Raw genomic sequence first — 144,179 nt, forward strand, 5'->3', positions numbered from 1 at the left:
CCCTTGACTATACCGGGGATACGCTTATCACAATGCCTTTCTGGTCTGTGCTGAAGCAGGGCATTCTGGCAGCCAAGTGGCTTGACCTTTATAAGTGAGCCTGGTTACCCCCTCTCGGAACCACAGACTTAGAAATCGCCAGATCATATACAGTGCATAAAATATATTTATATATATACCCTTATACACCATTTTAATAAAAAATATCACAAAATTCTTCTAAGTCCCTCGTGAAGAGTGAAAGACGCGCACGTTCATTTTCAGAGCTCCAAGACCTTCCTATAAGAAGTTAGCCAAAAAGTAGCTTCGAAAAACGCTTAGGTTAAGTTTGAGAGTTGCTTCTAATGTACCAAAGCTGGACTTAGACATAATTTCACTCTCACAACATTATGGCTGGTTGGAGACAGTCCGAACCAGAAGTACCGGGTCCATGGTTCTGGGCGTATTCTGGGGGGACGGGGACGACTCCCATTAACCCCTGACTATACCGAGGATACGCTTATCACAATGCCTTTCTGGTCTGTGCTGAAGCAGGACATTCTGGCAGCCAAGTGGCTTGACCTTTATTAGTGAGCCTGGTTACCCCCTCTCGGAACCACAGACTTAGAAATCGCCAGCTCATATACAGTGCATAAAATATATTTAAATATATACCCTTATACACCATTTTAATAAAAAATATCACAAAATTCTTCTAAGTCCCTCAGGAAGAGTGAAAGATGCGCACGTTCATTTTCAGAGCTCCTAGACCTTCCTATAAGAAGTTAGCCAAAAAGTAGCTTCGAAAAACGCTTAGGTTAAGTTTGAGAGTTGCTTCTAATGTACCAAAGCTGGACTTAGACATAATTTCACTCTCACAACATTATGGCTGGTTGGAGACAGTCCGAACAACAAGTACCGGGTCCATGGTTCTGGGCGTATACTGGGGGGACGGGGACGACTCCCATTAACCCTTGACTATACCGGGGATACGCTTATCACAATGCCTTTCTGGTCTGTGCTGAAGCAGGGCATTCTGGCAGCCAAGTGGCTTGACCTTTATTAGTGAGCCTGGTTACCCCCTCTCGGAACCACAGACTTAGAAATCGCCAGCTCATATACAGTGCATAAAATATATTTAAATATATACCCTTATACAGTACACCATTTTAATAAAAAATATCACAAAATTCTTCTAAGTCCCTCAGGAAGAGTGAAAGATGCGCACGTTCATTTTCAGAGCTCCTAGACCTTCCTATAAGAAGTTAGCCAAAAAGTAGCTTCGAAAAACGCTTAGGTTAAGTTTGAGAGTTGCTTCTAATGTACCAAAGCTGGACTTAGACATAATTTCACTCTCACAACATTATGGCTGGTTGGAGACAGTCCGAACCACAAGTACCGGGTCCATGGTTCTGGGCGTATACTGGGGGGACGGGGACGACTCCCATTAACCCCTGACTATACCGGGGATACGCTTATCACAATGCCTTTCTGGTCTGTGCTGAAGCAGGGCATTCTGGCAGCCAAGTGGCTTGACCTTTATTAGTGAGCCTGGTTACCCCCTATCGGAACCACAGACTTAGAAATCGCCAGCTCATATACAGTGCACAAAATATATTTATATATATACCCTTATACACCATTTTAATAAAAAATATCACAAAATTCTTCTAAGTCCCTCGAGAAGAGTGAAAGACGCGCACGTTCATTTTCAGAGCTCCTAGACCTTCCTATAAGAAGTTAGCCAAAAAGTAGGTTCGAAAAACGCTTAGGTTAAGTTTGAGAGTTGCTTCTAATGTACCAAAGCTGGACATAGACATAATTTCACTCTCACAACATTATGGCTGGTTGGAGACAGTCCGAACCACAAGTACCGGGTCCATGGTTCTGGGCGTATTCTGGGGGGACGGGGACGACTCCCATTAACCCCTGACTATACCGAGGATACGCTTATCACAATGCCTTTCTGGTCTGTGCTGAAGCAGGGCATTCTGGCAGCCAAGTGGCTTGACCTTTATTAGTGAGCCTGGTTACCCCCTCTCGGAACCACAGACTTAGAAATCGCCAGCTCATATACAGTGCATAAAATATATTTAAATATATACCCTTATACACCATTTTAATAAAAAATATCACAAAATTCTTCTAAGACCCTCGGGAAGAGTGAAAGATGTGCACGTTAATTTTCAGAGCTCCTAGACCTTCCTATAAGAAGTTAGCCAAAAAGTAGCTTCGAAAAACGCTTAGGTTAAGTTTGAGAGTTGCTTCTAATGTACCAAAGCTGGACTTAGACATAATTTCACTCTCACAACATTATGGCTGGTTGGAGACAGTCCGAACCACAAGTACCGGGTCCATGGTTCTGGGCGTATACTGGGGGGACGGGGACGACTCCCATTAACCCCTGACTATACCGGGGATACGCTTATCACAATGCCTTTCTGGTCTGTGCTGAAGCAGGGCATTCTGGCAGCCAAGTGGCTTGACCTTTATTAGTGAGCCTGGTTACCCCCTCTCGGAACCACAGACTTAGAAATCGCCAGCTCATATACAGTGCACAAAATATATTTATATATATACCCTTATACACCATTTTAATAAAAAATATCACAAAATTCTTCTAAGTCCCTCGTGAAGAGTGAAAGACGCGCACTTTCATTTTCAGAGCTCCTAGACCTTCCTATAAGAAGTTAGCCAAAAAGTATCTTCGAAAAACGCTTAGGTTAAGTTTGAGAGTTCCTTCTAATGTACCAAAGCTGGACTTAGACATAATTTCACTCTCACAACATTATGGCTGGTTGGAGACAGTCCGAACCACAAGTACCGGGTCCATGGTTCTGGGCGTATACTGGGGGGACGGGGACGACTCCCATTAACCCCTGACTATACCGGGGATACGCTTATCACAATGCCTTTCTGGTCTGTGCTGAAGCAGGGCATTCTGGCAGCCAAGTGGCTTGACCTTTATTAGTGAGCCTGGTTACCCCCTCTCGGAACCACAGACTTAGAAATCGCCAGCTCATATACAGTGCATAAAATATATTTATATATATACCCTTATACACCATTTTAATAAAAAATATCACAAAATTCTTCTAAGACCCTCGGGAAGAGTGAAAGATGCGCACGTTCATTTTTAGAGCTCCTAGACCTTCCTATAAGAAGTTAGCCAAAAAGTAGCTTCGAAAAACGCTTAGGTTAAGTTTGAGAGTTGCTTCTAATGTACCAAAGCTGGACTTAGACATAATTTCACTCTCACAACATTATGGCTGGTTGGAGACAGTCCGAACCACAAGTACCGGGTCCATGGTTCTGGGCGTATACTGGGGGGACGGGGACGACTCCCATTAACCCCTGACTATACCGGGGATACGCTTATCACAATGCCTTTCTGGTCTGTGCTGAAGCAGGGCATTCTGGCAGCCAAGTGGCTTGACCTTTATTAGTGAGCCTGGTTACCCCCTCTCGGAACCACAGACTTAGAAATCGCCAGCTCATATACAGTGCACAAAATATATTTATATATATACCCTTATACACCATTTTAATAAAAAATATCACAAAATTCTTCTAAGTCCCTCGTGAAGAGTGAAAGACGCGCACTTTCATTTTCAGAGCTCCTAGACCTTCCTATAAGAAGTTAGCCAAAAACTATCTTCGAAAAACGCTTAGGTTAAGTTTGAGAGTTCCTTCTAATGTACCAAAGCTGGACTTAGACATAATTTCACTCTCACAACATTATGGCTGGTTGGAGACAGTCCGAACCACAAGTACCGGGTCCATGGTTCTGGGCGTATACTGGGGGGACGGGGACGACTCCCATTAACCCCTGACTATACCGGGGATACGCTTATCACAATGCCTTTCTGGTCTGTGCTGAAGCAGGGCATTCTGGCAGCCAAGTGGCTTGACCTTTATTAGTGAGCCTAGTTACCCCCTCTCGGAACCACAGACTTAGAAATCGCCAGCTCATATACAGTGCATTAAATATATTTAAATATACTGTATACCCTTATACACCATTTTAATAAAAAATATCACAAAATTCTTCTAAGTCCCTCGGGAAGAGTGAAAGAAGCGCACGTTCATTTTCAGAGCTCCTAGACCTTCCTATAAGAAGTTAGCCAAAAAGTAGGTTCGAAAAACGCTTAGGTTAAGTTTGAGAGTTGCTTCTAATGTACCAAAGCTGGACATAGACATAATTTCACTCTCACAACATTATGGCTGGTTGGAGAAAGTCCGAACCACAAGTACCGGGTCCATGGTTCTGGGCGTATTCTGGGGGGACGGGGACGACTCCCATTAACCCCTGACTATACCGAGGATTCGCTTATCACAATGCCTTTCTGGTCTGTGCTGAAGCAGGACATTCTGGCAGCCAAGTGGCTTGACCTTTATTAGTGAGCCTGGTTACCCCCTCTCGGAACCACAGACTTAGAAATCGCCAGCTCATATACAGTGCATAAAATATATTTAAATATATACCCTTATACACCATTTTAATAAAAAATATCACAAAATTCTTCTAAGTCCCTCGGGAAGAGTGAAAGATGCGCACGTTCATTTTCAGAGCTCCTAGACATTCCTATAAGAAGTTAGCCAAATAGTAGCTTCGAAAAACGCTTAGGTTAAGTTTGAGAGTTGCTTCTAATGTACCAAAGCTGGATATAGACATAATTTCACTCTCACAACATTATGGCTGGTTGGAGACAGTCCGAACCACAAGTACCGGGTCCATGGTTCTGGGCGTATACTGGGGGGACGGGGACGACTCCCATTAACCCTTGACTATACCGGGGATACGCTTATCACAATGCCTTTCTGGTCTGTGCTGAAGCAGGGCATTCTGGCAGCCAAGTGGCTTGACCTTTATTAGTGAGCCTGGTTACCCCCTCTCGGAACCACAGACTTAGAAATCGCCAGCTCATATACAGTGCATAAAATATATTTAAATATATACCCTTATACAGTACACCATTTTAATAAAAAATATCACAAAATTCTTCTAAGTCCCTCAGGAAGAGTGAAAGATGCGCACGTTCATTTTCAGAGCTCCTAGACCTTCCTATAAGAAGTTAGCCAAAAAGTAGCTTCGAAAAACGCTTAGGTTAAGTTTCAGAGTTGCTTCTAATGTACCAAAGCTGGACTTAGACATAATTTCACTCTCACAACATTATGGCTGGTTGGAGACAGTCCGAACCACAAGTACCGGGTCCATGGTTCTGGGCGTATACTGGGGGGACGGGGACGACTCCCATTAACCCCTGACTATACCGGGGATACGCTTATCACAATGCCTTTCTGGTCTGTGCTGAAGCAGGGCATTCTGGCAGCCAAGTGGCTTGACCTTTATTAGTGAGCCTGGTTACCCCCTATCGGAACCACAGACTTAGAAATCGCCAGCTCATATACAGTGCACAAAATATATTTATATATATACCCTTATACACCATTTTAATAAAAAATATCACAAAATTCTTCTAAGTCCCTCGAGAAGAGTGAAAGACGCGCACGTTCATTTTCAGAGCTCCTAGACCTTCCTATAAGAAGTTAGCCAAAAAGTAGGTTCGAAAAACGCTTAGGTTAAGTTTGAGAGTTGCTTCTAATGTACCAAAGCTGGACATAGACATAATTTCACTCTCACAACATTATGGCTGGTTGGAGACAGTCCGAACCACAAGTACCGGGTCCATGGTTCTGGGCGTATTCTGGGGGGACGGGGACGACTCCCATTAACCCCTGACTATACCGAGGATACGCTTATCACAATGCCTTTCTGGTCTGTGCTGAAGCAGGGCATTCTGGCAGCCAAGTGGCTTGACCTTTATTAGTGAGCCTGGTTACCCCCTCTCGGAACCACAGACTTAGAAATCGCCAGCTCATATACAGTGCATAAAATATATTTAAATATATACCCTTATACACCATTTTAATAAAAAATATCACAAAATTCTTCTAAGACCCTCGGGAAGAGTGAAAGATGTGCACGTTAATTTTCAGAGCTCCTACAGTAGACCTTCCTATAAGAAGTTAGCCAAAAAGTAGCTTCGAAAAACGCTTACTGTAGGTTAAGTTTGAGAGTTGCTTCTAATGTACCAAAGCTGGACTTAGACATAATTTCACTCTCACAACATTATGGCTGGTTGGAGACAGTCCGAACCACAAGTACCGGGTCCATGGTTCTGGGCGTATACTGGGGGGACGGGGACGACTCCCATTAACCCCTGACTATACCGGGGATACGCTTATCACAATGCCTTTCTGGTCTGTGCTGAAGCAGGGCATTCTGGCAGCCAAGTGGCTTGACCTTTATTAGTGAGCCTGGTTACCCCCTCTCGGAACCACAGACTTAGAAATCGCCAGCTCATATACAGTGCATAAAATATATTTATATATATACCCTTATACACCATTTTAATAAAAAATATCACAAAATTCTTCTAAGACCCTCGGGAAGAGTGAAAGATGCGCACGTTCATTTTTAGAGCTCCTAGACCTTCCTATAAGAAGTTAGCCAAAAAGTAGCTTCCTAAAACGCTTAGGTTAAGTTTGAGAGTTGCTTCTAATGTACCAAAGCTGGACTTAGACATAATTTCACTCTCACAACATTATGGCTGGTTGGAGACAGTCCGAACCACAAGTACCGGGTCCATGGTTCTGGGCGTATACTGGGGGGACGGGGACGACTCCCATTAACCCCTGACTATACCGGGGATACGCTTATCACAATGCCTTTCTGGTCTGTGCTGAAGCAGGGCATTCTGGCAGCCAAGTGGCTTGACCTTTATTAGTGAGCCTGGTTACCCCCTCTCGGAACCACAGACTTAGAAATCGCCAGCTCATATACCGTGCACAAAATATATTTATATATATACCCTTATACACCATTTTAATAAAAAATATCACAAAATTCTTCTAAGTCCCTCGTGAAGAGTGAAAGACGCGCACTTTCATTTTCAGAGCTCCTAGACCTTCCTATAAGAAGTTAGCCAAAAAGTATCTTCGAAAAACGCTTAGGTTAAGTTTGAGAGTTCCTTCTAATGTACCAAAGCTGGACTTAGACATAATTTCACTCTCACAACATTATGGCTGGTTGGAGACAGTCCGAACCACAAGTACCGGGTCCATGGTTCTGGGCATATACTGGGGGGACGGGGACGACTCCCATTAACCCCTGACTATACCGGGGATACGCTTATCACAATGCCTTTCTGGTCTGTGCTGAAGCAGGGCATTCTGGCAGCCAAGTGGCTTGACCTTTATTAGTGAGCCTAGTTACCCCCTCTCGGAACCACAGACTTAGAAATCGCCAGCTCATATACAGTGCATAAAATATATTTAAATATACTGTATACCCTTATACACCATTTTAATAAAAAATATCACAAAATTCTTCTAAGTCCCTCGGGAAGAGTGAAAGAAGCGCACGTTCATTTTCAGAGCTCCTAGACCTTCCTATAAGAAGTTAGCCAAAAAGTAGGTTCGAAAAACGCTTAGGTTAAGTTTGAGAGTTGCTTCTAATGTACCAAAGCTGGACATAGACATAATTTCACTCTCACAACATTATGGCTGGTTGGAGAAAGTCCGAACCACAAGTACCGGGTCCATGGTTCTGGGCGTATTCTGGGGGGACGGGGACGACTCCCATTAACCCCTGACTATACCGAGGATTCGCTTATCACAATGCCTTTCTGGTCTGTGCTGAAGCAGGACATTCTGGCAGCCAAGTGGCTTGACCTTTATTAGTGAGCCTGGTTACCCCCTCTCGGAACCACAGACTTAGAAATCGCCAGCTCATATACAGTGCATAAAATATATTTAAATATATACCCTTATACACCATTTTAATAAAAAATATCACAAAATTCTTCTAAGTCCCTCGGGAAGAGTGAAAGATGCGCACGTTCATTTTCAGAGCTCCTAGACATTCCTATAAGAAGTTAGCCAAATAGTAGCTTCGAAAAACGCTTAGGTTAAGTTTGAGAGTTGCTTCTAATGTACCAAAGCTGGATATAGACATAATTTCACTCTCACAACATTATGGCTGGTTGGAGACAGTCCGAACCACAAGTACCGGGTCCATGGTTCTGGGCGTATACTGGGGGGACGGGGACGACTCCCATTAACACCTGACTATACCGGGGATACGCTTATCACAATGCCTTTCTGGTCTGTGCTGAAGCAGGGCATTCTGGCAGCCAAGTGGCTTGACCTTTATTAGTGAGCCTGGTTACCCCCTCTCGGAACCACAGACTTAGAAATCGCCAGCTCATATACAGTGCATAAAATATATTTATATAATATATTTATATATATACCCTTATACACCATTTTAATAAAAAATATCACAAAATTCTTCTAAGTCCCTCGGGAAGAGTGAAAGACGAGCACGTTCATTTTCAGAGCTCCTAGACCTTCCTATAAGAAGTTAGCCAAAAAGTATCTTCGAAAAACGCTTACTATAGGTTAAGTTTGAGAGTTGCTTCTAATGTACCAAAGCTGGACTTAGACATAATTTCACTCACAACATTATGGCTGGTTGGAGACAGTCCGAACCACAAGTACCGGGTCCATGGTTCTGGGCGTATACTGGGGGGACAGGAATGACTCCCATTAACCCCTGACTATACCGGGGATACGCTTATCACAATGCCTTTCTGGTCTGTGCTGAAGCAGGGCATTCTGGCAGCCAAGTGGCTTGACCTTTATTAGTGAGCCTGGTTACCCCCTCTCGGAACCACAGACTTAGAAATCGCCAGCTCATATACAGTGCATAAAATATATTTAAATATATACCCTTATACAGTACACCATTTTAATAAAAAATATCATAAAATTCTTCTAAGTCCCTCAGGAAGAGTGAAAGATGCGCACGTTCATTTTCAGAGCTCCTAGACCTTCCTATAAGAAGTTAGCCAAAAAGTAGCTTCGAAAAACGCTTAGGTTAAGTTTGAGAGTTGCTTCTAATGTACCAAAGCTGGACTTAGACATAATTTCACTCTCACAACATTATGGCTGGTTGGAGACAGTCCGAACCACAAGTACCGGGTCCATGGTTCTGGGCGTATACTGGGGGGACGGGGACGACTCCCATTAACCCCTGACTATACCGGGGATACGCTTATCACAATGCCTTTCTGGTCTGTGCTGAAGCAGGGCATTCTGGCAGCCAAGTGGCTTGACCTTTATTAGTGAGCCTGGTTACCCCCTATCGGAACCACAGACTTAGAAATCGCCAGCTCATATACAGTGCACAAAATATATTTATATATATACCCTTATACACCATTTTAATAAAAAATATCACAAAATTCTTCTAAGTCCCTCGAGAAGAGTGAAAGACGCGCACGTTCATTTTCAGAGCTCCTAGACCTTCCTATAAGAAGTTAGCCAAAAAGTAGGTTCGAAAAACGCTTAGGTTAAGTTTGAGAGTTGCTTCTAATGTACCAAAGCTGGACATAGACATAATTTCACTCTCACAACATTATGGCTGGTTGGAGACAGTCCGAACCACAAGTACCGGGTCCATGGTTCTGGGCGTATTCTGGGGGGACGGGGACGACTCCCATTAACCCCTGACTATACCGAGGATACGCTTATCACAATGCCTTTCTGGTCTGTGCTGAAGCAGGGCATTCTGGCAGCCAAGTGGCTTGACCTTTATTAGTGAGCCTGGTTACCCCCTCTCGGAACCACAGACTTAGAAATCGCCAGCTCATATACAGTGCATAAAATATATTTAAATATATACCCTTATACACCATTTTAATAAAAAATATCACAAAATTCTTCTAAGACCCTCGGGAAGAGTGAAAGATGTGCACGTTAATTTTCAGAGCTCCTAGACCTTCCTATAAGAAGTTAGCCAAAAAGTAGCTTCGAAAAACGCTTAGGTTAAGTTTGAGAGTTGCTTCTAATGTACCAAAGCTGGACTTAGACATAATTTCACTCTCACAACATTATGGCTGGTTGGAGACAGTCCGAACCACAAGTACCGGGTCCATGGTTCTGGGCGTATACTGGGGGGACGGGGACGACTCCCATTAACCCCTGACTATACCGGGGATACGCTTATCACAATGCCTTTCTGGTCTGTGCTGAAGCAGGGCATTCTGGCAGCCAAGTGGCTTGACCTTTATTAGTGAGCCTGGTTACCCCCTCTCGGAACCACAGACTTAGAAATCGCCAGCTCATATACAGTGCACAAAATATATTTATATATATACCCTTATACACCATTTTAATAAAAAATATCACAAAATTCTTCTAAGTCCCTCGTGAAGAGTGAAAGACGCGCACTTTCATTTTCAGAGCTCCTAGACCTTCCTATAAGAAGTTAGCCAAAAAGTATCTTCGAAAAACGCTTAGGTTAAGTTTGAGAGTTCCTTCTAATGTACCAAAGCTGGACTTAGACATAATTTCACTCTCACAACATTATGGCTGGTTGGAGACAGTCCGAACCACAAGTACCGGGTCCATGGTTCTGGGCGTATACTGGGGGGACGGGGACGACTCCCATTAACCCCTGACTATACCGGGGATACGCTTATCACAATGCCTTTCTGGTCTGTGCTGAAGCAGGGCATTCTGGCAGCCAAGTGGCTTGACCTTTATTAGTGAGCCTGGTTACCCCCTATCGGAACCACAGACTTAGAAATCGCCAGCTCATATACAGTGCACAAAATATATTTATATATATACCCTTATACACCATTTTAATAAAAAATATCACAAAATTCTTCTAAGTCCCTCGAGAAGAGTGAAAGACGCGCACGTTCATTTTCAGAGCTCCTAGACCTTCCTATAAGAAGTTAGCCAAAAAGTAGGTTCGAAAAACGCTTAGGTTAAGTTTGAGAGTTGCTTCTAATGTACCAAAGCTGGACATAGACATAATTTCACTCTCACAACATTATGGCTGGTTGGAGACAGTCCGAACCACAAGTACCGGGTCCATGGTTCTGGGCGTATTCTGGGGGGACGGGGACGACTCCCATTAACCCCTGACTATACCGAGGATACGCTTATCACAATGCCTTTCTGGTCTGTGCTGAAGCAGGGCATTCTGGCAGCCAAGTGGCTTGACCTTTATTAGTGAGCCTGGTTACCCCCTCTCGGAACCACAGACTTAGAAATCGCCAGCTCATATACAGTGCATAAAATATATTTAAATATATACCCTTATACACCATTTTAATAAAAAATATCACAAAATTCTTCTAAGACCCTCGGGAAGAGTGAAAGATGTGTACGTTAATTTTCAGAGCTCCTAGACCTTCCTATAAGAAGTTAGCCAAAAAGTAGCTTCGAAAAACGCTTAGGTTAAGTTTGAGAGTTGCTTCTAATGTACCAAAGCTGGACTTAGACATAATTTCACTCTCACAACATTATGGCTGGTTGGAGACAGTCCGAACCACAAGTACCGGGTCCATGGTTCTGGGCGTATACTGGGGGGACGGGGACGACTCCCATTAACCCCTGACTATACCGGGGATACGCTTATCACAATGCCTTTCTGGTCTGTGCTGAAGCAGGGCATTCTGGCAGCCAAGTGGCTTGACCTTTATTAGTGAGCCTGGTTACCCCCTCTCGGAACCACAGACTTAGAAATCGCCAGCTCATATACAGTGCACAAAATATATTTATATATATACCCTTATACACCATTTTAATAAAAAATATCACAAAATTCTTCTAAGTCCCTCGTGAAGAGTGAAAGACGCGCACTTTCATTTTCAGAGCTCCTAGACCTTCCTATAAGAAGTTAGCCAAAAAGTATCTTCGAAAAACGCTTAGGTTAAGTTTGAGAGTTCCTTCTAATGTACCAAAGCTGGACTTAGACATAATTTCACTCTCACAACATTATGGCTGGTTGGAGACAGTCCGAACCACAAGTACCGGGTCCATGGTTCTGGGCGTATACTGGGGGGACGGGGACGACACTCATTAACCCCTGACTATACCAGGGATACGCTTATCACAATGCCTTTCTGGTCTGTGCTGAAGCAGGGCATTCTGGCAGCCAAGTGGCTTGACCTTTATTAGTGAGCCTGGTTACCCCCTCTCGGAACCACAGACTTAGAAATCGCCAGCTCATATACAGTGCATAAAATATATTTATATATATACCCTTATACACCATTTTAATAAAAAATATCACAGAATTCTTCTAAGACCCTCGGGAAGAGTGAAAGATGCGCACGTTCATTTTTAGAGCTCCTAGACCTTCCTATAAGAAGTTAGCCAAAAAGTAGCTTCGAAAAACGCTTAGGTTAAGTTTGAGAGTTGCTTCTAATGTACCAAAGCTGGACTTAGACATAATTTCACTCTCACAACATTATGGCTGGTTGGAGACAGTCCGAACCACAAGTACCGGGTCCATGGTTCTGGGCGTATACTGGGGGGACGGGGACGACTCCCATTAACCCCTGACTATACCGGGGATACGCTTATCACAATGCCTTTCTGGTCTGTGCTGAAGCAGGGCATTCTGGCAGCCAAGTGGCTTGACCTTTATTAGTGAGCCTGGTTACCCCCTCTCGGAACCACAGACTTAGAAATCGCCAGCTCATATACAGTGCACAAAATATATTTATATATATACCCTTATACACCATTTTAATAAAAAATATCACAAAATTCTTCTAAGTCCCTCGTGAAGAGTGAAAGACGCGCACTTTCATTTTCAGAGCTCCTAGACCTTCCTATAAGAAGTTAGCCAAAAAGTATCTTCGAAAAACGCTTAGGTTAAGTTTGAGAGTTCCTTCTAATGTACCAAAGCTGGACTTAGACATAATTTCACTCTCACAACATTATGGCTGGTTGGAGACAGTCCGAACCACAAGTACCGGGTCCATGGTTCTGGGCGTATACTGGGGGGACGGGGACGACTCCCATTAACCCCTGACTATATCGGGGATACGCTTATCACAATGCCTTTCTGGTCTGTGCTGAAGCAGGGCATTCTGGCAGCCAAGTGGCTTGACCTTTATTAGTGAGCCTAGTTACCCCCTCTCGGAACCACAGACTTAGAAATCGCCAGCTCATATACAGTGCATAAAATATATTTAAATATATACCCTTATACACCATTTTAATAAAAAATATCACAAAATTCTTCTAAGTCCCTCGGGAAGAGTGAAAGAAGCGCACGTTCATTTTCAGAGCTCCTAGACCTTCCTATAAGAAGTTAGCCAAAAAGTAGGTTCGAAAAACGCTTAGGTTAAGTTTGAGAGTTGCTTCTAATGTACCAAAGCTGGACATAGACATAATTTCACTCTCACAACATTATGGCTGGTTGGAGAAAGTCCGAACCACAAGTACCGGGTCCATGGTTCTGGGCGTATTCTGGGGGGACGGGGACGACTCCCATTAACCCCTGACTATACCGAGGATTCGCTTATCACAATGCCTTTCTGGTCTGTGCTGAAGCAGGACATTCTGGCAGCCAAGTGTCTTGACCTTTATTAGTGAGCCTGGTTACCCCCTCTCGGAACCACAGACTTAGAAATCGCCAGCTCATATACAGTGCATAAAATATATTTAAATATATACCCTTATACACCATTTTAATAAAAAATATCACAAAATTCTTCTAAGTCCCTCGGGAAGAGTGAAAGATGCGCACGTTCATTTTCAGAGCTCCTAGACATTCCTATAAGAAGTTAGCCAAATAGTAGCTTCGAAAAACGCTTAGGTTAAGTTTGAGAGTTGCTTCTAATGTACCAAAGCTGGATATAGACATAATTTCACTCTCACAACATTATGGCTGGTTGGAGACAGTCCGAACCACAAGTACCGGGTCCATGGTTCTGGGCGTATACTGGGGGGACGGGGACGACTCCCATTAACACCTGACTATACCGGGGATACGCTTATCACAATGCCTTTCTGGTCTGTGCTGAAGCAGGGCATTCTGGCAGCCAAGTGGCTTGACCTTTATTAGTGAGCCTGGTTACCCCCTCTCGGAACCACAGACTTAGAAATCGCCAGCTCATATACAGTGCATAAAATATATTTATATAATATATTTATATATATACCCTTATACACCATTTTAATAAAAAATATCACAAAATTCTTCTAAGTCCCTCGGGAAGAGTGAAAGACGAGCACGTTCATTTTCAGAGCTCCTAGACCTTCCTATAAGAAGTTAGCCAAAAAGTATCTTCGAAAAACGCTTACTATAGGTTAAGTTTGAGAGTTGCTTCTAATGTACCAAAGCTGGACTTAGACATAATTTCACTCACAACATTATGGCTGGTTGGAGACAGTCCGAACCACAAGTACCGGGTCCATGGTTCTGGGCGTATACTGGGGGGACAGGAATGACTCCCATTAACCCCTGACTATACCGGGGATACGCTTATCATAATGCCTTTCTGGTCTGTGCTGAAGCAGGGCATTCTGGCAGCCAAGTGGCTTGACCTTTATTAGTGAGCCTGGTTACCCCCTCTCGGAACCACAGACTTAGAAATCGCCAGCTCATATACAGTGCATAAAATATATTTAAATATATACCCTTATACAGTACACCATTTTAATAAAAAATATCACAAAATTCTTCTAAGTCCCTCAGGAAGAGTGAAAGATGCGCACGTTCATTTTCAGAGCTCCTAGACCTTCCTATAAGAAGTTAGCCAAAAAGTATCTTCGAAAAACGCTTAGGTTAAGTTTGAGAGTTGCTTCTAATGTACCAAAGCTGGACTTAGACATAATTTCACTCTCACAACATTATGGCTGGTTGGAGACAGTCCGAACCACAAGTACCGGGTCCATGGTTCTGGGCGTATACTGGGGGGACGGGGACGACTCCCATTAACCCCTGACTATACCGGGGATACGCTTATCACAATGCCTTTCTGGTCTGTGCTGAAGCAGGGCATTCTGGCAGCCAAGTGGCTTGACCTTTATTAGTGAGCCTGGTTACCCCCTCTCGGAACCACAGACTTAGAAATCGCCAGCTCATATACAGTGCATAAAATATATTTATATATATACCCTTATACACCATTTTAATAAAAAATATCACAAAATTCTTCTAAGACCCTCGGGAAGAGTGAAAGATGCGCACGTTCATTTTTAGAGCTCCTAGACCTTCCTATAAGAAGTTAGCCAAAAAGTAGCTTCGAAAAACGCTTAGGTTAAGTTTGAGAGTTGCTTCTAATGTACCAAAGCTGGACTTAGACATAATTTCACTCTCACAACATTATGGCTGGTTGGAGACAGTCCGAACCACAAGTACCGGGTCCATGGTTCTGGGCGTATACTGGGGGGACGGGGACGACTCCCATTAACCCCTGACTATACCGGGGATACGCTTATCACAATGCCTTTCTGGTCTGTGCTGAAGCAGGGCATTCTGGCAGCCAAGTGGCTTGACCTTTATTAGTGAGCCTGGTTACCCCCTCTCGGAACCACAGACTTAGAAATCGCCAGCTCATATACAGTGCACAAAATATATTTATATATATACCCTTATACACCATTTTAATAAAAAATATCACAAAATTCTTCTAAGTCCCTCGTGAAGAGTGAAAGACGCGCACTTTCATTTTCAGAGCTCCTAGACCTTCCTATAAGAAGTTAGCCAAAAAGTATCTTCGAAAAACGCTTAGGTTAAGTTTGAGAGTTCCTTCTAATGTACCAAAGCTGGACTTAGACATAATTTCACTCTCACAACATTATGGCTGGTTGGAGACAGTCCGAACCACAAGTACCGGGTCCATGGTTCTGGGCGTATACTGGGGGGACGGGGACGACTCCCATTAACCCCTGACTATATCGGGGATACGCTTATCACAATGCCTTTCTGGTCTGTGCTGAAGCAGGGCATTCTGGCAGCCAAGTGGCTTGACCTTTATTAGTGAGCCTAGTTACCCCCTCTCGGAACCACAGACTTAGAAATCGCCAGCTCATATACAGTGCATAAAATATATTTAAATATACTGTATACCCTTATACACCATTTTAATAAAAAATATCACAAAATTCTTCTAAGTCCCTCGGGAAGAGTGAAAGAAGCGCACGTTCATTTTCAGAGCTCCTAGACCTTCCTATAAGAAGTTAGCCAAAAAGTAGGTTCGAAAAACGCTTAGGTTAAGTTTGAGAGTTGCTTCTAATGTACCAAAGCTGGACATAGACATAATTTCACTCTCACAACATTATGGCTGGTTGGAGAAAGTCCGAACCACAAGTACCGGGTCCATGGTTCTGGGCGTATTCTGGGGGGACGGGGACGACTCCCATTAACCCCTGACTATACCGAGGATTCGCTTATCACAATGCCTTTCTGGTCTGTGCTGAAGCAGGACATTCTGGCAGCCAAGTGTCTTGACCTTTATTAGTGAGCCTGGTTACCCCCTCTCGGAACCACAGACTTAGAAATCGCCAGCTCATATACAGTGCATAAAATATATTTAAATATATACCCTTATACACCATTTTAATAAAAAATATCACAAAATTCTTCTAAGTCCCTCGGGAAGAGTGAAAGATGCGCACGTTCATTTTCAGAGCTCCTAGACATTCCTATAAGAAGTTAGCCAAATAGTAGCTTCGAAAAACGCTTAGGTTAAGTTTGAGAGTTGCTTCTAATGTACCAAAGCTGGATATAGACATAATTTCACTCTCACAACATTATGGCTGGTTGGAGACAGTCCGAACCACAAGTACCGGGTCCATGGTTCTGGGCGTATACTGGGGGGACGGGGACGACTCCCATTAACACCTGACTATACCGGGGATACGCTTATCACAATGCCTTTCTGGTCTGTGCTGAAGCAGGGCATTCTGGCAGCCAAGTGGCTTGACCTTTATTAGTGAGCCTGGTTACCCCCTCTCGGAACCACAGACTTAGAAATCGCCAGCTCATATACAGTGCATAAAATATATTTATATAATATATTTATATATATACCCTTATACACCATTTTAATAAAAAATATCACAAAATTCTTCTAAGTCCCTCGGGAAGAGTGAAAGACGAGCACGTTCATTTTCAGAGCTCCTAGACCTTCCTATAAGAAGTTAGCCAAAAAGTATCTTCGAAAAACGCTTACTATAGGTTAAGTTTGAGAGTTGCTTCTAATGTACCAAAGCTGGACTTAGACATAATTTCACTCACAACATTATGGCTGGTTGGAGACAGTCCGAACCACAAGTACCGGGTCCATGGTTCTGGGCGTATACTGGGGGGACAGGAATGACTCCCATTAACCCCTGACTATACCGGGGATACGCTTATCACAATGCCTTTCTGGTCTGTGCTGAAGCAGGGCATTCTGGCAGCCAAGTGGCTTGACCTTTATTAGTGAGCCTGGTTACCCCCTCTCGGAACCACAGACTTAGAAATCGCCAGCTCATATACAGTGCATAAAATATATTTAAATATATACCCTTATACAGTACACCATTTTAATAAAAAATATCACAAAATTCTTCTAAGTCCCTCAGGAAGAGTGAAAGATGCGCACGTTCATTTTCAGAGCTCCTAGACCTTCCTATAAGAAGTTAGCCAAAAAGTATCTTCGAAAAACGCTTAGGTTAAGTTTGAGAGTTGCTTCTAATGTACCAAAGCTGGACTTAGACATAATTTCACTCTCACAACATTATGGCTGGTTGGAGACAGTCCGAACCACAAGTACCGGGTCCATGGTTCTGGGCGTATACTGGGGGGACGGGGACGACTCCCATTAACCCCTGACTATACCGGGGATACGCTTATCACAATGCCTTTCTGGTCTGTGCTGAAGCAGGGCATTCTGGCAGCCAAGTGGCTTGACCTTTATTAGTGAGCCTGGTTACCCCCTATCGGAACCACAGACTTAGAAATCGCCAGCTCATATACAGTGCACAAAATATATTTATATATATACCCTTATACACCATTTTAATAAAAAATATCACAAAATTCTTCTAAGTCCCTCGAGAAGAGTGAAAGACGCGCACGTTCATTTTCAGAGCTCCTAGACCTTCCTATAAGAAGTTAGCCAAAAAGTAGCTTCGAAAAACGCTTAGGTTAAGTTTGAGAGTTGCTTCTAATGTACCAAAGCTGGACTTAGACATAATTTCACTCTCACAACATTATGGCTGGTTGGAGACAGTCCGAACCACAAGTACCGGGTCCATGGTTCTGGGCGTATACTGGGGGGACGGGGACGACTCCCATTAACCCCTGACTATACCGGGGATACGCTTATCACAATGCCTTTCTGGTCTGTGCTGAAGCAGGGCATTCTGGCAGCCAAGTGGCTTGACCTTTATTAGTGAGCCTGGTTACCCCCTATCGGAACCACAGACTTAGAAATCGCCAGCTCATATACAGTGCACAAAATATATTTATATATATACCCTTATACACCATTTTAATAAAAAATATCACAAAATTCTTCTAAGTCCCTCGAGAAGAGTGAAAGACGCGCACGTTCATTTTCAGAGCTCCTAGACCTTCCTATAAGAAGTTAGCCAAAAAGTAGGTTCGAAAAACGCTTAGGTTAAGTTTGAGAGTTGCTTCTAATGTACCAAAGCTGGACATAGACATAATTTCACTCTCACAACATTATGGCTGGTTGGAGACAGTCCGAACCACAAGTACCGGGTCCATGGTTCTGGGCGTATTCTGGGGGGACGGGGACGACTCCCATTAACCCCTGACTATACCGAGGATACGCTTATCACAATGCCTTTCTGGTCTGTGCTGAAGCAGGGCATTCTGGCAGCCAAGTGGCTTGACCTTTATTAGTGAGCCTGGTTACCCCCTCTCGGAACCACAGACTTAGAAATCGCCAGCTCATATACAGTGCATAAAATATATTTAAATATATACCCTTATACACCATTTTAATAAAAAATATCACAAAATTCTTCTAAGACCCTCGGGAAGAGTGAAAGATGTGCACGTTAATTTTCAGAGCTCCTAGACCTTCCTATAAGAAGTTAGCCAAAAAGTAGCTTCGAAAAACGCTTAGGTTAAGTTTGAGAGTTGCTTCTAATGTACCAAAGCTGGACTTAGACATAATTTCACTCTCACAACATTATGGCTGGTTGGAGACAGTCCGAACCACAAGTACCGGGTCCATGGTTCTGGGCGTATACTGGGGGGACGGGGACGACTCCCATTAACCCCTGACTATACCGGGGATACGCTTATCACAATGCCTTTCTGGTCTGTGCTGAAGCAGGGCATTCTGGCAGCCAAGTGGCTTGACCTTTATTAGTGAGCCTGGTTACCCCCTCTCGGAACCACAGACTTAGAAATCGCCAGCTCATATACAGTGCACAAAATATATTTATATATATACCCTTATACACCATTTTAATAAAAAATATCACAAAATTCTTCTAAGTCCCTCGTGAAGAGTGAAAGACGCGCACTTTCATTTTCAGAGCTCCTAGACCTTCCTATAAGAAGTTAGCCAAAAAGTATCTTCGAAAAACGCTTAGGTTAAGTTTGAGAGTTCCTTCTAATGTACCAAAGCTGTACTTAGACATAATTTCACTCTCACAACATTATGGCTGGTTGGAGACAGTCCGAACCACAAGTACCGGGTCCATGGTTCTGGGCGTATACTGGGGGGACGGGGACGACTCCCATTAACCCCTGACTATACCGGGGATACGCTTATCACAATGCCTTTCTGGTCTGTGCTGAAGCAGGGCATTCTGGCAGCCAAGTGGCTTGACCTTTATTAGTGAGCCTGGTTACCCCCTCTCGGAACCACAGACTTAGAAATCGCCAGCTCATATACAGTGCATAAAATATATTTATATATATACCCTTATACACCATTTTAATAAAAAATATCACAAAATTCTTCTAAGACCCTCGGGAAGAGTGAAAGATGCGCACGTTCATTTTTAGAGCTCCTAGACCTTCCTATAAGAAGTTAGCCAAAAAGTAGCTTCGAAAAACGCTTAGGTTAAGTTTGAGAGTTGCTTCTAATGTACCAAAGCTGGACTTAGACATAATTTCACTCTCACAACATTATGGCTGGTTGGAGACAGTCCGAACCACAAGTACCGGGTCCATGGTTCTGGGCGTATACTGGGGGGACGGGGACGACTCCCATTAACCCCTGACTATACCGGGGATACGCTTATCACAATGCCTTTCTGGTCTGTGCTGAAGCAGGGCATTCTGGCAGCCAAGTGGCTTGACCTTTATTAGTGAGCCTGGTTACCCCCTCTCGGAACCACAGACTTAGAAATCGCCAGCTCATATACAGTGCACAAAATATATTTATATATATACCCTTATACACCATTTTAATAAAAAATATCACAAAATTCTTCTAAGTCCCTCGTGAAGAGTGAAAGACGCGCACTTTCATTTTCAGAGCTCCTAGACCTTCCTATAAGAAGTTAGCCAAAAAGTATCTTCGAAAAACGCTTAGGTTAAGTTTGAGAGTTCCTTCTAATGTACCAAAGCTGGACTTAGACATAATTTCACTCTCACAACATTATGGCTGGTTGGAGACAGTCCGAACCACAAGTACCGGGTCCATGGTTCTGGGCGTATACTGGGGGGACGGGGACGACTCCCATTAACCCCTGACTATATCGGGGATACGCTTATCACAATGCCTTTCTGGTCTGTGCTGAAGCAGGGCATTCTGGCAGCCAAGTGGCTTGACCTTTATTAGTGAGCCTAGTTACCCCCTCTCGGAACCACAGACTTAGAAATCGCCAGCTCATATACAGTGCATAAAATATATTTAAATATACTGTATACCCTTATACACCATTTTAATAAAAAATATCACAAAATTCTTCTAAGTCCCTCGGGAAGAGTGAAAGAAGCGCACGTTCATTTTCAGAGCTCCTAGACCTTCCTATAAGAAGTTAGCCAAAAAGTAGGTTCGAAAAACGCTTAGGTTAAGTTTGAGAGTTGCTTCTAATGTACCAAAGCTGGACATAGACATAATTTCACTCTCACAACATTATGGCTGGTTGGAGAAAGTCCGAACCACAAGTACCGGGTCCATGGTTCTGGGCGTATTCTGGGGGGACGGGGACGACTCCCATTAACCCCTGACTATACCGAGGATTCGCTTATCACAATGCCTTTCTGGTCTGTGCTGAAGCAGGACATTCTGGCAGCCAAGTGTCTTGACCTTTATTAGTGAGCCTGGTTACCCCCTCTCGGAACCACAGACTTAGAAATCGCCAGCTCATATACAGTGCATAAAATATATTTAAATATATACCCTTATACACCATTTTAATAAAAAATATCACAAAATTCTTCTAAGTCCTTCGGGAAGAGTGAAAGATGCGCACGTTCATTTTCAGAGCTCCTAGACATTCCTATAAGAAGTTAGCCAAATAGTAGCTTCGAAAAACGCTTAGGTTAAGTTTGAGAGTTGCTTCTAATGTACCAAAGCTGGATATAGACATAATTTCACTCTCACAACATTATGGCTGGTTGGAGACAGTCCGAACCACAAGTACCGGGTCCATGGTTCTGGGCGTATACTGGGGGGACGGGGACGACTCCCATTAACACCTGACTATACCGGGGATACGCTTATCACAATGCCTTTCTGGTCTGTGCTGAAGCAGGGCATTCTGGCAGCCAAGTGGCTTGACCTTTATTAGTGAGCCTGGTTACCCCCTCTCGGAACCACAGACTTAGAAATCGCCAGCTCATATACAGTGCATAAAATATATTTATATATATACCCTTATACACCATTTTAATAAAAAATATCACAAAATTCTTCTAAGTCCCTCGGGAAGAATGAAAGACGCGCACGTTCATTTTTAGAGCTCCTAGACCTTCCTATAAGAAGTTAGCCAAAAAGTAGCTTCGAAAAACGCTTAGGTTAAGTTTGAGAGTTGCTTCTAATGTACCAAAGCTGGACTTAGACATAATTTCACTCTCACAACATTATGGCTGGTTGGAGACAGTCCGAACCACAAGTACCGGGTCCATGGTTCTGGGCGTATACTGGGGGGACGGGGACGACTCCCATTAACCCCTGACTATACCGGGGATACGCTTATCACAATGCCTTTCTGGTCTGTGCTGAAGCAGGGCATTCTGGCAGCCAAGTGGCTTGACCTTTATTAGTGAGCCTGGTTACCCCCTCTCGGAACCACAGACTTAGAAATCGCCAGCTCATATACAGTGCATAAAATATATTTATATATATACCCTTATACACCATTTTAATAAAAAATATCACAAAATTCTTCTAAGTCCCTCAGGAAGAGTGAAAGATGCGCACGTTCATTTTCAGAGCTCCTAGACCTTCCTATAAGAAGTTAGCCAAAAAGTAGCTTCGAAAAACGCTTAGGTTAAGTTTGAGAGTTGCTTCTAATGTACCAAAGCTGGACTTAAACATAATTTCACTCACAACATTATGGCTGGTTGGAGACAGTCCGAACCACAAGTACCGGGTCCATGGTTCTGGGCGTATACTGGGGGGACGGGGACGACTCCCATTAACCCTTGACTATACCGGGGATACGCTTATCACAATGCCTTTCTGGTCTGTGCTGAAGCAGGGCATTCTGGCAGCCAAGTGGCTTGACCTTTATAAGTGAGCCTGGTTACCCCCTCTCGGAACCACAGACTTAGAAATCGCCAGCTCATATACAGTGCATAAAATATATTTATATATATACCCTTATACACCATTTTAATAAAAAATATCACAAAATTCTTCTAAGTCCCTCGTGAAGAGTGAAAGACGCGCACGTTCATTTTCAGAGCTCCTAGACCTTCCTACTGTATAAGAAGTTAGCCAAAAAGTAGCTTCGAAAAACGCTTACAGTAGGTTAAGTTTCAGAGTTGCTTCTAATGTACCAAAGCTGGACTTAGACATAATTTCACTCTCACAACATTATGGCTGGTTGGAGACAGTCCGAACCACAAGTACCGGGTCCATGGTTCTGGGCGTATACTGGGGGGACGGGGACGACTCCCATTAACAACTGACTATACCGGGGATACGCTTATCACAATGCCTTTCTGGTCTGTGCTGTAGTAGGGCATTCTGGCAGCCAAGTGGCTTGACCTTTATTAGTGAGCCTGGTTACCACCTCTCGGAACCACAGACTTAGAAATCACCAGCTCATATACAGTGCATAAAATATATTTATATATATACCCTTATACACCATTTTAATAAAAAATATCACAAAATTCTTCTAAGTCCCTCAGGAAGAGTGAAAGATGCGCACGTTCATTTTTAGAGCTCCTAGACCTTCCTATAAGAAGTTAGCCAAAAAGTAGCTTCGAAAAACGCTTACTGTAGGTTAAGTTTGAGAGTTGCTTCTAATGTACCAAAGCTGGACTTAGACATAATTTCACTCTCACAACATTATGGCTGGTTGGAGACAGTCCGAACCACAAGTACCGGGTCCATGGTTCTGGGCGTATACTGGGGGGACGGGGACGACTCCCATTAACCCCTGACTATACCGGGGATACGCTTATCACAATGCCTTTCTGGTCTGTGCTGAAGCAGGGCATTCTAACAGCCAAGTGGCTTGACCTTTATTAGTGAGCCTGGTTACCCCCTCTCGGAACCACAGACTTAGAAATCGCCAGCTCATATACAGTGCATAAAATATATTTATATATATACCCTTATACACCATTTTAATAAAAAATATCACAAAATTCTTCTAAGTCCCTCAGGAAGAGTGAAAGATGCGCACGTTCATTTTTAGAGCTCCTAGACCTTCCTATAAGAAGTTAGCCAAAAAGTAGCTTCGAAAAACGCTTACTGTAGGTTAAGTTTGAGAGTTGCTTCTAATGTACCAAAGCTGGACTTAGACATAATTTCACTCTCACAACATTATGGCTGGTTGGAGACAGTCCGAACCACAAGTACCGGGTCCATGGTTCTGGGCGTATACTGGGGGGACGGGGACGACTCCAATTAACCCCTGACTATACCGGGGATACGCTTATCACAATGCCTTTCTGGTCTGTGCTGAAGCAGGGCATTCTAACAGCCAAGTGGCTTGACCTTTATTAGTGAGCCTGGTTACCCCCTCTCGGAACCACAGACTTAGAAATCGCCAGCTCATATACAGTGCATAAAATATATTTATATATATACCCTTATACACCATTTTAATAAAAAATATCACAAAATTCTTCTAAGTCCCTCAGGAAGAGTGAAAGATGCGCACGTTCATTTTTAGAGCTCCTAGACCTTCCTATAAGAAGTTAGCCAAAAAGTAGCTTCGAAAAACGCTTACTGTAGGTTAAGTTTGAGAGTTGCTTCTAATGTACCAAAGCTGGACTTAGACATAATTTCACTCTCACAACATTATGGCTGGTTGGAGACAGTCCGAACCACATGTACCGGGTCCATGGTTCTGGGCGTATACTGGGGGGACGGGGACGACTCCCATTCACCCCTGACTATACCGGGTATACGCTTATCACAATGCCTTTCTGGTCTGTGCTGAAGCAGGACATTCTGGCAGCCAAGTGGCTTGACCTTTATTAGTGAGCCTGGTTACCCGCTCTCGGAACCACAGACTTAGAAATCGCCAGCTCATATACAGTGCATAAAATATATTTATATATATACCCTTATACACCATTTTAATAAAAAATATCACAAAATTCTTCTAAGTCCCTCAGGAAGATTGAAAGATGCGCACGTTCATTTTCAGAGCTCCTAGACCTTCCTATAAGAAGTTAGCCAAAAAGTAGCTTCGAAAAACGCTTAGGTTAAGTTTGAGAGTTGCTTCTAATGTACCAAAGCTGGACTTAAACATAATTTCACTCACAACATTATGGCTGGTTGGAGACAGTCCGAACCACAAGTACCGGGTCCATGGTTCTGGGCGTATACTGGGGGGACGGGGACGACTCCCATTAACCCTTGACTATACCGGGGATACGCTTATCACAATGCCTTTCTGGTCTGTGCTGAAGCAGGGCATTCTGGCAGCCAAGTGGCTTGACCTTTATAAGTGAGCCTGGTTACCCCCTCTCGGAACCACAGACTTAGAAATCGCCAGCTCATATACAGTGCATAAAATATATTTATATATATACCCTTATACAGTACACCATTTTAATAAAAAATATCACAAAATTCTTCTAAGTCCCTCGTGAAGAGTGAAAGACGCGCACGTTCATTTTCAGAGCTCCAAGACCTTCCTATAAGAAGTTAGCCAAAAAGTAGCTTCGAAAAACGCTTACAGTAGGTTAAGTTTCAGAGTTGCTTCTAATGTACCAAAGCTGGACTTAGACATAATTTCACTCTCACAACATTATGGCTGGTTGGAGACAGTCCGAACCACAAGTACCGGGTCCATGGTTCTGGGCATATACTGGGGGGACGGGGACGACTCCCATTAACCCCTGACTATACCGGGGATACGCTTATCACAATGCCTTTCTGGTCTGTGCTGAAGCAGGGCATTCTGGCAGCCAAGTGGCTTGACCTTTATTAGTGAGCCTGGTTACCCCCTCTCGGAACCACAGACTTAGAAATCGCCAGCTCATATACAGTGCATAAAATATATTTATATATATACCCTTATACACCATTTTAATAAAAAATATCACAAAATTCTTCTAAGTCCCTCAGGAAGAGTGAAAGATGCGCACGTTCATTTTTAGAGCTCCTAGACCTTCCTATAAGAAGTTAGCCAAAAAGTAGCTTCGAAAAACGCTTACTGTAGGTTAAGTTTGAGAGTTGCTTCTAATGTACCAAAGCTGGACTTAGACATAATTTCACTCTCACAACATTATGGCTGGTTGGAGACAGTCCGAACCACATGTACCGGGTCCATTGTTCTGGGCGTATACTGGGGGGACGGGGACGACTCCCATTCACCCCTGACTATACCGGGTATACGCTTATCACAATGCCTTTCTGGTCTGTGCTGAAGCAGGACATTCTGGCAGCCAAGTGGCTTGACCTTTATTAGTGAGCCTGGTTACCCGCTCTCGGAACCACAGACTTAGAAATCGCCAGCTCATATACAGTGCATAAAATATATTTATATATATACCCTTATACACCATTTTAATAAAAAATATCACAAAATTCTTCTAAGTCCCTCAGGAAGATTGAAAGATGCGCACGTTCATTTTCAGAGCTCCTAGACCTTCCTATAAGAAGTTAGCCAAAAAGTAGCTTCGAAAAACGCTTAGGTTAAGTTTGAGAGTTGCTTCTAATGTACCAAAGCTGGACTTAAACATAATTTCACTCACAACATTATGGCTGGTTGGAGACAGTCCGAACCACAAGTACCGGGTCCATGGTTCTGGGCGTATACTGGGGGGACGGGGACGACTCCCATTAACCCTTGACTATACCGGGGATACGCTTATCACAATGCCTTTCTGGTCTGTGCTGAAGCAGGGCATTCTGGCAGCCAAGTGGCTTGACCTTTATAAGTGAGCCTGGTTACCCCCTCTCGGAACCACAGACTTAGAAATCGCCAGCTCATATACAGTGCATAAAATATATTTATATATATACCCTTATACAGTACACCATTTTAATAAAAAATATCACAAAATTCTTCTAAGTCCCTCGTGAAGAGTGAAAGACGCGCACGTTCATTTTCAGAGCTCCAAGACCTTCCTATAAGAAGTTAGCCAAAAAGTAGCTTCGAAAAACGCTTACAGTAGGTTAAGTTTCAGAGTTGCTTCTAATGTACCAAAGCTGGACTTAGACATAATTTCACTCTCACAACATTATGGCTGGTTGGAGACAGTCCGAACCACAAGTACCGGGTCCATGGTTCTGGGCATATACTGGGGGGACGGGGACGACTCCCATTAACCCCTGACTATACCGGGGATACGCTTATCACAATGCCTTTCTGGTCTGTGCTGAAGCAGGGCATTCTGGCAGCCAAGTGGCTTGACCTTTATTAGTGAGCCTGGTTACCCCCTCTCGGAACCACAGACTTAGAAATCGCCAGCTCATATACAGTGCATAAAATATATTTATATATATACCCTTATACACCATTTTAATAAAAAATATCACAAAATTCTTCTAAGTCCCTCGTGAAGAGTGAAAGACGCGCACGTTCATTTTCAGAGCTCCTAGACCTTCCTATAAGAAGTTAGCCAAAAAGTAGCTTCGAATAACGCTTAGGTTAAGTTTCAGAGTTGCTTCTAATGTACAGTACCAAAGCTGGACTTAGACATAATTTCACTCTCACAACATTATGGCTGGTTGGAGACAGTCCGAACCACAAGTACCGGGTCCATGGTTCTGGGCGTATACTGGGGGGACGGGGACGACTCCCATTAACCCCTGACTATACCGGGGATACGCTTATCACAATGCCTTTCTGGTCTGTGCTGAAGCAGGGCATTCTGGCAGCCAAGTGGCTTGACCTTTATTAGTGAGCCTTGTTACCCCCTCTCGGAACCACAAACTTAGAAATCGCCAGCTCATATACAGTGCATAAAATATATTTATATATATACCCTTATACACCATTTTAATAAAAAATATCACAAAATTCTTCTAAGTCCCTCGGGAAGAGTGAAAGACGCGCACGTTCATTTTCAGAGCTCCTAGACCTTCCTATAAGAAGTTAGCCAAAAAGTAGGTTCGAAAAACGCTTAGGTTAAGTTTGAGAGTTGCTTCTAATGTACCAAAGCTGGACATAGACATAATTTCACTCTCACAACATTATTGCTGGTTGGAGACAGTCCGAACCACAAGTACCGGGTCCATGGTTCTGGGCGTATTCTGGGGGGACGGGGACGACTCCCATTAACCCCTGACTATAACGAGGATACGCTTATCACAATGCCTTTCTGGTCTGTGCTGAAGCAGGGCATTCTGGCAGCCAAGTGGCTTGACCTTTATAAGTGAGCCTGGTTACCCCCTCTCGGAACCACAGACTTAGAAATCGCCAGCTCATATACAGTGCATAAAATATATTTATATATATACCCTTATACACCATTTTAATAAAAAATATCACAAAATTCTTCTAAGTCCCTCGTGAAGAGTGAAAGACGCGCACGTTCATTTTCAGAGCTCCAAGACCTTCCTATAAGAAGTTAGCCAAAAAGTAGCTTCGAAAAACGCTTACAGTAGGTTAAGTTTCAGAGTTGCTTCTAATGTACCAAAGCTGAACTTAGACATAATTTCACTCTCACAACATTATGGCTGGTTGGAGACAGTCCGAACCACAAGTACCGGGTCCATGGTTCTGGGCATATACTGGGGGGACGGGGACGACTCCCATTAACCCCTGACTATACCGGGGATACGCTTATCACAATGCCTTTCTGGTCTGTGCTGAAGCAGGGCATTCTGGCAGCCAAGTGGCTTGACCTTTATTAGTGAGCCTGGTTACCCCCTCTCGGAACCACAGACTTAGAAATCGCCAGCTCATATACAGTGCATAAAATATATTTATATATATACCCTTATACACCATTTTAATAAAAAATATCACAAAATTCTTCTAAGTCCCTCGTGAAGAGTGAAAGATGCGCACGTTCATTTTCAGAGCTCCTAGACCTTCCTATAAGAAGTTAGCCAAAAAGTAGCTTCGAGTAACGCTTAGGTTAAGTTTCAGAGTTGCTTCTAATGTACAGTACCAAAGCTGGACTTAGACATAATTTCACTCTCACAACATTATGGCTGGTTGGAGACAGTCCGAACCACAAGTACCGGGTCCATGGTTCTGGGCGTATTCTGGGGGGACGGGGACGACTCCCATTAACCCCTGACTATACCGAGGATACGCTTATCACAATGCCTTTCTGGTCTGTGCTGAAGCAGGACATTCTGGCAGCCAAGTGGCTTGACATTATTTAGTGAGCCTGGTTACCCCCTCTCGGAACCACAGACTTAGAAATCGCCAGCTCATATACAGTGCATAAAATATATTTATATATATACCCTTATACACCATTTTAATAAAAAATATCACAAAATTCTTCTAAGTCCCTCGTGAAGAGTGAAAGACGCGCACGTTCATTTTCAGAGCTCCAAGACCTTCCTATAAGAAGTTAGCCAAAAAGTAGCTTCGAAAAACGCTTACTGTAGGTTAAGTTTGAGAGTTGCTTCTAATGTACCAAAGCTGGACTTAGACATAATTTCACTCTCACAACATTATGGCTGGTTGGAGACAGTTCGAACCACAAGTACCGGGTCCATGGTTCTGGGCGTATACTGGGGGGACGGGGACGACTCCCATTAACCCCTGACTATACCGGGGATACGCTTATCACAATGCCTTTCTGGTCTGTGCTGAAGCAGGGCATTCTGGCAGCCAAGTGGCTTGACCTTTATTAGTGAGCCTGGTTACCCCCTCTCGGAACCACAGACTTAGAAATCGCCAGCTCATATACAGTGCATAAAATATATTTATATATATACCCTTATACACCATTTTAATAAAAAATATCACAAAATTCTTCTAGGTCCCTCAGGAAGAGTGAAAGATGCGCACGTTCATTTTTAGAGCTCCTAGACCTTCCTATAAGAAGTTAGCCAAAAAGTAGCTTCGAAAAACGCTTACTGTAGGTTAAGTTTGAGAGTTGCTTCTAATGTACCAAAGCTGGACTTAGACATAATTTCACTCTCACAACATTATGGCTGGTTGGAGACAGTCCGAACCACATGTACCGGGTCCATGGTTCTGGGCGTATACTGGGGGGACGGGGATGACTCCCATTCACCCCTGACTATACCGGGTATACGCTTATCACAATGCCTTTCTGGTCTGTGCTGAAGCAGGACATTCTGGCAGCCAAGTGGCTTGACCTTTATTAGTGAGCCTGGTTACCCGCTCTCGGAACCACAGACTTAGAAATCGCCAGCTCATATACAGTGCATAAAATATATTTATATATATACCCTTATACACCATTTTAATAAAAAATATCACAAAATTCTTCTAAGTCCCTCAGGAAGAGTGAAAGATGCGCACGTTCATTTTCAGAGCTCCTAGACCTTCCTATAAGAAGTTAGCCAAAAAGTAGCTTCGAAAAACGCTTACAGTAGGTTAAGTTTCAGAGTTGCTTCTAATGTACCAAAGCTGGACTTAGACATAATTTCACTCTCACAACATTATGGCTGGTTGGAGACAGTCCGAACCACAAGTACCGGGTCCATGGTTCTGGGCATATACTGGGGGGACGGGGACGACTCCCATTAACCCCTGACTATACCGGGGATACGCTTATCACAATGCCTTTCTGGTCTGTGCTGAAGCAGGGCATTCTGGCAGCCAAGTGGCTTGACCTTTATTAGTGAGCCTGGTTACCCCCTCTCGGAACCACAGACTTAGAAATCGCCAGCTCATATACAGTGCATAAAATATATTTAAATATATACCCTTATACACCATTTTAATAAAAAATATCACAAAATTCTTCTAAGTCCCTCAGGAAGAGTGAAAGATGCGCACGTTCATTTTCAGAGCTCCTAGACCTTCCTATAAGAAGTTAGCCAAAAAGTAGCTTCGAAAAACGCTTAGGTTAAGTTTGAGAGTTGCTTCTAATGTACCAAAGCTGGACTTAGACATAATTTCACTCTCACAACATTATGGCTGGTTGGAGACAGTCCGAACAACAAGTACCGGGTCCATGGTTCTGGGCGTATACTGGGGGGACGGGGACGACTCCCATTAACCCTTGACTATACCGGGGATACGCTTATCACAATGCCTTTCTGGTCTGTGCTGAAGCAGGGCATTCTGGCAGCCAAGTGGCTTGACCTTTATTAGTGAGCCTGGTTACCCCCTCTCGGAACCACAGACTTAGAAATCGCCAGCTCATATACAGTGCATAAAATATATTTATATAATATATTTATATATATACCCTTATACACCATTTTAATAAAAAATATCACAAAATTCTTCTAAGTCCCTCGGGAAGAGTAAAAGACGCGCACGTTCATTTTCAGAGCTCCTAGACCTTCCTATAAGAAGTTAGCCAAAAAGTATCTTCGAAAAATGCTTACTATAGGTTAAGTTTGAGAGTTGCTTCTAATGTACCAAAGCTGGACTTAGACATAATTTCACTCACAACATTATGGCTGGTTGGAGACAGTCCGAACCACAAGTACCGGGTCCATGGTTCTGGGCGTATACTGGGGGGACAGGAACGACTCCCATTAACCCCTGACTATACCGGGGATACGCTTATCACAATGCCTTTCTGGTCTGTGCTGAAGCAGGGCATTCTGGCAGCCAAGTGGCTTGACCTTTATTAGTGAGCCTGGTTACCCCCTCTCGGAACCACAGACTTAGAAATCGCCAGCTCATATACAGTGCATAAAATATATTTAAATACATACCCTTATACAGTACACCATTTTAATAAAAAATATCACAAAATTCTTCTAAGTCCCTCAGGAAGAGTGAAAGATGCGCACGTTCATTTTCAGAGCTCCTAGACCTTCCTATAAGAAGTTAGCCAAAAAGTAGCTTCGAAAAACGCTTAGGTTAAGTTTGAGAGTTGCTTCTAATGTACCAAAGCTGGACTTAGACATAATTTCACTCTCACAACATTATGGCTGGTTGGAGACAGTCCGAACCACAAGTACCGGGTCCATGGTTCTGGGCGTATACTGGGGGGACGGGGACGACTCCCATTAACCCCTGACTATACCGGGGATACGCTTATCACAATGCCTTTCTGGTCTGTGCTGAAGCAGGGCATTCTGGCAGCCAAGTAGCTTGACCTTTATTAGTGAGCCTGGTTACCCCCTATCGGAACCACAGACTTAGAAATCGCCAGCTCATATACAGTGCACAAAATATATTTATATATATACCCTTATACACCATTTTAATAAAAAATATCACAAAATTCTTCTAAGTCCCTCGAGAAGAGTGAAAGACGCGCACGTTCATTTTCAGAGCTCCTAGACCTTCCTATAAGAAGTTAGCCAAAAAGTAGGTTCGAAAAACGCTTAGGTTAAGTTTGAGAGTTGCTTCTAATGTACCAAAGCTGGACATAGACATAATTTCACTCTCACAACATTATGGCTGGTTGGAGACAGTCCGAACCACAAGTACCGGGTCCATGGTTCTGGGCGTATTCTGGGGGGACGGGGACGACTCCCATTAACCCCTGACTATACCGAGGATACGCTTATCACAATGCCTTTCTGGTCTGTGCTGAAGCAAGACATTCTGGCAGCCAAGTGGCTTGACCTTTATTAGTGAGCCTGGTTACCCCCTCTCGGAACCACAGACTTAGAAATCGCCAGCTCATATACAGTGCATAAAATATATTTGTATATACCCTTATACACTATTTTAATAAAAAATATCACAAAATTCTTCTAAGTCCCTCAAGAAGAGTGAAAGATGCGCACGTTCATTTTCAGAGCTCCTAGACCTTCCTATAAGAAGTTAGCCAAAAAGTAGCTTCGAAAAACGCTTAGGTTAAGTTTGAGAGTTGCTTCTAATGTACCAAAGCTGGATTTAGACATAATTTCACTCTCACAACATTATGGCTGGTTGGAGACAGTCCGAACAACAAGTACCGGGTCCATGGTTCTGGGCGTATACTGGGGGGACGGGGACGACTCCCATTAACCCTTGACTATACCGGGGATACGCTTATCACAATGCCTTTCTGGTCTGTGCTGAAGCAGGGCATTCTGGCAGCCAAGTGGCTTGACCTTTATTAGTGAGCCTGGTTACCCCCTCTCGGAACCACAGACTTAGAAATCGCCAGCTCATATACAGTGCATAAAATATATTTAAATATATACCCTTATACACCATTTTAATAAAAAATATCACAAAATTCTTCTAAGACCCTCGGGAAGAGTGAAAGATGTGCACGTTAATTTTCAGAGCTCCTAGACCTTCCTATAAGAAGTTAGCCAAAAAGTAGCTTCGAAAAACGCTTAGGTTAAGTTTGAGAGTTGCTTCTAATGTACCAAAGCTGGACTTAGACATAATTTCACTCTCACAACATTATGGCTGGTTGGAGACAGTCCGAACCACAAGTACCGGGTCCATGGTTCTGGGCGTATACTGGGGGGACGGGGACGACTCCCATTAACCCCTGACTATACCGGGGATACGCTTATCACAATGCCTTTCTGGTCTGTGCTGAAGCAGGGCATTCTGGCAGCCAAGTGGCTTGACCTTTATTAGTGAGCCTGGTTACCCCCTCTCGGAACCACAGACTTAGAAATCGCCAGCTCATATACAGTGCACAAAATATATTTATATATATACCCTTATACACCATTTTAATAAAAAATATCACAAAATTCTTCTAAGTCCCTCGTGAAGAGTGAAAGACGCGCACTTTCATTTTCAGAGCTCCTAGACCTTCCTATAAGAAGTTAGCCAAAAAGTATCTTCGAAAAACGCTTAGGTTAAGTTTGAGAGTTCCTTCTAATGTACCAAAGCTGGACTTAGACATAATTTCACTCTCACAACATTATGGCTGGTTGGAGACAGTCCGAACCACAAGTACCGGGTCCATGGTTCTGGGCGTATACTGGGGGGACGGGGACGACTCCCATTAACCCCTGACTATACCGGGGATACGCTTATCACAATGCCTTTCTGGTCTGTGCTGAAGCAGGGCATTCTGGCAGCCAAGTGGCTTGACCTTTATTAGTGAGCCTGGTTACCCCCTCTCGGAACCACAGACTTAGAAATCGCCAGCTCATATACAGTGCATAAAATATATTTAAATATACTGTATACCCTTATACACCATTTTAATAAAAAATATCACAAAATTCTTCTAAGTCCCTCGGGAAGAGTAAAAGAAGCGCACGTTCATTTTCAGAGCTCCTAGACCTTCCTATAAGAAGTTAGCCAAAAAGTAGGTTCGAAAAACGCTTAGGTTAAGTTTGAGAGTTGCTTCTAATGTACCAAAGCTGGACATAGACATAATTTCACTCTCACAACATTATGGCTGGTTGGAGAAAGTCCGAACCACAAGTACCGGGTCCATGGTTCTGGGTGTATTCTGGGGGGACGGGGACGACTCCCATTAACCCCTGACTATACCGAGGATTCGCTTATCACAATGCCTTTCTGGTCTGTGCTGAAGCAGGACATTCTGGCAGCCAAGTGGCTTGACCTTTATTAGTGAGCCTGGTTACCCCCTCTCGGAACCACAGACTTAGAAATCGCCAGCTCATATACAGTGCATAAAAGATATTTAAATATATACCCTTATACACCATTTTAATAAAAAATATCACAAAATTCTTCTAAGTCCCTCGGGAAGAGTGAAAGATGCGTACGTTCATTTTCAGAGCTCCTAGACATTCCTATAAGAAGTTAGCCAAATAGTAGCTTCGAAAAACGCTTAGGTTAAGTTTGAGAGTTGCTTCTAATGTACCAAAGCTGGATATAGACATAATTTTACTCTCACAACATTATGGCTGGTTGGAGACAGTCCGAACCACAAGTACCGGGTCCATGGTTCTGGGCGTATACTGGGGGGACGGGGACGACTCCCATTAACACCTGACTATACCGGGGACACGCTTATCACAATGCCTTTCTGGTCTGTGCTGAAGCAGGGCATTCTGGCAGCCAAGTGGCTTGACCTTTATTAGTGAGCCTGGTTACCCCCTCTCGGAACCACAGACTTAGAAATCGCCAGCTCATATACAGTGCATAAAATATATTTATATATATACCCTTATACACCATTTTAATAAAAAATATCACAAAATTCTTCTAAGTCCCTCGGGAAGAATGAAAGACGCGCACGTTCATTTTTAGAGCTCCTAGACCTTCCTATAAGAAGTTAGCCAAAAAGTAGCTTCGAAAAACGCTTAGGTTAAGTTTGAGAGTTGCTTCTAATGTACCAAAGCTGGACTTAGACATAATTTCACTCTCACAACATTATGGCTGGTTGGAGACAGTCCGAACCACAAGTACCGGGTCCATGGTTCTGGGCGTATACTGGGGGGACGGGGATGACTCCCATTAACCCCTGACTATACCGGGGATACGCTTATCACAATGCCTTTCTGGTCTGTGCTGAAGCAGGGCATTCTGGCAGCCAAGTGGCTTGACCTTTATTAGTGAGCCTGGTTACCCCCTCTCGGAACCACAGACTTAGAAATCGCCAGCTCATATACAGTGCATAAAATATATTTATATATATACCCTTATACACCATTTTAATAAAAAATATCACAAAATTCTTCTAAGTCCCTCAGGAAGAGTGAAAGATGCGCACGTTCATTTTCAGAGCTCCTAGACCTTCCTATAAGAAGTTAGCCAAAAAGTAGCTTCGAAAAACGCTTAGGTTAAGTTTGAGAGTTGCTTCTAATGTACCAAAGCTGGACTTAAACATAATTTCACTCACAACATTATGGCTGGTTGGAGACAGTCCGAACCACAAGTACCGGGTCCATGGTTCTGGGCGTATACTGGGGGGACGGGGACGACTCCCATTAACCCTTGACTATACCGGGGATACGCTTATCACAATGCCTTTCTGGTCTGTGCTGAAGCAGGGCATTCTGGCAGCCAAGTGGCTTGACCTTTATAAGTGAGCCTGGTTACCCCCTCTCGGAACCACAGACTTAGAAATCGCCAGCTCATATACAGTGCATAAAATATATTTATATATATACCCTTATACACCATTTTAATAAAAAATATCACAAAATTCTTCTAAGTCCCTCGTGAAGAGTGAAAGACGCGCACGTTCATTTTCAGAGCTCCTAGACCTTCCTATAAGAAGTTAGCCAAAAAGTAGCTTCGAAAAACGCTTACAGTAGGTTAAGTTTCAGAGTTGCTTCTAATGTACCAAAGCTGGACTTAGACATAATTTCACTCTCACAACATTATGGCTGGTTGGAGACAGTCCGAACCACAAGTACCGGGTCCATGGTTCTGGGCGTATACTGGGGGGACGGGGACGACTCCCATTAACCCCTGACTATACCGGGGATACGCTTATCACAATGCCTTTCTGGTCTGTGCTGTAGCAGGGCATTCTGGCAGCCAAGTGGCTTGACCTTTATTAGTGAGCCTGGTTACCCCCTCTCGGAACCACAGACTTAGAAATCGCCAGCTCATATACAGTGCATAAAATATATTTATATATATACCCTTATACACCATTTTAATAAAAAATATCACAAAATTCTTCTAAGTCCCTCAGGAAGAGTGAAAGATGCGCACGTTCATTTTTAGAGCTCCTAGACCTTCCTATAAGAAGTTAGCCAAAAAGTAGCTTCGAAAAACGCTTACTGTAGGTTAAGTTTGAGAGTTGCTTCTAATGTACCAAAGCTGGACTTAGACATAATTTCACTCTCACAACATTATGGCTGGTTGGAGACAGTCCGAACCACAAGTACCGGGTCCATGGTTCTGGGCGTATACTGGGGGGACGGGGACGACTCCCATTAACCCCTGACTATACCGGGGATACGCTTATCACAATGCCTTTCTGGTCTGTGCTGAAGCAGGGCATTCTAACAGCCAAGTGGCTTGACCTTTATTAGTGAGCCTGGTTACCCCCTCTCTGAACCACAGACTTAGAAATCGCCAGCTCATATACAGTGCATAAAATATATTTATATATATACCCTTATACACCATTTTAATAAAAAATATCACAAAATTCTTCTAAGTCCCTCAGGAAGAGTGAAAGATGCGCACGTTCATTTTTAGAGCTCCTAGACCTTCCTATAAGAAGTTAGCCAAAAAGTAGCTTCGAAAAACGCTTACTGTAGGTTAAGTTTGAGAGTTGCTTCTAATGTACCAAAGCTGGACTTAGACATAATTTCACTCTCACAACATTATGGCTGGTTGGAGACAGTCCGAACCACAAGTACCGGGTCCATGGTTCTGGGCGTATACTGGGGGGACGGGGACGACTCCAATTAACCCCTGACTATACCGGGGATACGCTTATCACAATGCCTTTCTGGTCTGTGCTGAAGCAGGGCATTCTAACAGCCAAGTGGCTTGACCTTTATTAGTGAGCCTGGTTACCCCCTCTCGGAACCACAGACTTAGAAATCGCCAGCTCATATACAGTGCATAAAATATATTTATATATATACCCTTATACTGTACACCATTTTAATAAAAAATATCACAAAATTCTTCTAAGTCCCTCAGGAAGAGTGAAAGATGCGCACGTTCATTTTTAGAGCTCCTAGACCTTCCTATAAGAAGTTAGCCAAAAAGTAGCTTCGAAAAACGCTTACTGTAGGTTAAGTTTGAGAGTTGCTTCTAATGTACCAAAGCTGGACTTAGACATAATTTCACACTCACAACATTATGGCTGGTTGGAGACAGTCCGAACCACATGTACCGGGTCCATGGTTCTGGGCGTATACTGGGGGGACGGGGACGACTCCCATTCACCCCTGACTATACCGGGTATACGCTTATCACAATGCCTTTCTGGTCTGTGCTGAAGCAGGACATTCTGGCAGCCAAGTGGCTTGACCTTTATTAGTGAGCCTGGTTACCCGCTCTCGGAACCACAGACTTAGAAATCGCCAGCTCATATACAGTGCATAAAATATATTTATATATATACCCTTATACACCATTTTAATAAAAAATATCACAAAATTCTTCTAAGTCCCTCGTGAAGAGTGAAAGACGCGCACGTTCATTTTCAGAGCTCCTAGACCTTCCTATAAGAAGTTAGCCAAAAAGTAGCTTCGAATAACGCTTAGGTTAAGTTTGAGAGTTGCTTCTAATGTACCAAAGCTGGACTTAAACATAATTTCACTCACAACATTATGGCTGGTTGGAGACAGTCCGAACCACAAGTACCGGGTCCATGGTTCTGGGCGTATACTGGGGGGACGGGGACGACTCCCATTAACCCTTGACTATACCGGGGATACGCTTATCACAATGCCTTTCTGGTCTGTGCTGAAGCAGGGCATTCTGGCAGCCAAGTGGCTTGACCTTTATAAGTGAGCCTGGTTACCCCCTCTCGGAACCACAGACTTAGAAATCGCCAGCTCATATACAGTGCATAAAATATATTTATATATATACCCTTATACAGTACACCATTTTAATAAAAAATATCACAAAATTCTTCTAAGTCCCTCGTGAAGAGTGAAAGACGCGCACGTTCATTTTCAGAGCTCCAAGACCTTCCTATAAGAAGTTAGCCAAAAAGTAGCTTCGAAAAACGCTTACAGTAGGTTAAGTTTCAGAGTTGCTTCTAATGTACCAAAGCTGGACTTAGACATAATTTCACTCTCACAACATTATGGCTGGTTGGAGACAGTCCGAACCACAAGTACCGGGTCCATGGTTCTGGGCATATACTGGGGGGACGGGGACGACTCCCATTAACCCCTGACTATACCGGGGATACGCTTATCACAATGCCTTTCTGGTCTGTGCTGAAGCAGGGCATTCTGGCAGCCAAGTGGCTTGACCTTTATTAGTGAGCCTGGTTACCCCCTCTCGGAACCACAGACTTAGAAATCGCCAGCTCATATACAGTGCATAAAATATATTTATATATATACCCTTATACACCATTTTAATAAAAAATATCACAAAATTCTTCTAAGTCCCTCGTGAAGAGTGAAAGACGCGCACGTTCATTTTCAGAGCTCCTAGACCTTCCTATAAGAAGTTAGCCAAAAAGTAGCTTCGAATAACGCTTAGGTTAAGTTTCAGAGTTGCTTCTAATGTACAGTACCAAAGCTGGACTTAGACATAATTTCACTCTCACAACATTATGGCTGGTTGGAGACAGTCCGAACCACAAGTACCGGGTCCATGGTTCTGGGCGTATACTGGGGGGACGGGGACGACTCCCATTAACCCCTGACTATACCGGGGATACGCTTATCACAATGCCTTTCTGGTCTGTGCTGAAGCAGGGCATTCTGGCAGCCAAGTGGCTTGACCTTTATTAGTGAGCCTTGTTACCCCCTCTCGGAACCACAAACTTAGAAATCGCCAGCTCATATACAGTGCATAAAATATATTTATATATATACCCTTATACACCATTTTAATAAAAAATATCACAAAATTCTTCTAAGTCCCTCGGGAAGAGTGAAAGACGCGCACGTTCATTTTCAGAGCTCCTAGACCTTCCTATAAGAAGTTAGCCAAAAAGTAGGTTCGAAAAACGCTTAGGTTAAGTTTGAGAGTTGCTTCTAATGTACCAAAGCTGGACATAGACATAATTTCACTCTCACAACATTATGGCTGGTTGGAGACAGTCCGAACCACAAGTACCGGGTCCATGGTTCTGGGCGTATTCTGGGGGGACGGGGACGACTCCCATTAACCCCTGACTATAACGAGGATACGCTTATCACAATGCCTTTCTGGTCTGTGCTGAAGCAGGGCATTCTGGCAGCCAAGTGGCTTGACCTTTATAAGTGAGCCTGGTTACCCCCTCTCGGAACCACAGACTTAAAAATCGCCAGCTCATATACAGTGCATAAAATATATTTATATATATACCCTTATACACCATTTTAATAAAAAATATCACAAAATTCTTCTAAGTCCCTCGTGAAGAGTGAAAGACGCGCACGTTCATTTTCAGAGCTCCAAGACCTTCCTATAAGAAGTTAGCCAAAAAGTAGCTTCGAAAAACGCTTACAGTAGGTTAAGTTTCAGAGTTGCTTCTAATGTACCAAAGCTGGACTTAGACATAATTTCACTCTCACAACATTATGGCTGGTTGGAGACAGTCCGAACCACAAGTACCGGGTCCATGGTTCTGGGCATATACTGGGGGGACGGGGACGACTCCCATTAACCCCTGACTATACCGGGGATACGCTTATCACAATGCCTTTCTGGTCTGTGCTGAAGCAGGGCATTCTGGCAGCCAAGTGGCTTGACCTTTATTAGTGAGCCTGGTTACCCCCTCTCGGAACCACAGACTTAGAAATCGCCAGCTCATATACAGTGCATAAAATATATTTATATATATACCCTTATACACCATTTTAATAAAAAATATCACAAAATTCTTCTAAGTCCCTCGTGAAGAGTGAAAGATGCGCACGTTCATTTTCAGAGCTCCTAGACCTTCCTATAAGAAGTTAGCCAAAAAGTAGCTTCGAATAACGCTTAGGTTAAGTTTCAGAGTTGCTTCTAATGTACAGTACCAAAGCTGGACTTAGACATAATTTCACTCTCACAACATTATGGCTGGTTGGAGACAGTCCGAACCACAAGTACCGGGTCCATGGTTCTGGGCGTATACTGGGGGGACGGGGACGACTCCCATTAACCCCTGACTATACCGAGGATACGCTTATCACAATGCCTTTCTGGTCTGTGCTGAAGCAGGACATTCTGGCAGCCAAGTGGCTTGACCTTTATTAGTGAGCCTGGTTACCCCCTCTCGGAACCACAAACTTAGAAATCGCCAGCTCATATACAGTGCATAAAATATATTTATATATATACCCTTATACACCATTTTAATAAAAAATATCACAAAATTCTTCTAAGTCCCTCGGGAAGAGTGAAAGACGCGCACGTTCATTTTCAGAGCTCCTAGACCTTCCTATAAGAAGTTAGCCAATAAGTAGGTTCGAAAAACGCTTAGGTTAAGTTTGAGAGTTGCTTCTAATGTACCAAAGCTGGACATAGACATAATTTCACTCTCACAACATTATGGCTGGTTGGAGACAGTCCGAACCACAAGTACCGGGTCCATGGTTCTGGGCGTATTCTGGGGGGACGGGGACGACTCCCATTAACCCCTGACTATACCGAGGATACGCTTATCACAATGCCTTTCTGGTCTGTGCTGAAGCAGGACATTCTGGCAGCCAAGTGGCTTGACCTTTATTAGTGAGCCTGGTTACCCCCTCTCGGAACCACAGACTTAGAAATCGCCAGCTCATATACAGTGCATAAAATATATTTATATATATACCCTTATACACCATTTTAATAAAAAATATCACAAAATTCTTCTAAGTCCCTCGTGAAGAGTGAAAGACGCGCACGTTCATTTTCAGAGCTCCAAGACCTTCCTATAAGAAGTTAGCCAAAAAGTAGCTTCGAAAAAAGCTTACAGTAGGTTAAGTTTCAGAGTTGCTTCTAATGTACCAAAGCTGGACTTAGACATAATTTCACTCTCACAACATTATGGCTGGTTGGAGACAGTCCGAACCACAAGTACCGGGTCCATGGTTCTGGGCATATACTGGGGGGACGGGGACGACTCCCATTAACCCCTGATTATACCGGGGATACGCTTATCACAATGCCTTTCTGGTCTGTGCTGAAGCAGGGCATTCTGGCAGCCAAGTGGCTTGACCTTTATTAGTGAGCCTGGTTACCCCCTCTCGGAACCACAGACTTAGAAATCGCCAGCTCATATACAGTGCATAAAATATATTTATATATATACCCTTATACACCATTTTAATAAAAAATATCACAAAATTCTTCTAAGTCCCTCGTGAAGAGTGAAAGATGCGCACGTTCATTTTCAGAGCTCCTAGACCTTCCTATAAGAAGTTAGCCAAAAAGTAGCTTCGAATAACGCTTAGGTTAAGTTTCAGAGTTGCTTCTAATGTACAGTACCAAAGCTGGACTTAGACATAATTTCACTCTCACAACATTATGGCTGGTTGGAGACAGTCCGAACCACAAGTACCGGGTCCATGGTTCTGGGCGTATACTGGGGGGACGGGGACGACTCCCATTAACCCCTGACTATACCGAGGATACGCTTATCACAATGCCTTTCTGGTCTGTGCTGAAGCAGGACATTCTGGCAGCCAAGTGGCTTGACCTTTATTAGTGAGCCTGGTTACCCCCTCTCGGAACCACAAACTTAGAAATCGCCAGCTCATATACAGTGCATAAAATATATTTATATATATACCCTTATACACCATTTTAATAAAAAATATCACAAAATTCTTCTAAGTCCCTCGGGAAGAGTGAAAGACGCGCACGTTCATTTTCAGAGCTCCTAGACCTTCCTATAAGAAGTTAGCCAATAAGTAGGTTCGAAAAACGCTTAGGTTAAGTTTGAGAGTTGCTTCTAATGTACCAAAGCTGGACATAGACATAATTTCACTCTCACAACATTATGGCTGGTTGGAGACAGTCCGAACCACAAGTACCGGGTCCATGGTTCTGGGCGTATTCTGGGGGGACGGGGACGACTCCCATTAACCCCTGACTATACCGAGGATACGCTTATCACAATGCCTTTCTGGTCTGTGCTGAAGCAGGACATTCTGGCAGCCAAGTGGCTTGACCTTTATTAGTGAGCCTGGTTACCCCCTCTCGGAACCACAGACTTAGAAATCGCCAGCTCATATACAGTGCATAAAATATATTTAAATATATACCCTTATACACCATTTTAATAAAAAATATCTCAAAATTATTCTAAGTCCCTCGGGAAGAGTGAAAGATGCGCACATTCATTTTCAGAGCTCCTAGACATTCCTATAAGAAGTTAGCCAAAAAGTAGCTTCGAAAAACGCTTACTGTAGGTTAAGTTTGAGAGTTGCTTCTAATGTACCAAAGCTGGACTTAGACATAATTTCACTCTCACAACATTATGGCTGGTTGGAGACAGTCCGAACCACAAGTACCGGGTCCATGGTTCTGGGCGTATACTGGGGGGACGGGGACGACTCCCATTAACCCCTGACTATACCGGGGATACGCTTATCACAATGCCTTTCTGGTCTGTGCTGAAGCAGGGCATTCTGGCAGCCAAGTGGCTTGACCTTTATTAGTGAGCCTGGTTACCCCCTCTCGGAACCACAGACTTAGAAATCGCCAGCTCATATACAGTGCATAAAATATATTTATATATATACCCTTATACACCATTTTAATAAAAAATATCACAAAATTCTTCTAAGTCCCTCAGGAAGAGTGAAAGATGCGCACGTTCATTTTTAGAGCTCCTAGACCTTCCTATAAGAAGTTAGCCAAAAAGTAGCTTCGAAAAACGCTTACTGTAGGTTAAGTTTGAGAGTTGCTTCTAATGTACCAAAGCTGGACTTAGACATAATTTCACTCTCACAACATTATGGCTGGTTGGAGACAGTCCGAACCACATGTACCGGGTCCATGGTTCTGGGCGTATACTGGGGGGACGGGGATGACTCCCATTCACCCCTGACTATACCGGGTATACGCTTATCACAATGCCTTTCTGGTCTGTGCTGAAGCAGGACATTCTGGCAGCCAAGTGGCTTGACCTTTATTAGTGAGCCTGGTTACCCGCTCTCGGAACCACAGACTTAGAAATCGCCAGCTCATATACAGTGCATAAAATATATTTATATATATACCCTTATACACCATTTTAATAACAAATATCACAAAATTCTTCTAAGTCCCTCAGGAAGAGTGAAAGATGCGCACGTTCATTTTCAGAGCTCCTAGACCTTCCTATAAGAAGTTAGCCAAAAAGTAGCTTCGAAAAACGCTTAGGTTAAGTTTGAGAGTTGCTTCTAATGTACCAAAGCTGGACTTAGACATAATTTCACTCTCACAACATTATGGCTGGTTGGAGACAGTCCGAACCACAAGTACCGGGTCCATGGTTCTGGGCGTATACTGGGGGGACGGGGACGACTCCCATTAACCCCTGACTATACCGGGGATACGCTTATCACAATGCCTTTCTGGTCTGTGCTGAAGCAGGGCATTCTGGCAGCCAAGTGGCTTGACCTTTATTAGTGAGCCTGGTTACCCCCTCTCGGAACCACAGACTTAGAAATCGCCAGCTCATATACAGTGCATAAAATATATTTATATATATACCCTTATACACCATTTTAATAAAAAATATCACAAAATTCTTCTAAGTCCCTCAGGAAGAGTGAAAGATGCGCACGTTCATTTTTAGAGCTCCTAGACCTTCCTATAAGAAGTTAGCCAAAAAGTAGCTTCGAAAAACGCTTACTGTAGGTTAAGTTTGAGAGTTGCTTCTAATGTACCAAAGCTGGACTTAGACATAATTTCACTCTCACAACATTATGGCTGGTTGGAGACAGTCCGAACCACATGTACCGGGTCCATGGTTCTGGGCGTATACTGGGGGGACGGGGATGACTCCCATTCACCCCTGACTATACCGGGTATACGCTTATCACAATGCCTTTCTGGTCTGTGCTGAAGCAGGACATTCTGGCAGCCAAGTGGCTTGACCTTTATTAGTGAGCCTGGTTACCCGCTCTCGGAACCACAGACTTAGAAATCGCCAGCTCATATACAGTGCATAAAATATATTTATATATATACCCTTATACACCATTTTAATAAAAAATATCACAAAATTCTTCTAAGTCCCTCAGGAAGAGTGAAAGATGCGCACGTTCATTTTCAGAGCTCCTAGACCTTCCTATAAGAAGTTAGCCAAAAAGTAGCTTCGAAAAACGCTTACAGTAGGTTAAGTTTCAGAGTTGCTTCTAATGTACCAAAGCTGGACTTAGACATAATTTCACTCTCACAACATTATGGCTGGTTGGAGACAGTCCGAACCACAAGTACCGGGTCCATGGTTCTGGGCATATACTGGGGGGACGGGGACGACTCCCATTAACCCCTGACTATACCGGGGATACGCTTATCACAATGCCTTTCTGGTCTGTGCTGGAGCAGGGCATTCTGGCAGCCAAGTGGCTTGACCTTTATTAGTGAGCCTGGTTACCCCCTCTCGGAACCACAGACTTAGAAATCGCCAGCTCATATACAGTGCATAAAATATATTTATATATATACCCTTATACACCATTTTAATAAAAAATATCACAAAATTCTTCTAAGTCCCTCGTGAAGAGTGAAAGATGCGCACGTTCATTTTCAGAGCTCCTAGACCTTCCTATAAGAAGTTAGCCAAAAAGTAGCTTCGAATAACGCTTAGGTTAAGTTTCAGAGTTGCTTCTAATGTACAGTACCAAAGCTGGACATAGACATAATTTCACTCTCACAACATTATGGCTGGTTGGAGACAGTCCGAACCACAAGTACCGGGTCCATGGTTCTGGGCGTATTCTGGGGGGACGGGGACGACTCCCATTAACCCCTGACTATACCGAGGATACGCTTATCACAATGCCTTTCTGGTCTGTGCTGAAGCAGGACATTCTGGCAGCCAAGTGGCTTGACCTTTTTAGTGAGCCTGGTTACCCCCTCTCGGAACCACACACTTAGAAATCGCCAGCTCATATACAGTGCATAAAATATATTTATATATATACCCTTATACACCATTTTAATAAAAAATATCACAAAATTCTTCTAAGTCCCTCAGGAAGAGTGAAAGATGCGCACGTTCATTTTTAGAGCTCCTAGACCTTCCTATAAGAAGTTAGCCAAAAAGTAGGTTCGAAAAACGCTTAGGTTAAGTTTGAGAGTTGCTTCTAATGTACCAAAGCTGGACATAGACATAATTTCACTCTCACAACATTATGGCTGGTTGGAGACAGTCCGAACCACAAGTACTGGGTCCATGGTTCTGGGCGTATTCTGGGGGGACGGGGACGACTCCCATTAACCCCTGACTATACCGAGGATACGCTTATCACAATGCCTTTCTGGTCTGTGCTGAAGCAGGGCATTCTGGCAGCCAAGTGGCTTGACCTTTATAAGTGAGCCTGGTTACCCCCTCTCGGAACCACAGACTTAGAAATCGCCAGCTCATATACAGTGCATAAAATATATTTATATATATACCCTTATACACCATTTTAATAAAAAATATCACAAAATTCTTCTAAGTCCCTCGTGAAGAGTGAAAGACGCGCACGTTCATTTTCAGAGCTCCAAGATCTTCCTATAAGAAGTTAGCCAAAAAGTAGCTTCGAAAAACGCTTACAGTAGGTTAAGTTTCAGAGTTGCTTCTAATGTACCAAAGCTGGACTTAGACATAATTTCACTCTCACAACATTATGGCTGGTTGGAGACAGTCCGAACCACAAGTACCGGGTCCATGGTTCTGGGCATATACTGGGGGGACGGGGACGACTCCCATTAACCCCTGACTATACCGGGGATACGCTTATCACAATGCCTTTCTGGTCTGTGCTGAAGCAGGGCATTCTGGCAGCCAAGTGGCTTGACCTTTATTAGTGAGCCTGGTTACACCCTCTCGGAACCACAGACTTAGAAATCGCCAGCTCATATACAGTGCATAAAATATATTTATATATATATACCCTTATACACCATTTTAATAAAAAATATCACAAAATTCTTCTAAGTCCCTCGTGAAGAGTGAAAGACGCGCACGTTCATTTTCAGAGCTCCTAGACCTTCCTATAAGAAGTTAGCCAAAAAGTAGCTTCGAATAACGCTTACTGTAGGTTAAGTTTCAGAGTTGCTTCTAATGTACCAAAGCTGGACTTAGACATAATTTCACTCTCACAACATTATGGCTGGTTGGAGACAGTCCGAACCACAAGTACCGGGTCCATGGTTCTGGGCGTATACTGGGGGGACGGGGACGACTCCCATTAACCCCTGACTATACCGGGGATACGCTTATCACAATGCCTTTCTGGTCTGTGCTGAAGCAGGGCATTCTGGGAGCCAAGTGGCTTGACCTTTATTAGTGAGCCTGGTTACCCCCTCTCGGAACCACAGACTTAGAAATCGACAGCTCATATACAGTGCATAAAATATATGTAAATATATACCCTTATACACCATTTTAATAAAAAATATCACAAAATTCTTCTAAGTCCCTCGTGAAGAGTGAAAGACGCGCACGTTCATTTTCAGAGCTCCTAGACCTTCCTATAAGAAGTTAGCCAAAAAGTAGCTTCGAAAAACGCTTAGGTTAAGTTTCAGAGTTGCTTCTAATGTACCAAAGCTGGACTTAGACATAATTTCACTCTCACAACATTATGGCTGGTTGGAGACAGTCCGAACCAAAAGTACCGGGTCCATGGTTCTGGGCGTATACTGTGGGGACGGGGACGACTCCCATTAACCCCTGACTATACCGGGGATACGCTTATCACAATGCCTTTCTGGTCTGTGCTGAAGCAGGACATTCTGGCAGCCAAGTGGCTTGACCTTTATTAGTGAGCCTGGTTACCCCCTCTCGGAACCACAGACTTAGAAATCGCCAGCTCATATACAGTGCATAAAATATATTTATATATATACCCTTATACACCATTTTAATAAAAAATATCACAAAATTCTTCTAAGTCCCTCGTGAAGAGTGAAAGATGCGCACGTTCATTTTCAGAGCTCCTAGACCTTCCTATAAGAAGTTAGCCAAAAAGTAGCTTCGAATAACGCTTAGGTTAAGTTTCAGAGTTGCTTCTAATGTACAGTACCAAAGCTGGACATAGACATAATTTCACTCTCACAACATTATGGCTGGTTGGAGACAGTCCGAACCACAAGTACCGGGTCCATGGTTCTGGGCGTATTCTGGGGGGACGGGGACGACTCCCATTAACCCCTGACTATACCGAGGATACGCTTATCACAATGCCTTTCTGGTCTGTGCTGAAGCAGGACATTCTGGCAGCCAAGTGGCTTGACCTTTATTAGTGAGCCTGGTTACCCCCTCTCGGAACCACAGACTTAGAAATCGCCAGCTCATATACAGTGCATAAAATATATTTATATATATACCCTTATACACCATTTTAATAAAAAATATCACAAAATTCTTCTAAGTCCCTCAGGAAGAGTGAAAGATGCGCACGTTCATTTTCAGAGCTCCTAGACATTCCTATAAGAAGTTAGCCAAAAAGTAGCTTCGAAAAACGCTTACTGTAGGTTAAGTTTGAGAGTTGCTTCTAATGTACCAAAGCTGGACTTAGACATAATTTCACTCTCACAACATTATGGCTGGTTGGAGACAGTCCGAACCACAAGTACCGGGTCCATGGTTCTGGGCGTATACTGGGGGGACGGGGACGACTCCCATTAACCCCTGACTATACCGGGGATACGCTTATCACAATGCATTTCTGGTCTGTGCTGAAGCAGGGCATTCTGGCAGCCAAGTGGCTTGACCTTTATTAGTGAGCCTGGTTACCCCCTCTCGGAACCACAGACTTAGAAATCGCCAGCTCATATACAGTGCATAAAATATATTTATATATATACCCTTATACACCATTTTAATAAAAAATATCACAAAATTCTTCTAAGTCCCTCAGGAAGAGTGAAAGATGCGCACGTTCATTTTTAGAGCTCCTAGACCTTCCTATAAGAAGTTAGCCAAAAAGTAGCTTCGAAAAACGCTTACAGTAGGTTAAGTTTGAGAGTTGCTTCTAATGTACCAAAGCTGGACTTAGACATAATTTCACTCTCACAACATTATGGCTGGTTGGAGACAGTCCGAACCACATGTACCGGGTCCATGGTTCTGGGCGTATACTGGGGGGACGGGGACGACTCACATTCACCCCTGACTATACCGGGTATACGCTTATCACAATGCCTTTCTGGTCTGTGCTGAAGCAGGACATTCTGGCAGCCAAGTGGCTTGACCTTTATTAGTGAGCCTGGTTACCCGCTCTCGGAACCACAGACTTAGAAATCGCCAGCTCATATACAGTGCATAAAATATATTTATATATATACCCTTATACACCATTTTAATAAAAAATATCACAAAATTCTTCTAAGTCCCTCAGGAAGAGTGAAAGATGCGCACGTTCATTTTCAGAGCTCCTAGACCTTCCTATAAGAAGTTAGCCAAAAAGTAGCTTCGAAAAACGCTTAGGTTAAGTTTGAGAGTTGCTTCTAATGTACCAAAGCTGGACTTAGACATAATTTCACTCTCACAACATTATGGCTGGTTGGAGACAGTCCGAACCACAAGTACCGGGTCCATGGTTCTGGGCGTATACTGGGGGGACGGGGACGACTCCCATTAACCCCTGACTATACCGGGGATACGCTTATCACAATGCATTTCTGGTCTGTGCTGAAGCAGGGCATTCTGGCAGCCAAGTGGCTTGACCTTTATTAGTGAGCCTGGTTACCCCCTCTCGGAACCACAGACTTAGAAATCGCCAGCTCATATACAGTGCATAAAATATATTTATATATATACCCTTATACACCATTTTAATAAAAAATATCACAAAATTCTTCTAAGTCCCTCGTGAAGAATGAAAGACGCGCACGTTCATTTTCAGAGCTCCTAGACCTTCCTATAAGAAGTTAGCCAAAAAGTAGCTTCGAATAACGCTTAGGTTAAGTTTCAGAGTTGCTTCTAATGTACAGTACCAAAGCTGGACTTAGACATAATTTCACTCTCACAACATTATGGCTGGTTGGAGACAGTCCGAACCACAAGTACCGGGTCCATGGTTCTGGGCATATTCTGGGGGGACGGGGACGACTCCCATTAACCCCTGACTATACCGAGGATACGCTTATCACAATGCCTTTCTGGTCTGTGCTGAAGCAGGACATTCTGGCAGCCAAGTGGCTTGACCTTTATTAGTGAGCCTGGTTACCCCCTCTCGGAACCACAGACTTAGAAATCGCCAGCTCATATACAGTGCATAAAATATATTTATATATATACCCTTATACACCATTTTAATAAAAAATATCACAAAATTCTTCTAAGTCCCTCAGGCAGAGTGAAAGATGTGCACGTTCATTTTTAGAGCTTCCAGACCTTCCTATAAGAAGTTAGCCAAAAAGTGGCTTCGAAAAACGCTTACTGTAGGTTAAGTTTGAGAGTTGCTTCTAATGTACCAAAGCTGGACTTAGACATAATTTCACTCTCACAACATTATGGCTGGTTGGAGACAGTCCGAACCACATGTACCGGGTCCATGGTTCTGGGTGTATACTGGGGGGACGGGGACGACTCCCATTCACCCCTGACTATACCGGGTATACGCTTATCACAATGCCTTTCTGGTCTGTGCTGAAGCAGGACATTCTGGCAGCCAAGTGGCTTGACCTTTATTAGTGAGCCTGGTTACCCGCTCTCGGAACCACAGACTTAGAAATCGCCAGCTCATATACAGTGCATAAAATATATTTATATATATACCCTTATACACCATTTTAATAAAAAATATCACAAAATTCTTCTAAGTCCCTCAGGAAGAGTGAAAGATGCGCACGTTCATTTTCAGAGCTCCTAGACCTTCCTATAAGAAGTTAGCCAAAAAGTAGCTTCGAAAAACGCTTAGGTTAAGTTTGAGAGTTGCTTCTAATGTACCAAAGCTGGACTTAAACATAATTTCACTCACAACATTATGGCTGTTTGGAGACAGTCCGAACCACAAGTACCGGGTCCATGGTTCTGGGCGTATACTGGGGGGACGGGGACGACTCCCATTAACCCCTGACTATACCGGGGATACGCTTATCACAATGCCTTTCTGGTCTGTGCTGAAGCAGGGCATTCTGGCAGCCAAGTGGCTTGACCTTTATTAGTGAGCCTGGTTACCCCCTCTCGGAACCACAGACTTAGAAATCGCCAGCTCATATACAGTGCATAAAATATATTTATATATATACCCTTATACACCATTTTAATAAAAAATATCACAAAATTCTTCTAAGTCCCTCGTGAAGAGTGAAAGACGCGCACGTTCATTTTCAGAGCTCCTAGACCTTCCTATAAGAAGTTAGCCAAAAAGTAGCTTCGAATAACGCTTAGGTTAAGTTTCAGAGTTGCTTCTAATGTACAGTACCAAAGCTGGACTTAGACATAATTTCACTCTCACAACATTATGGCTGGTTGGAGACAGTCCGAACCACAAGTACCGGGTCCATGGTTCTGGGCGTATACTGGGGGGACGGGGACGACTCCCATTAACCCCTGACTATACCGGGGATACGCTTATCATAATGCCTTTGTGGTCTGTGCTGAAGCAGGGCATTCTGGCAGCCAAGTGGCTTGACCTTTATTAGTGAGCCTGGTTACCCCCTCTCGGAACCACAGACTTAGAAATCGCCAGCTCATATACAGTGCATAAAATATATTTATATATATACCCTTATACACCATTTTAATAAAAAATATCACAAAATTCTTCTAAGTCCCTCGGGAAGAGTGAAAGACGCGCACGTTCATTTTCAGAGCTCCTAGACCTTCCTATAAGAAGTTAGCCAAAAAGTAGGTTCGAAAAACGCTTAGGTTAAGTTTGAGAGTTGCTTCTAATGTACCAAAGCTGGACATAGACATAATTTCACTCTCACAACATTATGGCTGGTTGGAGACAGTCCGAACCACAAGTACCGGGTCCATGGTTCTGGGCGTATTCTGGGGGGACGGGGACGACTCCCATTAACCCCTGACTATACCGAGGATACGCTTATCACAATGCCTTTCTGGTCTGTGCTGAAGCAGGACATTCTGGCAGCCAAGTGGCTTGACCTTTATTAGTGAGCCTGGTTACCCCCTCTCGGAACCACAGACTTAGAAATCGCCAGCTCATATACAGTGCATAAAATATATTTAAATATATACCCTTATACACCATTTTAATAAAAAATATCACAAAATTCTTCTAAGTCCCTCGGGAAGAGTGAAAGATGCGCACGTTCATTTTCAGAGCTCCTAGACATTCCTATAAGAAGTTAGCCAAATAGTAGCTTCGAAAAACGCTTAGGTTAAGTTTGAGAGTTGCTTCTAATGTACCAAAGCTGGATATAGACATCATTTCACTCTCACAACATTATGGCTGGTTGGAGACAGTCCGAACCACAAGTACCGGGTCCATGGTTCTGGGCGTATACTGGGGGGACGGGGGGGACTCCCATTAACCCCTGACTATACCGGGGATACGCTTATCACAATGCCTTTCTGGTCTGTGCTGAAGCAGGGCATTCTGGCAGCCAAGTGGCTTGACCTTTATTAGTGAGCCTGGTTACCCCCTCTCGGAACCACAGACTTAGAAATCGCCAGCTCATATACAGTGCATAAAATATATTTATATATATACCCTTATACACCATTTTAATAAAAAATATCACAAAATTCTTCTAAGTCCCTCAGGAAGAGTGAAAGATGCGCACGTTCATTTTCATAGCTCCTAGACCTTCCTATAAGAAGTTAGCCAAAAAGTAGGTTCGAAAAACGCTTAGGTTAAGTTTGAGAGTTGCTTCTAATATACCAAAGCTGGACATAGACATAATTTCACTCTCACAACATTATGGCTGGTTGGAGACAGTCCGAACCACAAGTACCGGGTCCATGGTTCTGGGCGTATTCTGGGGGGACGGGGACGACTCCCATTAACCCCTGACTATACCGAGGATACGCTTATCACAATGCCTTTCTGGTCTGTGCTGAAGCAGGACATTCTGGCAGCCAAGTGGCTTGACCTTTATTAGTGAGCCTGGTTACCCCCTCTCGGAACCACAGACTTAGAAATCGCCAGCTCATATACAGTGCATAAAATATATTTAAATATATACCCTTATACACCATTTTAATAAAAAATATCACAAAATTCTTCTAAGTCCCTCGGGAAGAGTGAAAGATGCGCACGTTCATTTTCAGAGCTCCTAGACATTCCTATAAGAAGTTAGCCAAATAGTAGCTTCGAAAAACGCTTAGGTTAAGTTTGAGAGTTGCTTCTAATGTACCAAAGATGGATATAGACATCATTTCACTCTCACAACATTATGGCTGGTTGGAGACAGTCCGAACCACAAGTACCGGGTCCATGGTTCTGGGCGTATACTGGGGGGACGGGGACGACTCCCATTAACCCCTGACTATACCGGGGATACGCTTATCACAATGCCTTTCTGGTCTGTGCTGAAGCAGGGCATTCTGGCAGCCAAGTGGCTTGACCTTTATTAGTGAGCCTGGTTACCCCCTCTCGGAACCACAGACTTAGAAATCGCCAGCTCATATACAGTGCATAAAATATATTTATATATATACCCTTATACACCATTTTAATAAAAAATATCACAAAATTCTTCTAAGTCCCTCAGGAAGAGTGAAAGATGCGCACGTTCATTTTCAGAGCTCCTAGACCTTCCTATAAGAAGTTAGCCAAAAAGTAGCTTCGAAAAACGCTTAGGTTAAGTTTGAGAGTTGCTTCTAATGTACCAAAGCTGGACTTAAACATAATTTCACTCACAACATTATGGCTGGTTGGAGACAGTCCGAACCACAAGTACCGGGTCCATGGTTCTGGGCGTATACTGAGGGGACGGGGACGACTCCCATTAACCCTTGACTATACCGGGGATACGCTTATCACAATGCCTTTCTGGTCTGTGCTGAAGCAGGGCATTCTGGCAGCCAAGTGGCTTGACCTTTATAAGTGAGCCTGGTTACCCCCTCTCGGAACCACAGACTTAGAAATCGCCAGCTCATATACAGTGCATAAAATATATTTATATATATACCCTTATACACCATTTTAATAAAAAATATCACAAAATTCTTCTAAGTCCCTCGTGAAGAGTGAAAGACGCGCACGTTCATTTTCAGAGCTCCAAGACCTTCCTATAAGAAGTTAGCCAAAAAGTAGCTTCGAATAACGCTTAGGTTAAGTTTCAGAGTTGCTTCTAATGTACAGTACCAAAGCTGGACTTAGACATAATTTCACTCTCACAACATTATGGATGGTTGGAGACAGTCCGAACCACAAGTACCGGGTCCATGGTTCTGGGCGTATACTGGGGGGACGGGGACGACTCCCATTAACCCCTGACTATACCGGGGATACGCTTATCATAATGCCTTTGTGGTCTGTGCTGAAGCAGGGCATTCTGGCAGCCAAGTGGCTTGACCTTTATTAGTGAGCCTGGTTACCCCCTCTCGGAACCACAGACTTAGAAATCGCCAGCTCATATACAGTGCATAAAATATATTTATATATATACCCTTATACACCATTTTAATAAAAAATATCACAAAATTCTTCTAAGTCCCTCGGGAAGAGTGAAAGACGCGCACGTTCATTTTCATAGCTCCTAGACCTTCCTATAAGAAGTTAGCCAAAAAGTAGGTTCGAAAAACGCTTAGGTTAAGTTTGAGAGTTGCTTCTAATGTACCAAAGCTGGACATAGACATAATTTCACTCTCACAACATTATGGCTGGTTGGAGACAGTCCGAACCACAAGTACCGGGTCCATGGTTCTGGGCGTATTCTGGGGGGACGGGGACGACTCCCATTAACCCCTGACTATACCGAGGATACGCTTATCACAATGCCTTTCTGGTCTGTGCTGAAGCAGGACATTCTGGCAGCCAAGTGGCTTGACCTTTATTAGTGAGCCTGGTTACCCCCTCTCGGAACCACAGACTTAGAAATCGCCAGCTCATATACAGTGCATAAAATATATTTAAATATATACCCTTATACACCATTTTAATAAAAAATATCACAAAATTCTTCTAAGTCCCTCGGGAAGAGTGAAAGATGCGCACGTTCATTTTCAGAGCTCCTAGACATTCCTATAAGAAGTTAGCCAAATAGTAGCTTCGAAAAACGCTTAGGTTAAGTTTGAGAGTTGCTTCTAATGTACCAAAGATGGATATAGACATCATTTCACTCTCACAACATTATGGCTGGTTGGAGACAGTCCGAACCACAAGTACCGGGTCCATGGTTCTGGGCGTATACTGGGGGGACGGGGACGACTCCCATTAACCCCTGACTATACCGGGGATACGCTTATCACAATGCCTTTCTGGTCTGTGCTGAAGCAGGGCATTCTGGCAGCCAAGTGGCTTGACCTTTATTAGTGAGCCTGGTTACCCCCTCTCGGAACCACAGACTTAGAAATCGCCAGCTCATATACAGTGCATAAAATATATTTATATATATACCCTTATACACCATTTTAATAAAAAATATCACAAAATTCTTCTAAGTCCCTCGGGAAGAATGAAAGACGCGCACGTTCATTTTTAGAGCTCCTAGACCTTCCTATAAGAAGTTAGCCAAAAAGTAGCTTCGAAAAACGCTTAGGTTAAGTTTGAGAGTTGCTTCTAATGTACCAAAGCTGGACTTAGACATAATTTCACTCTCACAACATTATGGCTGGTTGGAGACAGTCCGAACCACAAGTACCGGGTCCATGGTTCTGGCCGTATACTGGGGGGACGGGGACGACTCCCATTAACCCCTGACTATACCGGGGATACGCTTATCACAATGCCTTTCTGGTCTGTGCTGAAGCAGGGCATTCTGGCAGCCAAGTGGCTTGACCTTTATTAGTGAGCCTGGTTACCCCCTCTCGGAACCACAGACTTAGAAATCGCCAGCTCATATACAGTGCATAAAATATATTTATATATATACCCTTATACACCATTTTAATAAAAAATATCACAAAATTCTTCTAAGTCCCTCAGGAAGAGTGAAAGATGCGCACGTTCATTTTTAGAGCTCCTAGACCTTCCTATAAGAAGTTAGCCAAAAAGTAGCTTCGAAAAACGCTTAGGTTAAGTTTGAGAGTTGCTTCTAATGTACCAAAGCTGGACTTAGACATAATTTCACTCTCACAACATTATGGCTGGTTGGAGACAGTCCGAACCACAAGTACCGGGTCCATGGTTCTGGGCGTATACTGGGGGGACGGGGACGACTCCCATTAACCCCTGACTATACCGGGGATACGCTTATCACAATGCCTTTCTGGTCTGTGCTGAAGCAGGGCATTCTGGCAGCCAAGTGGCTTGACCTTTATTAGTGAGCCTGGTTACCCCCTCTCGGAACCACAGACTTAGAAATCGCCAGCTCATATACAGTGCATAAAATATATTTATATATATACCCTTATACACCATTTTAATAAAAAATATCACAAAATTCTTCTAAGTCCCTCAGGAAGAGTGAAAGATGCGCACGTTCATTTTCAGAGCTCCTAGACCTTCCTATAAGAAGTTAGCCAAAAAGTAGCTTCGAAAAACGCTTAGGTTAAGTTTGAGAGTTGCTTCTAATGTACCAGAGCTGGACTTAAACATAATTTCACTCACAACATTATGGCTGGTTGGAGACAGTCCGAACCACAAGTACCGGGTCCATGGTTCTGGGCGTATACTGGGGGGACGGGGACGACTCCCATTAACCCCTGACTATACCGGGGATACGCTTATCACAATGCCTTTCTGGTCTGTGCTGAAGCAGGGCATTCTGGCAGCCAAGTGGCTTGACCTTTATTAGTGAGCCTGGTTACCCCCTCTCGGAACCACAGACTTAGAAATCGCCAGCTCATATACAGTGCATAAAATATATTTATATATATACCCTTATACACCATTTTAATAAAAAATATCACAAAATTCTTCTAAGTCCCTCGGGAAGAATGAAAGACGCGCACGTTCATTTTTAGAGCTCCTAGACCTTCCTATAAGAAGTTAGCCAAAAAGTAGCTTCGAAAAACGCTTAGGTTAAGTTTGAGAGTTGCTTCTAATGTACCAAAGCTGGACTTAGACATAATTTCACTCTCACAACATTATGGCTGTTTGGAGACAGTCCGAACCACAAGTACCGGGTCCATGGTTCTGGGCGTATACTGGGGGGACGGGGACGACTCCCATTAACCCCTGACTATACCGGGGATACGCTTATCACAATGCCTTTCTGGTCTGTGCTGAAGCAGGGCATTCTGGCAGCCAAGTGGCTTGACCTTTATTAGTGAGCCTGGTTACCCCCTCTCGGAACCACAGACTTAGAAATCGCCAGCTCATATACAGTGCATAAAATATATTTATATATATACCCTTATACACCATTTTAATAAAAAATATCACAAAATTCTTCTAAGTCCCTCAGGAAGAGTGAAAGATGCGCACGTTCATTTTCAGAGCTCCTAGACCTTCCTATAAGAAGTTAGCCAAAAAGTAGCTTCGAAAAACGCTTAGGTTAAGTTTGAGAGTTGCTTCTAATGTACCAGAGCTGGACTTAAACATAATTTCACTCACAACATTATGGCTGGTTGGAGACAGTCCGAACCACAAGTACCGGGTCCATGGTTCTGGGCGTATACTGGGGGGACGGGGACGACTCCCATTAACCCTTGACTATACCGGGGATACGCTTATCACAATGCCTTTCTGGTCTGTGCTGAAGCAGGGCATTCTGGCAGCCAAGTGGCTTGACCTTTATAAGTGAGCCTGGTTACCCCCTCTCGGAACCACAGACTTAGAAATCGCCAGCTCATATACAGTGCATAAAATATATTTATATATATACCCTTATACACCATTTTAATAAAAAATATCACAAAATTCTTCTAAGTCCCTCGGGAAGAATGAAAGACGCGCACGTTCATTTTTAGAGCTCCTAGACCTTCCTATAAGAAGTTAGCCAAAAAGTAGCTTCCAAAAACGCTTACTGTAGGTTAAGTTTGAGAGTTGCTTCTAATGTACCAAAGCTGGACTTAGACATAATTTCACTCTCACAACATTATGGCTGGTTGGAGACAGTCCGAACCACATGTACCGGGTCCATGGTTCTGGGCGTATACTGGGGGGACGGGGACGACTCCAATTCACCCCTGACTATACCGGGTATACGCTTATCACAATGCCTTTCTGGTCTGTGCTGAAGCAGGACATTCTGGTAGCCAAGTGGCTTGACCTTTATTAGTGAGCCTGGTTACCCGCTCTCGGAACCACAGACTTAGAAATCGCCAGCTCATATACAGTGCATAAAATATATTTATATATATATACCCTTATACACCATTTTAATAAAAAATATCACAAAATTCTTCTAAGTCCCTCAGGAAGAGTGAAAGATGCGCACGTTCATTTTCAGAGCTCCTAGACCTTCCTATAAGAAGTTAGCCAAAAAGTAGCTTCGAAAAACGCTTAGGTTAAGTTTGAGAGTTGCTTCTAATGTACCAAAGCTGGACTTAAACATAATTTCACTCACAACATTATGGCTGGTTGGAGACAGTCCGAACCACAAGTACCGGGTCCATGGTTCTGGGCGTATACTGAGGGGACGGGGACGACTCCCATTAACCCTTGACTATACCGGGGATACGCTTATCACAATGCCTTTCTGGTCTGTGCTGAAGCAGGGCATTCTGGCAGCCAAGTGGCTTGACCTTTATAAGTGAGCCTGGTTACCCCCTCTCGGAACCACAGACTTAGAAATCGCCAGCTCATATACAGTGCATAAAATATATTTATATATATACCCTTATACACCATTTTAATAAAAAATATCACAAAATTCTTCTAAGTCCCTCGTGAAGAGTGAAAGACGCGCACGTTCATTTTCAGAGCTCCAAGACCTTCCTATAAGAAGTTAGCCAAAAAGTAGCTTCGAATAACGCTTAGGTTAAGTTTCAGAGTTGCTTCTAATGTACCGAAGCTGGACTTAGACATAATTTCACTCTCACAACATTATGGCTGGTTGGAGACAGTCCGAACTACAAGTACCGGGTCCATGGTTCTGGGCGTATACTGGGGGGACGGGGACGACTCCCATTAACCCCTGACTATACCGGGGATACGCTTATTACAATGCCTTTCCGGTCTGTGCTGAATGAAGCAGGGCATTCTGGCATCCAAGTGGCTTGACCTTTATTAGTGAGCCTGGTTACCCCCTCTCGGAACAACAGACTTAGAAATCGCCAGCTCATATACAGTGCATAAAATATATTTATATATATACCCTTATACACCATTTTAATAAAAAATATCACAAAATTCTTCTAAGTCCCTCGCGAAGAGTGAAAGACGCGTACGTTCATTTTCAGAGCTCCTAGACCTTCCTATAAGAAGTTAGCCAAAAAGTAGCTTCGAAAAACTCTTAGGTTAAGTTTCAGAGTTGCTTCTAATGTACCGAAGCTGGACTTAGACATAATTTCACTCTCACAACATTATGGCTGGTTGGAGACAGTCCGAACCACAAGTACCGGGTCCATGGTTCTGGGCGTATACTGGGGGGACGGGGACGACTCCCATTAACCCCTGACTATACCGGGGATACGCTTATCATAATGCCTTTGTGGTCTGTGCTGAAGCAGGGCATTCTGGCAGCCAAGTGGCTTGACCTTTATTAGTGAGCCTGGTTACCCCCTCTCGGAACCACAGACTTAGAAATCGCCAGCTCATATACAGTGCATAAAATATATTTATATATATACCCTTATACACCATTTTAATAAAAAATATCACAAAATTCTTCTAAGTCCCTCGGGAAGAGTAAAAGACGCGCACGTTCATTTTCAGAGCTCCTAGACCTTCCTATAAGAAGTTAGCCAAAAAGTAGGTTCGAAAAACGCTTAGGTTAAGTTTGAGAGTTGCTTCTAATGTACCAAAGCTGGACATAGACATAATTTCACTCTCACAACATTATGGCTGGTTGGAGACAGTCCGAACCACAAGTACCGGGTCCATGGTTCTGGGCGTATTCTGGGGGGACGGGGACGACTCCCATTAACCCCTGACTATACCGAGGATACGCTTATCACAATGCCTTTCTGGTCTGTGCTGAAGCAGGACATTCTGGCAGCCAAGTGGCTTGACCTTTATTAGTGAGCCTGGTTACCCCCTCTCGGAACCACAGACTTAGAAATCGCCAGCTCATATACAGTGCATAAAATATATTTAAATATATACCCTTATACACCATTTTAATAAAAAATATCACAAAATTCTTCTAAGTCCCTCGGGAAGAGTGAAAGATGCGCACGTTCATTTTCAGAGCTCCTAGACATTCCTATAAGAAGTTAGCCAAATAGTAGCTTCGAAAAACGCTTAGGTTAAGTTTGAGAGTTGCTTCTAATGTACCAAAGCTGGATATAGACATCATTTCACTCTCACAACATTATGGCTGGTTGGAGACAGTCCGAACCACAAGTACCGGGTCCATGGTTCTGGGCGTATACTGGGGGGACGGGGACGACTCCCATTAACCCCTGACTATACCGGGGATACGCTTATCACAATGCCTTTCTGGTCTGTGCTGAAGCAGGGCATTCTGGCAGCCAAGTGGCTTGACCTTTATTTGTGAGCCTGGTTACCCCCTCTCGGAACCACAGACTTAGAAATCGCCAGCTCATATACAGTGCATAAAATATATTTATATATATACCCTTATACACCATTTTAATAAAAAATATCACAAAATTCTTCTAAGTCCCTCGTGAAGAGTGAAAGACGCGCACGTTCATTTTCAGAGCTCCAAGACCTTCCTATAAGAAGTTAGCCAAAAAGTAGCTTCGAATAACGCTTAGGTTAAGTTTCAGAGTTGCTTCTAATGTACAGTACCAAAGCTGGACTTAGACATAATTTCACTCTCACAACATTATGGCTGGTTGGAGACAGTCCGAACCACAAGTACCGGGTCCATGGTTCTGGGCGTATACTGGGGGGACGGGGACGACTCCCATTAACCCCTGACTATACCGGGGATACGCTTATCATAATGCCTTTGTGGTCTGTGCTGAAGCAGGGCATTCTGGCAGCCAAGTGGCTTGACCTTTATTAGTGAGCCTGGTTACCCCCTCTCGGAACCACAGACTTAGAAATCGCCAGCTCATATACAGTGCATAAAATATATTTATATATATACCCTTATACACCATTTTAATAAAAAATATCACAAAATTCTTCTAAGTCCCTCGGGAAGAGTGAAAGACGCGCACGTTCATTTTCAGAGCTCCTAGACCTTCCTATAAGAAGTTAGCCAAAAAGTAGGTTCGAAAAACGCTTAGGTTAAGTTTGAGAGTTGCTTCTAATGTACCAAAGCTGGACATAGACATAATTTCACTCTCACAACATTATGGCTGGTTGGAGACAGTCCGAACCACAAGTACCGGGTCCATGGTTCTGGGCGTATTCTGGGGGGACGGGGACGACTCCCATTAACCCCTGACTATACCGAGGATACGCTTATCACAATGCCTTTCTGGTCTGTGCTGAAGCAGGACATTCTGGCAGCCAAGTGGCTTGACCTTTATTAGTGAGCCTGGTTACCCCCTCTCGGAACCACAGACTTAGAAATCGCCAGCTCATATACAGTGCATAAAATATATTTATATATATACCCTTATACACCATTTTAATAAAAAATATCACAAAATTCTTCTAAGTCCCTCGTGAAGAGTGAAAGACGCGCACGTTCATTTTCAGAGCTCCAAGACCTTCCTATAAGAAGTTAGCCAAAAAGTAGCTTCGAATAACGCTTAGGTTAAGTTTCAGAGTTGCTTCTAATGTACAGTACCAAAGCTGGACTTAGACATAATTTCACTCTCACAACATTATGGCTGGTTGGAGACAGTCCGAACCACAAGTACCGGGTCCATGGTTCTGGGCGTATACTGGGGGGACGGGGACGACTCCCATTAACCCCTGACTATACCGGGGATACGCTTATCATAATGCCTTTGTGGTCTGTGCTGAAGCAGGGCATTCTGGCAGCCAAGTGGCTTGACCTTTATTAGTGAGCCTGGTTACCCCCTCTCGGAACCACAGACTTAGAAATCGCCAGCTCATATACAGTGCATAAAATATATTTATATATATACCCTTATACACCATTTTAATAAAAAATATCACAAAATTCTTCTAAGTCCCTCGGGAAGAGTGAAAGACGCGCACGTTCATTTTCAGAGCTCCTAGACCTTCCTATAAGAAGTTAGCCAAAAAGTAGGTTCGAAAAACGCTTAGGTTAAGTTTGAGAGTTGCTTCTAATGTACCAAAGCTGGACATAGACATAATTTCACTCTCACAACATTATGGCTGGTTGGAGACAGTCCGAACCACAAGTACCGGGTCCATGGTTCTGGGCGTATTCTGGGGGGACGGGGACGACTCCCATTAACCCCTGACTATACCGAGGATACGCTTATCACAATGCCTTTCTGGTCTGTGCTGAAGCAGGACATTCTGGCAGCCAAGTGGCTTGACCTTTATTAGTGAGCCTGGTTACCCCCTCTCGGAACCACAGACTTAGAAATCGCCAGCTCATATACAGTGCATAAAATATATTTAAATATATACCCTTATACACCATTTTAATAAAAAATATCACAAAATTCTTCTAAGTCCCTCGGGAAGAGTGAAAGATGCGCACGTTCATTTTCAGAGCTCCTAGACATTCCTATAAGAAGTTAGCCAAATAGTAGCTTCGAAAAACGCTTAGGTTAAGTTTGAGAGTTGCTTCTAATGTACCAAAGCTGGATATAGACATCATTTCACTCTCACAACATTATGGCTGGTTGGAGACAGTCCGAACCACAAGTACCGGGTCCATGGTTCTGGGCGTATACTGGGGGGACGGGGACGACTCCCATTAACCCCTGACTATACCGGGGATACGCTTATCACAATGCCTTTCTGGTCTGTGCTGAAGCAGGGCATTCTGGCAGCCAAGTGGCTTGACCTTTATTTGTGAGCCTGGTTACCCCCTCTCGGAACCACAGACTTAGAAATCGCCAGCTCATATACAGTGCATAAAATATATTTATATATATACCCTTATACACCATTTTAATAAAAAATATCACAAAATTCTTCTAAGTCCCTCGGGAAGAATGAAAGACGCGCACGTTCATTTTTAGAGCTCCTAGACCTTCCTATAAGAAGTTAGCCAAAAAGTAGCTTCGAAAAACGCTTAGGTTAAGTTTGAGAGTTGCTTCTAATGTACCAAAGCTGGACTTAGACATAATTTCACTCTCACAACATTATGGCTGGTTGGAGACAGTCCGAACCACAAGTACCGGGTCCATGGTTCTGGGCGTATACTGGGGGGACGGGGACGACTCCCATTAACCCCTGACTATACCGGGGATACGCTTATCACAATGCCTTTCTGGTCTGTGCTGAAGCAGGGCATTCTGGCAGCCAAGTGGCTTGACCTTTATTAGTGAGCCTGGTTACCCCCTCTCGGAACCACAGACTTAGAAATCGCCAGCTCATATACAGTGCATAAAATATATTTATATATATACCCTTATACACCATTTTAATAAAAAATATCACAAAATTCTTCTAAGTCCCTCAGGAAGAGTGAAAGATGCGCACGTTCATTTTCAGAGCTCCTAGACCTTCCTATAAGAAGTTAGCCAAAAAGTAGCTTCGAAAAACGCTTAGGTTAAGTTTGAGAGTTGCTTCTAATGTACCAGAGCTGGACTTAAACATAATTTCACTCACAACATTATGGCTGGTTGGAGACAGTCCGAACCACAAGTACCGGGTCCATGGTTCTGGGCGTATACTGGGGGGACGGGGACGACTCCCATTAACCCCTGACTATACCGGGGATACGCTTATCACAATGCCTTTCTGGTCTGTGCTGAAGCAGGGCATTCTGGCAGCCAAGTGGCTTGACCTTTATTAGTGAGCCTGGTTACCCCCTCTCGGAACCACAGACTTAGAAATCGCCAGCTCATATACAGTGCATAAAATATATTTATATATATACCCTTATACACCATTTTAATAAAAAATATCACAAAATTCTTCTAAGTCCCTCAGGAAGAGTGAAAGATGCGCACGTTCATTTTCAGAGCTCCTAGACCTTCCTATAAGAAGTTAGCCAAAAAGTAGCTTCGAAAAACGCTTAGGTTAAGTTTGAGAGTTGCTTCTAATGTACCAGAGCTGGACTTAAACATAATTTCACTCACAACATTATGGCTGGTTGGAGACAGTCCGAACCACAAGTACCGGGTCCATGGTTCTGGGCGTATACTGGGGGGACGGGGACGACTCCCATTAACCCTTGACTATACCGGGGATACGCTTATCACAATGCCTTTCTGGTCTGTGCTGAAGCAGGGCATTCTGGCAGCCAAGTGGCTTGACCTTTATAAGTGAGCCTGGTTACCCCCTCTCGGAACCACAGACTTAGAAATCGCCAGCTCATATACAGTGCATAAAATATATTTATATATATACCCTTATACACCATTTTAATAAAAAATATCACAAAATTCTTCTAAGTCCCTCGGGAAGAATGAAAGACGCGCACGTTCATTTTTAGAGCTCCTAGACCTTCCTATAAGAAGTTAGCCACAAAGTAGCTTCCAAAAACGCTTACTGTAGGTTAAGTTTGAGAGTTGCTTCTAATGTACCAAAGCTGGACTTAGACATAATTTCACTCTCACAACATTATGGCTGGTTGGAGACAGTCCGAACCACATGTACCGGGTCCATGGTTCTGGGCGTATACTGGGGGGACGGGGACGACTCACATTCACCCCTGACTATACCGGGTATACGCTTATCACAATGCCTTTCTGGTCTGTGCTGAAGCAGGACATTCTGGCAGCCAAGTGGCTTGACCTTTATTAGTGAGCCTGGTTACCCGCTCTCGGAACCACAGACTTAGAAATCGCCAGCTCATATACAGTGCATAAAATATATTTATATATATATACCCTTATACACCATTTTAATAAAAAATATCACAAAATTCTTCTAAGTCCCTCGGGAAGAGTGAAAGACGCGCACGTTCATTTTCAGAGCTCCTAGACCTTCCTATAAGAAGTTAGCCAAAAAGTAGCTTCGAAAAACGCTTAGGTTAAGTTTGAGAGTTGCTTCTAATGTACCAAAGCTGGACTTAAACATAATTTCACTCACAACATTATGGCTGGTTGGAGACAGTCCGAACCACAAGTACCGGGTCCATGGTTCTGGGCGTATACTGGGGGGACGGGGACGACTCCCATTAACCCTTGACTATACCGGGGATACGCTTATCAAAATGCCTTTCAGGTCTGTGCTGAAGCAGGGCATTCTGGCAGCCAAGTGGCTTGACCTTTATTAGTGAGCCTGGTTACCCCCTCTCGGAACCACAGACTTAGAAATCGCCAGCTCATATACAGTGCATAAAATATATTTATATATATACCCTTATACACCATTTTAATAAAAAATATCACAAAATTCTTCTAAGTCCCTCAGGAAGAGTGAAAGATGCGCACGTTCATTTTTAGAGCTCCTAGACCTTCCTATAAGAAGTTAGCCAAAAAGTAGCTTCGAAAAACGCTTACTGTAGGTTAAGTTTGAGAGTTGCTTCTAATGTACCAAAGCTGGACTTAGACATAATTTCACTCTCACAACATTATGGCTGGTTGGAGACAGTCCGAACCACAAGTAACGGGTCCATGGTTCTGGGCGTATACTGGGGGGACGGGGACGACTCCCATTAACCCCTGACTATACCGGGGATACGCTTATCACAATGCCTTTCTGGTCTGTGCTGAAGCAGGGCATTCTGGCAGCCAAGTGGCTTGACCTTTATTAGTGAGCCTGGTTACCCCCTCTCGGAACCACAGACTTAGAAATCGCCAGCTCATATACAGTGCATAAAATATATTTATATATAAACCCTTATACACCATTTTAATAAAAAATATCACAAAATTCTTCTAAGTCCCTCAGGAAGAGTGAAAGATGCGCACGTTCATTTTTAGAGCTCCTAGACCTTCCTATAAGAAGTTAGCCAAAAAGTAGCTTCGAAAAAAGCTTACTGTAGGTTAAGTTTGAGAGTTGCTTCTAATGTACCAAAGCTGGACTTAGACATAATTTCACTCTCACAACATTATGGCTGGTTGGAGACAGTCCGAACCACAAGTACCGGGTCCATGGTTCTGGGCGTATACTGGGGGGACGTGGACGACTCCCATTAACCCCTGACTATACCGGGGATACGCTTATCACAATGCCTTTCTGGTCTGTGCTGAAGCAGGGCATTCTGGCAGCCAAGTGGCTTGACCTTTATTAGTGAGCCTGGTTACCCCCTCTCGGAACCACAGACTTAGAAATCGCAAGCTCATATACAGTGCATAAAATATATTTATATATATACCCTTATACACCATTTTAATAAAAAATATCACAAAATTCTTCTAAGTCCCTCGGGAAGAATGAAAGACGCGCACGTTCATTTTTAGAGCTCCTAGACCTTCCTATAAGAAGTTAGCCAAAAAGTAGCTTCCAAAAACGCTTACTGTAGGTTAAGTTTGAGAGTTGCTTCTAATGTACCAAAGCTGGACTTAGACATAATTTCACTCTCACAACATTATGGCTGGTTGGAGACAGTCCGAACCACATGTACCGGGTCCATGGTTCTGGGCGTATACTGGGGGGACGGGGACGACTCCAATTCACCCCTGACTATACCGGGTATACGCTTATCACAATGCCTTTCTGGTCTGTGCTGAAGCAGGACATTCTGGCAGCCAAGTGGCTTGACCTTTATTAGTGAGCCTGGTTACCCGCTCTCGGAACCACAGACTTAGAAATCGCCAGCTCATATACAGTGCATAAAATATATTTATATATATACCCTTATACACCATTTTAATAAAAAATATCACAAAATTCTTCTAAGTCCCTCAGGAAGAGTGAAAGATGCGCACGTTCATTTTCAGAGCTCCTAGACCTTCCTATAAGAAGTTAGCCAAAAAGTAGCTTCGAAAAACGCTTAGGTTAAGTTTGAGAGTTGCTTCTAATGTACCAAAGCTGGACTTAAACATAATTTCACTCACAACATTATGGCTGGTTGGAGACAGTCCGAACCACAAGTACCGGGTCCATGGTTCTGGGCGTATACTGGGGGGACGGGGACGACTCCCATTAACCCTTGACTATACCGGGGATACGCTTATCAAAATGCCTTTCTGGTCTGTGCTGAAGCAGGGCATTCTGGCAGCCAAGTGGCTTGACCTTTATTAGTGAGCCTGGTTACCCCCTCTCGGAACCACAGACTTAGAAATCGCCAGCTCATATACAGTGCATAAAATATATTTATATATATACCCTTATACACCATTTTAATAAAAAATATCACAAAATTCTTCTAAGTCCCTCAGGAAGAGTGAAAGATGCGCACGTTCATTTTTAGAGCTCCTAGACCTTCCTATAAGAAGTTAGCCAAAAAGTAGCTTCGAAAAACGCTTACTGTAGGTTAAGTTTGAGAGTTGCTTCTAATGTACCAAAGCTGGACTTAGACATAATTTCACTCTCACAACATTATGGCTGGTTGGAGACAGTCCGAACCACATGTACCGGGTCCATGGTTCTGGGCGTATACTTTGGGGACGGGGACGACTCCCATTCACCCCTGACTATACCGGGTATACGCTTATCACAATGCCTTTCTGGTCTGTGCTGAAGCAGGACATTCTGGCAGCCAAGTGGCTTGACCTTTATTAGTGAGCCTGGTTACCCGCTCTCGGAACCACAGACTTAGAAATCGCCAGCTCATATACAGTGCATAAAATATATTTATATATATACCCTTATACACCATTTTAATAAAAAATATCACAAAATTCTTCTAAGTCCCTCAGGAAGAGTGAAAGATGCGCACGTTCATTTTCAGAGCTCCTAGACCTTCCTATAAGAAGTTAGCCAAAAAGTAGCTTCGAAAAACGCTTAGGTTAAGTTTGAGAGTTGCTTCTAATGTACCAAAGCTGGACTTAAACATAATTTCACTCACAGCATTATGGCTGGTTGGAGACAGTCCGAACCACAAGTACCGGGTCCATGGTTCTGGGCGTATACTGGGGGGACGGGGACGACTCCCATTAACCCCTGACTATACCGGGGATACGCTTATCACAATGCCTTTCTGGTCTGTGCTGAAGCAGGGCATTCTGGTAGCCAAGTGGCTTGACCTTTATTAGTGAGCCTGGTTACCCCCTCTCGGAACCACAGACTTAGAAATCGCCAGCTCATATACAGTGCATAAAATATATTTATATATATACCCTTATACACAATTTTAATAAAAAATATCACAAAATTCTTCTAAGTCCCTCAGGAAGAGTGAAAGATGCGCACGTTCATTTTTAGAGCTCCTAGACCTTCCTATAAGAAGTTAGCCAAAAAGTAGCTTCGAAAAAAGCTTACTGTAGGTTAAGTTTGAGAGTTGCTTCTAATGTACCAAAGCTGGACTCAAACATAATTTCACTCTCACAACATTATGGCTGGTTGGAGACAGTCCGAACCACAAGTACCGGGTCCATGGTTCTGGGCGTATATTGGGGGGACGGGGACGACTCCCATTAACCCCTGACTATACCGGGGATACGCTTATCACAATGCCTTTCTGGTCTGTGCTGAAGCAGGGCATTCTGGCAGCCAAGTGGCTTGACCTTTATTAGTGAGCCTGGTTACCCCCTCTCGGAACCACAGACTTAGAAATCGCCAGCTCATATACAGTGCATAAAATATATTTATATATATACCCTTATACACCATTTTAATAAAAAATATCACAAAATTCTTCTAAGTCCCTCGGGAAGAATGAAAGACGCGCACGTTCATTTTTAGAGCTCCTAGACCTTCCTATAAGAAGTTAGCCAAAAAGTAGCTTCCAAAAACGCTTACTGTAGGTTAAGTTTGAGAGTTGCTTCTAATGTACCAAAGCTAGACTTAGACATAATTTCACTCTCACAACATTATGGCTGGTTGGAGACAGTCCGAACCACATGTACCGGGTCCATGGTTCTGGGCGTATACTGGGGGGACGGGGACGACTCCAATTCACCCCTGACTATACCGGGTATACGCTTATCACAATGCCTTTCTGGTCTGTGCTGAAGCAGGACATTCTGGCAGCCAAGTGGCTTGACCTTTATTAGTGAGCCTGGTTACCCGCTCTCGGAACCACAGACTTAGAAATCGCCAGCTCATATACAGTGCATAAAATATATTTATATATATACCCTTATACACCATTTTAATAAAAAATATCACAAAATTCTTCTAAGTCCCTCAGGAAGAGTGAAAGATGCGCACGTTCATTTTCAGAGCTCCTAGACCTTCCTATAAGAAGTTAGCCAAAAAGTAGCTTCGAAAAACGCTTAGGTTAAGTTTGAGAGTTGCTTCTAATGTACCAAAGCTGGACTTAAACATAATTTCACTCACAACATTATGGCTGGTTGGAGACAGTCCGAACCACAAGTACCGGGTCCATGGTTCTGGGCGTATACTGGGGGGACGGGGACGACTCCCATTAACCCTTGACTATACCGGGGATACGCTTATCAAAATGCCTTTCTGGTCTGTGCTGAAGCAGGGCATTCTGGCAGCCAAGTGGCTTGACCTTTATTAGTGAGCCTGGTTACCCCCTCTCGGAACCACAGACTTAGAAATCGCCAGCTCATATACAGTGCATAAAATATATTTATATATATACCCTTATACACCATTTTAATAAAAAATATCACAAAATTCTTCTAAGTCCCTCAGGAAGAGTGAAAGATGCGCACGTTCATTTTTAGAGCTCCTAGACCTTCCTATAAGAAGTTAGCCAAAAAGTAGCTTCGAAAAACGCTTACTGTCGGTTAAGTTTGAGAGTTGCTTCTAATGTACCAAAGCTGGACTTAGACATAATTTCACTCTCACAACATTATGGCTGGTTGGAGACAGTCCGAACCACATGTACCGGGTCCATGGTTCTGGGCGTATACTGGGGGGACGGGGACGACTCCCATTCACCCCTGACTATACCGGGTATACGCTTATCACAATGCCTTTCTGGTCTGTGCTGAAGCAGGACATTCTGGCAGCCAAGTGGCTTGACCTTTATTAGTGAGCCTGGTTACCCGCTCTCGGAACCACAGACTTAGAAATCGCCAGCTCATATACAGTGCATAAAATATATTTATATATATACCCTTATACACCATTTTAATAAAAAATATCACAAAATTCTTCTAAGTCCCTCAGGAAGAGTGAAAGATGCGCACGTTCATTTTCAGAGCTCCTAGACCTTCCTATAAGAAGTTAGCCAAAAAGTAGCTTCGAAAAACGCTTAGGTTAAGTTTGAGAGTTGCTTCTAATGTACCAAAGCTGGACTTAAACATAATTTCACTCACAACATTATGGCTGGTTGGAGACAGTCCGAACCACAAGTACCGGGTCCATGGTTCTGGGCGTATACTGGGGGGACGGGGGGGACTCCCATTAACCCTTGACTATACCGGGGATACGCTTATCACAATGCCTTTCTGGTCTGTGCTGAAGCAGGGCATTCTGGCAGCCAAGTGGCTTGACCTTTATAAGTGAGCCTGGTTACCCCCTCTCGGAACCACAGACTTAGAAATCGCCAGCTCATATACAGTGCATAAAATATATTTATATATATACCCTTATACACCATTTTAATAAAAAATATCACAAAATTCTTCTAAGTCCCTCGTGAAGAGTGAAAGACGCGCACGTTCATTTTCAGAGCTCCAAGACCTTCCTATAAGAAGTTAGCCAAAAAGTAGCTTCGAAAAACGCTTACAGTAGGTTAAGTTTCAGAGTTGCTTCTAATGTACCAAAGCTGGACTTAGACATAATTTCACTCTCACAACATTATGGCTGGTTGGAGACAGTCCGAACCACAAGTACCGGGTCCATGGTTCTGGGCGTATACTGGGGGGACGGGGACGACTCCCATTAACCCCTGACTATACCGGGGATACGCTTATCACAATGCCTTTCTGGTCTGTGCTGAAGCAGGGCATTCTGGCAGCCAAGTGGCTTGACCTTTATTAGTGAGCCTGGTTACCCCCTCTCGGAACCACAGACTTAGAAATCGCCAGCTCATATACAGTGCATAAAATATATTTATATATATACCCTTATACACCATTTTAATAAAAAATATCACAAAATTCTTCTAAGTCCCTCGTGAAGAGTGAAAGACGCGCACGTACATTTTCAGAGCTCCTAGACCTTCCTATAAGAAGTTAGCCAAAAAGTAGCTTCGAATAACGCTTAGGTTAAGTTTCAGAGTTGCTTCTAATGTACAGTACCAAAGCTGGACTTATACATAATTTCACTCTCACAACATTATGGCTGGTTGGAGACAGTCCGAACCACAAGTACCGGGTCCATGGTTCTGGGCGTATACTGGGGGGACGGGGACGACTCCCATTAACCCCTGACTATACCGGGGATACGCTTATCACAATGCCTTTCTGGTCTGTGCTGAAGCAGGGCATTCTGGCAGCCAAGTGGCTTGACCTTTATTAGTGAGCCTGGTTACCCCCTCTCGGAACCACAGACTTAGAAATCGCCAGCTCATATACAGTGCATAAAATATATTTATATATATACCCTTATACACCATTTTAATAAAAAATATCACAAAATTCTTCTAAGTCCCTCGTGAAGAGTGAAAGACGCGCACGTTCATTTTCAGAGCTCCAAGACCTTCCTATAAGAAGTTAGCCAAAAAGTAGCTTCGAAAAACGCTTACAGTAGGTTAAGTTTCAGAGTTGCTTCTAATGTACCAAAGCTGGACTTAGACATAATTTCACTCTCACAACATTATGGCTGGTTGGAGACAGTCCGAACCACAAGTACCGGGTCCATGGTTCTGGGCGTATACTGGGGGGACGGGGACGACTCCCATTAACCCCTGACTATACCGGGGATACGCTTATCACAATGCCTTTCTGGTCTGTGCTGAAGCAGGGCATTCTGGCAGCCAAGTGGCTTGACCTTTATTAGTGAGCCTGGTTACCCCCTCTCGGAACCACAGACTTAGAAATCGCCAGCTCATATACAGTGCATAAAATATATTTATATATATACCCTTATACACCATTTTAATAAAAAATATCACAAAATTCTTCTAAGTCCCTCGTGAAGAGTGAAAGACGCGCACGTTCATTTTCAGAGCTCCTAGACCTTCCTATAAGAAGTTAGCCAAAAAGTAGCTTCGAATAACGCTTAGGTTAAGTTTCAGAGTTGCTTCTAATGTACAGTACCAAAGCTGGACTTATACATAATTTCACTCTCACAACATTATGGCTGGTTGGAGACAGTCCGAACCACAAGTACCGGGTCCATGGTTCTGGGCGTATACTGGGGGGACGGGGACGACTCCCATTAACCCCTGACTATACCGGGGATACGCTTATCACAATGCCTTTCTGGTCTGTGCTGAAGCAGGGCATTCTGGCAGCCAAGTGGCTTGACCTTTATTAGTGAGCCTGGTTACCCCCTCTCGGAACCACAGACTTAGAAATCGCCAGCTCATATACAGTGCATAAAATATATTTATATATATACCCTTATACACCATTTTAATAAAAAATATCACAAAATTCTTCTAAGTCCCTCGTGAAGAGTGAAAGACGCGCACGTTCATTTTCAGAGCTCCTAGACCTTCCTATAAGAAGTTAGCCAAAAAGTAGCTTCGAATAACGCTTAGGTTAAGTTTCAGAGTTGCTTCTAATGTAGAGTACCAAAGCTGGACTTATACATAATTTCACTCTCACAACATTATGGCTGGTTGGAGACAGTCCGAACCACAAGTACCGGGTCCATGGTTCTGGGCGTATACTGGGGGGACGGGGACGACTCCCATTAACCCCTGACTATACCGGGAATACGCTTATCACAATGCCTTTCTGGTCTGTGCTGAAGCAGGGCATTCTGGCAGCCAAGTGGCTTGACCTTTATTAGTGAGCCTGGTTACCCCCTCTCGGAACCACAGACTTAGAAATCGCCAGCTCATATACAGTGCATAAAATATATTTATATATATACCCTTATACACCATTTTAATAAAAAATATCACAAAATTCTTCTAAGTCCCTCGTGAAGAGTGAAAGACGCGCACGTTCATTTTCAGAGCTCCAAGACCTTCCTATAAGAAGTTAGCCAAAAAGTAGCTTCGAAAAACGCTTACAGTAGGTTAAGTTTCAGAGTTGCTTCTAATGTACCAAAGCTGGACTTAGACATAATTTCACTCTCACAACATTATGGCTGGTTGGAGACAGTCCGAACCACAAGTACCGGATCCATGGTTCTGGGCGTATACTGGGGGGACGGGGACGACTCCCATTAACCCCTGACTATACCGGGGATACGCTTATCACAATGCCTTTCTGGTCTGTGCTGAAGCAGGGCATTCTGGCAGCCAAGTGGCTTGACCTTTATTAGTGAGCCTGGTTACCCCCTCTCGGAACCACAGACTTAGAAATCGCCAGCTCATATACAGTGCATAAAATATATTTATATATATACCCTTATACACCATTTTAATAAAAAATATCACAAAATTCTTCTAAGTCCCTCGTGAAGAGTGAAAGACGCGCACGTTCATTTTTAGAGCTCCTAGACCTTCCTATAAGAAGTTAGCCAAAAAGTAGCTTCGAATAACGCTTAGGTTAAGTTTCAGAGTTGCTTCTAATGTACAGTACCAAAGCTGGACTTATACATAATTTCACTCTCACAACATTATGGCTGGTTGGAGACAGTCCGAACCACAAGTACCGGGTCCATGGTTCTGGGCGTATACTGGGGGGACGGGGGGGACTCCCATTAACCCCTGACTATACCGGGAATACGCTTATCACAATGACTTTCTAGTCTGTGCTGAAGCAGGGCATTCTGGCAGCCAAGTGGCTTGACCTTTATTAGTGAGCCTGGTTACCCCCTCTCGGAACCACAGACTTAGAAATCGCCAGCTCATATACAGTGCATAAAATATATTTATATATATACCCTTATACACCATTTTAATAAAAAATATCACAAAATTCTTCTAAGTCCCTCGTGAAGAGTGAAAGACGCGCACGTTAATTTTCAGAGCTCCAAGACCTTCCTATAAGAAGTTAGCCAAAAAGTAGCTTCGAAAAACGCTTACAGTAGGTTAAGTTTCAGAGTTGCTTCTAATGTACCAAAGCTGGACTTAGACATAATTTCACTCTCACAACATTATGGCTGGTTGGAGACAGTCCGAACCACAAGTACCGGGTCCATGGTTCTGGGCGTATACTGGGGGGACGGGGACGACTCCCATTAACCCCTGACTATACCGGGGATACGCTTATCACAATGCCTTTCTGGTCTGTGCTGAAGCAGGGCATTCTGGCAGCCAAGTGGCTTGACCTTTATTAGTGAGCCTGGTTACCCCCTCTCGGAACCACAGACTTAGAAATCGCCAGCTCATATACAGTGCATAAAATATATTTATATATATACCCTTATACACCATTTTAATAAAAAATATCACAAAATTCTTCTAAGTCCCTCGTGAAGAGTGAAAGACGCGCACGTTCATTTTCAGAGCTCCTAGACCTTCCTATAAGAAGTTAGCCAAAAAGTAGCTTCGAATAACGCTTAGGTTAAGTTTCAGAGTTGCTTCTAATGTACAGTACCAAAGCTGGACTTATACATAATTTCACTCTCACAACATTATGGCTGGTTGGAGAGAGTCCGAACCACAAGTACCGGGTCCATGGTTCTGGCCGTATACTGGGAGGACGGGGACGACTCCCATTAACCCCTGACTATACCGGGGATACGCTTATCACAATGCCTTTCTGGTCTGTGCTGAAGCAGGGCATTCTGGCAGCCAAGTGGCTTGACCTTTATTAGTGAGCCTGGTTACCCCCTCTCGGAACCACAGACTTAGAAATCGCCAGCTCATATACAGTGCATAAAATATATTTATATATATACCCTTATACACCATTTTAATAAAAAATATCACAAAATTCTTCTAAGTCCCTCGTGAAGAGTGAAAGACGCGCACGTTCATTTTCAGAGCTCCTAGACCTTCCTATAAGAAGTTAGCCAAAAAGTAGCTTCGAATAACGCTTAGGTTAAGTTTCAGAGTTGCTTCTAATGTACAGTACCAAAGCTGGACTTATACATAATTTCACTCTCACAACATTATGGCTGGTTGGAGACAGTCCGAACCACAAGTACCGGGTCCATGGTTCTGGGCGTATACTGGGGGGACGGGGACGACTCCCATTAACCCCTGACTATACCGGGAATACGCTTATCACAATGCCTTTCTGGTCTGTGCTGAAGCAGGGCATTCTGGCAGCCAAGTGGCTTGACCTTTATTAGTGAGCCTGGTTACCCCCTCTCGGAACCACAGACTTAGAAATCGCCAGCTCATATACAGTGCATAAAATATATTTATATATATACCCTTATACACCATTTTAATAAAAAATATCACAAAATTCTTCTAAGTCCCTCGTGAAGAGTGAAAGACGCGCACGTTCATTTTCAGAGCTCCAAGACCTTCCTATAAGAAGTTAGCCAAAAAGTAGCTTCGAAAAACGCTTACAGTAGGTTAAGTTTCAGAGTTGCTTCTAATGTACCAAAGCTGGACTTAGACATAATTTCACTCTCACAACATTATGGCTGGTTGGAGACAGTCCGAACCACAAGTACCGGGTCCATGGTTCTGGGCGTATACTGGGGGGACGGGGACGACTCCCATTAACCCCTGACTATACCGGGGATACGCTTATCACAATGCCTTTCTGGTCTGTGCTGAAGCAGGGCATTCTGGCAGCCAAGTGGCTTGACCTTTATTAGTGAGCCTGGTTACCCCCTCTCGGAACCACAGACTTAGAAATCGCCAGCTCATATTCAGTGCATAAAATATATTTATATATATACCCTTATACACCATTTTAATAAAAAATATCACAAAATTCTTCTAAGTCCCTCGTGAAGAGTGAAAGACGCGCACGTTCATTTTCAGAGCTCCTAGACCTTCCTATAAGAAGTTAGCCAAAAAGTAGCTTCGAATAACGCTTAGGTTAAGTTTCAGAGTTGCTTCTAATGTACAGTACCAAAGCTGGACTTATACATAATTTCACTCTCACAACATTATGGCTGGTTGGAGACAGTCCGAACCACAAGTACCGGGTCCATGGTTCTGGGCGTATACTGGGGGGACGGGGACGACTCCCATTAACCCCTGACTATACCGGGGATACGCTTATCACAATGCCTTTCTGGTCTGTGCTGAAGCAGGGCATTCTGGCAGCCAAGTGGCTTGACCTTTATTAGTGAGCCTGGTTACCCCCTCTCGGAACCACAGACTTAGAAATCGCCAGCTCATATACAGTGCATAAAATATATTTATATATATACCCTTATACACCATTTTAATAAAAAATATCACAAAATTCTTCTAAGTCCCTCGTGAAGAGTGAAAGACGCGCACGTTCATTTTCAGAGCTCCAAGACCTTCCTATAAGAAGTTAGCCAAAAAGTAGCTTCGAAAAACGCTTACAGTAGGTTAAGTTTCAGAGTTGCTTCTAATGTACCAAAGCTGGACTTAGACATAATTTCACTCTCACAACATTATGGCTGGTTGGAGACAGTCCGAACCACAAGTACCGGGTCCATGGTTCTGGGCGTATACTGGGGGGACGGGGACGACTCCCATTAACCCCTGACTATACCGGGGATACGCTTATCACAATGCCTTTCTGGTCTGTGCTGAAGCAGGGCATTCTGGCAGCCAAGTGGCTTGACCTTTATTAGTGAGCCTGGTTACCCCCTCTCGGAACCACAGACTTAGAAATCGCCAGCTCATATACAGTGCATAAAATATATTTATATATATACCCTTATACACCATTTTAATAAAAAATATCACAAAATTCTTCTAAGTCCCTCGTGAAGAGTGAAAGACGCGCACATTCATTTTCAGAGCTCCTAGACCTTCCTATAAGAAGTTAGCCAAAAAGTAGCTTCGAATAACGCTTAGGTTAAGTTTCAGAGTTGCTTCTAATGTACAGTACCAAAGCTGGACTTATACATAATTTCACTCTCACAACATTATGGCTGGTTGGAGACAGTCCGAACCACAAGTACCGGGTCCATGGTTCTGGGCGTATACTGGGGGGACGGGGACGACTCCCATTAACCCCTGACTATACCGGGGATACGCTTATCACAATGCCTTTCTGGTCTGTGCTGAAGCAGGGCATTCTGGCAGCCAAGTGGCTTGACCTTTATTAGTGAGCCTGGTTACCCCCTCTCGGAACCACAGACTTAGAAATCGCCAGCTCATATACAGTGCATAAAATATATTTATATATATACCCTTATACACCATTTTAATAAAAAATATCACAAAATTCTTCTAAGTCCCTCGTGAAGAGTGAAAGACGCGCACGTTCATTTTCAGAGCTCCTAGACCTTCCTATAAGAAGTTAGCCAAAAAGTAGCTTCGAATAACGCTTAGGTTAAGTTTCAGAGTTGCTTCTAATGTACAGTACCAAAGCTGGACTTATACATAATTTCACTCTCACAACATTATGGCTGGTTGGAGACAGTCCGAACCACAAGTACCGGGTCCATGGTTCTGGGCGTATACTGGGGGGACGGGGACGACTCCCATTAACCCCTGACTATACCGGGAATACGCTTATCACAATGCCTTTCTGGTCTGTGCTGAAGCAGGGCATTCTGGCAGCCAAGTGGCTTGACCTTTATTAGTGAGCCTGGTTACCCCCTCTCGGAACCACAGACTTAGAAATCGCCAGCTCATATACAGTGCATAAAATATATTTATATATATACCCTTATACACCATTTTAATAAAAAATATCACAAAATTCTTCTAAGTGCCTCTCAAAGAGTGAAAGACGCGCACGTTCATTTTCAGAGCTCCAAGACCTTCCTATAAGAAGTTAGCCAAAAAGTAGCTTCGAAAAACGCTTACAGTAGGTTAAGTTTCAGAGTTGCTTCTAATGTACCAAAGCTGGACTTAGACATAATTTCACTCTCACAACATTATGGCTGGTTGGAGACAGTCCGAACCACAAGTACCGGGTCCATGGTTCTGGGCGTATACTGGGGGGACGGGGACGACTCCCATTAACCCCTGACTATACCGGGGATACGCTTATCACAATGCCTTTCTGGTCTGTGCTGAAGCAGGGCATTCTGGCAGCCAAGTGGCTTGACCTTTATTAGTGAGCCTGGTTACCCCCTCTCGGAACCACAGACTTAGAAATCGCCAGCTCATATACAGTGCATAAAATATATTTATATATATACCCTTATACACCATTTTAATAAAAAATATCACAAAATTCTTCTAAGTCCCTCGTGAAGAGTGAAAGACGCGCACGTTCATTTTCAGAGCTCCTAGACCTTCCTATAAGAAGTTAGCCAAAAACTACCTTCGAATAACGCTTAGGTTAAGTTTCAGAGTTGCTTCTAATGTACAGTACCAAAGCTGGACTTATACATAATTTCACTCTCACAACATTATGGCTGGTTGGAGACAGTCCGAACCACAAGTACCGGGTCCATGGTTCTGGGCGTATACTGGGGGGACGGGGACGACTCCCATTAACCCCTGACTATACCGGGAATACGCTTATCACAATGCCTTTCTGGTCTGTGCTGAAGCAGGGCATTCTGGCAGCCAAGTGGCTTGACCTTTATTAGTGAGCCTGGTTACCCCCTCTCGGAACCACAGACTTAGAAATCGCCAGCTCATATACAGTGCATAAAATATATTTATATATATACCCTTATACACCATTTTAATAAAAAATATCACAAAATTCTTCTAAGTCCCTCGTGAAGAGTGAAAGACGCGCACGTTCATTTTCAGAGCTCCTAGACCTTCCTATAAGAAGTTAGCCAAAAACTACCTTCGAATAACGCTTAGGTTAAGTTTCAGAGTTGCTTCTAATGTACAGTACCAAAGCTGGACTTATACATAATTTCACTCTCACAACATTATGGCTGGTTGGAGACAGTCCGAACCACAAGTACCGGGTCCATGGTTCTGGGCGTATACTGGGGGGACGGGGACGACTCCCATTAACCCCTGACTATACCGGGAATACGCTTATCACAATGCCTTTCTGGTCTGTGCTGAAGCAGGGCATTCTGGCAGCCAAGTGGCTTGACCTTTATTAGTGAGCCTGGTTACCCCCTCTCGGAACCACAGACTTAGAAATCGCCAGCTCATATACAGTGCATAAAATATATTTATATATATACCCTTATACACCATTTTAATAAAAAATATCACAAAATTCTTCTATGTCCCTCGTGAAGAGTGAAAGACGCGCACGTTCATTTTCAGAGCTCCAAGACCTTCCTATAAGAAGTTAGCCAAAAAGTAGCTTCGAAAAACGCTTACAGTAGGTTAAGTTTCAGAGTTGCTTCTAATGTACCAAAGCTGGACTTAGACATAATTTCACTCTCACAACATTATGGCTGGTTGGAGACAGTCCGAACCACAAGTACCGGGTCCATGGTTCTGGGCGTATACTGGGGGGACGGGGACGACTCCCATTAACCCCTGACTATACCGGGGATACGCTTATCACAATGCCTTTCTGGTCTGTGCTGAAGCAGGGCATTCTGGCAGCCAAGTGGCTTGACCTTTATTAGTGAGCCTGGTTACCCCCTCTCGGAACCACAGACTTAGAAATCGCCAGCTCATATACAGTGCATAAAATATATTTATATATATACCCTTATACACCATTTTAATAAAAAATATCACAAAATTTTTCTAAGTCCCTCGTGAAGAGTGAAAGACGGGCACGTTCATTTTCAGAGCTCCTAGACCTTCCTATAAGAAGTTAGCCAAAAAGTAGCTTCGAAAAACGCTTAGGTTAAGTTTCAGAGTTGCTTCTAATGTACCAAAGCTGGACTTAGACATAATTTCACTCTCACAACATTATGGCTGGTTGGAGACAGTCCGAACCACAAGTACCGGGTCCATGGTTCTGGGCGTATACTGGGGGGACGGGGACGACTCCCATTAACCCCTGACTATACCGGGGATACGCTTATCACAATGCCTTTCTTGTCTGTGCTGAAGCAGGGCATTCTGGCAGCCAAGTGGCTTGACCTTTATTAGTGAGCCTGGTTACCCCCTCTCGGAACCACAGACTTAGAAATCGCCAGCTCATATACAGTGCATAAAATATATTTATATATATACCCTTATACACCATTTTAATAAAAAATATCACAAAATTCTTCTAAGACCCTCGGGAAGAGAGAAAGACGCGCACGTTCATTTTCAGAGCTCCTAGACCTTCCTATAAGAAGTTAGCCAAAAAGTAGCTTCGAAAAACGCTTAGGTTAAGTTTCAGAGTTGCTTCTAATGTACCAAAGCTGGACTTCGACATAATTTCACTCTCACAACATTATGGCTGGTTGGAGACAGTCCGAACCACAAGTACCGGGTCCATGGTTCTGGGCGTATACTGGGGGGACGGGGACGACTCCCATTAACACCTGACTATACCGGGGATACGCTTATCACAATGCCTTTCTGGTCTGTGCTGAAGCAGGGCATTCTGGCAGCCAAGTGGCTTGACCTTTATTAGTGAGCCTGGTTACCCCCTCTCGGAACCACAGACTTAGAAATCGCCAGCTCATATACAGTGCATAAAATATATTTATATACTGTATATACCCTTATACACCATTTTAATAAAAAATATCACAAAATTCTTCTAAGTCCCTCGTGAAGAGTGAAAGACGCGCATGTTCATTTTCAGAGCTCCTAGACCTTCCTATAAGAAGTTAGCCAAAAAGTAGCTTCGAAAAACGCTTAGGTTAAGTTTGAGAGTTGCTTCTAATGTACCAAAGCTGGACTTAGACATAATTTCACTCACAACATTATGGCTGGTTGGAGACAGTCCGAACCACAAGTACCGGGTCCATGGTTCTGGGCGTATAGTGGGTGGACGGGAACGACTCCCATTAACCCCTGACTATACCGGGGATACGCTTATCACAATGCCTTTCTGGTCTGTGCTGAAGCAGGGCATTCTGGCAGCCAAGTGGCTTGACCTTTATTAGTGAGCCTGGTTACCCCCTCTCGGAACCACAGACTTAGAAATTGCCAGCTCATATACAGTGCATAAAATATATTTATATATATACCCTTATACACCATTTTAATAAAAAATATCACAAAATTCTTCTAAGTCCCTCGTGAAGAGTGAAAGACGCGCACGTTCATTTTCAGAGCTCCTAGACCTTCCTATAAGAAGTTAGCCAAAAAGTAGCTTCGAATAACGCTTACTGTAGGTTAAGTTTCAGAGTTGCTTCTAATGTACCAAAGCTGGACTTAGACATAATTTCACTCTCACAAGATTATGGCTCTTTGGAGACAGTCCGAACCACAAGTACCGGGTCCATGGTTCTGGGCGTATACTGGGGGGACGGGGACGACTCCCATTAACCCCTGACTATACCGGGGATACGCTTATCACAATGCCTTTCTGGTCTGTGCTGAAGCAGGGCATTCTGGCAGCCAAGTGGCTTGACCTTTATTAGTGAGCCTGGTTACCCCCTCTCGGAACCACAGACTTAGAAATCGCCAGCTCATATACAGTGCATAAAATATATTTATATATATACCCTTATACACCATTTTAATAAAAAATATCACAAAATTCTTCTAAGTCCCTCGTGAAGAGTGAAAGACGCGCACGTTCATTTTCAGAGCTCCTAGACCTTCCTATAAGAAGTTAGCCAAAAAGTAGCTTCGAATAACACTTAGGTTAAGTTTCAGAGTTGCTTCTAATGTACCAAAGCTGGACTTAGACATAATTTCACTCTCACAACATTATGGCTGGTTGGAGACAGTCCGAACCACAAGTACCGGGTCCATGGTTCTGGGCGTATACTGGGGGGACGGGGACAACTCCCATTAACCCCTGACTATACCGGGGATACGCTTATCACAATGCCTTTCTGGTCTGTGCTGAAGCAGGGCATTCTGGCAGCCAAGTGGCTTGACCTTTATTAGTGAGCCTGGTTACACCCTCTCGGAACCACAGACTTAGAAATCGCCAGCTCATATACAGTGCATAAAATATATTTATATATATATACCCTTATACACCATTTTAATAAAAAATATCACAAAATTCTTCTAAGTCCCTCGTGAAGAGTGAAAGACGCGCACGTTCATTTTCAGAGCTCCTAGACCTTCCTATAAGAAGTTAGCCAAAAAGTAGCTTCGAATAACGCTTACTGTAGGTTAAGTTTCAGAGTTGCTTCTAATGTACCAAAGCTGGACTTCGACATAATTTCACTCTCACAACATTATGGCTGGTTGGAGACAGTCCGAACCACAAGTACCGGGTCCATGGTTCTGGGCGTATACTGGGGGGACGGGGACGACTCCCATTAACCCCTGACTATACCGGGGATACGCTTATCACAATGCCTTTCTGGTCTGTGCTGAAGCAGGGCATTCTGGCAGCCAAGTGGCTTGACCTTTATTAGTGAGCCTGGTTACCCCCTCTCGGAACCACAGACTTAGAAATCGCCAGCTCATATACAGTGCATAAAATATATTTATATATATACCCTTATACACAATTTTAATAAAAAATATCACAAAATTCTTCTAAGTCCCTCGTGAAGAGTGAAAGACGCGCATGTTCATTTTCAGAGCTCCTAGACCTTCCTATAAGAAGTTAGCCAAAAAGTAGCTTCGAAAAACGCTTAGGTTAAGTTTGAGAGTTGCTTCTAATGTACCAAAGCTGGACTTAGACATAATTTCACTCACAACATTATGGCTGGTTGGAGACAGTCCGAACCACAAGTACCGGGTCCATGGTTCTGGGCGTATAGTGGGTGGACGGGAACGACTCCCATTAACCCCTGACTATACCGGGGATACGCTTATCACAATGCCTTTCTGGTCTGTGCTGAAGCAGGGCATTCTGGCAGCCAAGTGGCATGACCTTTATTAGTGAGCCTGGTTACCCCCTCTCGGAACCACAGACTTAGAAATCGCCAGCTCATATACAGTGCATAAAATATATTTATATATATACCCTTATACACCATTTTAATAAAAAATATCACAAAATTCTTCTAAGACCCTCGGGAAGAGAGAAAGACGCGCACGTTCATTTTCAGAGCTCCTAGACCTTCCTATAAGAAGTTAGCCAAAAAGTAGCTTCGAAAAACGCTTAGGTTAAGTTTCAGAGTTGCTTCTAATGTACCAAAGCTGGACTTAGACATAATTTCACTCTCACAACATTATGGCTGGTTGGAGACAGTCCGAACCACAAGTACCGGGTCCATGGTTCTGGGCGTATACTGGGGGGACGGGGACGACTCCCATTAACCCCTGACTATACCGGGGATACGCTTATCACAATGCCTTTCTTGTCTGTGCTGAAGCAGGGCATTCTGGCAGCCAAGTGGCTTGACCTTTATTAGTGAGCCTGGTTACCCCCTCTCGGAACCACAGACTTAGAAATCGCCAGCTCATATACAGTGCATAAAATATATTTATATATATACCCTTATACACCATTTTAATAAAAAATATCACAAAATTCTTCTAAGACCCTCGGGAAGAGAGAAAGACGCGCACGTTCATTTTCAGAGCTCCTAGACCTTCCTATAAGAAGTTAGCCAAAAAGTAGCTTCGAAAAACGCTTAGGTTAAGTTTCAGAGTTGCTTCTAATGTACCAAAGCTGGACTTCGACATAATTTCACTCTCACAACATTATGGCTGGTTGGAGACAGTCCGAACCACAAGTACCGGGTCCATGGTTCTGGGCGTATACTGGGGGGACGGGGACGACTCCCATTAACACCTGACTATACCGGGGATACGCTTATCACAATGCCTTTCTGGTCTGTGCTGAAGCAGGGCATTCTGGCAGCCAAGTGGCTTGACCTTTATTAGTGAGCCTGGTTACCCCCTCTCGGAACCACAGACTTAGAAATCGCCAGCTCATATACAGTGCATAAAATATATTTATATACTGTATATACCCTTATACACCATTTTAATAAAAAATATCACAAAATTCTTCTAAGTCCCTCGTGAAGAGTGAAAGACGCGCCTGTTCATTTTCAGAGCTCCTAGACCTTCCTATAAGAAGTTAGCCAAAAAGTAGCTTCGAAAAACGCTTAGGTTAAGTTTGAGAGTTGCTTCTAATGTACCAAAGCTGGACTTAGACATAATTTCACTCACAACATTATGGCTGGTTGGAGACAGTCCGAACCACAAGTACCGGGTCCATGGTTCTGGGCGTATAGTGGGTGGACGGGAACGACTCCCATTAACCCCTGACTATACCGGGGATACGCTTATCACAATGCCTTTCTGGTCTGTGCTGAAGCAGGGTATTCTGGCAGCCAAGTGGCTTGACCTTTATTAGTGAGCCTGGTTACCCCCTCTCGGAACCACAGACTTAGAAATTGCCAGCTCATATACAGTGCATAAAATATATTTATATATATACCCTTATACACCATTTTAATAAAAAATATCACAAAATTCTTCTAAGTCCCTCGTGAAGAGTGAAAGACGCGCACGTTCATTTTCAGAGCTCCTAGACCTTCCTATAAGAAGTTAGCCAAAAAGTAGCTTCGAATAACGCTTAGGTTAAGTTTCAGAGTTGCTTCTAATGTACCAAAGCTGGACTTAGACATAATTTCACTCTCACAACATTATGGCTGGTTGGAGACAGTCCGAACCAAAAGTACCGGGTCCATGGTTCTGGGCGTATACTGTGGGGACGGGGACGACTCCCATTAACCCCTGACTATACCGGGGATACGCTTATCACAATGCCTTTCTGGTCTGTGCTGAAGCAGGGCATTCTGGCAGCCAAGTGGCTTGACCTTTATTAGTGAGCCTGGTTACCCCCTCTCGGAACCACAGACTTAGAAATCGCCAGCTCATATACAGTGCATAAAATATATTTATATATATATCCTTATACACCATTTTAATAAAAAATATCACAAAATTCTTCTAAGTCCCTCGTGAAGAGTGAAAGACGCGCACGTTCATTTTCAGAGCTCCTAGACCTTCCTATAAGAAGTTAGCCAAAAAGTAGCTTCGAATAACACTTAGGTTAAGTTTCAGAGTTGCTTCTAATGTACCAAAGCTGGACTTAGACATAATTTCACTCTCACAACATTATGGCTGGTTGGAGACAGTCCGAACCACAAGTACCGGGTCCATGGTTCTGGGCGTATACTGGGGGGACGGGGACAACTCCCATTAACCCCTGACTATACCGGGGATACGCTTATCACAATGCCTTTCTGGTCTGTGCTGAAGCAGGGCATTCTGGCAGCCAAGTGGCTTGACCTTTATTAGTGAGCCTGGTTACACCCTCTCGGAACCACAGACTTAGAAATCGCCAGCTCATATACAGTGCATAAAATATATTTATATATATATACCCTTATACACCATTTTAATAAAAAATATCACAAAATTCTTCTAAGTCCCTCGTGAAGAGTGAAAGACGCGCACGTTCATTTTCAGAGCTCCTAGACCTTCCTATAAGAAGTTAGCCAAAAAGTAGCTTCGAATAACGCTTACTGTAGGTTAAGTTTCAGAGTTGCTTCTAATGTACCAAAGCTGGACTTAGACATAATTTCACTCTCACAACATTATGGCTGGTTGGAGACAGTCCGAACCACAAGTACCGGGTCCATGGTTCTGGGCGTATACTGGGGGGACGGGGACGACTCCCATTAACCCCTGACTATACCGGGGATACGCTTATCACAATGCCTTTCTGGTCTGTGCTGAAGCAGGGCATTCTGGGAGCCAAGTGGCTTGACCTTTATTAGTGAGCCTGGTTACCCCCTCTCGGAACCACAGACTTAGAAATCGACAGCTCATATACAGTGCATAAAATATATGTAAATATATACCCTTATACACCATTTTAATAAAAAATATCACAAAATTCTTCTAAGTCCCTCGTGAAGAGTGAAAGACGCGCACGTTCATTTTCAGAGCTCCTAGACCTTCCTATAAGAAGTTAGCCAAAAAGTAGCTTCGAAAAACGCTTAGGTTAAGTTTCAGAGTTGCTTCTAATGTACCAAAGCTGGACTTAGACATAATTTCACTCTCACAACATTATGGCTGGTTGGAGACAGTCCGAACCACAAGTACCGGGTCCATGGTTCTGGGCGTATACTGGGGGGACGGGGACGACTCCCATTAACCCCTGACTATACCGGGGATACGCTTATCACAATGCCTTTCTGGTCTGTGCTGAAGCAGGGCATTCTGGGAGCCAAGTGGCTTGACCTTTATTAGTGAGCCTGGTTACCCCCTCTCGGAACCACAGACTTAGAAATCGACAGCTCATATACAGTGCATAAAATATATGTAAATATATACCCTTATACACCATTTTAATAAAAAATAACCCAAATTTCTTCTAAGACCATCGGGAAGAGTGAAAGATGCGCACGTTCATTTTCAGAGCTCCTAGACCTTCCTATAAGGAGTTAGCCAAAAAGTAGCTTCGAAAACGCTTAGGTTAAGTTTGAGAGTTGCTTCTAATGTACCAAAGCTGGACTTAGACATAATTTCACTCTCACAACATTATGGCTGGTTGGAGACAGTCCGAACCACAAGTACCGGGTCCATGGTTCTGGGCGTATACTGGGGGGACGGGGACGACTCCCATTAACCCCTGACTATACCGGGGATACGCTTATCACAATGCCTTTCTGGTCTGTGCTGAAGCAGGGCATTCTGGCAGCCAAGTGGCTTGACCTTTATTAGTGAGCCTGGTTACCCCCTCTCGGAACCACAGACTTAGAAATCGCCAGCTCATATACAGTGCATAAATATATTTATATATATACCCTTATACACCATTTTAATAAAAAATATCACAAAATTCTTCTACTGTAAGTCCCTCGGGAAGAGTGAAAGACGCGCACGTTCATTTTCAGAGCTCCTAGACCTTCCTATAAGAAGTTAGCCAAAAAGTAGCTTCGAAAAACGCTTAGGTTAAGTTTGAGAGTTGCTTCTAATGTACCAAAGCTGGACTTAGACATAATTTCACTCTCACAACATTATGGCTGGTTGGAGACAGTCCGAACCACAAGTACCGGGTCCATGGTTCTGGGCGTATACTGGGGGGACGGGGACGACTCCCATTAACCCCTGACTATACCGGGGATACGCTTATCACAATGCCTTTCTGGTCTGTGCTGAAGCAGGGCATTCTGGCAGCCAAGTGGCTTGACCTTTATTAGTGAGCCTGGTTACCCCCTCTCGGAACCACAGACTTAGAAATCGCCAGCTCATATACAGTGCATAAAATATATTTATATATATACCCTTATACACCATTTTAATAAAAAATATCACAAAATTCTTCTAAGTCCCTCGTGAAGAGTGAAAGACGCGCACGTTCATTTTCAGAGCTCCTAGACCTTCCTATAAGAAGTTAGCCAAAAAGTAGCTTCGAATAACACTTAGGTTAAGTTTCAGAGTTGCTTCTAATGTACCAAAGCTGGACTTAGATATAATTTCACTCTCACAACATTATGGCTGGTTGGAGACAGTCCGAACCACAAGTACCGGGTCCATGGTTCTGGGCGTATACTGGGGGGACGGGGACAAATCCCATTAACCCCTGACTATACCGGGGATACGCTTATCACAATGCCTTTCTGGTCTGTGCTGAAGCAGGGCATTCTGGCAGCCAAGTGGCTTGACCTTTATTAGTGAGCCTGGTTACACCCTCTCGGAACCACAGACTTAGAAATCGCCAGCTCATATACAGTGCATAAAATATATTTATATATATATACCCTTATACACCATTTTAATAAAAAATATCACAAAATTCTTCTAAGTCCCTCGTGAAGAGTGAAAGACGCGCACGTTCATTTTCAGAGCTCCTAGACCTTCCTATAAGAAGTTAGCCAAAAAGTAGCTTCGAATAACGCTTACTGTAGGTTAAGTTTCAGAGTTGCTTCTAATGTACCAAAGCTGGACTTAGACATAATTTCACTCTCACAACATTATGGCTGGTTGGAGACAGTCCGAACCACAAGTACCGGGTCCATGGTTCTGGGCGTATACTGGGGGGACGGGGACGACTCCCATTAACCCCTGACTATACCGGGGATACGCTTATCACAATGCCTTTCTGGTCTGTGCTGAAGCAGGGCATTCTGGGAGCCAAGTGGCTTGACCTTTATTAGTGAGCCTGGTTACCCCCTCTCGGAACCACAGACTTAGAAATCGACAGCTCATATACAGTGCATAAAATATATGTAAATATATACCCTTATACACCATTTTAATAAAAAATATCACAAAATTCTTCTAAGTCCCTCGTGAAGAGTGAAAGACGCGCACGTTCATTTTCAGAGCTCCTAGACCTTCCTATAAGAAGTTAGCCAAAAAGTAGCTTCGAAAAACGCTTAGGTTAAGTTTCAGAGTTGCTTCTAATGTACCAAAGCTGGACTTAGACATAATTTCACTCTCACAACATTATGGCTGGTTGGAGACAGTCCGAACCAAAAGTACCGGGTCCATGGTTCTGGGCGTATACTGTGGGGACGGGGACGACTCCCATTAACCCCTGACTATACCGGGGATACGCTTATCACAATGCCTTTCTGGTCTGTGCTGAAGCAGGGCATTCTGGCAGCCAAGTGGCTTGACCTTTATTAGTGAGCCTGGTTACCCCCTCTCGGAACCACAGACTTAGAAATCGCCAGCTCATATACAGTGCATAAAATATATTTATCTATATACCCTTATACACCATTTTAATAAAAAATATCACAAAATTCTTCTAAGTCCCTCGGTAAGAGTGAAAGACGCGCACGTTCATTTTCAGAGCTCCTAGACCTTCCTATAAGAAGTTAGCCAAAAAGTAGCTTCGAAAAACGCTTAGGTTAAGTTTCAGAGTTGCTTCTAATGTACCAAAGCTGTACTGAGACATAATTTCACTCTCACAACATTATGGCTGGTTGGAGACAGTCCGAACCACAAGTACCGGGTCCATGGTTCTGGCCGTATACTGGGGGGACGGGGACGACTCCCATTAACCCCTGACTATACCGGGTATACGCTTATCACAATGCCTTTCTGGTCTGTGCTGAAGCAGGGCATTCTGGCAGCCAAGTGGCTTGACCTTTATTAGTGAGCCTGGTTACCCCCTCTCGGAACCACAGACTTAGAAATCGCCAGCTCATATACAGTGCATAAAATACATTTATATATATACCCTTATACTGTACACCATTTTAATAAAAAATATCACAAAATTCTTCTAAGTCCATCGGGAAGAGTGAAAGACGCGCACGTTCATTTTCAGAGCTACTAGACCTTCCTATAAGAAGTTAGCCAAAAAGTAGGTTCGAAAAACGCTTAGGTTAAGTTTCAGAGTTGCTTCTAATGTACCAAAGCTGGACTTAGACATAATTTCACTCTCACAACATTATGGCTGGTTGGAGACAGTCCGAACCACAAGTACCGGGTCCATGGTTCTGGTCGTATACTGGGGGGACGGGGACGACTGCCATTAACCCCTGACTATACCGGGGATACGCTTATCACAATGCCTTTCTGGTCTGTGCTGAAGCAGGGCATTCTGGCAGCCAAGTGGCTTGACCTTTATTAGTGAGCCTGGTTACCCCCTCTCGGAACCACAGACTTAGAAATCGCCAGCTCATATACAGTGCATAAAATAAATTTATATATATACCCTTATGCTGTACACCATTTTAATAAAAAATATCACAAAATTCTTCTAAGTCCCTCGGGAAGAGTGAAAGACGCGCACGTTCATTTTCAGAGCTCCTACACCTTCCTACTGTATAAGAAGTTAGCCAAAAAGTAGCTTCGAAAAACGCTTAGGTTAAGTTTCAGAGTTGCTTCTAATGTACCAAAGCTGTACTGAGACATAATTTCACTCTCACAACATTATGGCTGGTTGGAGACAGTCCGAAACACAAGTACCGGGTCCATGGTTCTGGGCGTATACTGGGAGGACGGGGACGACTGCCATTAACCCCTGACTATACCGGGGATACGCTTATCACAATGCCTTTCTTGTCTGTGCTGAAGCAGGGCATTCTGGCAGCCAAGTGGCTTGACCTTTATTAGTGAGCCTGGTTACCCCCTCTCGGAACCACAGACTTAGAAATCGCCAGCTCATATACAGTGCATAAAATATATTTATATATATACCCTTATACACCATTTTAATAAAAAATATCACAAAATTCTTCTAAGTCCCTCGTGAAGAGTGAAAGACGCGCACGTTCATTTTCAGAGCTCCTAGACCTTCCTATAAGAAGTTAGCCAAAAAGTAGCTTCGAATAACACTTAGGTTAAGTTTCAGAGTTGCTTCTAATGTACCAAAGCTGGACTTAGATATAATTTCACTCTCACAACATTATGGCTGGTTGGAGACAGTCCGAACCACAAGTACCGGGTCCATGGTTCTGGGCGTATACTGGGGGGACGGGGACAAATCCCATTAACCCCTGACTATACCGGGGATACGCTTATCACAATGCCTTTCTGGTCTGTGCTGAAGCAGGGCATTCTGGCAGCCAAGTGGCTTGACCTTTATTAGTGAGCCTGGTTACACCCTCTCGGAACCACAGACTTAGAAATCGCCAGCTCATATACAGTGCATAAAATATATTTATATATATATACCCTTATACACCATTTTAATAAAAAATATCACAAAATTCTTCTAAGTCCCTCGTGAAGAGTGAAAGACGCGCACGTTCATTTTCAGAGCTCCTAGACCTTCCTATAAGAAGTTAGCCAAAAAGTAGCTTCGAAAAACGCTTAGGTTAAGTTTCAGAGTTGCTTCTAATGTACCAAAGCTGGACTTAGACATAATTTCACTCTCACAACATTATGGCTGGTTGGAGACAGTCCGAACCAAAAGTACCGGGTCCATGGTTCTGGGCGTATACTGTGGGGACGGGGACGACTCCCATTAACCCCTGACTATACCGGGGATACGCTTATCACAATGCCTTTCTGGTCTGTGCTGAAGCAGGGCATTCTGGCAGCCAAGTGGCTTGACCTTTATTAGTGAGCCTGGTTACCCCCTCTCGGAACCACAGACTTAGAAATCGCCAGCTCATATACAGTGCATAAAATATATTTATCTATATACCCTTATACACCATTTTAATAAAAAATATCACAAAATTCTTCTAAGTCCCTCGTGAAGAGTGAAAGACGCGCACGTTCATTTTCAGAGCTCCTAGACCTTCCTATAAGAAGTTAGCCAAAAAGTAGCTTCGAATAACACTTAGGTTAAGTTTCAGAGTTGCTTCTAATGTACCAAAGCTGGACTTAGATATAATTTCACTCTCACAACATTATGGCTGGTTGGAGACAGTCCGAACCACAAGTACCGGGTCCATGGTTCTGGGCGTATACTGGGGGGACGGGGACAAATCCCATTAACCCCTGACTATACCGGGGATACGCTTATCACAATGCCTTTCTGGTCTGTGCTGAAGCAGGGCATTCTGGCAGCCAAGTGGCTTGACCTTTATTAGTGAGCCTGGTTACACCCTCTCGGAACCACAGACTTAGAAATCGCCAGCTCATATACAGTGCATAAAATATATTTATATATATATACCCTTATACACCATTTTAATAAAAAATATCACAAAATTCTTCTAAGTCCCTCGTGAAGAGTGAAAGACGCGCACGTTCATTTTCAGAGCTCCTAGACCTTCCTATAAGAAGTTAGCCAAAAAGTAGCTTCGAATAACGCTTACTGTAGGTTAAGTTTCAGAGTTGCTTCTAATGTACCAAAGCTGGACTTAGACATAATTTCACTCTCACAACATTATGGCTGGTTGGAGCCAGTCCGAACCACAAGTACCGGGTCCATGGTTCTGGGCGTATACTGGGGGGACGGGGACGACTCCCATTAACCCCTGACTATACCGGGGATACGCTTATCACAATGCCTTTCTGGTCTGTGCTGAAGCAGGGCATTCTGGGAGCCAAGTGGCTTGACCTTTATTAGTGAGCCTGGTTACCCCCTCTCGGAACCACAGACTTAGAAATCGACAGCTCATATACAGTGCATAAAATATATGTAAATATATACCCTTATACACCATTTTAATAAAAAATATCACAAAATTCTTCTAAGTCCCTCGTGAAGAGTGAAAGACGCGCACGTTCATTTTCAGAGCTCCTAGACCTTCCTATAAGAAGTTAGCCAAAAAGTAGCTTCGAAAAACGCTTAGGTTAAGTTTCAGAGTTGCTTCTAATGTACCAAAGCTGGACTTAGACATAATTTCACTCTCACAACATTATGGCTGGTTGGAGACAGTCCGAACCAAAAGTACCGGGTCCATGGTTCTGGGCGTATACTGTGGGGACGGGGACGACTCCCATTAACCCCTGACTATACCGGGGATACGCTTATCACAATGCCTTTCTGGTCTGTGCTGAAGCAGGGCATTCTGGCAGCCAAGTGGCTTGACCTTTATTAGTGAGCCTGGTTACCCCCTCTCGGAACCACAGACTTAGAAATCGCCAGCTCATATACAGTGCATAAAATATATTTATCTATATACCCTTATACACCATTTTAATAAAAAATATCACAAAATTCTTCTAAGTCCCTCGGGAAGAGTGAAAGACGCGCACGTTCATTTTCAGAGCTCCTAGACCTTCCTATAAGAAGTTAGCCAAAAAGTAGCTTCGAAAAACGCTTAGGTTAAGTTTCAGAGTTGCTTCTAATGTACCAAAGCTGTACTGAGACATAATTTCACTCTCACAACATTATGGCTGGTTGGAGACAGTCCGAACCACAAGTACCGGGTCCATGGTTCTGGCCGTATACTGGGGGGACGGGGACGACTCCCATTAACCCCTTACTATACCGGGTATACGCTTATCACAATGCCTTTCTGGTCTGTGCTGAAGCAGGGCATTCTGGCAGCCAAGTGGCTTGACCTTTATTAGTGAGCCTGGTTACCCCCTCTCGGAACCACAGACTTAGAAATCGCCAGCTCATATACAGTGCATAAAATACATTTATATATATACCCTTATACTGTACACCATTTTAATAAAAAATATCACAAAATTCTTCTAAGTCCCTCGGGAAGAGTGAAAGACGCGCACGTTCATTTTCAGAGCTACTAGACCTTCCTATAAGAAGTTAGCCAAAAAGTAGGTTCGAAAAACGCTTAGGTTAAGTTTCAGAGTTGCTTCTAATGTACCAAAGCTGGACTTAGACATAATTTCACTCTCACAACATTATGGCTGGTTGGAGACAGTCCGAACCACAAGTACCGGGTCCATGGTTCTGGGCGTATACTGGGGGGACGGGGACGACTGCCATTAACCCCTGACTATACCGGGGATACGCTTATCACAATGCCTTTCTGGTCTGTGCTGAAGCAGGGCATTCTGGCAGCCAAGTGGCTTGACCTTTATTAGTGAGCCTGGTTACCCCCTCTCGGAACCACAGACTTAGAAATCGCCAGCTCATATACAGTGCATAAAATAAATTTATATATATACCCTTATGCTGTACACCATTTTAATAAAAAATATCACAAAATTCTTCTAAGTCCCTCGGGAAGAGTGAAAGACGCGCACGTTCATTTTCAGAGCTCCTACACCTTCCTACTGTATAAGAAGTTAGCCAAAAAGTAGCTTCGAAAAACGCTTAGGTTAAGTTTCAGAGTTGCTTCTAATGTACCAAAGCTGTACTGAGACATAATTTCACTCTCACAACATTATGGCTGGTTGGAGACAGTCCGAAACACAAGTACCGGGTCCATGGTTCTGGGCGTATACTGGGAGGACGGGGACGACTGCCATTAACACCTGACTATACCGGGGATACGCTAATCACAATGCCTTTCTTGTCTGTGCTGAAGCAGGGCATTCTGGCAGCCAAGTGGCTTGACCTTTATTAGTGAGCCTGGTTACCCCCTCTCGGAACCACAGACTTAGAAATCGCCAGCTCATATACAGTGCATAAAATATATTTATCTATATACCCTTATACACTATTTTAATAAAAAATATCACAAAATTCTTCTAAGTCCCTCGGGAAGAGTGAAAGACGCGCACGTTCATTTTCAGAGCTCCTAGACCTTCCTATAAGAAGTTAGCCAAAAAGTAGGTTCGAAAAACGCTTAGGTTAAGTTTCAGAGTTGCTTCTAATGTACCAAAGCTGGACTTAGACATAATTTCACTCTCACAACATTATGGCTGGTTGGAGACAGTCTGAACCACAAGTACCGGGTCCATGGTTCTGGGCGTATACTGGGGGGACGGGGACGACTGCCATTAACCCCTGACTATACCGGGGATACGCTTATCACAATGCCTTTCTGGTCTGTGCTGAAGCAGGGCATTCTGGCAGCCAAGTGGCTTGACCTTTATTAGTGAGCCTGGTTACCCCCTCTCGGAACCACAGACTTAGAAATCGCCAGCTCATATACAGTGCATAAAATAAATTTATATATATACCCTTATACTGTACACCATTTTAATAAAAAATATCACAAAATTCTTCTATGTCCCTCGGGAAGAGTGAAAGACGCGCACGTTCATTTTCAGAGCTCCTAGACTTTCCTATAAGAAGTTAGCCAAAAAGTAGGTTCGAAAAACGCTTAGGTTAAGTTTCAGAGTTGCTTCTAATGTACCAAAGCTGAACTTAGACATAATTTCACTCTCACAACATTATGGCTGGTTGGAGACAGTCCGAACCATATGTACCGGGTCCATGGTTCTGGGCGTATACTGGGGGGACGGGGACGACTCCCATTAACCCCTGACTATACCGGGGATACGCTTATCACAATGCCTTTCTGGTCTGTGCTGAAGCAGGGCATTCTGGCAGCCAAGTGGCTTGACCTTTATTAGTGAGCCTGGTTACCCCCTCTCGGAACCACAGACTTAGAAATCGCCAGCTCATATACAGTGCATAAAATATATTTATCTATATACCCTTATACACTATTTTAATAAAAAATATCACAAAATTCTTCTAAGTCCCTCGGGAAGAGTGAAAGACGCGCACGTTCATTTTCAGAGCTCCTAGACCTTCCTATAAGAAGTTAGCCAAAAAGTAGCTTCGAAAAACGCTTAGGTTAAGTTTCAGAGTTGCTTCTAATGTACCAAAGCTGGACTTAGACATAATTTCACTCTCACAACATTATGGCTGGTTGGAGACAGTCCGAACCACAAGTACCGGGTCCATGGTTCTGGGCGTATACGGGGGGGACGGGGACGACTGCCATTAACCCCTGACTATACCGGGGATACGCTTATCACAATGCCTTTCTGGTCTGTGCTGAAGCAGGGCATTCTGGCAGCAAAGTGGCTTGACCTTTATTAGTGAGCCTGGTTACCCCCTCTCGGAACCACAGACTTAGAAATCGCCAGCTCATATACAGTGCATAAAATAAATTTAAATATATACCCTTATACTGTACACCATTTTAATAAAAAATATCACAAAATTCTTCTAAGTCCCTCGGGAAGAGTGAAAGACGCGCACGTTTATTTTCAGAGCTCCTAGACCTTCCTATAAGAAGTTAGCCAAAAAGTAGCTTCGAAAAACGCTTAGGTTAAGTTTCAGAGTTGCTTCTAATATACCAAAGCTGGACTTAGACATAATTTCACTCTCACAACATTATGGCTGGTTGGAGAGAGTCCGAACCACAAGTACCGGGTCCATGGTTCTGGGCGTATACTGGGGGGACGGGGACGACTCCCATTAACCCCTGACTATACCGGGGATACGCTTATCACAATGCCTTTCTGGTCTGTGCTGAAGCAGGGCATTCTGGCAGCCAAGTGGCTTGACCTTTATTAGTGAGCCTGGTTACCCCCTCTCGGATCCACAGACTTAGAAATCGCCAGCTCATATACAGTGCATAAAATATATTTATCTATATACCCTTATACACTATTTTAATAAAAAATATCACAAAATTCTTCTAAGTCCCTCGGGAAGAGTGAAAGACGCGCACGTTCATTTTCAGAGCTCCTAGACCTTCCTATAAGAAGTTAGCCAAAAAGTAGCTTCGAAAAACGCTTAGGTTAAGTTTCAGAGTTGCTTCTAATGTACAGTACCAAAGCTGGACTTAGACATAATTTCACTCTCACAACATTATGGCTGGTTGGAGACAGTCCGAACCACAAGTACCGGGTCCATGGTTCTGGGCGTATACTGGGGGGACGGGGACGACTCCCATTAACCCCTGACTATACCGGGTATACGCTTATCACAATGCCTTTCTGGTCTGTGCTGAAGCAGGGCATTCTGGCAGCCAAGTGGCTTGACCTTTATTAGTGAGCCTGGTTACCCCCTCTCGGAACCACAGACTTAGAAATCGCCAGCTCATATACAGTGCATAAAATATATTTATCTATATACCCTTATACACTATTTTAATAAAAAATATCACAAAATTCTTCTAAGTCCCTCGGGAAGAGTGAAAGACGCGCACGTTCATTTTCAGAGCTCCTAGACCTTCCTATAAGAAGTTAGCCAAAAAGTAGCTTCGAAAAACGCTTAGGTTAAGTTTCAGAGTTGCTTCTAATGTACAGTACCAAAGCTGGACTTAGACATAATTTCACTCTCACAACATTATGGCTGGTTGGAGACAGTCCGAACCACAAGTACCGGGTCCATGGTTCTGGGCGTATACTGGGGGGACGGGGACGACTCCCATTAACCCCTGACTATACCGGGTATACGCTTATCACAATGCCTTTCTGGTCTGTGCTGAAGCAGGGCATTCTGGCAGCCAAGTGGCTTGACCTTTATTAGTGAGCCTGGTTACCCCCTCTCGGAACCACAGACTTAGAAATCGCCAGCTCATATACAGTGCATAAAATGTATTTATATATATACCCTTATACACCATTTTAATAAAAAATATCACAAAATTCTTCTAAGTCACTCGGGAAGAGTGAAAGACGCGCACGTTCATTTTCAGAGCTCCTAGACCTTCCTATAAGAATTTAGCCAAAAAGTAGCTTCGAAAAACGCTTAGGTAAAGTTTCAGAGTTGCTTCTAATGTACCAAAGCTGGACTTAGACATAATTTCACTCTCACAACATTATGGCTGGTTGGAGACAGTCCGAACCACAAGTACCGGGTCCATGGTTCTGGGCGTATACTGGGACGACGGGGACGACTGCCATTAACCCCTGACTATACCGGGGATACGCTTATCACAATGCCTTTCTGGTCTTTGCTGAAGCAGGGCATTCTGGCAGCCAAGTGGCTTGACCTTTATTAGTGAGCCTGGTTACCCCCTCTCGGAACCACAGACTTAGAAATCGCCAGCTCATATACAGTGCATAAAATATATTTATCTATATACCCTTATACACTATTTTAATAAAAAATATCACAAAATTCTTCTAAGTCCCTCGGGAAGAGTGAAAGACGCGCACGTTCATTTTCAGAGCTCCTAGACCTTCCTATAAGAAGTTAGCCAAAAAGTAGCTTCGAAAAACGCTTAGGTTAAGTTTCAGAGTTGCTTCTAATGTACCAAAGCTGGACTTAGACATAATTTCACTCTCACAACATTATGGCTGGTTGGAGACAGTCCGAACCACAAGTACCGGGTCCATGGTTCTGGGCGTATACGGGGGGGACGGGGACGACTGCCATTAACCCCTGACTATACCGGGGATACGCTTATCACAATGCCTTTCTGGTCTGTGCTGAAGCAGGGCATTCTGGCAGCCAAGTGGCTTGACCTTTATTAGTGAGCCTGGTTACCCCCTCTCGGAACCACAGACTTAGAAATCGCCAGCTCATATACAGTGCATAAAATAAATTTAAATATATACCCTTATACTGTACACCATTTTAATAAAAAATATCACAAAATTCTTCTAAGTCCCTCGGGAAGAGTGAAAGACGCGCACGTTTATTTTCAGAGCTCCTAGACCTTCCTATAAGAAGTTAGCCAAAAAGTAGCTTCGAAAAACGCTTAGGTTAAGTTTCAGAGTTGCTTCTAATATACCAAAGCTGGACTTAGACATAATTTCACTCTCACAACATTATGGCTGGTTGGAGAGAGTCCGAACCACAAGTAGCGGGTCCATGGTTCTGGGCGTATACTGGGGGGACGGGGACGACTCCCATTAACCCCTGACTATACCGGGGATACGCTTATCACAATGCCTTTCTGGTCTGTGCTGAAGCAGGGCATTCTGGCAGCCAAGTGGCTTGACCTTTATTAGTGAGCCTGGTTACCCCCTCTCGGATCCACAGACTTAGAAATCGCCAGCTCATATACAGTGCATAAAATATATTTATCTATATACCCTTATACACTATTTTAATAAAAAATATCACAAAATTCTTCTAAGTCCCTCGGGAAGAGTGAAAGACGCGCACGTTCATTTTCAGAGCTCCTAGACCTTCCTATAAGAAGTTAGCCAAAAAGTAGCTTCGAAAAACGCTTAGGTTAAGTTTCAGAGTTGCTTCTAATGTACAGTACCAAAGCTGGACTTAGACATAATTTCACTCTCACAACATTATGGCTGGTTGGAGACAGTCCGAACCACAAGTACCGGGTCCATGGTTCTGGGCGTATACTGGGGGGACGGGGACGACTCCCATTAACCCCTGACTATACCGGGTATACGCTTATCACAATGCCTTTCTGGTCTGTGCTGAAGCAGGGCATTCTGGCAGCCAAGTGGCTTGACCTTTATTAGTGAGCCTGGTTACCCCCTCTCGGAACCACAGACTTAGAAATCGCCAGCTCATATACAGTGCATAAAATGTATTTATATATATACCCTTATACACCATTTTAATAAAAAATATCACAAAATTCTTCTAAGTCACTCGGGAAGAGTGAAAGACGCGCACGTTCATTTTCAGAGCTCCTAGACCTTCCTATAAGAATTTAGCCAAAAAGTAGCTTCGAAAAACGCTTAGGTAAAGTTTCAGAGTTGCTTCTAATGTACCAAAGCTGGACTTAGACATAATTTCACTCTCACAACATTATGGCTGGTTGGAGACAGTCCGAACCACAAGTACCGGGTCCATGGTTCTGGGCGTATACTGGGACGACGGGGACGACTGCCATTAACCCCTGACTATACCGGGGATACGCTTATCACAATGCCTTTCTGGTCTTTGCTGAAGCAGGGCATTCTGGCAGCCAAGTGGCTTGACCTTTATTAGTGAGCCTGGTTACCCCCTCTCGGAACCACAGACTTAGAAATCGCCAGCTCATATACAGTGCATAAAATATATTTATCTATATACCCTTATACACTATTTTAATAAAAAATATCACAAAATTCTTCTAAGTCCCTCGGGAAGAGTGAAAGACGCGCACGTTCATTTTCAGAGCTCCTAGACCTTCCTATAAGAAGTTAGCCAAAAAGTAGCTTCGAAAAACGCTTAGGTTAAGTTTCAGAGTTGCTTCTAATGTACCAAAGCTGGACTTAGACATAATTTCACTCTCACAACATTATGGCTGGTTGGAGACAGTCCGAACCACAAGTACCGGGTCCATGGTTCTGGGCGTATACTGGGGGGACGGGGACGACTCCCATTAACCCCTGACTATACCGGGGATACGCTTATCACAATGCCTTTCTGGTCTGTGCTGAAGCAGGGCATTCTGGCAGCCAAGTGGCTTGACCTTTATTAGTGAGCCTGGTTACCCCCTCTCGGAACCACAGACTTAGAAATCGCCAGCTCATATACAGTGCATAAAATAAATTTATATATATACCCTTATACTGTACACCATTTTAATAAAAAATATCACAAAATTCTTCTAAGTCCCTCGGGAAGAGTGAAAGACGCGCACGTTCATTTTCAGAGCTCCTAGACCTTCCTATAAGAAGTTAGCCAAAAAGTAGGTTCGAAAAACGCTTAGGTTAAGTTTCAGAGTTGCTTCTAATGTACCAAAGCTGGACTTAGACATAATTTCACTCTCACAACATTATGGCTGGTTGGAGACAGTCCGAACCACAAGTACCGGGTCCATGGTTCTGGGCGTATACTGGGGGGACGGGGACGACTGCCATTAACCCTTGACTATACCGGGGATACGCTTATCACAATGCCTTTCTGGTCTGTGCTGAAGCAGGGCATTCTGGCAGCCAAGTGGCTTGACCTTTATTAGTGAGCCTGGTTACCCCCTCTCGGAACCACAGACTTAGAAATCGCCAGCTCATATACAGTGCATAAAATATATTTATCTATATACCCTTATACACCATTTTAATAAAAAATATCACAAAATTCTTCTAAGTCCCTCGGGAAGAGTGAAAGACGCGCACGTTCATTTTCAGAGCTCCTAGACCTTCCTATAAGAAGTTAGCCAAAAAGTAGCTTCGAAAAACGCTTAGGTTAAGTTTCAGAGTTGCTTCTAATGTACCAAAGCTGGACTTAGACATAATTTCACTCTCACAACATTATGGCTGGTTGGAGACAGTCCGAACCACAAGTACCGGGTCCATGGTTCTGGGCGTATACTGGGGGGACGGGGACGACTCCCATTAACCCCTGACTATACCGGGGATACGCTTATCACAATGCCTTTCTGGTCTGTGCTGAAGCAGGGCATTCTGGCAGCCAAGTGGCTTGACCTTTATTAGTGAGCCTGGTTACCCCCTCTCGGAACCACAGACTTAGAAATCGCCAGCTCATATACAGTGCATAAAATATATTTATCTATATACCCTTATACACTATTTTAATAAAAAATATCACAAAATTCTTCTAAGTCCCTCGGGAAGAGTGAAAGACACGCACGTTCATTTTCAGAGCTCCTAGACCTTCCTATAAGAAGTTAGCCAAAAAGTAGCTTCGAAAAACGCTTAAGTTAAGTTTCAGAGTTGCTTCTAATGTACCAAAGCTGGACTTAGACATAATTTCACTCTCACAACATTATGGCTGGTTGGAGACAGTCCGAACCACAAGTACCGGGTCCATGGTTCTGGGCGTATACAGGGGGGACGGGGACGACTCCCATTAACCCCTGACTATACCGGGGATACGCTTATCACAATGCCTTTCTGGTCTGTGCTGAAGCAGGGCATTCTGGCAGCCAAGTGGCTTGACCTTTATTAGTGAGCCTGGTTACCCCCTCTCGGAACCACAGACTTAGAAATCGCCAGCTCATATACAGTGCATAAAATAAATTTATATATATACCCTTATACTGTACACCATTTTAATAAAAAATATCACAAAATTCTTCTAAGTCCCTCGGGAAGAGTGAAAGACGCGCACGTTCATTTTCAGAGCTCCTAGACCTTCCTATAAGAAGTTAGCCAAAAAGTAGCTTCGAAAAACGCTTAGGTTAAGTTTCAGAGTTGCTTCTAATGTACCAAAGCTGGACTTAGACATAATTTCACTCTCACAACATTATGGCTGGTTGGAGACAGTCCGAACCACAAGTACCGGGTCCATGGTTCTGGCCGTATACTGGGGGGACGGGGACGACTGCCATTAACCCCTGACTATACCGGGGATACGCTTATCCCAATGCCTTTCTGGTCTGTGCTGAAGCAGGGCATTCTGGCAGCCAAGTGGCTTGACCTTTATTAGTGAGCCTGGTTACCCCCTCTCGGAACCACAGACTTAGAAATCGCCAGCTCATATACAGTGCATAAAATAAATTTATATATATACCCTTATACTGTACACCATTTTAATAAAAAATATCACAAAATTCTTCTAAGTCCCTCGGGAAGAATGAAAGACGCGCACGTTCATTTTCAGAGCTCCTAGACCTTCCTATAAGAAGTTAGCCAAAAAGTAGGTTCGAAAAACGCTTAGGTTAAGTTTCAGAGTTGCTTCTAATGTACCAAAGCTGGACTTAGACATAATTTCACTCTCACAACATTATGGCTGGTTGGAGACAGTCCGAACCACAAGTACCGGGTCCATGGTTCTGGCCGTATACTGGGGGGACGGGGACGACTGCCATTAACCCCTGACTATACCGGGGATACGCTTATCCCAATGCCTTTCTGGTCTGTGCTGAAGCAGGGCATTCTGGCAGCCAAGTGGCTTGACCTTTATTAGTGAGCCTGGTTACCCCCTCTCGGAACCACAGACTTAGAAATCGCCAGCTCATATACAGTGCATAAAATATATTTATCTATATACCCTTATACACTATTTTAATAAAAAATATCACAAAATTCTTCTAAGTCCCTCGGGAAGAGTGAAAGACGCGCACGTTCATTTTCAGAGCTCCTAGACCTTCCTATAAGAAGTTAGCCAAAAAGTAGCTTCGAAAAACGCTTAGGTTAAGTTTCAGAGTTGCTTCTAATGTACCAAAGCTGGACTTAGACATAATTTCACTCTCACAACATTATGGCTGGTTGGAGACAGTCCGAACCACAAGTACCAGGTCCATGGTTCTGGGCGTATACTGGGGGGACGGGGACGACTGCCATTAACTCCTGACTATACCGGGGATACGCTTATCACAATGCCTTTCTGGTCTGTGCTGAAGCAGAGCATTCTGGCAGCCAAGTGGCTTGACCTTTATTAGTGAGCCTGGTTACCCCCTCTCGGAACCACAGACTTAGAAATCGCCAGCTCATATACAGTGCATAAAATAAATTTATATATATACCCTTATACTGCACACCATTTTAATAAAAAATATCACAAAATTCTTCTAAGTCCCTCGGGAAGAGTGAAAGACGCGCACGTTTATTTTCAGAGCTCCTAGACCTTCCTATAAGAAGTTAGCCAAAAAGTAGCTTCGAAAAACGCTTAGGTTAAGTTTCAGAGTTGCTTCTAATATACCAAAGCTGGACTTAGACATAATTTCACTCTCACAACATTATGGCTGGTTGGAGAGAGTCCGAACCACAAGTACCGGGTCCATGGTTCTGGGCGTATACTGGGGGGACGGGGACGACTCCCATTAACCCCTGACTATACCGGGGATACGCTTATCACAATGCCTTTCTGGTCTGTGCTGAAGCAGGGCATTCTGGCAGCCAAGTGGCTTGACCTTTATTAGTGAGCCTGGTTACCCCCTCTCGGAACCACAGACTTAGAAATCGCCAGCTCATATACAGTGCATAAAATATATTTATCTATATACACTTATACACTATTTTAATAAAAAATATCACAAAATTCTTCTAAGTCCCTCGGGAAGAGTGAAAGACGCGCACGTTCATTTTCAGAGCTCCTAGACCTTCCTATAAGAAGTTAGCCAAAAAGTAGCTTCGAAAAACGCTTAGGTTAAGTTTCAGAGTTGCTTCTAATGTACCAAAGCTGTACTGAGACCTAATTTCACTCTCACAACATTATGGCTGGTTGGAGACAGTCCGAACCACAAGTACCGGGTCCATGGTTCTGGCCGTATACTGGGGGGACGGGGACGACTCCCATTAACCCCTGACTATACCGGGTATACGCTTATCACAATGCCTTTCTGGTCTGTGCTGAAGCAGGGCATTCTGGCAGCCAAGTGGCTTGACCTTTATTAGTGAGTCTGGTTACCCCCTCTCGGAACCACAGACTTAGAAATCGCCAGCTTATATACAGTGCATAATATATATTTATCTATATACCCTTATACACCATTTTAATAAAAAATATTACAAAATTCTTATAAGTCCCTTTGGGAAGAGTGAAAGATGCGCACGTTAATTTTCAGAGCTCCTAGACCTTCCTATAAGAAGTTAGCCAAAAAATAGCTTCGAAAAACGCTTAGGTTAAGTTTCAGAGTTGCTTCTAATGTACCAAAGCTGGACTTAGACATAATTTCACTCTCACAACATTATGGCTGGTTGGAGACAATCCGAACCATATGTACCGGGTCCATGGTTCTGGGCGTATACTGAGGGGACGGGGACGACTCCCATTAACCCCTGACTATACCGGGGATACGCTTATCACAATGCCTTTCTGGTCTGTGCTGAAGCAGGGCATTCTGGCAGCCAAGTGGCTTGACCTTTATTAGTGAGCCTGGTTACCCCCTCTCGGAACCACAGACTTAGAAATCGCCAGCTCATATACAGTGCATAAAATGTATTTATATATATACCCTTATACACCATTTTAATAAAAAATATCACAAAATTCTTCTAAGTCCCTCGGGAAGAGTGAAAGACGCGCACGTTCATTTTCAGAGCTCCTAGACCTTCCTATAAGAAGTTACAGTAGCCAAAAAGTAGCTTCGAAAAACGCTTAGGTTAAGTTTCAGAGTTGCTTCTAATGTACCAAAGCTGGACTTAGACATAATTTTACTCTCACAACATTATGGCTGGTTGGAGACAGTCCGAACCACAAGTACCGGGTCCATGGTTCTGGGCGTATACTGGGGGGACGGCGACGACTCCCATTAACCCCTGACTATACCGGGGATACGCTTATCACAATGCCTTTCTGGTCTGTGCTGAAGCAGGGCATTCTGGCAGCCAAGTGGCTTGACCTTTATTAGTGAGCCTGGTTACCCCCTCTCGGAACCACAGACTTAGAAATCGCCAGCTCATATACAGTGCATAAAATATATTTATCTATATACCCTTATACACTATTTTAATAAAAAATATCACAAAATTCTTCTAAGTCCCTCGGGAAGAGTGAAAGACGCGCACGTTCATTTTCAGAGCTCCTAGACCTTCCTATAAGAAGTTAGCCAAAAAGTAGCTTCGAAAAACGCTTAGGTTAAGTTTCAGAGTTGCTTCTAATGTACCAAAGCTGTACTGAGACATAATTTCACTCTCACAACATTATGGCTGGTTGGAGACAGTCCGAAACACAAGTACCGGGTCCATGGTTCTGGCCGTATACTGGGGGGACGGGGACGACTCCCATTAACCCCTGACTATACCGGGTATACTCTTATCACAATGCCTTTCTGGTCTGTGCTGAAGCAGGGCATTCTGGCAGCCAAGTGGCTTGACCTTTATTAGTGAGCCTGGTTACCCCCTCTCGGAACCACAGACTTAGAAATCGCCAGCTCATATACAGTGCATAAAATATATTTATATATATACCCTTATACACCATTTTAATAAAAAATATCACAAAATTCTTCTAAGTCCCTCGGGAAGAGTGAAAGACGCGCACGTTCATTTTCAGAGCTCCTAGACCTTCCTATAAGAAGTTAGCCAAAAAGTAGCTTCGAAAAACGCTTAGGTTAAGTTTCAGAGTTGCTTCTAATGTACCAAAGCTGGACTTAGACATAATTTCACTCTCACAACATTATGGCTGGTTGGAGACAGTCCGAACCACAAGTACCGGGTCCATGGTTCTGGGCGTATACTGGGGGGACGGGGACGACTGCCATTAACCCCTGACTATACCGGGGATACGCTTATCACAATGCCTTTCTTGTCTGTGCTGAAGCAGGGCATTCTGGCAGCCAAGTGGCTTGACCTTTATTAGTGAGCCTGGTTACCCCCTCTCGGAACCACAGACTTAGAAATCGCCAGCTCATATACAGTGCATAAAATATATTTATCTATATACCCTTATACACTATTTTAATAAAAAATATCACAAAATTCTTCTAAGTCCCTCGGGAAGAGTGAAAGACGCGCACGTTCATTTTCAGAGCTCCTAGACCTTCCTATAAGAAGTTAGCCAAAAAGTAGCTTCGAAAAACGCTTAGGTTAAGTTTCAGAGTTGCTTCTAATGTACCAAAGCTGTACTGAGACATAATTTCACTCTCACAACATTATGGCTGGTTGGAGACAGTCCGAAACACAAGTACCGGGTCCATGGTTCTGGCCGTATACTGGGGGGACGGGGACGACTCCCATTAACCCCTGACTATACCGGGTATACTCTTATCACAATGCCTTTCTGGTCTGTGCTGAAGCAGGGCATTCTGGCAGCCAAGTGGCTTGACCTTTATTAGTGAGCCTGGTTACCCCCTCTCGGAACCACAGACTTAGAAATCGCCAGCTCATATACAGTGCATAAAATATATTTATATATATACCCTTATACACCATTTTAATAAAAAATATCACAAAATTCTTCTAAGTCCCTCGGGAAGAGTGAAAGACGCGCACGTTCATTTTAAGAGCTCCTAGACCTTCCTATAAGAAGTTAGCCAAAAAGTAGCTTCGAAAAACGCTTAGGTTAAGTTTCAGAGTTGCTTCTAATGTACCAAAGCTGGACTTAGACATAATTTTACTCTCACAACATTATGGCTGGTTGGAGAAAGTCCGAACCACAAGTACCGGGTCCATGGTTCTGGGCGTATACTGAGGGGACGGGGACGACTCCCATTAACCCCTGACTATACCGGGGATACGCTTATCACAATGCCTTTCTGGTCTGTGCTGAAGCAGGGCATTCTGGCAGCCAAGTGGCTTGACCTTTATTAGTGAGCCTGGTTACCCCCTCTCGGAACCACAGACTTAGAAATCGCCAGCTCATATACAGTGCATAAAATGTATTTATATATATATACCCTTATACACCATTATAATAAAAAATATCACAAAATTCTTCTAAGTCCCTCGGGAAGAGTGAAAGACGCGCACGTTCATTTTCAGAGCTCCTAGACCTTCCTATAAGAAGTTAGCCAAAAAGTAGCTTCGAAAAACGCTTAGGTTAAGTTTCAGAGTTGCTTCTAATGTACCAAAGCTGGACTTAGACATAATTTCACTCTCACAACATTATGGCTGGTTGGAGACAGTCCGAACCACAAGTACCGGGTCCATGGTTCTGGGCGTATACTGGGGGGACGGGGACGACTGCCATTAACCCCTGACTATACCGTGGATACGCTTATCACAATGCCTTTCTGGTCTGTGCTGAAGCAGGGCATTCTGGCAGCCAAGTGGCTTGACCTTTATTAGTGAGCCTGGTTACCCCCTCTCGGAACCACAGACTTAGAAATCGCCAGCTCATATACAGTGCATAAAATATATTTATCTATATACCCTTATACACTATTTTAATAAAAAATATCACAAAATTCTTCTAAGTCCCTCGGGAAGAGTGAAAGACGCGCACGTTCATTTTCAGAGCTCCTAGACCTTCCTATTGTATAAGAAGTTAGCCAAAAAGTAGCTTCGAAAAACGCTTAGGTTAAGTTTCAGAGTTGCTTCTAATGTACCAAAGCAGTACTGAGACATAATTTCACTCTCACAACATTATGGCTGGTTGGAGACAGTCGGAACCACAAGTACCGGGTCCATGGTTCTGGGCGTATACTGGGGGGACGGGGACGACTCCCATTAACCCCTGACTATACCGGGTATACGCTTATCACAATGCCTTTCTGGTCTGTGCTGAAGCAAGGCATTCTGGCAGCCAAGTGGCTTGACCTTTTTGTTAGTGAGCCTGGTTACCCCCTCTCGGAACCACAGACTTAGAAATCGCCAGCTCATATACAGTGCATAAAATATATTTATATATATACCCTTATACACCATTTTAATAAAAAATATCACAAAATTCTTCTAAGTCCCTCGGGAAGAGTGAAAGACGCGCACGTTCATTTTCAGAGCTCCTAGACCTTCCTATAAGAAGTTAGCCAAAAAGTAGCTTCGAAAAACGCTTAGGTTAAGTTTCAGAGTTGCTTCTAATGTACCAAAGCTGGACTTAGACATAATTTCACTCTCACAACATTATGGCTGGTTGGAGAAAGTCCGAACCACAAGTACCGGGTCCATGGTTCTGGGCGTATACTGAGGGGACGGGGACGACTCCCATTAACCCCTGACTATACCGGGGATACGCTTATCACAATGCCTTTCTGGTCTGTGCTGAAGCAGGGCATTCTGGCAGCCAAGTGGCTTGACCTTTATTAGTGAGCCTGGTTACCCCCTCTCGGAACCACAGACTTAGAAATCGCCAGCTCATATACAGTGCATAAAATGTATTTATATATATATACCCTTATACACCATTTTAATAAAAAATATCACAAAATTCTTCTAAGTCCCTCGGGAAGAGTGAAAGACGCGCACGTTCATTTTCAGAGCTCCTAGACCTTCCTATAAGAAGTTAGCCAAAAAGTAGGTTCGAAAAACGCTTAGGTTAAGTTTCAGAGTTGCTTCTAATGTACCAAAGCTGGACTTAGACATAATTTCACTCTCACAACATTATGGCTGGTTGGAGACAGTCCGAACCACAAGTACCGGGTCCATGGTTCTGGGCGTATACTGGGGGGACGGGGACGACTGCCATTAACCCCTGACTATACCGGGGATACGCTTATCACAATGCCTTTCTGGTCTGTGCTGAAGCAGGGCATTCTGGCAGCCAAGTGGCTTGACCTTTATTAGTGAGCCTGGTTACCCCCTCTCGGAACCACAGACTTAGAAATCGCCAGCTCATATACAGTGCATAAAATATATTTATCTATATACCCTTATACACTATTTTAATAAAAAATATCACAAAATTCTTCTAAGTCCCTCGGGAAGAGTGAAAGACGCGCACGTTCATTTTCAGAGCTCCTAGACCTTCCTATAAGAAGTTAGCCAAAAAGTAGCTTCGAAAAACGCTTAGGTTAAGTTTCAGAGTTGCTTCTAATGTACCAAAGCTGTACTGAGACATAATTTCACTCTCACAACATTATGGCTGGTTGGAGACAGTACGAAACACAAGTACCGGGTCCATGGTTCTGGCCGTATACTGGGGGGACGGGGACGACTCCCATTAACCCCTGACTATACCGGGTATACGCTTATCACAATGCCTTTCTGGTCTGTGCTGAAGCAGGGCATTCTGGCAGCCAAGTGGCTTGACCTTTATTAGTGAGCCTGGTTACCCCCTCTCGGAACCACAGACTTAGAAATCGCCAGCTCATATACAGTGCATAAAATATATTTATATATATACCCTTATACACCATTTTAATAAAAAATATCACAAAATTCTTCTAAGTCCCTCGGGAAGAGTGAAAGACGCGCACGTTCATTTTAAGAGCTCCTAGACCTTCCTATAAGAAGTTAGCCAAAAAGTAGCTTCGAAAAACGCTTAGGTTAAGTTTCAGAGTTGCTTCTAATGTACCAAAGCTGGACTTAGACATAATTTTACTCTCACAACATTATGGCTGGTTGGAGAAAGTCCGAACCACAAGTACCGGGTCCATGGTTCTGGGCGTATACTGAGGGGACGGGGACGACTCCCATTAACCCCTGACTATACCGGGGATACGCTTATCACAATGCCTTTCTGGTCTGTGCTGAAGCAGGGCATTCTGGCAGCCAAGTGGCTTGACCTTTATTAGTGAGCCTGGTTACCCCCTCTCGGAACCACAGACTTAGAAATCGCCAGCTCATATACAGTGCATAAAATGTATTTATATATATATACCCTTATACACCATTTTAATAAAAAATATCACAAAATTCTTCTAAGTCCCTCGGGAAGAGTGAAAGACGCGCACGTTCATTTTCAGAGCTCCTAGACCTTCCTATAAGAAGTTAGCCAAAAAGTAGGTTCGAAAAACGCTTAGGTTAAGTTTCAGAGTTGCTTCTAATGTACCAAAGCTGGACTTAGACATAATTTCACTCTCACAACATTATGGCTGGTTGGAGACAGTCCGAACCACAAGTACCGGGTCCATGGTTCTGGGCGTATACTGGGGGGACGGGGACGACTGCCATTAACCCCTGACTATACCGGGGATACGCTTATCACAATGCCTTTCTGGTCTGTTCTGAAGCAGGGCATTCTGGCAGCCAAGTGGCTTGACCTTTATTAGTGAGCCTGGTTACCCCCTCTCGGAACCACAGACTTAGAAATCGCCAGCTCATATACAGTGCATAAAATATATTTATCTATATACCCTTATACACTATTTTAATAAAAAATATCACAAAATTCTTCTAAGTCCCTCGGGAAGAGTGAAAGACGTTCACGTTCATTTTCAGAGCTCCTAGACCTTCCTATAAGAAGTTAGCCAAAAAGTAGCTTCGAAAAACGCTTAGGTTAAGTTTCAGAGTTGCTTCTAATGTACCAAAGCTGTACTGAGACATAATTTCACTCTCACAACATTATGGCTGGTTGGAGACAGTCCGAACCACAAGTACCGGGTCCATGGTTCTGGGCGTATACTGGGGGGACGGGGACGACTCCCATTAACCCCTGACTATACCGGGTATACGCTTATCACAATGCCTTTCTGGTCTGTGCTGAAGCAGGGCATTCTGGCAGCCAAGTGGCTTGACCTTTTTGTTAGTGAGCCTGGTTACCCCCTCTCGGAACCACAGACTTAGAAATCGCCAGCTCATATACAGTACATAAAATATATTTATATATATACCCTTATACACCATTTTAATAAAAAATATCACAAAATTCTTCTAAGTCCCTCGGGAAGAGTGAAAGACGCGCACGTTCATTTTCAGAGCTCCTAGACCTTCCTATAAGAAGTTAGCCAAAAAGTAGGTTCGAAAAACGCTTAGGTTAAGTTTCAGAGTTGCTTCTAATGTACCAAAGCTGGACTTAGACATAATTTCACTCTCACAACATTATGGCTGGTTGGAGACAGTCCGAACCACAAGTGCCGGGTCCATGGTTCTGGGCGTATACTGGGGGGACGGGGACGACTGCCATTAACCCCTGACTATACCGGGGATACGCTTATCACAATGCCTTTCTGGTCTGTGCTGAAGCAGGGCATTCTGGCAGCCAAGTGGCTTGACCTTTATTAGTGAGCCTGGTTACCCCCTCTCGGAACCACAGACTTAGAAATCGCCAGCTCATATACAGTGCATAAAATATATTTATCTATATACCCTTATACACTATTTTAATAAAAAATATCACAAAATTCTTCTAAGTCCCTCGGGAAGAGTGAAAGACGCGCACGTTCATTTTCAGAGCTCCTAGACCTTCCTATAAGAAGTTAGCCAAAAAGTAGCTTCGAAAAACGCTTAGGTTAAGTTTCAGAGTTGCTTCTAATGTACCAAAGCTGTACTGAGACATAATTTCACGCTCACAACATTATGGCTGGTTGGAGACAGTCCGAACCACAAGTACCGGGTCCATGGTTCTGGGCGTATACTGGGGGGACGGGGACGACTCCCATTAACCCCTGACTATACCGGGTATACGCTTATCACAATGCCTTTCTGGTCTGTGCTGAAGCAGGGCATTCTGGCAGCCAAGTGGCTTGACCTTTTTATTAGTGAGCCTGGTTACCCCCTCTCGGAACCACAGACTTAGAAATCGCCAGCTCATATACAGTGCATAAAATATATTTATATATATACCCTTATACACCATTTTAATAAAAAATATCACAAAATTCTTCTAAGTCCCTCGGGAAGAGTGAAAGACGCGCACGTTCATTTTCAGAGCTTCTAGACCTTCCTATAAGAAGTTAGCCAAAAAGTATGTTCGAAAAACGCTTAGGTTAAGTTTCAGAGTTGCTTCTAATGTACCAAAGCTGGACTTAGACATAATTTCACTCTCACAACATTATGGCTGGTTGGAGACAGTCCGAACCACAAGTACCGGGTCCATGGTTCTGGGCGTATACTGGGGGGACGGGGACGACTGCCATTAACCCCTGACTATACCGGGGATACGCTTATCACAATGCCTTTCTGGTCTGTGCTGAAGCAGGGCATTCTGGCAGCCAAGTGGCTTGACCTTTATTAGTGAGCCTGGTTACCCCCTCTCGGAACCACAGACTTAGAAATCGCCAGCTCATATACAGTGCATAAAATATATTTATCTATATACCCTTATACACTATTTTAATAAAAAATATCACAAAATTCTTCTAAGTCCCTCGGGAAGAGTGAAAGACGCGCACGTTCATTTTCAGAGCTCCTAGACCTTCCTATAAGAAGTTAGCCAAAAAGTAGCTTCGAAAAACGCTTAGGTTAAGTTTCAGAGTTGCTTCTAATGTACCAAAGCTGGACTTAGACATAATTTCACTCTCACAACATTATGGCTGGTTGGAGACAGTCCGAACCTCAAGTACCGGGTCCATGGTTCTGGGCGTATACTGGGGGGACGGGGACGACTCCCATTAACCCCTGACTATACCGGGGATACGCTTATCACAATGCCTTTCTGGTCTGTGCTGAAGCAGGGCATTCTGGCAGCCAAGTGGCTTGACCTTTATTAGTGAGCCTGGTTACCCCCTCTCGGAACCACAGACTTAGAAATCGCCAGCTCATATACAGTGCATACAATAAATTTATATATATATACCCTTATACTGTACACCATTTTAATAAAAAATATCACAAAATTCTTCTAAGTCCCTCGGGAAGAGTGAAAGACGCGCACGTTCATTTTCAGAGCTCCTAGACCTTCCTATAAGAAGTTAGCCAAAAAGTAGGTTCGAAAAACGCTTAGGTTAAGTTTCAGAGTTGCTTCTAATGTACCAAAGCTGGACTTAGACATAATTTCACTCTCACAACATTATGGCTGGTTGGAGACATTCCGAACCACAAGTACCGGGTCCATGGTTCTGGGCGTATACTGGGGGGACGGGGACGACTGCCATTAACCCCTGACTATACCGGGGATACGCTTATCACAATGCCTTTCTGGTCTGTGCTGAAGCAGGGCATTGTGGCAGCCAAGTGGCTTGACCTTTATTAGTGAGCCTGGTTACCCCCTCTCGGAACCACAGACTTAGAAATCGCCAGCTCATATACAGTGCATAAAATATATTTATCTATATACCCTTATACACTATTTTAATAAAAAATATCACAAAATTCTTCTAAGTCCCTCGGGAAGAGTGAAAGACGCACACGTTCATTTTCAGAGCTCCTAGACCTTCCTATAAGAAGTTAGCCAAAAAGTAGCTTCGAAAAACGCTTAGGTTAAGTTTCAGAGTTGCTTCTAATGTACCAAAGCTGGACTTAGACATAATTTCACTCTCACAACATTATGGCTGGTTGGAGAGAGTCCGAACCACAAGTACCGGGTCCATGGTTCTGGGCGTATACTGGGGGGACGGGGACGACTCCCATTAACCCCTGACTATACCGGGGATACGCTTATCACAATGCCTTTCTGGTCTGTGCTGAAGCAGGGCATTCTGGCAGCCAAGTGGCTTGACCTTTATTAGTGAGCCTGGTTACCCCCTCTCGGAACCACAGACTTAGAAATCGCCAGCTCATATACAGTGCATAAAATATATTTATCTATATACCCTTATACACCATTTTAATAAAAAATATCACAAAATTCTTCTAAGTCCCTCGGGAAGAGTGAAAGACGCGCACGTTCATTTTCAGAGCTCCTAGACCTTCCTATAAGAAGTTAGCCAAAAAGTAGCTTCGAAAAACGCTTAGTTTAAGTTTCAGAGTTGCTTCTAATGTACCGAAGCTGGACTTAGACATAATTTCACTCTCACAACATTATGGCTGGTTGGAGACAGTCCGAACTACAAGTACCGGGTCCATGGTTCTGGGCGTATACTGGGGGGACGGGGACGACTCCCATTAACCCCTGACTATACCGGGGATACGCTTATTACAATGCCTTTCCGGTCTGTGCTGAATGAAGCAGGGCATTCTGGCATCCAAGTGGCTTGACCTTTATTAGTGAGCCTGGTTACCCCCTCTCGGAACAACAGACTTAGAAATCGCCAGCTCATATACAGTGCATAAAATATATTTATATATATACCCTTATACACCATTTTAATAAAAAATATCACAAAATTCTTCTAAGTCCCTCGCGAAGAGTGAAAGACGCGTACGTTCATTTTCAGAGCTCCTAGACCTTCCTATAAGAAGTTAGCCAAAAAGTAGCTTCGAAAAACTCTTAGGTTAAGTTTCAGAGTTGCTTCTAATGTACCGAAGCTGGACTTAGACATAATTTCACTCTCACAACATTATGGCTGGTTGGAGACAGTCCGAACCACAAGTACCGGGTCCATGGTTCTGGGCGTATACTGGGGGGACGGGGACGACTCCCATTAACCCCTGACTATACCGGGGATACGCTTATCACAATGCATTTCTGGTCTGTGCTGAAGCAGGGCATTCTGGCAGCCAAGTGGCTTGACCTTAATTAGTGAGCCTGATTACCCCCTCTCGGAACCACAGACTTAGAAATCGCCAGCTCATATACAGTGCATAAAATATATTTATATATATACCCTTATACACCATTTTAATAAAAATTATCACAAAATTCTTCTAAGTACCTCGGGAAGAGTGAAAGACGCGCACGTTCATTTTCAGAGCTCCTAGACCTTCTAATAAGAAGTTAGCCAAAAAGTAGCTTCGAAAAACGCTTAGGTGAAGTTTCAGAGTTGCTTCTAATGTACCAAAGCTGGACTTAGACATAATTTCACTCTCACAACATTATGGCTGGTTGGAGAGAGTCCGAACCACAAGTACCGGGTCCATGGTTCTGGGCGTATACTGGGGGGACGGGGACGACTCCCATTAACCCCTGACTATACCGGGGATACGCTTATCACAATGGCTTTCTGGTCTGTGCTGAAGCAGGGCATTCTGGCATCCAAGTGGCTTGACCTTTATTAGTGAGCCTGGTTACCCCCTCTCGGAACAACAGACTTAGAAATCGCCAGCTCATATACAGTGCATAAAATATATTTATATATATACCCTTATACACCATTTTAATAAAAAATATCACAAAATTCTTCTAAGTCCCTCGGGAAGAGTGAAAGACGCGCACGTTCATTTTCAGAGCTCCTAGACCTTCCCATAAGAAGTTAGCCAAAAAGTAGCTTCGAAAAACGCTTAGGTGAAGTTTCAGAGTTGCTTCTAATGTACCAAAGCTGGACTTAGACATAATTTCACTCTCACAACATTATGGCTGGTTGGAGACAGTCCGAACCACAAGTACCGGGTCCATGGTTCTGGGCGTATACTGGGGGGACGGGGGGGACTCCAATTAACCCCTGACTATACCGGGGATACGCTTATCACAATGCCTTTCCTGTCTGTGCTGAAGCAGGGCATTCTGGCAGCCAAGTGGCTTGACCTTTATTAGTGAGCCTGGTTACCCCCTCTCGGAACCACAGACTTAGAAATCGCCAGCTCATATACAGTGCATAAAATATATTTATATAAATACCCTTATACACTATTTTAATAAAAAATATCACAAAATTCTTCTAAGTCCCTCGGGAAGAGTGAAAGACGCGCACGTTCATTTTCAGAGCTCCTAGACCTTCCTATAAGAAGTTAGCCAAAAAGTAGCTTCGAAAAACGCTTAGGTTAAGTTTCAGAGTTGCTTCTAATGTACCAAAGCTGGACTTAGACATAATTTCACTCTCACAACATTATGGCTGGTTGGAGAAAGTCCGAACCACAAGTACCGGGTCCATGGTTCTGGGCGTATACTGAGGGGACGGGGACGACTCCCATTAACCCCTGACTATACCGGGGATACGCTTATCACAATGCCTTTCTGGTCTGTGCTGAAGCAGGGCATTCTGGCAGCCAAGTGGCTTGACCTTTATTAGTGAGCCTGGTTACCCCCTCTCGGAACCACAGACTTAGAAATCGCCAGCTCATATACAGTGCATAAAATGTATTTATATATATATACCCTTATACACCATTTTAATAAAAAATATCACAAAATTCTTCTAAGTCCCTCGGGAAGAGTGAAAGACGCGCACGTTCATTTTCAGAGCTCCTAGACCTTCCTATAAGAAGTTAGCCAAAAAGTAGGTTCGAAAAACGCTTAGGTTAAGTTTCAGAGTTGCTTCTAATGTACCAAAGCTGGACTTAGACATAATTTCACTCTCACAACATTATGGCTGGTTGGAGACAGTCCGAACCACAAGTACCGGGTCCATGGTTCTGGGCGTATACTGGGGGGACGGGGACGACTGCCATTAACCCCTGACTATACCGGGGATACGCTTATCACAATGCCTTTCTGGTCTGTGCTGAAGCAGGGCATTCTGGCAGCCAAGTGGCTTGACCTTTATTAGTGAGCCTGGTTACCCCCTCTCGGAACCACAGACTTAGAAATCGCCAGCTCATATACAGTGCATAAAATATATTTATCTATATACCCTTATACACTATTTTAATAAAAAATATCACAAAATTCTTCTAAGTCCCTCGGGAAGAGTGAAAGACGCGCACGTTCATTTTCAGAGCTCCTAGACCTTCCTATAAGAAGTTAGCCAAAAAGTAGCTTCGAAAAACGCTTAGGTTAAGTTTCAGAGTTGCTTCTAATGTACCAAAGCTGTACTGAGACATAATTTCACTCTCACAACATTATGGCTGGTTGGAGACAGTACGAAACACAAGTACCGGGTCCATGGTTCTGGCCGTATACTGGGGGGACGGGGACGACTCCCATTAACCCCTGACTATACCGGGTATACGCTTATCACAATGCCTTTCTGGTCTGTGCTGAAGCAGGGCATTCTGGCAGCCAAGTGGCTTGACCTTTATTAGTGAGCCTGGTTACCCCCTCTCGGAACCACAGACTTAGAAATCGCCAGCTCATATACAGTGCATAAAATATATTTATATATATACCCTTATACACCATTTTAATAAAAAATATCACAAAATTCTTCTAAGTCCCTCGGGAAGAGTGAAAGACGCGCACGTTCATTTTAAGAGCTCCTAGACCTTCCTATAAGAAGTTAGCCAAAAAGTAGCTTCGAAAAACGCTTAGGTTAAGTTTCAGAGTTGCTTCTAATGTACCAAAGCTGGACTTAGACATAATTTTACTCTCACAACATTATGGCTGGTTGGAGAAAGTCCGAACCACAAGTACCGGGTCCATGGTTCTGGGCGTATACTGAGGGGACGGGGACGACTCCCATTAACCCCTGACTATACCGGGGATACGCTTATCACAATGCCTTTCTGGTCTGTGCTGAAGCAGGGCATTCTGGCAGCCAAGTGGCTTGACCTTTATTAGTGAGCCTGGTTACCCCCTCTCGGAACCACAGACTTAGAAATCGCCAGCTCATATACAGTGCATAAAATGTATTTATATATATATACCCTTATACACCATTTTAATAAAAAATATCACAAAATTCTTCTAAGTCCCTCGGGAAGAGTGAAAGACGCGCACGTTCATTTTCAGAGCTCCTAGACCTTCCTATAAGAAGTTAGCCAAAAAGTAGGTTCGAAAAACGCTTAGGTTAAGTTTCAGAGTTGCTTCTAATGTACCAAAGCTGGACTTAGACATAATTTCACTCTCACAACATTATGGCTGGTTGGAGACAGTCCGAACCACAAGTACCGGGTCCATGGTTCTGGGCGTATACTGGGGGGACGGGGACGACTGCCATTAACCCCTGACTATACCGGGGATACGCTTATCACAATGCCTTTCTGGTCTGTTCTGAAGCAGGGCATTCTGGCAGCCAAGTGGCTTGACCTTTATTAGTGAGCCTGGTTACCCCCTCTCGGAACCACAGACTTAGAAATCGCCAGCTCATATACAGTGCATAAAATATATTTATCTATATACCCTTATACACTATTTTAATAAAAAATATCACAAAATTCTTCTAAGTCCCTCGGGAAGAGTGAAAGACGTTCACGTTCATTTTCAGAGCTCCTAGACCTTCCTATAAGAAGTTAGCCAAAAAGTAGCTTCGAAAAACGCTTAGGTTAAGTTTCAGAGTTGCTTCTAATGTACCAAAGCTGTACTGAGACATAATTTCACTCTCACAACATTATGGCTGGTTGGAGACAGTCCGAACCACAAGTACCGGGTCCATGGTTCTGGGCGTATACTGGGGGGACGGGGACGACTCCCATTAACCCCTGACTATACCGGGTATACGCTTATCACAATGCCTTTCTGGTCTGTGCTGAAGCAGGGCATTCTGGCAGCCAAGTGGCTTGACCTTTTTGTTAGTGAGCCTGGTTACCCCCTCTCGGAACCACAGACTTAGAAATCGCCAGCTCATATACAGTACATAAAATATATTTATATATATACCCTTATACACCATTTTAATAAAAAATATCACAAAATTCTTCTAAGTCCCTCGGGAAGAGTGAAAGACGCGCACGTTCATTTTCAGAGCTCCTAGACCTTCCTATAAGAAGTTAGCCAAAAAGTAGGTTCGAAAAACGCTTAGGTTAAGTTTCAGAGTTGCTTCTAATGTACCAAAGCTGGACTTAGACATAATTTCACTCTCACAACATTATGGCTGGTTGGAGACAGTCCGAACCACAAGTGCCGGGTCCATGGTTCTGGGCGTATACTGGGGGGACGGGGACGACTGCCATTAACCCCTGACTATACCGGGGATACGCTTATCACAATGCCTTTCTGGTCTGTGCTGAAGCAGGGCATTCTGGCAGCCAAGTGGCTTGACCTTTATTAGTGAGCCTGGTTACCCCCTCTCGGAACCACAGACTTAGAAATCGCCAGCTCATATACAGTGCATAAAATATATTTATCTATATACCCTTATACACTATTTTAATAAAAAATATCACAAAATTCTTCTAAGTCCCTCGGGAAGAGTGAAAGACGCGCACGTTCATTTTCAGAGCTCCTAGACCTTCCTATAAGAAGTTAGCCAAAAAGTAGCTTCGAAAAACGCTTAGGTTAAGTTTCAGAGTTGCTTCTAATGTACCAAAGCTGTACTGAGACATAATTTCACGCTCACAACATTATGGCTGGTTGGAGACAGTCCGAACCACAAGTACCGGGTCCATGGTTCTGGGCGTATACTGGGGGGACGGGGACGACTCCCATTAACCCCTGACTATACCGGGTATACGCTTATCACAATGCCTTTCTGGTCTGTGCTGAAGCAGGGCATTCTGGCAGCCAAGTGGCTTGACCTTTTTATTAGTGAGCCTGGTTACCCCCTCTCGGAACCACAGACTTAGAAATCGCCAGCTCATATACAGTGCATAAAATATATTTATATATATACCCTTATACACCATTTTAATAAAAAATATCACAAAATTCTTCTAAGTCCCTCGGGAAGAGTGAAAGACGCGCACGTTCATTTTCAGAGCTTCTAGACCTTCCTATAAGAAGTTAGCCAAAAAGTATGTTCGAAAAACGCTTAGGTTAAGTTTCAGAGTTGCTTCTAATGTACCAAAGCTGGACTTAGACATAATTTCACTCTCACAACATTATGGCTGGTTGGAGACAGTCCGAACCACAAGTACCGGGTCCATGGTTCTGGGCGTATACTGGGGGGACGGGGACGACTGCCATTAACCCCTGACTATACCGGGGATACGCTTATCACAATGCCTTTCTGGTCTGTGCTGAAGCAGGGCATTCTGGCAGCCAAGTGGCTTGACCTTTATTAGTGAGCCTGGTTACCCCCTCTCGGAACCACAGACTTAGAAATCGCCAGCTCATATACAGTGCATAAAATATATTTATCTATATACCCTTATACACTATTTTAATAAAAAATATCACAAAATTCTTCTAAGTCCCTCGGGAAGAGTGAAAGACGCGCACGTTCATTTTCAGAGCTCCTAGACCTTCCTATAAGAAGTTAGCCAAAAAGTAGCTTCGAAAAACGCTTAGGTTAAGTTTCAGAGTTGCTTCTAATGTACCAAAGCTGGACTTAGACATAATTTCACTCTCACAACATTATGGCTGGTTGGAGACAGTCCGAACCTCAAGTACCGGGTCCATGGTTCTGGGCGTATACTGGGGGGACGGGGACGACTCCCATTAACCCCTGACTATACCGGGGATACGCTTATCACAATGCCTTTCTGGTCTGTGCTGAAGCAGGGCATTCTGGCAGCCAAGTGGCTTGACCTTTATTAGTGAGCCTGGTTACCCCCTCTCGGAACCACAGACTTAGAAATCGCCAGCTCATATACAGTGCATACAATAAATTTATATATATATACCCTTATACTGTACACCATTTTAATAAAAAATATCACAAAATTCTTCTAAGTCCCTCGGGAAGAGTGAAAGACGCGCACGTTCATTTTCAGAGCTCCTAGACCTTCCTATAAGAAGTTAGCCAAAAAGTAGGTTCGAAAAACGCTTAGGTTAAGTTTCAGAGTTGCTTCTAATGTACCAAAGCTGGACTTAGACATAATTTCACTCTCACAACATTATGGCTGGATGGAGACATTCCGAACCACAAGTACCGGGTCCATGGTTCTGGGCGTATACTGGGGGGACGGGGACGACTGCCATTAACCCCTGACTATACCGGGGATACGCTTATCACAATGCCTTTCTGGTCTGTGCTGAAGCAGGGCATTGTGGCAGCCAAGTGGCTTGACCTTTATTAGTGAGCCTGGTTACCCCCTCTCGGAACCACAGACTTAGAAATCGCCAGCTCATATACAGTGCATAAAATATATTTATCTATATACCCTTATACACTATTTTAATAAAAAATATCACAAAATTCTTCTAAGTCCCTCGGGAAGAGTGAAAGACGCACACGTTCATTTTCAGAGCTCCTAGACCTTCCTATAAGAAGTTAGCCAAAAAGTAGCTTCGAAAAACGCTTAGGTTAAGTTTCAGAGTTGCTTCTAATGTACCAAAGCTGGACTTAGACATAATTTCACTCTCACAACATTATGGCTGGTTGGAGAGAGTCCGAACCACAAGTACCGGGTCCATGGTTCTGGGCGTATACTGGGGGGACGGGGACGACTCCCATTAACCCCTGACTATACCGGGGATACGCTTATCACAATGCCTTTCTGGTCTGTGCTGAAGCAGGGCATTCTGGCAGCCAAGTGGCTTGACCTTTATTAGTGAGCCTGGTTACCCCCTCTCGGAACCACAGACTTAGAAATCGCCAGCTCATATACAGTGCATAAAATATATTTATCTATATACCCTTATACACCATTTTAATAAAAAATATCACAAAATTCTTCTAAGTCCCTCGGGAAGAGTGAAAGACGCGCACGTTCATTTTCAGAGCTCCTAGACCTTCCTATAAGAAGTTAGCCAAAAAGTAGCTTCGAAAAACGCTTAGTTTAAGTTTCAGAGTTGCTTCTAATGTACCGAAGCTGGACTTAGACATAATTTCACTCTCACAACATTATGGCTGGTTGGAGACAGTCCGAACTACAAGTACCGGGTCCATGGTTCTGGGCGTATACTGGGGGGACGGGGACGACTCCCATTAACCCCTGACTATACCGGGGATACGCTTATTACAATGCCTTTCCGGTCTGTGCTGAATGAAGCAGGGCATTCTGGCATCCAAGTGGCTTGACCTTTATTAGTGAGCCTGGTTACCCCCTCTCGGAACCACAGACTTAGAAATCGCCAGCTCATATACAGTGCATAAAATATATTTATATATATACCCTTATACACCATTTTAATAAAAAATATCACAAAATTCTTCTAAGTCCCTCGCGAAGAGTGAAAGACGCGTACGTTCATTTTCAGAGCTCCTAGACCTTCCTATAAGAAGTTAGCCAAAAAGTAGCTTCGAAAAACTCTTAGGTTAAGTTTCAGAGTTGCTTCTAATGTACCGAAGCTGGACTTAGACATAATTTCACTCTCACAACATTATGGCTGGTTGGAGACAGTCCGAACCACAAGTACCGGGTCCATGGTTCTGGGCGTATACTGGGGGGACGGGGACGACTCCCATTAACCCCTGACTATACCGGGGATACGCTTATCACAATGCATTTCTGGTCTGTGCTGAAGCAGGGCATTCTGGCAGCCAAGTGGCTTGACCTTAATTAGTGAGCCTGATTACCCCCTCTCGGAACCACAGACTTAGAAATCGCCAGCTCATATACAGTGCATAAAATATATTTATATATATACCCTTATACACCATTTTAATAAAAATTATCACAAAATTCTTCTAAGTACCTCGGGAAGAGTGAAAGACGCGCACGTTCATTTTCAGAGCTCCTAGACCTTCTAATAAGAAGTTAGCCAAAAAGTAGCTTCGAAAAACGCTTAGGTGAAGTTTCAGAGTTGCTTCTAATGTACCAAAGCTGGACTTAGACATAATTTCACTCTCACAACATTATGGCTGGTTGGAGAGAGTCCGAACCACAAGTACCGGGTCCATGGTTCTGGGCGTATACTGGGGGGACGGGGACGACTCCCATTAACCCCTGACTATACCGGGGATACGCTTATCACAATGGCTTTCTGGTCTGTGCTGAAGCAGGGCATTCTGGCATCCAAGTGGCTTGACCTTTATTAGTGAGCCTGGTTACCCCCTCTCGGAACAACAGACTTAGAAATCGCCAGCTCATATACAGTGCATAAAATATATTTATATATATACCCTTATACACCATTTTAATAAAAAATATCACAAAATTCTTCTAAGTCCCTCGGGAAGAGTGAAAGACGCGCACGTTCATTTTCAGAGCTCCTAGACCTTCCCATAAGAAGTTAGCCAAAAAGTAGCTTCGAAAAACGCTTAGGTGAAGTTTCAGAGTTGCTTCTAATGTACCAAAGCTGGACTTAGACATAATTTCACTCTCACAACATTATGGCTGGTTGGAGACAGTCCGAACCACAAGTACCGGGTCCATGGTTCTGGGCGTATACTGGGGGGACGGGGGGGACTCCAATTAACCCCTGACTATACCGGGGATACGCTTATCACAATGCCTTTCCTGTCTGTGCTGAAGCAGGGCATTCTGGCAGCCAAGTGGCTTGACCTTTATTAGTGAGCCTGGTTACCCCCTCTCGGAACCACAGACTTAGAAATCGCCAGCTCATATACAGTGCATAAAATATATTTATATATATACCCTTATGCACCATTTTAATAAAAAATATCACAAAATTCTTCTAAGTCCCTCGGGAAGAGTGAAAGACGCGCACGTTCATTTTCAGAGCTCCTAGACCTTCCTATAAGAAGTTAGCCAAAAAGTAGCTTCGAAAAACGCTTAGGTGAAGTTTCAGAGTTGCTTCTAATGTACCAAAGCTGGACTTAGACATAATTTCACTCTCACAACATTATGGCTGGTTGGAGACAGTCCGAACCACAAGTACCGGGTCCATGGTTCTGGGCGTATACTGGGGGGACGGGGACGACTCCCATTAACCCCTGACTATACCGGGGATACGCTTATCACAATGCCTTTCTGGTCTGTGCTGAAGCAGGGCATTCTGGCAGCCAAGTGGCTTGACATTTATTAGTGAGCCTGGTTACCCCCTCTCGGAACAACAGACTTAGAAATCGCCAGCTCATATACAGTGCATAAAATATATTTATATATATACCCTTATACACCATTTTAATAAAAAATATCACAAAATTCTTCTAAGTCCCTCGGGAAGAGTGAAAGACGCGCACGTTCATTTTCAGAGCTCCTAGACCTTCCTATAAGAAGTTAGCCAAAAAGTAGCTTCGAAAAACGCTTAGGTTAAGTTTCAGAGTTGCTTCTAATGTACAGAAGCTGGACTTAGACATAATTTCACTCTCACAACATTATGGCTGGTTGGAGACAGTCCGAACCACAAGTACCGGGTCCATGGTTCTGGGCGTATACTGGGGGGACGGGGGGGACTCCCATTAACCCCTGACTATACCGGGGATACGCTTATCACAATGCCTTTCCTGTCTGTGCTGAAGCAGGGCATTCTGGCAGCCAAGTGGCTTGACCTTTATTAGTGAGCCTGGTTACCCCCTCTCGGAACCACAGACTTAGAAATCGCCAGCTCATATACAGTGCATACAATAAATTTATATATATATACCCTTATACTGTACACCATTTTAATAAAAAATATCACAAAATTCTTCTAAGTCCCTCGGGAAGAGTGAAAGACGCGCACGTTCATTTTCAGAGCTCCTAGACCTTCCTATAAGAAGTTAGCCAAAAAGTAGGTTCGAAAAACGCTTAGGTTAAGTTTCAGAGTTGCTTCTAATGTACCAAAGCTGGACTTAGACATAATTTCACTCTCACAACATTATGGCTGGTTGGAGACATTCCGAACCACAAGTACCGGGTCCATGGTTCTGGGCGTATACTGGGGGGACGGGGACGACTGCCATTAACCCCTGACTATACCGGGGATACGCTTATCACAATGCCTTTCTGGTCTGTGCTGAAGCAGGGCATTGTGGCAGCCAAGTGGCTTGACCTTTATTAGTGAGCCTGGTTACCCCCTCTCGGAACCACAGACTTAGAAATCGCCAGCTCATATACAGTGCATAAAATATATTTATCTATATACCCTTATACACTATTTTAATAAAAAATATCACAAAATTCTTCTAAGTCCCTCGGGAAGAGTGAAAGACGCGCACGTTCATTTTCAGAGCTCCTAGACCTTCCTATAAGAAGTTAGCCAAAAAGTAGCTTCGAAAAACGCTTAGGTGAAGTTTCAGAGTTGCTTCTAATGTACCAAAGCTGGACTTAGACATAATTTCACTCTCACAACATTATGGCTGGTTGGAGAGAGTCCGAACCACAAGTACCGGGTCCATGGTTCTGGGCGTATACTGGGGGGACGGGGACGACTCCCATTAACCCCTGACTATACCGGGGATACGCTTATCACAATGCCTTTCTGGTCTGTGCTGAAGCAGGGCATTCTGGCAGCCAAGTGGCTTGACCTTTATTAGTGAGCCTGGTTACCCCCTCTCGGAACCACAGACTTAGAAATCGCCAGCTCATATACAGTGCATAAAATATATTTATCTATATACCCTTATACACTATTTTAATAAAAAATATCACAAAATTCTTCTAAGTCCCTCGGGAAGAGTGAAAGACGCGCACGTTCATTTTCAGAGCTCCTAGACCTTCCTATAAGAAGTTAGCCAAAAAGTAGCTTCGAAAAACGCTTAGGTTAAGTTTCAGAGTTGCTTCTAATGTACCAAAGCTGGACTTAGACATAATTTCACTCTCACAACATTATGGCTGGTTGGAGACAGTCCGAACCACAAGTACCGGGTCCATGGTTCTGGGCGTATACTGGGGGGACGGGGGGGACTCCCATTAACCCCTGACTATATCGGGGATACGCTTACACAATGCCTTTCTGGTCTGTGCTGAAGCAGGGCATTCTGGCAGCCAAGTGGCTTGACCTTAATTAGTGAGCCTGGTTACCCCCTCTCGGAACCACAGACTTAGAAATCGCCAGCTCATTTACAGTGCATAAAATAAATTTATATATATACCCTTATACACCATTTTAATAAAAAATATCACAAAATTCTTCTAAGTCCCTCGGGAAGAGTGAAAGACGCGCACGTTCATTTTCAGAGCTCCTAGACCTTCCTATAAGAAGTTAGCCAAAAAGTAGCTTCGAAAAACGCTTAGTTTAAGTTTCAGAGTTGCTTCTAATGTACCGAAGCTGGACTTAGACATAATTTCACTCTTACAACATTATGGCTGGTTGGAGACAGTCCGAACTACAAGTACCGGGTCCATGGTTCTGGGCGTATACTGGGGGGACGGGGACGACTCCCATTAACCCCTGACTATACCGGGGATACGCTTATTACAATGCCTTTCCGGTCTGTGCTGAATGAAGCAGGGCATTCTGGCATCCAAGTGGCTTGACCTTTATTAGTGAGCCTGGTTACCCCCTCTCGGAACAACAGACTTAGAAATCGCCAGCTCATATACAGTGCATAAAATATATTTATATATATACCCTTATACACCATTTTAATAAAAAATATCACAAAATTCTTCTAAGTCCCTCGCGAAGAGTGAAAGACGCGTACGTTCATTTTCAGAGCTCCTAGACCTTCCTATAAGAAGTTAGCCAAAAAGTAGCTTCGAAAAACGCTTAGGTTAAGTTTCAGAGTTGCTTCTAATGTACCGAAGCTGGACTTAGACATAATTTCACTCTCACAACATTATGGCTGGTTGGAGACAGTCCGAACCACAAGTACCGGGTCCATGGTTCTGGGCGTATACTGGGGGGACGGGGACGACTCCCATTAACCCCTGACTATACCGGGGATACGCTTATCACAATGCATTTCTGGTCTGTGCTGAAGCAGGGCATTCTGGCAGCCAAGTGGCTTGACCTTAATTAGTGAGCCTGATTACCCCCTCTCGGAACCACAGACTTAGAAATCGCCAGCTCATATACAGTGCATAAAATATATTTATATATATACCCTTATACACCATTTTAATAAAAATTATCACAAAATTCTTCTAAGTACCTCGGGAAGAGTGAAAGACGCGCACGTTCATTTTCAGAGCTCCTAGACCTTCTAATAAGAAGTTAGCCAAAAAGTAGCTTCGAAAAACGCTTAGGTGAAGTTTCAGAGTTGCTTCTAATGTACCAAAGCTGGACTTAGACATAATTTCACTCTCACAACATTATGGCTGGTTGGAGACAGTCCGAACCACAAGTACCGGGTCCATGGTTCTGGGCGTATACTGGGGGGACGGGGACGACTCCCATTAACCCCTGACTATACCGGGGATACGCTTATCACAATGCCTTTCTGGTCTGTGCTGAAGCAGGGCATTCTGGCATCCAGTGGCTTGACCTTTATTAGTGAGCCTGGTTACCCCCTCTCGGAACAACAGACTTAGAAATCGCCAGCTCATATACAGTGCATAAAATATATTTATATATATACCCTTATACACCATTTTAATAAAAAATATCACAAAATTCTTCTAAGTCCCTCGGGAAGAGTGAAAGACGCGCACGTTCATTTTCAGAGCTCCTAGACCTTCCCATAAGAAGTTAGCCAAAAAGTAGCTTCGAAAAACGCTTAGGTGAAGTTTCAGAGTTGCTTCTAATGTACCAAAGCTGGACTTAGACATAATTTCACTCTCACAACATTATGGCTGGTTGGAGACAGTCCGAACCACAAGTACCGGGTCCATGGTTCTGGGCGTATACTGGGGGGACGGGGGGGACTCCAATTAACCCCTGACTATACCGGGGATACGCTTATCACAATGCCTTTCCTGTCTGTGCTGAAGCAGGGCATTCTGGCAGCCAAGTGGCTTGACCTTTATTAGTGAGCCTGGTTACCCCCTCTCGGAACCACAGACTTAGAAATCGCCAGCTCATATACAGTGCATAAAATATATTTATATATATACCCTTATGCACCATTTTAATAAAAAATATCACAAAATTCTTCTAAGTCCCTCGGGAAGAGTGAAAGACGCGCACGTTCATTTTCAGAGCTCCTAGACCTTCCTATAAGAAGTTAGCCAAAAAGTAGCTTCGAAAAACGCTTAGGTGAAGTTTCAGAGTTGCTTCTAATGTACCAAAGCTGGACTTAGACATAATTTCACTCTCACAACATTATGGCTGGTTGGAGACAGTCCGAACCACAAGTACCGGGTCCATGGTTCTGGGCGTATACTGGGGGGACGGGGACGACTCCCATTAACCCCTGACTATTCCGGGGATACGCTTATCACAATGCCTTTCTGGTCTGTGCTGAAGCAGGGCATTCTGGCAGCCAAGTGGCTTGACCTTTATTAGTGAGCCTGGTTACCCCCTCTCGGAACAACAGACTTAGAAATCGCCAGCTCATATACAGTGCATAAAATATATTTATATATATACCCTTATACACCATTTTAATAAAAAATATCACAAAATTCTTCTAAGTCCCTCGGGAAGAGTGAAAGACGCGCACGTTCATTTTCAGAGCTCCTAGACCTTCCTATAAGAAGTTAGCCAAAAAGTAGCTTCGAAAAACGCTTAGGTTAAGTTTCAGAGTTGCTTCTAATGTACAGAAGCTGGACTTAGACATAATTTCACTCTCACAACATTATGGCTGGTTGGAGACAGTCCGAACCACAAGTACCGGGTCCATGGTTCTGGGCGTATACTGGGGGGACGGGGGGGACTCCCATTAACCCCTGACTATACCGGGGATACGCTTATCACAATGCCTTTCCTGTCTGTGCTGAAGCAGGGCATTCTGGCAGCCAAGTGGCTTGACCTTTATTAGTGAGCCTGGTTACCCCCTCTCGGAACCACAGACTTAGAAATCGCCAGCTCATATACAGTGCATAAAATATATTTATATATATACCCTTATACACCATTTTAATAAAAAATATCACAAAATTCTTCTAAGTCCCTCGGGAAGAGTGAAAGACGCGCACGTTCATTTTCAGAGCTCCTAGACCTTCCTATAAGAAGTTAGCCAAAAAGTAGCTTCGAAAAACGCTTAGGTGAAGTTTCAGAGTTGCTTCTAATGTACCAAAGCTGGACTTAGACATAATTTCACTCTCACAACATTATGGCTGGTTGGAGACAGTCCGAACCACAAGTACCGGGTCCATGGTTCTGGGCGTATACTGGGGGGACGGGGACGACTCCCATTAACCCCTGACTATACCGGGGATACGCTTATCACAATGCCTTTCTGGTCTGTGCTGAAGCAGGGCATTCTGGCAGCCAAGTGGCTTGACATTTATTAGTGAGCCTGGTTACCCCCTCTCGGAACAACAGACTTAGAAATCGCCAGCTCATATACAGTGCATAAAATATATTTATATATATACCCTTATACACCATTTTAATAAAAAATATCACAAAATTCTTCTAAGTCCCTCGGGAAGAGTGAAAGACGCGCACGTTCATTTTCAGAGCTCCTAGACCTTCCTATAAGAAGTTAGCCAAAAAGTAGCTTCGAAAAACGCTTAGGTTAAGTTTCAGAGTTGCTTCTAATGTACAGAAGCTGGACTTAGACATAATTTCACTCTCACAACATTATGGCTGGTTGGAGACAGTCCGAACCACAAGTACCGGGTCCATGGTTCTGGGCGTATACTGGGGGGACGGGGGGGACTCCCATTAACCCCTGACTATACCGGGGATACGCTTATCACAATGCCTTTCCTGTCTGTGCTGAAGCAGGGCATTCTGGCAGCCAAGTGGCTTGACCTTTATTAGTGAGCCTGGTTACCCCCTCTCGGAACCACAGACTTAGAAATCGCCAGCTCATATACAGTGCATACAATAAATTTATATATATATACCCTTATACTGTACACCATTTTAATAAAAAATATCACAAAATTCTTCTAAGTCCCTCGGGAAGAGTGAAAGACGCGCACGTTCATTTTCAGAGCTCCTAGACCTTCCTATAAGAAGTTAGCCAAAAAGTAGGTTCGAAAAACGCTTAGGTTAAGTTTCAGAGTTGCTTCTAATGTACCAAAGCTGGACTTAGACATAATTTCACTCTCACAACATTATGGCTGGTTGGAGACATTCCGAACCACAAGTACCGGGTCCATGGTTCTGGGCGTATACTGGGGGGACGGGGACGACTGCCATTAACCCCTGACTATACCGGGGATACGCTTATCACAATGCCTTTCTGGTCTGTGCTGAAGCAGGGCATTGTGGCAGCCAAGTGGCTTGACCTTTATTAGTGAGCCTGGTTACCCCCTCTCGGAACCACAGACTTAGAAATCGCCAGCTCATATACAGTGCATAAAATATATTTATCTATATACCCTTATACACTATTTTAATAAAAAATATCACAAAATTCTTCTAAGTCCCTCGGGAAGAGTGAAAGACGCGCACGTTCATTTTCAGAGCTCCTAGACCTTCCTATAAGAAGTTAGCCAAAAAGTAGCTTCGAAAAACGCTTAGGTGAAGTTTCAGAGTTGCTTCTAATGTACCAAAGCTGGACTTAGACATAATTTCACTCTCACAACATTATGGCTGGTTGGAGAGAGTCCGAACCACAAGTACCGGGTCCATGGTTCTGGGCGTATACTGGGGGGACGGGGACGACTCCCATTAACCCCTGACTATACCGGGGATACGCTTATCACAATGCCTTTCTGGTCTGTGCTGAAGCAGGGCATTCTGGCAGCCAAGTGGCTTGACCTTTATTAGTGAGCCTGGTTACCCCCTCTCGGAACCACAGACTTAGAAATCGCCAGCTCATATACAGTGCATAAAATATATTTATCTATATACCCTTATACACTATTTTAATAAAAAATATCACAAAATTCTTCTAAGTCCCTCGGGAAGAGTGAAAGACGCGCACGTTCATTTTCAGAGCTCCTAGACCTTCCTATAAGAAGTTAGCCAAAAAGTAGCTTCGAAAAACGCTTAGGTTAAGTTTCAGAGTTGCTTCTAATGTACCAAAGCTGGACTTAGACATAATTTCACTCTCACAACATTATGGCTGGTTGGAGACAGTCCGAACCACAAGTACCGGGTCCATGGTTCTGGGCGTATACTGGGGGGACGGGGGGGACTCCCATTAACCCCTGACTATACCGGGGATACGCTTACACAATGCCTTTCTGGTCTGTGCTGAAGCAGGGCATTCTGGCAGCCAAGTGGCTTGACCTTAATTAGTGAGCCTGGTTACCCCCTCTCGGAACCACAGACTTAGAAATCGCCAGCTCATTTACAGTGCATAAAATAAATTTATATATATACCCTTATACACCATTTTAATAAAAAATATCACAAAATTCTTCTAAGTCCCTCGGGAAGAGTGAAAGACGCGCACGTTCATTTTCAGAGCTCCTAGACCTTCCTATAAGAAGTTAGCCAAAAAGTAGCTTCGAAAAACGCTTAGTTTAAGTTTCAGAGTTGCTTCTAATGTACCGAAGCTGGACTTAGACATAATTTCACTCTTACAACATTATGGCTGGTTGGAGACAGTCCGAACTACAAGTACCGGGTCCATGGTTCTGGGCGTATACTGGGGGGACGGGGACGACTCCCATTAACCCCTGACTATACCGGGGATACGCTTATTACAATGCCTTTCCGGTCTGTGCTGAATGAAGCAGGGCATTCTGGCATCCAAGTGGCTTGACCTTTATTAGTGAGCCTGGTTACCCCCTCTCGGAACAACAGACTTAGAAATCGCCAGCTCATATACAGTGCATAAAATATATTTATATATATACCCTTATACACCATTTTAATAAAAAATATCACAAAATTCTTCTAAGTCCCTCGCGAAGAGTGAAAGACGCGTACGTTCATTTTCAGAGCTCCTAGACCTTCCTATAAGAAGTTAGCCAAAAAGTAGCTTCGAAAAACGCTTAGGTTAAGTTTCAGAGTTGCTTCTAATGTACCGAAGCTGGACTTAGACATAATTTCACTCTCACAACATTATGGCTGGTTGGAGACAGTCCGAACCACAAGTACCGGGTCCATGGTTCTGGGCGTATACTGGGGGGACGGGGACGACTCCCATTAACCCCTGACTATACCGGGGATACGCTTATCACAATGCATTTCTGGTCTGTGCTGAAGCAGGGCATTCTGGCAGCCAAGTGGCTTGACCTTAATTAGTGAGCCTGATTACCCCCTCTCGGAACCACAGACTTAGAAATCGCCAGCTCATATACAGTGCATAAAATATATTTATATATATACCCTTATACACCATTTTAATAAAAATTATCACAAAATTCTTCTAAGTACCTCGGGAAGAGTGAAAGACGCGCACGTTCATTTTCAGAGCTCCTAGACCTTCTAATAAGAAGTTAGCCAAAAAGTAGCTTCGAAAAACGCTTAGGTGAAGTTTCAGAGTTGCTTCTAATGTACCAAAGCTGGACTTAGACATAATTTCACTCTCACAACATTATGGCTGGTTGGAGACAGTCCGAACCACAAGTACCGGGTCCATGGTTCTGGGCGTATACTGGGGGGACGGGGACGACTCCCATTAACCCCTGACTATACCGGGGATACGCTTATCACAATGCCTTTCTGGTCTGTGCTGAAGCAGGGCATTCTGGCATCCAGTGGCTTGACCTTTATTAGTGAGCCTGGTTACCCCCTCTCGGAACAACAGACTTAGAAATCGCCAGCTCATATACAGTGCATAAAATATATTTATATATATACCCTTATACACCATTTTAATAAAAAATATCACAAAATTCTTCTAAGTCCCTCGGGAAGAGTGAAAGACGCGCACGTTCATTTTCAGAGCTCCTAGACCTTCCCATAAGAAGTTAGCCAAAAAGTAGCTTCGAAAAACGCTTAGGTGAAGTTTCAGAGTTGCTTCTAATGTACCAAAGCTGGACTTAGACATAATTTCACTCTCACAACATTATGGCTGGTTGGAGACAGTCCGAACCACAAGTACCGGGTCCATGGTTCTGGGCGTATACTGGGGGGACGGGGGGGACTCCAATTAACCCCTGACTATACCGGGGATACGCTTATCACAATGCCTTTCCTGTCTGTGCTGAAGCAGGGCATTCTGGCAGCCAAGTGGCTTGACCTTTATTAGTGAGCCTGGTTACCCCCTCTCGGAACCACAGACTTAGAAATCGCCAGCTCATATACAGTGCATAAAATATATTTATATATATACCCTTATGCACCATTTTAATAAAAAATATCACAAAATTCTTCTAAGTCCCTCGGGAAGAGTGAAAGACGCGCACGTTCATTTTTAGAGTTCCTAGACCTTCCTATAAGAAGTTAGCCAAAAAGTAGCTTCGAAAAACGCTTAGGTGAAGTTTCAGAGTTGCTTCTAATGTACCAAAGCTGGACTTAGACATAATTTCACTCTCACAACATTATGGCTGGTTGGAGACAGTCCGAACCACAAGTACCGGGTCCATGGTTCTGGGCGTATACTGGGGGGACGGGGACGACTCCCATTAACCCCTGACTATACCGGGGATACGCTTATCACAATGCCTTTCTGGTCTGTGCTGAAGCAGGGCATTCTGGCAGCCAAGTGGCTTGACCTTTATTAGTGAGCCTGGTTACCCCCTCTCGGAACAACAGACTTAGAAATCGCCAGCTCATATACAGTGCATAAAATATATTTATATATATACCCTTATACACCATTTTAATAAAAAATATCACAAAATTCTTCTAAGTCCCTCGGGAAGAGTGAAAGACGCGCACGTTCATTTTCAGAGCTCCTAGACCTTCCTATAAGAAGTTAGCCAAAAAGTAGCTTCGAAAAACGCTTAGGTTAAGTTTCAGAGTTGCTTCTAATGTACAGAAGCTGGACTTAGACATAATTTCACTCTCACAACATTATGGCTGGTTGGAGACAGTCCGAACCACAAGTACCGGGTCCATGGTTCTGGGCGTATACTGGGGGGACGGGGGGGACTCCCATTAACCCCTGACTATACCGGGGATACGCTTATCACAATGCCTTTCCTGTCTGTGCTGAAGCAGGGCATTCTGGCAGCCAAGTGGCTTGACCTTTATTAGTGAGCCTGGTTACCCCCTCTCGGAACCACAGACTTAGAAATCGCCAGCTCATATACAGTGCATAAAATATATTTATATATATACCCTTATACACCATTTTAATAAAAAATATCACAAAATTCTTCTAAGTCCCTCGGGAAGAGTGAAAGACGCGCACGTTCATTTTCAGAGCTCCTAGACCTTCCTATAAGAAGTTAGCCAAAAAGTAGCTTCGAAAAACGCTTAGGTGAAGTTTCAGAGTTGCTTCTAATGTACCAAAGCTGGACTTAGACATAATTTCACTCTCACAACATTATGGCTGGTTGGAGACAGTCCGAACCACAAGTACCGGGTCCATGGTTCTGGGCGTATACTGGGGGGACGGGGGGGACTCCCATTAACCCCTGACTATACCGGGGATACGCTTATCACAATGCCTTTCCTGTCTGTGCTGAAGCAGGGCATTCTGGCAGCCAAGTGGCTTGACCTTTATTAGTGAGCCTGGTTACCCCCTCTCGGAACCACAGACTTAGAAATCGCCAGCTCATATACAGTGCATAAAATATATTTATATATATACCCTTATACACCATTTTAATAAAAAATATCACAAAATTCTTCTAAGTCCCTCGGGAAGAGTGAAAGACGCGCACGTTCATTTTCAGAGCTCCTAGACCTTCCTATAAGAAGTTAGCCAAAAAGTAGCTTCGAAAAACGCTTAGGTGAAGTTTCAGAGTTGCTTCTAATGTACCAAAGCTGGACTTAGACATAATTTCACTCTCACAACATTATGGCTGGTTGGAGACAGTCCGAACCACAAGTACCGGGTCCATGGTTCTGGGCGTATACTGGGGGGACGGGGACGACTCCCATTAACCCCTGACTATACCGGGGATACGCTTATCACAATGCCTTTCTGGTCTGTGCTGAAGAAGGGCATTCTGGCAGCCAAGTGTCTTGACCTTTATTAGTGAGCCTGGTTACCCCCTTTCGGAACAACAGACTTAGAAATCGCCAGCTCATATACAGTGCATAAAATATATTTATATATATACCCTTATACACCATTTTAATAAAAAATATCACAAAATTCTTCTAAGTCCCTCGGGAAGAGTGAAAGACGCGCACGTTCATTTTCAGAGCTCCTAGACCTTCCTATAAGAAGTTAGCCAAAAAGTAGCTTCGAAAAACGCTTAGGTTAAGTTTCAGAGTTGCTTCTAATGTACCGAAGCTGGACTTAGACATAATTTCACTCTCACAACATTATGGCTGGTTGGAGACAGTCCGAACCACAAGTACCGGGTCCATGGTTCTGGGCGTATACTGGGGGGACGGGGGGGACTCCCATTAACCCCTGACTATACCAGGGATACGCTTATCACAATTCCTTTCTGGTCTGTGCTGAAGCAGGGCATTCTGGCAGCCAAGTGGCTTGACCTTAATTAGTGAGCCTGGTTACCCCCTCTCGGAACCACAGCCTTAGAAATCGCCAGCTCATATACAGTGCATAAAATATATTTATATATATACCCTTATACACCATTTTAATAAAAAATATCACAAAATTCTTCTAAGTCCCTCGTGAAGAGTGAAAGACGCGCACGTTCATTTTCAGAGCTCCTAGACCTTCCTATAAGAAGTTAGCCAAAAAGTAGCTTCGAAAAACGCTTAGGTGAAGTTTCAGAGTTGCTTCTAATGTACCAAAGCTGGACTTAGACATAATTTCACTCTCACAACATTATGGCTGGTTGGAGACAGTCCGAACCACAAGTACCGGGTCCATGGTTCTGGGCGTATACTGGGGGGACGGGGACGACTCCCATTAACCCCTGACTATACCGGGGATACGCTTATCACAATGCCTTTCCTGTCTGTGCTGAAGCAGGGCATTCTGGCAGCCAAGTGGCTTGACCTTTATTAGTGAGCCTGGTTACCCCCTCTCGGAACCACAGACTTAGAAATCGCCAGCTCATATACAGTGCATAAAATATATTTATATATATACCCTTATACACCATTTTAATAAAAAATATCACAAAATTCTTCTAAGTCCCTCGGGAAGAGTGAAAGACGCGCACGTTCATTTTCAGAGCTCCTAGACCTTCCTATAAGAAGTTAGCCAAAAAGTAGCTTCGAAAAACGCTTAGGTTAAGTTTCAGAGTTGCTTCTAATGTACCGAAGCTGGACTTAGACATAATTTCACTCTCACAACATTATGGCTGGTTGGAGACAGTCCGAACCACAAGTACCGGGTCCATGGTTCTGGGCGTATACTGGGGGGACGGGGGGGACTCCCATTAACCCCTGACTATACCGGGGATACGCTTATCACAATGCCTTTCTGGTCTGTGCTGAAGCAGGGCATTCTGGCAGCCAAGTGGCTTGACCTTAATTAGTGAGCCTGGTTACCCCCTCTCGGAACCACAGACTTAGAAATCGCCAGCTCATATACAGTGCATAAAATATATTTATATATATACCCTTATACACCATTTTAATAAAAAATATCACAAAATTCTTCTAAGTCCCTCGGGAAGAGTGAAAGACGCGCACGTTCATTTTCAGAGCTCCTAGACCTTCCTATAAGAAGTTAGCCAAAAAGTAGCTTCGAAAAACGCTTAGGTGAAGTTTCAGAGTTGCTTCTAATGTACCAAAGCTGGACTTAGACATAATTTCACTCTCACAACATTATGGCTGGTTGGAGACAGTCCGAACCACAAGTACCGGGTCCATGGTTCTGGGCGTATACTGGGGGGACGGGGGGGACTCCCATTAACCCCTGACTATACCGGGGATACGCTTATCACAATGCCTTTCCTGTCTGTGCTGAAGCAGGGCATTCTGGCAGCCAAGTGGCTTGACCTTTATTAGTGAGCCTGGTTACCCCCTCTCGGAACCACAGACTTAGAAATCGCCAGCTCATATACAGTGCATAAAATATATTTATATATATATACCCTTATACACCATTTTAATAAAAAATATCACAAAATTCTTCTAAGTCCCTCGGGAAGAGTGAAAGACGCGCACGTTCATTTTCAGAGCTCCTAGACCTTCCTATAAGAAGTTAGCCAAAAAGTAGCTTCGAAAAACGCTTAGGTGAAGTTTCAGAGTTGCTTCTAATGTACCAAAGCTGGACTTAGACATAATTTCACTCTCACAACATTATGGCTGGTTGGAGACAGTCCGAACCACAAGTACCGGGTCCATGGTTCTGGGCGTATACTGGGGGGACGGGGACGACTCCCATTAACCCCTGACTATACCGGGGATACGCTTATCACAATGCCTTTCTGGTCTGTGCTGAAGCAGGGCATTCTGGCAGCCAAGTGGCTTGACCTTTATTAGTGAGCCTGGTTACCCCCTCTCGGAACAACAGACTTAGAAATCGCCAGCTCATATACAGTGCATAAAATATATTTATATATATACCCTTATACACCATTTTAATAAAAAATATCACAAAATTCTTCTAAGTCCCTCGGGAAGAGTGAAAGACGCGCACGTTCATTTTCAGAGCTCCTAGACCTTCCTATAAGAAGTTAGCCAAAAAGTAGCTTCGAAAAACGCTTAGGTTAAGTTTCAGAGTTGCTTCTAATGTACCGAAGCTGGACTTAGACATAATTTCACTCTCACAACATTATGGCTGGTTGGAGACAGTCCGAACCACAAGTACCGGGTCCATGGTTCTGGGCGTATACTGGGGGGACGGGGAGGACTCCCATTAACCCCTGACTATACCGGGGATACGCTTATCACAATGCCTTTCTGGTCTGTGCTGAAGCAGGGCATTCTGGCAGCCAAGTGGCTTGACCTTAATTAGTGAGCCTGGTTACCCCCTCTCGGAACCACAGACTTAGAAATCGCCAGCTCATATACAGTGCATAAAATATATTTATATATATACCCTTATACACCATTTTAATAAAAAATATCACAAAATTCTTCTAAGTCCCTCGGGAAGAGTGAAAGACGCGCACGTTCATTTTCAGAGCTCCTAGACCTTCCTATAAGAAGTTAGCCAAAAAGTAGCTTCGAAAAACGCTTAGGTTAAGTTTCAGAGTTGCTTCTAATGTACCGAAGCTGGACTTAGACATAATTTCACTCTCACAACATTATGGCTGGTTGGAGACAGTCCGAACCACAAGTACCGGGTCCATGGTTCTGGGCGTATACTGGGGGGACGGGGGGGACTCCCATTAACCCCTGACTATACCGGGGATACGCTTATCACAATGCCTTTCCTGTCTGTGCTGAAGCAGGGCATTCTGGCAGCCAAGTGGCTTGACCTTTATTAGTGAGCCTGGTTACCCCCTCTCGGAACCACAGACTTAGAAATCGCCAGCTCATATACAGTGCATAAAATATATTTATATATATACCCTTATACACCATTTTAATAAAAAATATCACAAAATTCTTCTAAGTCCCTCGGGAAGAGTGAAAGACGCGCACGTTCATTTTCAGAGCTCCTAGACCTTCCTATAAGAAGTTAGCCAAAAAGTAGCTTCGAAAAACGCTTAGGTTAAGTTTCAGAGTTGCTTCTAATGTACCGAAGCTGGACTTAGACATAATTTCACTCTCACAACATTATGGCTGGTTGGAGACAGTCCGAACCACAAGTACCGGGTCCATGGTTCTGGGCGTATACTGGGGGGACGGGGGGGACTCCCATTAACCCCTGACTATACCGGGGATACGCTTATCACAATGCCTTTCTGGTCTGTGCTGAAGCAGGGCATTCTGGCAGCCAAGTGGCTTGACCTTAATTAGTGAGCCTGGTTACCCCCTCTCGGAACCACAGACTTAGAAATCGCCAGCTCATATACAGTGCATAAAATATATTTATATATATACCCTTATACACCATTTTAATAAAAAATATCACAAAATTCTTCTAAGTCCCTCGGGAAGAGTGAAAGACGCGCACGTTCATTTTCAGAGCTCCTAGACCTTCCTATAAGAAGTTAGCCAAAAAGTAGCTTCGAAAAACGCTTAGGTTAAGTTTCAGAGTTGCTTCTAATGTACCAAAGCTGGACTTAGACATAATTTCACTCTCACAACATTATGGCTGGTTGGAGACAGTCCGAACCACAAGTACCGGGTCCATGGTTCTGGGCGTATACTGGGGGGACGGGGGGGACTCCCATTAACCCCTGACTATACCGGGGATACGCTTATCACAATGCCTTTCCTGTCTGTGCTGAAGCAGGGCATTCTGGCAGCCAAGTGGCTTGACCTTTATTAGTGAGCCTGGTTACCCCCTCTCGGAACCACAGACTTAGAAATCGCCAGCTCATATACAGTGCATAAAATATATTTATATATATATACCCTTATACACCATTTTAATAAAAAATATCACAAAATTCTTCTAAGTCCCTCGGGAAGAGTGAAAGACGCGCACGTTCATTTTCAGAGCTCCTAGACCTTCCTATAAGAAGTTAGCCAAAAAGTAGCTTCGAAAAACGCTTAGGTGAAGTTTCAGAGTTGCTTCTAATGTACCAAAGCTGGACTTAGACATAATTTCACTCTCACAACATTATGGCTGGTTGGAGACAGTCCGAACCACAAGTACCGGGTCCATGGTTCTGGGCGTATACTGGGGGGACGGGGACGACTCCCATTAACCCCTGACTATACCGGGGATACGCTTATCACAATGCCTTTCTGGTCTGTGCTGAAGCAGGGCATTCTGGCAGCCAAGTGGCTTGACCTTTATTAGTGAGCCTGGTTACCCCCTCTCGGAACAACAGACTTAGAAATCGCCAGCTCATATACAGTGCATAAAATATATTTATATATATACCCTTATACACCATTTTAATAAAAAATATCACAAAATTCTTCTAAGTCCCTCGGGAAGAGTGAAAGACGCGCACGTTCATTTTCAGAGCTCCTAGACCTTCCTATAAGAAGTTAGCCAAAAAGTAGCTTCGAAAAACGCTTAGGTGAAGTTTCAGAGTTGCTTCTAATGTACCAAAGCTGGACTTAGACATAATTTCACTCTCACAACATTATGGCTGGTTGGAGACAGTCCGAACCACAAGTACCGGGTCCATGGTTCTGGGCGTATACTGGGGGGACGGGGACGACTCCCATTAACCCCTGACTATACCGGGGATACGCTTATCACAATGCCTTTCTGGTCTGTGCTGAAGCAGGGCATTCTGGCAGCCAAGTGGCTTGACCTTTATTAGTGAGCCTGGTTACCCCCTCTCGGAACAACAGACTTAGAAATCGCCAGCTCATATACAGTGCATAAAATATATTTATATATATACCCTTATACACCATTTTAATAAAAAATATCACAAAATTCTTCTAAGTCCCTCGGGAAGAGTGAAAGACGCGCACGTTCATTTTCAGAGCTCCTAGACCTTCCTATAAGAAGTTAGCCAAAAAGTAGCTTCGAAAAACGCTTAGGTGAAGTTTCAGAGTTGCTTCTAATGTACCAAAGCTGGACTTAGACATAATTTCACTCTCACAACATTATGGCTGGTTGGAGACAGTCCGAACCACAAGTACCGGGTCCATGGTTCTGGGCGTATACTGGGGGGACGGGGACGACTCCCATTAACCCCTGACTATACCGGGGATACGCTTATCACAATGCCTTTCTGGTCTGTGCTGAAGCAGGGCATTCTGGCAGCCAAGTGGCTTGACCTTTATTAGTGAGCCTGGTTACCCCCTCTCGGAACAACAGACTTAGAAATCGCCAGCTCATATACAGTGCATAAAATATATTTATATATATACCCTTATACACCATTTTAATAAAAAATATCACAAAATTCTTCTAAGTCCCTCGGGAAGAGTGAAAGACGCGCACGTTCATTTTCAGAGCTCCTAGACCTTCCTATAAGAAGTTAGCCAAAAAGTAGCTTCGAAAAACGCTTAGGTTAAGTTTCAGAGTTGCTTCTAATGTACCGAAGCTGGACTTAGACATAATTTCACTCTCACAACATTATGGCTGGTTGGAGACAGTCCGAACCACAAGTACCGGGTCCATGGTTCTGGGCGTATACTGGGGGGACGGGGAGGACTCCCATTAACCCCTGACTATACCGGGGATACGCTTATCACAATGCCTTTCTGGTCTGTGCTGAAGCAGGGCATTCTGGCAGCCAAGTGGCTTGACCTTAATTAGTGAGCCTGGTTACCCCCTCTCGGAACCACAGACTTAGAAATCGCCAGCTCATATACAGTGCATAAAATATATTTATATATATACCCTTATACACCATTTTAATAAAAAATATCACAAAATTCTTCTAAGTCCCTCGGGAAGAGTGAAAGACGCGCACGTTCATTTTCAGAGCTCCTAGACCTTCCTATAAGAAGTTAGCCAAAAAGTAGCTTCGAAAAACGCTTAGGTTAAGTTTCAGAGTTGCTTCTAATGTACCGAAGCTGGACTTAGACATAATTTCACTCTCACAACATTATGGCTGGTTGGAGACAGTCCGAACCACAAGTACCGGGTCCATGGTTCTGGGCGTATACTGGGGGGACGGGGGGGACTCCCATTAACCCCTGACTATACCGGGGATACGCTTATCACAATGCCTTTCCTGTCTGTGCTGAAGCAGGGCATTCTGGCAGCCAAGTGGCTTGACCTTTATTAGTGAGCCTGGTTACCCCCTCTCGGAACCACAGACTTAGAAATCGCCAGCTCATATACAGTGCATAAAATATATTTATATATATACCCTTATACACCATTTTAATAAAAAATATCACAAAATTCTTCTAAGTCCCTCGGGAAGAGTGAAAGACGCGCACGTTCATTTTCAGAGCTCCTAGACCTTCCTATAAGAAGTTAGCCAAAAAGTAGCTTCGAAAAACGCTTAGGTTAAGTTTCAGAGTTGCTTCTAATGTACCGAAGCTGGACTTAGACATAATTTCACTCTCACAACATTATGGCTGGTTGGAGACAGTCCGAACCACAAGTACCGGGTCCATGGTTCTGGGCGTATACTGGGGGGACGGGGGGGACTCCCATTAACCCCTGACTATACCGGGGATACGCTTATCACAATGCCTTTCTGGTCTGTGCTGAAGCAGGGCATTCTGGCAGCCAAGTGGCTTGACCTTAATTAGTGAGCCTGGTTACCCCCTCTCGGAACCACAGACTTAGAAATCGCCAGCTCATATACAGTGCATAAAATATATTTATATATATACCCTTATACACCATTTTAATAAAAAATATCACAAAATTCTTCTAAGTCCCTCGGGAAGAGTGAAAGACGCGCACGTTCATTTTCAGAGCTCCTAGACCTTCCTATAAGAAGTTAGCCAAAAAGTAGCTTCGAAAAACGCTTAGGTGAAGTTTCAGAGTTGCTTCTAATGTACCAAAGCTGGACTTAGACATAATTTCACTCTCACAACATTATGGCTGGTTGGAGACAGTCCGAACCACAAGTACCGGGTCCATGGTTCTGGGCGTATACTGGGGGGACGGGGACGACTCCCATTAACCCCTGACTATACCGGGGATACGCTTATCACAATGCCTTTCTGGTCTGTGCTGAAGCAGGGCATTCTGGCAGCCAAGTGGCTTGACCTTTATTAGTGAGCCTGGTTACCCCCTCTCGGAACAACAGACTTAGAAATCGCCAGCTCATATACAGTGCATAAAATATATTTATATATATACCCTTATACACCATTTTAATAAAAAATATCACAAAATTCTTCTAAGTCCCTCGGGAAGAGTGAAAGACGCGCACGTTCATTTTCAGAGCTCCTAGACCTTCCTATAAGAAGTTAGCCAAAAAGTAGCTTCGAAAAACGCTTAGGTGAAGTTTCAGAGTTGCTTCTAATGTACCAAAGCTGGACTTAGACATAATTTCACTCTCACAACATTATGGCTGGTTGGAGACAGTCCGAACCACAAGTACCGGGTCCATGGTTCTGGGCGTATACTGGGGGGACGGGGACGACTCCCATTAACCCCTGACTATACCGGGGATACGCTTATCACAATGCCTTTCTGGTCTGTGCTGAAGCAGGGCATTCTGGCAGCCAAGTGGCTTGACCTTTATTAGTGAGCCTGGTTACCCCCTCTCGGAACAACAGACTTAGAAATCGCCAGCTCATATACAGTGCATAAAATATATTTATATATATACCCTTATACACCATTTTAATAAAAAATATCACAAAATTCTTCTAAGTCCCTCGGGAAGAGTGAAAGACGCGCACGTTCATTTTCAGAGCTCCTAGACCTTCCTATAAGAAGTTAGCCAAAAAGTAGCTTCGAAAAACGCTTAGGTTAAGTTTCAGAGTTGCTTCTAATGTACCGAAGCTGGACTTAGACATAATTTCACTCTCACAACATTATGGCTGGTTGGAGACAGTCCGAACCACAAGTACCGGGTCCATGGTTCTGGGCGTATACTGGGGGGACGGGGAGGACTCCCATTAACCCCTGACTATACCGGGGATACGCTTATCACAATGCCTTTCTGGTCTGTGCTGAAGCAGGGCATTCTGGCAGCCAAGTGGCTTGACCTTAATTAGTGAGCCTGGTTACCCCCTCTCGGAACCACAGACTTAGAAATCGCCAGCTCATATACAGTGCATAAAATATATTTATATATATACCCTTATACACCATTTTAATAAAAAATATCACAAAATTCTTCTAAGTCCCTCGGGAAGAGTGAAAGACGCGCACGTTCATTTTCAGAGCTCCTAGACCTTCCTATAAGAAGTTAGCCAAAAAGTAGCTTCGAAAAACGCTTAGGTTAAGTTTCAGAGTTGCTTCTAATGTACCGAAGCTGGACTTAGACATAATTTCACTCTCACAACATTATGGCTGGTTGGAGACAGTCCGAACCACAAGTACCGGGTCCATGGTTCTGGGCGTATACTGGGGGGACGGGGGGGACTCCCATTAACCCCTGACTATACCGGGGATACGCTTATCACAATGCCTTTCCTGTCTGTGCTGAAGCAGGGCATTCTGGCAGCCAAGTGGCTTGACCTTTATTAGTGAGCCTGGTTACCCCCTCTCGGAACCACAGACTTAGAAATCGCCAGCTCATATACAGTGCATAAAATATATTTATATATATACCCTTATACACCATTTTAATAAAAAATATCACAAAATTCTTCTAAGTCCCTCGGGAAGAGTGAAAGACGCGCACGTTCATTTTCAGAGCTCCTAGACCTTCCTATAAGAAGTTAGCCAAAAAGTAGCTTCGAAAAACGCTTAGGTTAAGTTTCAGAGTTGCTTCTAATGTACCGAAGCTGGACTTAGACATAATTTCACTCTCACAACATTATGGCTGGTTGGAGACAGTCCGAACCACAAGTACCGGGTCCATGGTTCTGGGCGTATACTGGGGGGACGGGGGGGACTCCCATTAACCCCTGACTATACCGGGGATACGCTTATCACAATGCCTTTCTGGTCTGTGCTGAAGCAGGGCATTCTGGCAGCCAAGTGGCTTGACCTTAATTAGTGAGCCTGGTTACCCCCTCTCGGAACCACAGACTTAGAAATCGCCAGCTCATATACAGTGCATAAAATATATTTATATATATACCCTTATACACCATTTTAATAAAAAATATCACAAAATTCTTCTAAGTCCCTCGGGAAGAGTGAAAGACGCGCACGTTCATTTTCAGAGCTCCTAGACCTTCCTATAAGAAGTTAGCCAAAAAGTAGCTTCGAAAAACGCTTAGGTGAAGTTTCAGAGTTGCTTCTAATGTACCAAAGCTGGACTTAGACATAATTTCACTCTCACAACATTATGGCTGGTTGGAGACAGTCCGAACCACAAGTACCGGGTCCATGGTTCTGGGCGTATACTGGGGGGACGGGGGGGACTCCCATTAACCCCTGACTATACCGGGGATACGCTTATCACAATGCCTTTCCTGTCTGTGCTGAAGCAGGGCATTCTGGCAGCCAAGTGGCTTGACCTTTATTAGTGAGCCTGGTTACCCCCTCTCGGAACCACAGACTTAGAAATCGCCAGCTCATATACAGTGCATAAAATATATTTATATATATATACCCTTATACACCATTTTAATAAAAAATATCACAAAATTCTTCTAAGTCCCTCGGGAAGAGTGAAAGACGCGCACGTTCATTTTCAGAGCTCCTAGACCTTCCTATAAGAAGTTAGCCAAAAAGTAGCTTCGAAAAACGCTTAGGTGAAGTTTCAGAGTTGCTTCTAATGTACCAAAGCTGGACTTAGACATAATTTCACTCTCACAACATTATGGCTGGTTGGAGACAGTCCGAACCACAAGTACCGGGTCCATGGTTCTGGGCGTATACTGGGGGGACGGGGAGGACTCCCATTAACCCCTGACTATACCGGGGATACGCTTATCACAATGCCTTTCTGGTCTGTGCTGAAGCAGGGCATTCTGGCAGCCAAGTGGCTTGACCTTAATTAGTGAGCCTGGTTACCCCCTCTCGGAACCACAGACTTAGAAATCGCCAGCTCATATACAGTGCATAAAATATATTTATATATATACCCTTATACACCATTTTAATAAAAAATATCACAAAATTCTTCTAAGTCCCTCGGGAAGAGTGAAAGACGCGCACGTTCATTTTCAGAGCTCCTAGACCTTCCTATAAGAAGTTAGCCAAAAAGTAGCTTCGAAAAACGCTTAGGTTAAGTTTCAGAGTTGCTTCTAATGTACCGAAGCTGGACTTAGACATAATTTCACTCTCACAACATTATGGCTGGTTGGAGACAGTCCGAACCACAAGTACCGGGTCCATGGTTCTGGGCGTATACTGGGGGGACGGGGAGGACTCCCATTAACCCCTGACTATACCGGGGATACGCTTATCACAATGCCTTTCTGGTCTGTGCTGAAGCAGGGCATTCTG

This window comes from Ascaphus truei, chromosome 4 (assembly GCF_040206685.1).
Source record: "Ascaphus truei isolate aAscTru1 chromosome 4, aAscTru1.hap1, whole genome shotgun sequence".
Classification (NCBI taxonomy): Eukaryota; Metazoa; Chordata; class Amphibia; order Anura; family Ascaphidae; genus Ascaphus; species Ascaphus truei.